The sequence below is a fragment of the Coffea arabica genome, chromosome 5c (assembly GCF_036785885.1).
Source record: "Coffea arabica cultivar ET-39 chromosome 5c, Coffea Arabica ET-39 HiFi, whole genome shotgun sequence".
In the NCBI taxonomy this organism is placed as follows: Eukaryota; Viridiplantae; Streptophyta; class Magnoliopsida; order Gentianales; family Rubiaceae; genus Coffea; species Coffea arabica.
The window spans coordinates 42,296,446-42,432,356 of NC_092319.1; the positions used below are offsets into that span (position 1 = coordinate 42,296,446).

Sequence of the window (135,911 nt, forward strand, 5' to 3'; positions counted from 1 at the left end):
AGGCTTATTTTCAATGCCCATTGCGAACACAAATCCGCTCAGTTTATAAGAACATGTTACTTCCTTACAAAAGGTCATGTGTTCGAATCTCACTGTCGATGTGAGAACTATATCAGTAAACTATCTATAAAAATCCTTATAAGCGACTTATGGTCTCGAGAACATGCTCTGACCCGTAGTGGTGGCCAGACCTGAACCTACCTAAACTTTTTCTGACCCAAAAAAAAAAAAGAAATCTTGAATGCTCATTGATACAATTGAAAGACAATTGTTGTAAACTACATTATTTATTTATTTATTGTTGAGTTATGGCTGAATGTTTTCATGAGCAATTGTGTTTGTGGCTTTAGACTTGTTGGACTTTTATTTTAGGGAAGGGCTTGGAAGAATATTAATTCATCGCTTTGACGCATATATCAGGGCCCAATGTCTGTTCTTTATTGACATCAAGTTTATAAGATATGGGCTTTTGAGTTTTGCCTTCTGGACAAGAAACAGGCCCTAGTTGTTAACAAAAAGAATCCAATGGGCGTTAGTTTAAACTGAAGCCCTCCAGGCTGACTTCGGTGGGCCTATTGTGGTTAGTCCAGATTAATTTTTTTTTTTGAGGGTAGTCTAGATTAACTTAATTTCGATAACATCTTTTATTTGTTTTAATCTTCTTTTCTAATCGCTTTAATTTGTTTTTCATGTTTGATGTTCTTTTAGATTATTATAACTGGAAGGGATTATTGAAGACAAGAAAATCTGTTTGATGATATTAAGTGTTAATTTTTTTTAAAAAAAAAATTAGATGTCTTAACGAGTGATATGGAGAACTCTGTCAAAAGCGTGTGAGCAATATTAGATGAAGAATTCCATCGACATTGATTTATACTCATTTTGATACAACATGAGTAATTTTTTTTTTAACAAATTCAATGAAATAAAAATCCTACGTATCCTCCTTTTTGGTAACTTACTAAAAGGATGTTCTGTCTTAAGTCTAGGAAGCAGCATCACATCACATGGAGATAACTTAATGCCTATTTGGAACTTGATATTCAGTGATAAAAAAAAATAAAGGAAATTTCAAATATGATTCCATTTTGTTCTTTTAAATAAAACAAGAACCAAAAAAGGATCATAGAAAAATGAAAATAGATAACAACAATCTTTTGCACTAATTAAGCTTCAATGCTCCTGAGTTTCAACCACAATTAAAGTATCATTCTTAGGCTGTGTAAATATAACAATCGGTTTGGCTAGCGGATGCCTAAATGGAGGGCGCTCGTTTTGAGGGTTTCAAGTGTTTTGAAAAAGTAATGCTAGTTTGGAAAGAGCTTATTTAAATACATTAAGTACAACAATTATGATTGGACAAGATAGAAAAATCTTATAACTATCATAGGAAACCTAGTGGTCTAAATCCTTTGTCTCCACAAAATTCAGATCCACACATCAAGACCTTATCTAAGCAAAGAGGATAAGCATTTCCAGGAAATTGTTCCTTCCAAGGAAATGAATCTGCCAAACATCACATATGTCAAGAGATTGCTTCAATTGACATTGACTACAGCTTCTAGACAAAAGAAACAGGTTTAATATTAATGCTAGTCAAAGGTCAAATTTTGGCCATCTTTGAATATCTTCGTATTCATTTAGTCACGTTTGCCTCTTATGCTGGCACTTACGTATTTGTCCATTTCTTAGCGAGGTTGGTATATTATACATGATTAACTTACCAAAAACTGCCTTCCCATTATGCAAACCGCATATGGTTGAATAATTGACCTTCCTATTCACACATTCTCACATAATTCCATGGCTAAAATTTAATTTGGCCGCCATGAATGGAAACAAATACTACCATGGTCAAAATTTTGCATTTTATACACATTTAAGTTTTAGCCTGATTTCATTGATTAATACGCAAAGCTGCATGTCTATTCTTCATATGTAAGCTAGTAGAGTTTCATTTGTACATGACTAGATGTTATAATTCTGTACATAGCTAGCAAGCCAAGCCAAGCCAAGCAAGGCCAGCCTGCCATGGATACAGCACTGGTGAGGAGCACCACTTTGCGGTTGAGCCACCGTCGCCGCGCCCACGGCTACGAGCCCTTGAATCAAGCTAGTGATCATGCTTGGAGAAGAAAGGATGGTGATCATGGTAGCCAGAGAACATTTTCTAGGCCAAGGAGGAGTGACAAGGAGCAGTATAGCCCTTATAGCATGGCGGATTCTTTTGGCCAGAGAGCATTTCCTATGCCAAGGAGTCAAAAGCAGCAGCACAGGCAGAGTCCTGTGATGATGAACTATTCTTTTAGTTATAGACGTAAAAGGGCTAGGCAAAGGCAGATTTTTCTCCGAACATACAAGTTGGGATCCATGGATTCTTCACGCGAATCTGGGGTGCGGAAGCTGAAGAAGTTTGTAGTCAAGGTGAAAACGGTTGTAGTTTCGGTATTGTCGTTCATGCGAGCTGATACTCTGAAATCTTGCAATTCTGGATCGGCCATTTGTGCATCCTCTCCTTCAAGAATTGCAAGGTTATGTTGAAGTTTCATTAATCAACTATTTATTTGGGTGAAAAGACAGAGATGTCCAATTCTCTTTTCCTGTTCATTTTCAAAATTTGCAAGTCAGTTTAGAAGTCCTTTTCCTTTTTTTTTTTGGTTGCTTTTCTTTGTATTTTTAAGGTTTTTAGGACATAAGGCCTCAATATGCTTTGGTCTAGTAATGTAGTTCTATTTCCTGTTGGATGGCATGTTGAATCATATTTGGGAAATTGCTTTTGAATCTCCAATTTGGTAGGTTAAGATAAGGAGTAGTAGTCAGAAGAAAAGGTTTAAAAAAAAAATGTTATGGGCTGTAGACCGAATGTTTGTCTTTGACAAGAATATATATCAGGAAGAATAAATTCAAAAGAAACCCTGTAATTGATCAGTATTCCCATCTCCTGTTGCATGGATTTAGAGAAGACCTTGTGATGAAAATGCTAAAAAAAAAAATAATGGCTGGATAAGCAAAATCATCATTTCTTGCAGATTTGGTCAAGATCATCTGAGGAATTTATGAATGAGTAAAGTTTAACTAATAAGAGGCAGCGCAAGAAATGCCAAATGTTGTTGATCAATCTCTCTAAAAATAGCCAAACTAATGTAACATAGTGCATTGATCTCGGGTTATCCGTCTTCATGTCTTCTTTTGGACATTAAGGGGTCTAGACAAAAGCATGAGAGGAAAAACAAGAGCCTTTCTTTCTCTCAGTGCTTTTGGTGGTTCTCCGAATTTGATGGATTTGGCTCCAAGAAGTCTACACTCTGCCTGGTTGATGCCATATCATCCTCCACAATGAATGCACCTCCACCACCGCCTGCCTATGTCATGTTGGACGGTCAGGGGATGAAAAAAGGCAACTACGGCCCGCCTCCTTCTGGTCGCCGAAATGTACCCCGGTATAACTCCGACTACTACCCAAAAAAATCAGGTGGAAGTAGTTGCCTGAGGTGCATTTGCTGTTGCTATTGCATTCTCTTCCTCCTGATCTTCGTCGTCTCCGTCCTGGCTTTCTATTTCTACACTGTTTACGAACCTAAGGTGCCTTCCTACAAAGTTCAAAGCCTGGATGTCAAATCCTTTGATCTCCTGCCTGATTTCAGCCTCAACACTGTGTTTTTGGTAACTGTGGAAGCCGACAACATGAACAAAGCCATTGGTTTCACATATGGTCAGGGAAGCTCAGTCCTTGTGGAATACACAGATTCTAGACTTTGCTCGGGATCACTGCCAAATTTTCATCAGGGCCCTCATAATACAACTTTGATCCAAATTGAGTTGAAAGGAAGGAGTGAATTTGGAACAGGTCTTCAACAGGCTCTTCAAGATAGCAAAGAAAAAGGAAGGATTCCATTGCTGGTGCGGATTCAAGTTCCTGTGAGTGTTGTTGTGGGGGAAATTTCCTCCAGGCAATTTCACGTTTTCGTTAATTGTACTTTGGTGGTGGATAATCTAGCTCCGGGCAAGAAAATTGCGATCTTATCAAGCAAATACAATTTTGACCTCACATTATGAGATCTAAGTAAAATGCTTGGTATCATATGGATGATCCTATGTAGTTCTAGAGGTCAAGCACCTTGTTTTCTTGTTTTAGGAAGAGGTTTCAATTCTAACTGCTCCACCCTTTTCTTGTTTCCTGTAACCCTTACCTTCTTAGAAATTCATGAAAACAAATATGTATGTATACATCTATGCTGGGGCAGCTAATCTTTCTTCTCAAGGAATGTTGGTGGTTGATTAAGAGTTAGTGATTCTTCTCAACAAGAATGTTGGTGGTTGATTAAGAGTTAGTGATTAAGGATCCTCCAGGGCCACTATTCTTGATTTTGTAAATTAAGTATTTACACGAGAGAACAAAAACAACTTCTTTGATTGCTACTTGTAACATGTCATCTCTCAAGAGTGTTATATATAAATATATATATATATATATATATATTTATTTATTTATTTATAGAGAAAAAGTATGCTTTGATCTCCGTCAAAACTGTAGTTCATTTTTGACTTCCAGCTCAGGTTAATAACAGAAAAAAAATTGTTTGATATTCTTCTTTGTAATTTATGCATGATAAAATAAAGAAATGTTATTGATACTCGTTCATCAAATGGCAAAATTAACCAAATTTTTAAAAGAAGTCCAGTGGTGATTTTCATGAACAAATGCGGGTTTAATTTCTTCAAAAACACAATAATGATATGATGCTGATTATATAATGCATTGTGTTATCTTATCTATCTTGCAATTCAAAAGCGACCAATAGGGAACTTGACTTGAGCCAGTGTATTTGTTCTCATTTGCTTTGGATTTTACAAAAGCTGATTATTCAAAGCGTCTATAGGGTATAATTAAGAGAAGCAAAAGCTACTCTTTGATGGATTTTAAATTTTAAATTTTTTTTTACCTATTACAGAATCTATATTCTAAAGACAAAAGCAAACCAAAGGGTCCGAGAGAAATGAGATCCTGATTGAAACCCTTTATGAATTGCTCATTAACTCCCCCAACCACCCCAAGAAATGGCAGCTTTGTCTGAGAGAAATGGCAGATTAGAGGCGTGATAATCTATTTTGTTTTACAGGAAATCCACGTGAATTAAAACATGAAAATTTCAAAGAGTGTCACAATTTTCCTCAGTGAGATGAAACTCTACATACATCGAAACAAGAATTACTGACGTAGAATTGAACATACAAGGGAGAGATTTTATCAGGGAAGTTTTTTTTTTTTTTTTTCCCTCCTCAAAAGCCTCTTTTCTAGTAGTACTTTTGTCACGTCCAAGGGCTTATAGACTAGAAGATTGTAGTATGGAGCCAATCACGTAGGTGTAGACAATTGTTAGACTAATGAATGCTGCCTTGATTTCTCTCTTGACGGCTGATCACAGAATTTTATGCGTTGAAAACAAGTGGCATAGCTTTTTACCCTTCAACTCCTGAATCGAAGGACGATGGAGTTAGCAGTTATAAATCTTGCAAGAAGCTGCAAAACATTCCATCTTTTTGCCTTCGCTGAAGGCCCTCCAATGGAGGGAGAGGGATTTCTGAGTTCTGATGCATCATGAACAAAATTTCTTCAATTTTCTCTTCCCTCCAATCTCCCTTATATATCCATCAGCATTTAACCAATTCAAGACCAAAGCAGGCATTAGTGATATAAGAACGCAATTTTTTTCTACAGGTTAATATTTCAAAAGGAACTGTTGGTGTTTTGTTTAAGGAGATTTACCGTGTTTTCGAGATTTGGAGGTTCTTGAGAATAGCAAGATAATTGCTTAAAGATCACCGCACCATCATTGAATTCAACATCAGGCTGAAATCAATTATCAGCCATGGCTCGTGGATTATATCCTGCCCCTTCTTCTCTTTTGAGACAAAGTTCTTGTAAACGACAGGTAAAGCACAACGATGATCATCTCAGGGTATATTTGCAGGGTAAAGTTTCAATTGACATTGCATCTGTCAAAGAACAAGTTTATGCCTGGTTTTGTGATCTTGTGTCTGCAATTGGCTCGTGTTCGAAACATTCCCGTTTAGCAACTAGTAGCAGAACGGAAAAGAATGTTTTAGTATATTTCACTAAAAGAACTGCCTAAAGAAAAGGATGATACTAGAAGAACAAACACACGGTCGATCTTGTTTATTGGCAAACTTAACAGATAAAATTTCCCTACATCAATTAACCCTGAAGTTGGATGTTTGAGTAACTTGTATGTTGCCATGTTCCTAATAGGCAAAAGTAAGCATGAACATGTCCAAAGTTAACAAGGAAGCAACAGGCCTGGAAGTAGCCAATTCTCGCGGAGGGATAGGAGGCTTGATGTTGATGTTTGAACTCAGGAAGAAGATAATAACCTTTAGAGACATTCTTCACCTCCCACCTTGTGCTAATGCTACTGCAATTGCTGAGGTACTATGTCTAAATGCAGCTAAATCAGTGAGGTTTACAATTTGGACTTTGACATAAATTTCTCACTTTTACTTCCCTTTCAGTTGGTCGTGCGAACTTTGGAGGATCTTAAGAAGTTGTATCCCAGTATCCTGCCGAATATCGAAGAAAGCAAAGAAGTTTCATTACAGCAGGTTTATTCAATATTAAGTACCTCAGTATAGATATAATACTTCTTGAAAATACATGAATTCACACGATGAAGGATGTTTGTCCAGGAGATGTCCAATCTTTACGAGGCTCTAAAATCAATAGGAGACGTCTGGGACAACAATCGTATGTTAGTTGCAGACTCTGTGCACAGTGCAGATGTTAGCTCAAATGCTACAAACTCGAAGCAACTTGGTAAGTTCTTTTTCTTTATTATTGAACTGTTTCCATGTTTCAGAGTTGATAAATGACTTTTTTAAAGGAAATTTACAGTTTCTGTGCATGCAAGGTGGACGAGTGATTGAAGAGCTTGACAATATGATTAAAACTGCAAGGCAGAATTTTGATGTCAAGCATGAAGATGAGAAAAGCAATAAAGACGTTTTAAGAGAAATGGCTGCAGATATCAAAAACACCTGTTCTTCTCCAGCATCACCCAATTCAGTCCCTCCTGGTCTGAAGAAACCCAGTGCAGTTGCTGATGCTTCTAACCCTCTCCCCACTTTACTTCAGACAGTGGAAAAATGCATCTCCACGGACATATGTCCTGTGGTGTCATTACAAGGCACTGTCCCTGTTAAAGAGGGGAGGAAGAAGGCGGATGAACAAACAGAGAACTTTAGCAAAGCGAAAAGCACCACTGAAGGATCACCAAGAATAGCAACGAATGAAGTCACAAGCAGTCCCAAGTCTGGAATCAATCCTAAGAGCAATTTGAGTGACATGCTTAACGCAAGAAGGCCAAAAGAAGCAAGCCGGTCTTTATCACTCCCATCCATTCCCACATCTCCAGTACCCCTTGCGGCTCCACGTCCACCTCCTCCTCCAACAGTTGGGGTTTCACGGCTAAATGGTACTGCTCCACCTCCACCTCCTCCTCCAGGATTGGGGGTTCGAAAATTCCCAAGCCTGAAGAGATCAAATTCAAAACTGAGGAGATCAAATCATATGGGAAACTTGTATCGAAATCTCAAAAGAAAACTGGAAGGATCAAATGTTACTGATGCAATATCCAATAAGATAAATCGTCGGGTTGGTGGTCTTACCAGCATAAAACAAGGAATGGCTGCAGCCCTTGCTGAAATGACAAAAAGGTACTTTACGGTGGAAATAACTATTCACCATGGACTGTGTTGCAATAGACAAGTAGATATGGCAAATGATGATGCTTCATGGTGCATGATCTCTTTGTTTGGATTTCAGATCAGCATATTTTCATCAGATTGAAGAAGATGTTCACAAGCACTCTGAAATGATCATGAAGCTGGGAGATGACATATGTTCCTTTAAGACAAAAGACATGGCTGAGCTTCAAAAGTTCCGTAGAGATGTAGAGAAACATCTAGAGGAATTGAGTGATGAGACTCAGGTGAGTTATCTCAGATTTTGAGCAGGTTCAGCAAATTCAAAGTTTAGAAGGACATAAAACATGCTTTTGCTTTCACAGGTTTTGGCAAGGTTTGAAGATTTTCCTACAAAGAAGCTGGAATCATTGCGGATAGCCGCTGCATTGCACTCAAAATTGGAAGGAATAGCTTTTACCCTGGAGCATTGGAAAACTGGGCCTCCAGTTGAGATGATGCTCGACAAGGTGGAACGCTATTTCAACAAGGTAAATCTCATGATCTTACGCCTAAATTAACCAATATCAAAGAATGAGATACTGAGAATTATGAACTCTTCAACCAGATTAAAGTAGATATAGAATTATTGGACCGGAGCAAAGATGAAGATTCTAAGCATCTTCGAAGTCATGATATTGATTTTGACTTCAACATATTGATAAGAATCAAGGAACTTATGGTGGATGTTTCCTCAGCCTGCATGGAGTTGGCACTCAAGGTAACTATTCAAGTATTTGCTACCTACCTCTTTTGCATTTTCTTCACCCTTTCTAGCACCCTACAATTACCATGAACTTCTCACCAGGAACGAAGAGAAGCAACTGAAGGAAAACGAAAAGCACTCACGAAACTGCTATGGAGGGCTTTTCAGCTAGCGTTTCGAGTCTATACCTTCGCTGGGGGACAAGATGAGCGAGCTGACAGTTTGACCAAGGAACTAGGTCGAGTACTACATAGTGATGCGTGATAGTAGTGAAGTCATAGAATCCTAAAACAAGTGCAGTAATCTCTGCATATCTCCTATAGGCAAACGACAGCCTAGAACCATTGTTGTAACATCTCCTGTAGTTTTTGAACTGAAGCGCTGGATTCAGGTGCAATGACATGATGTATCTGGAATCCAAAAAAATTGTACTAACTCATTGAGAATTAGTGTGCATACAAGAAAGTTTTGGTTACTAGCAAAAGCAAGCAAAGAGTATAAAGCGTTTTACTAGTGAGCAGTTATCATCTGCTTCTTTCCAACGTCTTAGTTAGTGCTTATCTATCAAACGTAGAAAATATTGTCTACACTTTTGGCTCTAAATATCCTCCTCAATGTTGGCATTCAAGAAATATAGCTCGGCATCATCACCAATGTCCCTCCTCCCTTGTTGTCAATGCAACATTTCAAGAAGATTCTTGTAGATACAAATTGATTAAGGTCTAACAAAGGTTAATGAGATTCAGGGCTCTGAAACAAAACTTCAAATGCCATCCAATTACTAATATACTAGAAATAGACCAGGTTCCAATTTCACGCTGAAGCAATTGAAAGTGAAAGTCCAGAACTTCCAATGGAGAATAGGACGTCCCTCAGGGATATAGTGCATGACAAAACCATGACAAGCAAATTAAGAAACAGATTGAGTATATTTATTCTTCTCTATAAGAGGTAAATCATTGCAAGTGCACAATTCAGACTTGCTAATTACACATCCTTATGATTTTACCAAAGAAGCCCAACTGGGGAGAAAAAAAAAAGATTCGATTTTTCTTTTCCCAACAAATCTCTGCTGCTTTTGACCTTTTCTTCTTTTCCTTCCTTATTGGGTTTGACCTAGAAAGGTAAGTAATGTATAAACTAGCTACTACTTGCACAATACATGAAACAAGTGACATATAGGTATATAAATTATCTAGAATTGATTATTATAGTTATCCTTTTTTATAGGTAAATAAAAAAGGCTATCTGTCACAATATAGAAAAAGTAATCGGTCGAATGTAACACTTGATACTAATAAATAAATACATGATAATGCATAAGTAAATTATAAGGCAAATTCTCAAGTGTCGATGAGAGCAGCACTCAGCATATTCCAACTAGTACTAAAAGCCAAGACATGAACATTAGAAGTGTAAAATTGGTGCCCATCTCTAATAATATTAGTTTCCTTATGTAATTACTTGCATAGTGAGTGATGATTGTTGTTGTTGTTGGTGGTGTGTGTGTGTGTATATATACATTTGGTATTAATATAGGGATGTAATTGAGTTGAGTTAAGCTCGAATATCGTCATACTTGATCTCGACTCAACCATCAAAAAGGATACTCTAACTCGAACAAGTGGCATTACTTACAGAACTCGAGTTCGATTCACGTGGGGGTTGAGTCAATGTGAGTCTTATCGAATTCGAGTTATGAAGATTTGGGAATTTCATTTTTTTTTGGACAATTTTTGAGCGAAAAGACATTATCGTCCTTCAAAAAATTTCACATGACCTGAAATATTTTGTAAATTCAACCACTCTTATGGGCACAAGAGTAATTTCATAATAATAATAATATATTAAAGAATTAAAATTAAAAAACTCGATCAGGCTTGAAACCTTGGAGTCTTGCTACTAAGTACTCGATCTCGACTTTCTAGGCCTATCGAGCTATTCAAACTCGAATCCGAATCGAGTTTTTGACCAATCTACTCGTGACTAGTTGGGTTCGATTACAGCCCTACATTAATAGAGCTATTTATGCAATGTTTTGCCTGGTATACAGATTATATTCTCCCATACTTATGTGCCAGTAGTAAAGTTCCCTGACATTCAGTACATGGGGCACAATTATGAAGAGTAGTTTGTGGTGCCTAGCTTTCAGCATCATGCGCTGCCAAGAAACCCCAATCCCCAGTACTGCACGTTTCCACGTTTCCAAGCCATGGAATCAGTTGGCCACCAACCCCCCCTCTACTGCCCATTAGTGATTCCGGCTAAGTGAATTTGATAACCTGTTTCATTGACTCTCTGTTCTCTAACAATCCAATTTGCAGCTACAACTTCAACATGTTGTTTGACTCAAAAAAAAAAAAAAAGAAAGAGGTACAACATATTTCGGACGAGAAATATGAAGAGGAATTGTCAGTGCGTGCATTTTAAGGTTGCTGCGCAAAAATGGTCTGCACAGAGGAACCCATGATAGCCTGATTATCATGCGGCCACAAGTTCTGACTAATTTTTCTTCTGATTTCATTTGGTAGTTTAGCTAATTATAACCTCCTTTAGATGTCTAATTGCTATAATCACACCCTTCTTCTTCTTTTTTTTTTTTCCTGATTTATGAAGTATGATCCATTTTTCTCGAATTAATCTTACCACAAATTTTTATTTTCAATGAGGGATGACTTTATGGAGTCAAATTTAGCGAGGGTAATTACTAATTATTGAAAGGGGATAGGAGACAACTAATTAACTATAACTCGACAAACCTCAAGACAAGTTCCAGAAATGCTTTGTCGCAGTTTATGTTCTTTGTTGCTTAAATAGGGTGGGTAAGAATATACAAGTTCTAGAATGGCGCGGCTAGTGTTGACGCTCCGGAACGTAGAGGTTCTGCGTTCTAATCTGTCCTCTCTCCACTTCTTAAATTCCACCCCTCTTTTGTTTAAAAAAAAAAAAAAGAAAGAAAAAATTTCTTGCAACTCCATGATTCTAATTTAGAAAACTACCAGAATCTAATTCCTTTGAGAGAAATATTTGTGGATGGACATATGTGAAAAAGAAAGTAAGATGTTGAAGTTAAGAGGCATGACTGATACTTAATGGTGATTGACAGGGATGGGCTTGCTCAAATTGTTAATTTGAAAGCAGCCTCAATTATATTGCTCCAGTGGGATAGGGCAAAGGGTACTTTTCCCTTTGCTTCAACAAATAATACTTGTTATTATTGGTCGGAATAAAGTTGTCGAGAAAAGTTGAACTATGTATATGACTTCCTTGAAGAGTAAGATATTCCACAAAACTAATTGAAACACTAGAGGTGAGAAATTCTGCAGCATTTATTCTCACAAAAGTAATTAGCACTACTCAACTTTTAAAGAAAAACAAAAAAAGTATACATTGTGGGCCTGTCTTCGCATTCAAGGGCTCAAAAAGCATAGAATTATCAACTGAAAAGTAGTACAATCATACTCAAAATCAAGTTTATAAGTTCATGAATTGCCCCCTTTCTTCTCAAGGGAAAAAACGAATTCAACAATAATATGGTAACATAAAACAAAAAGAAAAACAGAACAAGGAAAGTCCTAGCGTATCTCAAATTCTGATCACTGTTCCAAACACTTACACTGTAGTGGAGCAGTTTCCAAGGAGGAGTTGAGACGACTATCCTACCACCTTGAGTCTCAAAAGTCCTAGCTTATATCGAGTTTCAACCCCACTACTTCTTCTTTTCCACTTCCGAAATAACTGCCTCATGAAGATCGAATTCAACTGTCTTAAGGAGTAGCAGTAGTTCAGTTCATCCTAATCATGATCATATATTAGCTCCTGTCTAAACTCTTGTCCGTTCTTTATTCGGCTTTAGGCAGCTGGCAGATTAATAAGCCATCTTCTTCGTATCTTCCCTCAGCCCTTTTGTGCTTCAAATTCACCAACTGTGAATTAGTTGTAATCGGTCTCAGCTGCTGCTTCATCTTTTCTAACCGGCATCAACCAAAACAGGCTTATTTGGACGTCTAATCAAACATGTTTGATATTCTTTTCGGATGGAGAAAAGCCTCTAAGTGGTACTACTACACTAGTATTAATCAATAGTTTTTGCTAATTCAGGATGAGTTTCTTTTTTTTAGTGTAGTATTCGTTACTGGTGTTTGTTATGTATGATCATGACTAAGACGGAGTTCTTGATGGTTCTTTTGCAGCAAGAAATTGATCAGAAGGGTTCAGTGCCGTCTCAAAATTCTCAAGAACAAGCGATGTACTAGTGTGAGGCAGTCGAGGGAGGATTTGGCTAAGCTTCTCAAACCTGACCGTGCCCAAACTGCCTTTGATAATTATAGGGTATGATCACCCTTGCCTATCCACCAAAATCAATCTCTGAAAAAAAAATCATCGTTATGGCTTGTTGATCTTGATTTCTCTGCCTTATGTGATCGCCCCTGTTCTAGTGATCATGGTATGATTAATTATGTGAAGAGTTAATCTGATTGAGTTAAAACAGATGAACAATATTTTCCCTCCACGGTTAGCCTGCTCGGCTCTGTTGGGAGAGATTTATTGAACTTACTTGGTGGTCATAATGCTGTTATAGTTGCAAGCAAGGATCTTTTCTGCAGGATACATAAAGCAAATTAGTTCAGTTTTTGTTTCACCACATAATTATGAAGTCAAATTTGAACAAAATTTATATCAAGTAATAGAGAAAAGCATTGTATTCAACAGTTCAAGCCTAGGCTTCAACCTTGTGTCTCTGTTCGCTGAGTTTAAGGATCAGCTTCATGAGTTATTAGGTGCTTTTTCATTAAATTCCAGGCAAAGATGCATGAATAAACCTAAGAACGGATCTTCCCATTTTCATTTTCTTTATTAACAAATTTTCAGGTAGAGCAGCTGTTCAAAGATGAATGTTGGGTGGCAGTGTATGATCTGCTGGACCAATTCTGTGAATTTATTATCCTTAACTTATCTTACATCCGGAGAAACAGGTATGTTCATAAGCAATTACAAGATTTGTTCTGTAAATTCATGTCTTCTTGTATATTTTGGACCTGGCATTCAAGCTGAAGTAGGAGACAGCAAATGCGTGATGCTTACTTTCCATGGGTTCAGGGACTGTCCTAATGATATCAATGAAGCAGTGTCAAGTCTTATATTTGTATCAGCAAGATCTGGCGATCTACCAGAGCTTCTATCGATCAGGAAGCTTTTTGGAGAATGGTATGGTCAGAGATTGGCAACTTCTGCCCTTGAATTACTTCCTGGAAATCTTGTGAATCGTCAGGTTTGCCCTTGAATTACTTCAGATATAAATCCGTATGGTTCATTTATTTCTGCTACCATGTTGTTTATGGATTTAATGTGCGGGACATAACATTCATGTCTCTGAATGCAGATCGCAGAGAAATTAAGCATAAAATCAGTACCAGATGATGTGAAGATCAGCCTGGTGAAAGACATATTAGGAAGTTCCCTTCAGTCAGGTCCTTTGTTGCTCGAGTACAGTTCTGAAAAGCAACAGAAATTGGTATGTTGTTTTCACAGTGCTATAGCACTGATGTTCTCTTGGGTGTATTACCAATTTTCAGTATGTAACTTGTGTTATCTCATTAATTGAAGGCGAATGAAAGCAGTGGTGATCCATTTCCCAGTGCTGAAACCATCCGTGAGCAAAATGAAGGACACAATTTACAGATGTCTAATGCAACAGAGGAAGGGAAGATTGTATATGTCGATTTCTCATCAGTAAAAAAATCTATAAAAGACCTATCTCCCTCTTTGGTGAGCTCTATGACTACGTTCCCTTCCACCTATTCTGTAGTATTGCAGCAGACTCTGCTAAAAACAGTGGATTCCACTGTCCATAAGAAAGACCTGAGACTAGTCAGTTCAGCAAGGAAAATTAGCCCGTGTGCATTTGAAATGTCTAGTTTTCAACAGTTGGAAGGGGCAATAGTGGTCCATGATTCTGCTGTGGGACAAGAGGAGCGGAGTGCAGTAGTAGAATCTTCTTCTGTAGGACAATTGCCCAAGGAGATGATATATCTTGATGACATTCAGGAAATCCAGTCACCTTTGAGCAAAGAGGGCAACTTACAGGATCAAAGACTGTTCAAGTTCAAACAATCTGCTCTCCCCGTTACAGGAATAACACAGAATCCAGATGATGAAGCTCCGGATCAAGAGCAATATGATTCTGACAATGAGAGAGCAGCATCAAGAAGCTTCAGACAGAGCAGGAACATTGGTTCTGGTAAAAGACAGAGGTGGAGGTCAGTTTCAGGAGATGCTACCAGCATGAATGACATTGAATGTGCAATCTACTACGGTGAATCATACGGCCGTTCGCCAAATTATTACCAGAAATCCCGTGATAAGAAAAAGGATCAGAAGAAGGTTCCAATCAAGCGGCAGCAAAAAGTATACCATGCACAAGAAATCCCAATGCATTCTCCCTTCATCAAAGTCAAAAGTGGCTTCAATTTCATAGAGTCCACCGATGATCATACCGAATCAGACAGCAGATGCAGCTCCAACAACAAAATGCTCAACAACTGCAGCTTGCAACATCCATGTTATTTCCGCACATGTGACGAGGAAGATGACTGGAATTGTTCACCACAGAAGCCAAAGATTCAGTACGTGCTCTGCCATTGTCACTGCTCTTGCAGTAACAATCCGAAAATCAAAGAGGCCGAAAAAGGGATGCTTCTAAATCAGCCAACAATCAAATCTGAAGATGCAACAAGTCCTCCTTTTGTCATTTCCACCAGCTCAGGAGCAAATAGTCCTTTTACAAGCAAAGAAGGGAAGCCCTCTTACTCGAGAGCAATGACTATGCCCCCTGAAAGGCCTAAAGATGCAGGCATTGACAGCATGCTCCGATCAAATTCATTCCCATTTGAACACCCTGAGTCCTCTTCAAACCGGCATGTTCATCCAAAGCTTCCGGATTATGACGAATTAGCAGCTAAATTTATGGCACTCAAGAAAGCCTATTTGCAGAAGTGAGAAGTACGGTACATATTGATATTGGAGAGAGCCATAATAACAGATGTATATAGTATGTCAAGATTGGACAAGATTTTGCATTCAAATTTCATCAATTCTTTACGTTTGTTGATGTTAAATGTTCTATTAGAGCAAGCCATTGAGACATGTTTCTCGAACGGATTGTAAAAAAGAGCTGTCTGTGCAAAATTTTGTCTTTTCATTTTGTCTTGTTTTTTTAGACTGTAAGCTGCTTCATGCATTGATGGGCCATCGAAAGCCCACTTAAAGCTGTCAATTTGAACCGCTCTCTCTTGGCCCAAATTTATTAGGCTCAAGAAGCGGAGTATTGATGTTGAGGTCCATCTTCAAAGACGGGATCATAAAAATATGGGAACAAGTCCAGTTGAGGTTTGGTACAATCTGTACGATTATTGTTCTTCTTTCAGAATTTGGTGTACATTCACATAATTGTATTCATCTGTCAAGTTGAACAAGAATAAAAATATACAGCAACCGGACAACCATATGAAAACCTCAACTATACTTGAACCAAACCCATGAAAAAGTGTGTGAAAACTATTGGGGCAATTTTTGGCTGTGCAAAACTTGAAGGTACAAAGTTCAAATTCGTCTACCCCATCGGCACCAACCTCTTCCCCTCTCCTGTTCTCCGGTCAAACCCTTGCCCCAAAAAATAATGGCTGAAAGGATCCGATGTTACCAATCTAAACTTCAGTTTTCTTTAAAAAAAATTGAAGGAAAATAGTTCAAAACGTCCCTCACATTTTATTAAATGAATTTTTTTTATTCTTCACTTTTAAAAAAGTAAATTTACGTCTCTTAAAAAATAAGTCGGTAAAATTTGGTTCGAATTTAGATTTTCAACTACTTTTTATTTTGGATCTATCACACGAACTACATATGGTCATTTTTTAGGGGCAAAAAAGTTAGGTCTCATTTATAGTTGAATAAATTACTTGATTCATATTCATTTTTGCTCGTAAAAAAGTAGAATTTAATCTTAACTATATGTTTTATCCCTAAAAAGGAGCAATTTGACCTAATTCATATTTATTTTTGACACTACAAAAATGAAATCTAACCTTTTTGTACATAAAAAAATGACTACATATAGATCACGTAGTTATTTCAGGCCAAAAAGTGGCTGGAGACTCAAGATAGGATCAAATTTTGCTAACTTGGATTTGTTAGAAAGTAAAGTTAACATTTTAAAAGTGAAAAACAAAAAAAAAAATCATTTGACAAAATGTAAGGAACGTTTTGAATTATTTTCCCAAAAATTAAAGGCATAATTTGTTTTTTCACTCCCTGCCAAAATGTTCAAGGCTCCATCCCAAATGAGTTGCACATTTTCGCGTGTGGAGTTTAAGTAAGATTAGCTAACCCTAAAATGTTTGGAATTGTAAGGTTTAAAGTGTGAGGCGAAGGGTCAAACTATCAAAAACAAGCCAGGGTTGCCTTTGTTTGATTGGATTTACAAAACAGACCTAATTTGGAAATTGAAACTTATTAAGAACATCAATTTGTTTATTACTTGATTGGCCTTGTTCCAATGGAAGATGTGGTACTTTTCATATGTCTAATGATTATCAACAATACAATTCCATCCAATCTAATATTATGAAAAGGGAATAAATTTAACTTTTGGGCTTTTAAAAAATTCAGATCTAATCCAAGAATATGAGTGATATATTTGGTCTATTCTCAACACATCTATGCGTGTTCTAGCGTCGATGGGGTCTTTAATGATTTGTGGCACAAAAAGAGCTGATAAATGGGTATACTTTTTGGTTCTATTTTCTCTATTACCGCTATCAATGTTTGTCCTCTCAAGCCCGTTTAAGAAAGTTGTCGCATAATTGATAGAGCATTATTTGCCAAAAGCACAAGAAAAGAAAAAAAAAAAAAAAAAACCCCCATTGGATCACTTGTCAAAGAAACATAAGAATTTTCTATATACTTATGAATGCCAAGCAAGTGACACATTAAATTACTAGGAAAAAGAGAAATGTTTCAAGGTAATTTAAATCTTACCCTTGTTGTTGTAGTAGTAAACTTTTGAGGCCATGCAAATTAGACAAATCTTTAGAAAGGTACTCATTGGTTATTTATTCATTTATTTATTGAATTAATCTTTTCTACACTGACTGTGTATACACTATCAACGTTGGATGAACGATAACTATGCAAAATTTGAATTTGAAATTTAACTTTTTCACACATGTCATGAATCTAACGATGATAGTATATACACTGTCAGGGGAAAAATTTACTCTTATTTATTTCTAGATTTTTTTGGAAAGAGTAGTCATTGGATAAACTAGCAATAGCTTAACTTTTAAGTTTCCATAATTGATTGTATGATGGATAGGCATGAATAAAGATTAGGAATCTAAGATCAACTATCTGGATTCCAATCGATATTAATTTGCCGGTTAATGAGTCATTACTTTTTTTTTCTTATCCAAAATTAATAGTGCATATGATGCTATCTGCTAAGATAAGAATAAATGTAGTGACATAAATTTGACAAAGATTTCCACAATCTCTATCTACGAGCCTTCTTATTAATTACCAATGCATGTACAAGTCATAATTAGTTCCATCTGTCGTACCTGTGTCATCCTTGATGTGCCATCCAAGCAATGTAAAACTTTTTTAAAAAAAAATCTAGAAAACATATCAAATGAAAAAAATAAAGACAAAAAAGTTTAAACTAAGGATTAATCTTTTCTACATTGATAATATATATACTATCAGTGATGGATGGATGAACGATAACTATACAAAATTTAAATATAAAACTCAATTTTTACACATATGTCATGAATTCCACTGTGATAATGTATACGCTGTTAGTGTATATTTACTCTTAAATTAATACGAACAAAGTTTTCCTCCGGAGACTTCTATGACAAAATCCCACATATAAAGACAAATTATAATATGTAATTGAAATTAATTTTTTACTTCCTTTTCTTTTGGTAAGATAAATTATAATACGTAATCGAAATTAATTTTTTATTTCCTTTTTCTTGCTTGATGGTTACTATGTCGTTTGCACATTCGCAAAAGTTAAAAAAAATTTTCGAATTGTCTGCGCTTGTAAAACTCGATAAGAAGATGTTCTACTCGAAAATGACTTGAAAATTTTTTAAGGGCTTTTATAACCTAGGAAAAGTCCATCCATTAATGTTGCGGCAAGCCGTCCAAAAACGAATTATTGTGTTGTGGGCTTCAGATCATACTACTAGAAAGATATTAAGAGGCTGCTTATCTGCGGGATTTTTTCATTGCATGCTTGGAATAATGATTATGTAGGACAAAGTAGATTTTTGTTGCTGAATATTTTAAAGGGTCAAAAGCAAAGATGTTTTCTTACTTTTTCTCAACAAGGAAATTGATTGGTTGGAAATCAATTTCTTCATCCCAATGTTGACAGACATTCTTCAGAGCTACCGCAGCAATATGGGAATGGCAAAAACTTGTCCTTCCCTCAAGTCACCAACCAAAAGGGAAACTCTATAATTTGCTCCACTAGGAAAAACTTTCATGTTTATATGTTTATTGGGATTGAGGGATTCTATTTTTCATGATTTTTTATGAAAAAATTATTGTAACGATTTGATGTATGTGAGAAAAAAAGATAATAAAGAAATGTGATCACGAAAAACGTTAAACATATTAATTCTATGCCCAAATGCAAATATAATCGTCTGATAATGTAAGGAAAAAACCAACGTATAAATTTGATATGTAGTTTAATAAGTATTTTAGATTCTATGAGAGAATTCAATATTTAGAAATTCAAATACAATCTGTTTGACGTTTATGACGAGAACGGGTTTATTTTTAATTTTTTGTCAAACATGATGCTTTAATAATTAATTTGTATAAAAATGTTTAAGCATTGACAAATCTCACGCAAAATCTGGCCCCAACATATACATATAGTACTAGAATTAGGTACAGATCAAAATTTTTGTGCACGAGTTTGGTGTTGATATTTTGTAAAGAGGAGCAAGGCAGAATGGCTTTTTGTACGTGTGTGGGAATGCATTTGAATAAGTGTATCGTGGGGTCTCGAATTCTTGATAGAACCGAAGAATAAACAAGTGAAAAATGATGAGTTGAATGACCGGTGGACCCCGGAAATGTGCCGATTCCCACCGACCCCCACAGACACCGTTATGGTGGTTGACTTTGTAGGTACGTATTTAAAAGGACAACAGAACTGACCATTTTGATTTTGCCACCGAAAGTTGAACCCTAACGTGTATAACCTCTATGATTATTGTTGCTACTGTATACATATTGAAGCCTCTATACTGTTTACCAAAAGAACAAAAAGGAAAAACAAAAGAAGGCCTCTAGATGATTTCACTGTTTGTTTTTTTGGTAGAAAAAGAATTGAATGGGTTCGATTTCAGTGGCTATCACAAGTCAGAATATATCATAAGTCAGGATATGTCCTTGAAACTATAGATCGCTTATAAGAGTTCTTACAAATGGCCTTTTTGAATTATAGGTAGCTTATAAAATTTTTTATAAATTATCTATCAATACAAGTCCCATATTAAGAGAATGACTCGAACACAGGATTTTTTTCATGAGAAAGTGGTTCGTCCTTAGTAATTGAGTCAATTTGTGAAATTGGCTTACTGTTGCTCAATTACTTGACGGCATTTATATGCAGAGAAAAATGATCAAGATGTTGAGTTAAAATTTTTTAACTTGCAATTTTTCGGGCAACAAAAAATGCATTTTTCGGGTTCGAATTAAGATTTTATTGTAAGAGCTCCTTTTTGTGTGTGTGTGTGTTTTTTTTTTAATATATACATTTAAAGAGGTATTGTGAAGCGTAACATGTTTCTAAGTAGTTCAATCATTAATTCTTCTTTAAAATCTTTTAAAAAGAAGTAAAAGAAGCGATAAGGAAGAAGAAAAAAGAAGAATACCGTGTCAGATTAATTGGTTCAAGTCCGAAATTGTTCATACAGTCATCCACTTTAGAAGCAGAATATTGGACCTATGATTCAGGGAATGTATTACATTGCCATTTGCTACTGGATGTGCTTTCAACACATGGAGCAAACAATTATGCACTGTGTAAGATATTTCCTCAAAATGCATTAGAAAAGTTTGGAGTTTAGATCATTATGGAAAGGTACCAATCACAATGAGCTTCACGAACCAAAGAAGAAAATCAGTCTCATAGAAAATCATTGACATTAAAAAGAACTAAGGAGTCGACTTATCAAATAAAATGCTTATCTTAGAAGAAAGAAAATCATATAGAAAAATCTGTATGGGCTTATCTTGAATAAAGAAGGGCATTCGATGTAGACACACCTTATACCTTCTCATACATTGATTTTTTTCTTGATATCCCAATTGTTTACACATTAAAGAAATTTGGGACAATGGGATGTCAATACTGCTTTTTAAGCTACTAAACAAATGCATACTTAAAAAGGGTTTTTATCCAAATGGACGACTTCCAAAGCAAGTTCTGCTCTAGTGCTCTTTACACTCCTAAATAAAAATCTTCATAAACAACACTAGAAATCCAACTGCAGTACTATAGACTTTACAAAAGAAAAAAGGAAAAAGAAAACCCAATTGGGGTTCACTCGCTTTGATTGTCTATACTTTTTGTATTGGGGGCTGAGTAGGGAAGAAGGGCAAAGGTAGATTTTAGAAATTAAACTACTCATGAAGTTGATGTCCTAGGTTTCCATGAATCCATTCTTAATTAAGTGGATGACAAATTAAGCATCCATTTTCATAGGGATTAATTGCCAGTTGTAATTGTTTGGCTAGAATGAGTATCAATTAGAAAACTACATTTACCAAAAAAAATGAGAAAAACAGCAAATCCTTGTCCACGTGAATTTGCATTGAAGAAGTCAAAATAATACTACCTTCATACATCTGAGCTATCAAAACGCGGAAAATAAGGTTATGCTACACGACTCTCCTGGTATATATAGTACAGGAACTTGATCATAAAAGTCATCAAACATCCAAATGACTAGAGCCAAAAATATGTGCCCCCTTGACTATAAATAAGCATGTAAAGCTAGAGCCAGTTTCTCCATATTTTTCCTTTTTTTTAAAAAAAAAATTTAGGGTAGAAAGCCATTTACATGTACTAATATCTAAGGTCTCAGACAAATAAAGGTCATTAATCTAATCTTAGAGGTGATGAACCTCGTACTCCATTCTCCAATCCATTATAAAGGAATCTCATCCAGATGGTACATATTTTATTCACACTTAGTCGAGAAAATTCTCAGCTGGTTCTCAAGTGTAGTCTTTTGTATGTCCATTTGCGAAGGCAAATTGATAATTTATTAACACGTGTTCTGCTCTTTTGTACTACGTTTTGTCTAAGTGTAGGAACTATGAACACAAATGGCCTTCACAAAACACTTGGACGAAGGCTGGACAGCGTGACAAGCAAAGAAAATTCACATCGAATTAAAGTAGGAAATCTAAAGCGTCAAAATGACTAAATGAAAATGTTCAGCTGCAGCCTGCAGGTATTCAGCCTGGATCGAAGACAAATGAACAGCTAAAAGCGAAAAGGATGACTGAGGTCGGATGTTATCAACAGGGTTCGAGTACTAATTATATTTTGTTTTCTAGTTGCTCGTGTGATTCTCGGCACTGTTTTTTGAGCCGGATGGTGGGTATACCCTAGCTACTTACATAATGGGATGTTATAGCTTGGAGATGAATCTCTCGTTTAAGAGTTTCGAATGTTTATCCCTTTTTAGGTATTCTTCTTGACCATTTACAAGAAAGAAAGAAGAACCCATGACCAATTTTGATGAATCTGTTGATCAGCTAGTTTTAAAGATGAACTGATATATATGCCATAAACTCTAAGATATTGAAGAATGCACTATGAAAATAGGCACAAAAAAAAAAAAATTGAAAGGAGAGAGAGATGAACCAATATGTTACCACCAACCATGAATTATCATGCACCAAACACGCACTCTTTGGCATGATGGGACGCATTTTCATGGCAATTAGTCTACAAAATGATAAAGAAGAAGACACACTAGATGACTATTTCATGACGTAGGCGATCGTCCATTAATTAGATCTCGGGAGTTCGAATATGAGAAGAACTTATTCTCAAACTGGACTGGACTGGATGGAACTCCAAAACTGGTCAAAAACAGTTGTTAAAATGCAATTGGAGAATTGCATAATTGGGGTGGCGAGGCTGAGTCATAGCGTGAACGAAAACAAATTTGGACCGTCATTGGAATAAGACGGTGTCAATGACAATGAGATAGCATGTGCAGGCTTCTTTAGTTGTGTTTGCGTGCCTGATTTTGACCATTCTCATAGATTTCCTATGGAAACTGGTTAGTCTAAGCCCTAGTATAGAGAAAATAGTCAAAATACAACCCTTATTTTATACAAGACCAATTACAACCTGCCACATGAGTGTACGGACGACCTATACGAAGGTGTGCGGGCAGATTTTGAACATTTTGTAATTCTAAGTGAACTGTTTTGTACATTTTTACAATAAAAGTGTGATATAATGTTATTGTTTATGTAAGTCTTACGCATGATAATTACGTCTTTATTGTAAAATTTTATAAATATTTTATATAGAATAAAATATTACACTGTTCAAGACGGACACGTAGAACTGGATTATTGTTGGCGGCCAATGCTAACCCAAGGGGCTCCTTCTTCGGTAATCCATACCCTCTGGTGATGTTTATTACATAACCTGCGATTAGTGGTGCATATTAGAGCCACTCCATCCTCAAAGTCCTAAAATAATACAAGAAAGATGTAGTCGAGAACAAAAGTATATACTATTTGTCTGGAATATAATAAAATTTGAGTGTGTAACTTTGTTAATCTTATCTAAGGAACAGAAAGGTTAGTCATTCATATGTAGCTTTTCTCATGTAAATAAATTAAGGCCTAGGAGGAAGTTGTCCAGAGTTTTGAACTGACTAGCGTGTCTGATTATATATTCCAGTAGCATTCACATACAAAGAAAGTCAGCAGGAAGATACATATACGTCTCTCAACATTTATTAGCTAAGCTTGATGAAAAGCATTTGTGTTGCAAACCAACCATGTTGCTCTACATTTTGGTTACTTCAAACTAGTCAATTAAATTCTTTAGATGAAAACCTTGTTTGGATTAAAATTTTTACATTTTTTATGAGTGTATTTTTCAATCACCTTTTATCTCATATACATTAAATCGCCACATCACTTTCAAAATTACCCTCCAGAATTACCTTTAGTTCATATACATCAAATCGCTCCAGAAAAATACAAACGAGTGCATTTTTCAACTACTTTTATTTTATATACATCAAATCTCTACGTCACTTCCAAAATTACCCTCCAAAATTATCTTTTACTTCATATACATCAAATCGTTCCAAAAAAAATAATCGGATAGACATGGACTTCATATCTTCTTATTATTTAGTAAGAGAATATATTTTTTTTTGGTCTAGGCTCTCTGTTGATTTCTGTAATGAATCAAAATCTAACGAATTCTATCTTGGACAGAAAGGTAAATATGCTAGAATCTATCAAAATGTAATCCTTTAAATAATTTATTTCACCAAAGACAGACAAGGTTAAGAGTAAAGGCAACGGCAGTAGAAAGAAGAAAGTCCGTGTGGGACCAAAAATTTAGAAGGAAGGGACCAACCAGGATGCTTCTACAGGACCAAATCTTTTTCTGGCCTCTTATAAACCCACCTCCCAAACTCCCTAGCTTTTACCCTGCACACAAGACTCTCAGAAAAAATATCCCCTGCTTTTTCCAGCCACCCTCTGATTCTCTCCTCATATTCAAAATTTTTCCCACTCACAAACCCACAAAAACGCATTTAGATTTTTATTTGGCTCTCCTTGAGGCCGCTCGCTCTCTCAGACAAGGGTGTTCTTTTCTTTCTGTAAGAGATTTGGGATGGATTGCTCAAGAAATGAATTGTTTAGGCCGTTTTCCTCTGGGTTTTCTTGAAATGTGTGGTTCTAGTTTTTCTATATTTTCGATTTTTTTCCCAAAGTTAAAATCTGGGTTTTGAAGATTGATCAGATATATCCCTCGGGTTGCTAACAAAATCCAATCTTTTAGCCTTCCTTTTTTCGTTCTAATTTTGGTTTCTTTGATTGGGTGATCCATCTCAAATACTCTGCTTCCCCTGTTTTTCTTTAATATTAGCAGGGGAATATAGTATACTAAGAGAGCGAGCGGCTGGTTATAATCTGCTTATCCCTTTTTTTTTGGGCCGTTGGATGAACATTTTTGTGTCAATGGCTTCACCTAAAAACAGTGGGAAATCAAAGAAGTATGTGGAAGAATCACAACACTTGGCTGGAATGGAGTGGGATAGAGATAGAAGAGGTCAAGGCATCAGGGAATTTGATTTAAGCTTGGAAAGGCAGCAACAGTGGAGGCCAGTTTTTGATGAAGCTTCCATGGAAAATAGGCCTTTCAAGAAGATCAAAAGTCCTGAACGCCAAGACCCTTTCCATCAATCCTCCTCTTCTTTAGCTCAACAAACTTCGCAACCTTCTCTTTCCCTTACACCTCCTTATGACAGCAGGGGATCAAATCCATTAGCTTTTCCTTCTCCTTCTCCTTCTTCTTCCTCTTCAAGGCATGTTTTTCCATTTGCCTTTGATGGAACTCAACAATCTTTGGAAAGTCTACAGCATTTAAGAGCACATACATTTGATAGAAATCAACAGAATACAGTTCCTCTGTTTCATCCATTGCAGCAAAATGAGCAGCAAATGATCTCTTTTGCTCCTCATTACCACCACCATCAGCAGCAGCAGCAGCAGGGTTTTGCATTCCCACCTTATTTTGCAGGGGATGCGGCAGCAGGTTCACAACATCAGCAGCAGCAGCTTTTGCAGTATTGGAGTGATGCATTAAGTCCTAGAGGAAGGATGATGATGATGAATAGGTTGGGGCAGGGGCAGGACCCCAGGACATTGTTCAGGCCCCCAATCCAGCCAATTAACACCACAAAGCTGTACAGAGGTGTTAGGCAGAGGCATTGGGGCAAATGGGTAGCCGAAATTCGTCTCCCTCGAAACAGGACTCGTCTTTGGCTAGGCACATTTGACACAGCTGAGGATGCAGCCTTGGCCTACGATCGCGAGGCGTTTAAGTTGAGAGGCGAGAATGCTAGGCTCAATTTTCCTGAACTCTTCCTTGGTAAAGAGAAGGCAGAATCATCATCTGTAGCAGGACCGGATTCATCAGCCTCGGACCCTCCAACTCCCCATGACAATTCGGCATCAAGAAGCGGGGATCAGCCACAGCAGCCTGATCAAGCTCCTGAAGGGCTTAATATGGATGTGTACATCCCAGAGCTGCCAGCAGCTGCATTAATGGGAGATAATCCTGATGATGACTCTGGGCTGGGATCGAGCGAAGTTACGGCTAGCGATGAAGTTCCAGCCTTTGCAGAGAGCAGTTCTGCTGCAGCTGAAGGTGCATTACATCCACAGTCATCTGAGTTAGTTTGGGGTGAAATGGCTGACGCTTGGTTCAATTCAATACCGGCAGGTTGGGGTCCAGGTAGTCCAGTTTGGGATGATTTGGATTCGTCCAATAATCTCATGTTACCTCCTGATCTTCCCTTTGTCAACCTTCATCAACAAAGTTCTCATGATTCTGATTCTCAGAGGCAGCTTGATAATGCTGCTTCATCTTCTTCGACTTCATACCCAGTGAGACCCTTCTTTTGGAAGGATCGAGAGTGAAACTTTAACTCAGAATCTGCAGCATTAGGCTCAAACTACTCATCCCACTTGCACTCAGACATGCATAGACACAGGCACAAAATTTGCATTCCTTTCCCTCTTCTCCTCAAAATTCTTTCTAGCAGGAGTGCAGTTTTAGACAATCTCCTCAATTCTTCTTTTCCTTTTTCTGGTCGCACACATGATACGTGCTATGACTTCTTAGATCCTTCACTTTTTTTTCCTTTTTTTTTTTTTTTCTTTTTTCGAATTCCTAATCATGTCCTTTGACCACAAATTCTTCCTCATCTCTTTTGCACCACTCCATCCTCAGGTTGCTGAATTTTTGCAGAACAACCTCTGGAATTCATTCTGCTTGCTTTCTTTCTTTCTTTTTCCATTTTGACCTTTAACCTCTTTTTCACTTTCTCGTACAAACCCAGCCATCCTGTCTCCTCCTCACCAGTCAGCAAAGAAAGGGCTGCATATTATAGGCCCTCCTTCTGCAGTGGCAAATTGATCAGTGCCTTAATTACTTCGTTGTGCAAAGAGTAATGCTGTTTTGTTCATGTCAATGCTATTCCTTAGAACATGTCATGCTACGATTCTATGTAGAACATATTAATGTTCTATCTATTGGTAATTTTCTGGTGATGGATGTTTCATTCAGCAGCCTAGAAACCAGCAAAAGGGGGACAGTTTTTTTTCCCTCCTTACATCCATTCTTCACGAACTTTTGATCTGTGAGGATGGGAAATTAGAGAAGTTAGTGTACATTTTCTCTAGGTGTGTGTTATGATATTATGGTTGTAATTCTGCATTTCCTATTATGCTGACATTGTTAGAGCAGCTTGCAGTTTCTTTCTCATCTCTTGTTTTCCTTGTCATACTTTTGACTACCTGTTTTAGTATTTTATTCCATTGTATGAGCACTAGAGGTTAAGTTTGCCATGGTTTATCATGAATTCTACACTTGCATGTAAATTTTTTTTTAAGAAAAGAAAAACTACTATTCCATGACACAGTTGTCTTTTTAGGGCCTTAAAAAGGCCAAAAACTCTCTCATGGGAGCTTTACAAAAATTAGCAACCTTTGCATTCAACTACGAATAAAACAAGAGTAAATCTTATATACTGTTAGTGTATACACTATCATCGTTTGATCCATGACATGTGTGTAAAAGTTGAATTTCAAATTAAAAATTTACATAGTTATTATTCATCCAACGCTGATAGTGTATATACTGTCCGTGTAGGAAAAGATTAATCCATAAAACAATAAAAATGTAACTTTATCTTGTTATAGTGCAATTTAGCCAATAGCGAGGAAGAAATGTGCATACCAATTTTTACTTTGGCACACATTTCTATTTCTAGTTGTTAGATACAAGATGGCCTTGGCAATACATGACACTTAAATTCAACATTTTGACATTCATCTTCTTTAACCATATTTGACCTTTCAAAATTGGGTATTAGTCTTTATGAAGGTAACAGAAAATTGGTACTTGATTGTCTTGATCCATCAAGGATATGAGACACTAACTATGATTACAGCTTCATTTATTCATACTTTCAAATTATCTAGGTTCAAAATAAATTCTATCTTTGCAAGTTCAAAATTAATATCTGCATATACCATCCAAGAAAATTTACACTTAATACTATCACCTTACATTCCCAAATTAGCCATAAATTTAGAAGTTTGAAATGATATTTTACACACACACACACACTTGACACATCAATGCTGAAAAGCACAAGAATAGAATCTCAAAATGCTCCTTTTATCTCGTTATAAAGATGCTTCTTCTTTGAGGAATCTTCCTATCCCTTGAGCATAACTTTTCGGACCCAAAATTATATTGAGTCTTGGAACAACAATGGGTGGCCATGCACAAACGACATAGTAGTTAATAAGCATGCGTTTATTAATTAAGTATAGCACTTAAACAAATCTCTTAATTAATCCTCTAAGATGGGGTGATTGACAAAATATATAGTTTGAATTTAGTGGGCCCAGTTTGCCGGCCCATGATATCATCTCTGTTCTTTCTTGCTTGTGACGGCAATGCACTAGGTGATGAGAAAATGATATGGTTAATAATTAGTGTAATTAATTAAAAAAGTAAAATATCTAATCTTTGTGCTAAGAGCCTAAGACAGCCATATTCCATCTTCTTAGCTTGGTCCCCCACCATTTACCTAAACCTTAAACCACGCCCAACATTTTGATGTCATGGCAAGGCTGCTGCTAATCCTCTGTCTAGCTAAAAAAATTCATGAATGGCTGGATTGTAGTAAAATACGGTAATCCTTCCATTTCTTTCTTTCTTTTTTTTTATTACATCATTTTTGCAATTCAAAGGAAATGGGAAAATGGTGAGTTGCAATGATAATTATGAGGGTCAAATCTTATCTTATTGCCAAGATTTGTTGGAACTTATCTTTATTTGTGTTGATTTTTTGAATCTGTTGTATCTATTGATTTCACGTCTGTATGTGTCTGTATCATGTTTGATTTGATGTATTTCTGCCATTACTGCGGAATTATTGACCGAAATGATGTTTTCTATTGAAAAAAATAATAATAATCTTGGCTTATTGCCTGAAGGAAATATGGGTTTATCACTTGATGCCTCCCTTCAATTCCACAGCTTGACAAGTAATTTTATTTTTCCTCTGTTGTGGCATAATGTAACTATAAGCATGATCTATTTCCTAATATCATAAGTAATCAGACATACCTTTATTTATCCTCAAAATTAAGAAAAATACCTTGGAAAGGCTTCATGTTTATCAAATTCTTCTAATGCATAATACTCTCTAGATTTTGTACAACAATAATGTTTTCTACCTAAATCAACATCTTAACTAATGACTTTTATGCAAAAAAAAAAAAAAAAAGGTTATGAACTTTCTTTTCCCCTTAAATACGGTGTACGAAAGGTTAATCCATAAACTTACATAAAATTTTCAAACAAATAATGGGTTCAGCACTAAAGCTTCGAAGGGCAAGAACATTACATAGATATCTATTTTACAAACTGCTTTTTAGTCTAAAGTATAAGAGGAGAACAACTATTTTTTGTTTCTTCAAGGAAATATATGATTATGAATGAAATCAGCGAAAGCAACTACTGAGAAGATTTTGTTAAGCTTCACCTGAATAATTCTTTAGATGTACTCATAAAGAATCATCCAGACCGTAGAAAAAGTCGAAATATACATAATCAACATTCAACCTGCTCCAGATGAAGCTCAACCAGTTTATGATTGAGGAAGACTAAAATAGTGCCTTGAGCACAAAAGTTAGTAATTTTTTTTTTTATAGGAAGACTAAGACTTCTGACCAAATCATGAGAATTCTGACCATGAAGGGAATTTGTGGACAGTTTAAAAATCTTATAATGTATGTAGGAAACATAATTTATCAAAATTGGCTTGCAAAGGTTGGCACCAACCTAAATTGCTGATATGAGACTTGATAGCATTCTAGCCACAAACTCTATAGCTCTGTACTGGTTACCGAAATTGTCAAAGGATTTAGGTGACTTGCTGCCTCTGCGGGGAATTCTATTCAACCCCAAATAAATTCCTTCACTAATGTCTCCATCTCCTTAATGGGAATTCTCTCTTTCGTACCTTATGAAAGTCTTTGACCTCACATTTCTACAATCAAAGGTCACAAACAAATAATACAAGTTGACAACTCTTTTCTCATTTATTTTGTTTTGTACTTCATTTATGTTTATATATATATATATATATTTGCATTTTAATATGCTCTAGATCTTTTGTAGTAGTTTAAAGTGACTTGTATTTCTAGCAATCATCTCATGTAAGTTATTCATTTTTTCATCGGATTAGTCAGAGATGATTGAGGGTTAACTTGGCGTGTTGTATCAACTCACTAAAAGAGTTCGTGTAGGATAATAAAGTCATAATTTGCTGAAAATTTATTGTGCAAAAGAGTTGGACCCATGACACACCATAATGGACAAATTAGAAATCAAATTATCACTATTGATTTCTCATTGAATTTACAACTAACCCCCATTGTTTACATGCGTAACATCAAGGACTAATATGGAATTATACAAAAATTCAGGCATGACTACCAAAAATATTTGAGTTGGGCCTAGCTGGGATATATAGTGCAAAGGCCGTGATAACTGCCAAAAATCTTTTCTGAAACAGCGGCCTTTTAAGAGCCTCATTGGGCTCTTATCAAGCCCACTTGGTTTTTTTTTTTTTTTTTGTGTATTTCCAACTAAGTAGGCTTTTATACCCAAATAAATTGAAGTATCTCTAATAAAAAAGTTACTGACAAGACAAGTAGGGCTTGAAACGAGTCAAGTCAAATTAAGTTTTGATTTAATCTATCTGAAGCTCGATTTAATTTTATCAAGGTCAAACTTGAACTCAAACTTGAACTGAGCTCTCAATAAAAAATACAAGATCGAACTCGACCTCAAATTCAAGGCAAATTGAGCTCGAACTCGAGTTTAAAAAAAATAAAAATAATTATTTTATATTTTAAAAAATGAATAAAATAATATTTTTTAAAAAAATAATAAAATATTATGAATATGTAAATTTGAGTTAATTAACGAGTTAATGAGCTGAATATCTTTAAACTTGACTTCGAACTTGAGCTCGATTAATACTGAGTTCGAGTCGAACTTTGATTTGAACTAGTTGCGATCGGCTCGATTGACATGCACCCTACTGACTAGGGATGAGCAAACAGTACAAATTCGATAATTCGGTTAGCTGAATTCGGTGAATTCTGTTATTTGGCTTTTAGAAATCTAAACCGCTTTCAATTTCGAATTGGCTATAACCGAATTCATTTCGTAACCGATTTCGAATTCAGAAATGGTAGTGAATTCGGTTAACCAAATTCATTTATAAAAAAAAAAGCTGATTTTTTAAAAATTATTATTGATTTGATCCCCAAATTTATTCATAATTTAACACATTACTTATGTTCTAATCATTTTGTGGTTTTATTTAATTGGCATTTATTTGATCACTTATACCTAGAATCCTTAGTCTATGATTTAAGGAACACATAAAAAGTGATTAATTTAAACTAGAATAAACCTTAGACTATACAATGATTAGTGATAATTTATGAATTTATAATTTACAATGATTAATAATAAGTAATATTAGTTACAAACTTACAAATTACAATGATTAGTAACAAGTTATATTAGTTACAAACTTATAATTTATTTCAAATCAAAATAAAACTTATTTACTTACATATGTTATTGTGAAAGTCAATACACTAATACATTGATTTGCAGTTCATATGCATTCACTCACACTGCTTAGTTGTCTTGTCTATATTTAAAGCCCTAAGATTAGTGAATAGAGAATATGAATTTTTATGTTAAATATGTAATGTAAATTTAGAGCACATTAATACTTGCAATTTACAGCTTACGCGTTCAAATATTTAATAATTCAAACATGAATGATGTATCAAATTACCAATATCTAAATTCTAATTACTAATTATGTTTATTGTTTAATATTTAGTATTATACATATATGTATTAATTATTATCTAATTCTAGTCATGTTACTCATGTATAAAATAATAAGTATTATAGTTATGTTATATTGTTATGTATTACTATATATTTGTATTATTGTAGTCATATAACAATTAACAAATAGTAAAATAATATATTGTACATTATTAGATATTATTATTATTATAAGTACATGATAATACCATATACTAACTATTATTAATAGCATTTACCTATATAATATAATAACATATTAGTAGTATATACTAATACTAAATAGCATTTATCTATATATTATATAATTTTATAAACTAATTTGGTATTCGAATGCAGTAATGCGGTACCCTATTTCATTTTACCGAATTTGAATGCGAAATTGGTTATTACCAAATTCATAATCTTATTATCTATTTTATACTATATTAGAATTCGGTGAATTTGGTATGTAACGAATTTATACCAAATTACCAAATATCTGATTTTAAATTATCAAATTAAATTTGAATTCGATTATGAATTCGGTATATGACGAATTTGCTCACCCCTGACAATGGCCAGGATAGCACCAAATGCATTCCTACCTATCAAATGGAAATCCAGAGACCAAATTTTGATTGGAGGAATGGAAGCTTAGTTGGCAGTTTTATTATCCGTCTCATTTCCCTCCCCATCATCATCATATCCTACTATGACAATAATGTCTGCTTTGTTATAGACAGACGATTTCATATCTGTAGACCTGTTTTAGAGACTTGTTTTTAAGTACACTGAACTTGATCACACATAAGATTCTGGTTCTTGGGAAACATAGCTCAATTTCCTTGTCATCTGCTACAACTTGATTGCATGGCTTTGCAAGCGGCTGCTTTACTTCCATCTGCTCTATCCCTCCACAAGGAGGTATGTCCATGTCACAAGTGTCTGTACCAGTAATTTTCTGATTTCTTGATGCTACTGTTTGAGTTAATGAAGAAATTACTGTTACTTCTGTTAACAGGGCAAGTCGAATGCAGCTCTGAAGGAGACAACGCTATTTGGCGTTTCAGTGTCAAATCATCTTAAAGCTGATTTTATTTCTTCTTCCAAATTGAGCAAGGTAATGTGTACTCGGGTTCTCTCAGTTTTGGCATGTTTTGGATTGTACTTGAGAAAATGGTTTGTGAGATGGAGCAAGATTAAATAGGGGTGCTAATTGATATTCTGTGGGTGGATGAAGATGTGCTCATTTTCTTGAATTCAGGGATTAAGCCTGTTAATTAAGTATTCTTTTGAGTGCGAATGATCAATAATCCTTAACTACCAATTGAATGTTCTGATATCCTATTTAATTGATTTTTGATAGCCTATGATACGAGTACTGCAGAATCTTGTTGGTGCAGAGGAGGCCAAGATCCCTAGTTTCCTTTTTTTTTTTTGTTGGGGGGGGGGGGGGTTGTTTTAATCACAAAACACAAAACCTTGCAGCTTATGTCCTTTATCTACCAAAGTTGTCGGCTTATCTGTTTTCTTCTTTAATCATGCATTGAACATATAATAATCCAGTCAGTCAGAAGAGCTTGTTAATCTTGGATGAAGGTGCTAAATAGAATTCATTGTTGCATTCCTAAAACCTCTTTGTTCAATAGAGTGCATAATGTATGTGTTTATCACCAAACAGATTCTCAAGTCAATTTACGCTCGTATACCATAGCTGCTAGTCCAATTAAAAAGAGAAGAACAGCGATAAACATCCCTCTTTCTTCCTTCCCAGATAGAAATTACACAAGATGGGCAGTGAACCTCAAATGTGTCAAATTCATCAAAGTTCAACATGAAACGTATGCTAAAAGTTCATAAAACTGCAACTTGGAGCCTTGGATTAGTACTGTTTCACAAACTTATGCGTGCTTGGACCAAAACTACTGGCTAAAGCATTTGGTTCCATGTTTGTAGGATTTTAGGAGGAGATCGTCACTTGGAACTATTAGAGCACAAACAGTATCAGCTCCAGAAATCAGCCAGGCTGCATCAGAAGAGAAGAAGACTTTGAGAAAAGGTAATGTCATAATTACAGGAGCCTCCTCAGGATTAGGTCTGGCTGCAGCAAAGGCAATCAGTGAAACGGGAAAATGGCATGTCATCATGGCTTGCAGGAATTTCCTCAAGGCTGAGAAAGCTGCTAAATCAGCTGGCATTTCAAAGGAAAACTATACGGTCATGCATCTTGACCTTGCTTCACTTGAAAGTGTACGTCAATTTGCAGACGCATTTCGACAATCTGGGAGGCCACTTGATGTGCTAGTTTGCAATGCTGCAGTATACTTCCCCACTGCAAAAGAGCCAACATATACAGCTGAAGGTTTTGAGTTAAGTGTTGGCACGAACCATCTTGGTCATTTCCTCCTTTCAAGGTTGCTGCTAGATGACCTGAAGCAGTCAGACTACCCCCAGAAACGCCTTATAATTGTTGGGTCCATAACTGGTAATCTCTACTCACCACATGTGCAGACTGCACCAAGTGATCTTTGAAAACTCTAGTCAATTTCTGAATCTAATATAGGAGCAACTCAATGAAGCTGGCAAAAAGAAGAAATCCCTGGTACATTTAGCGAAAATGAGTCATTATCTTGCTAGGATTCAAATCATAGGATCAGATGATGAGGGAGTCAGCTACTAAACTAGGCGTTTATTCCTGAGAAGAACTTTGTTCTGATAATGCAATTAGGTCCTTAAGGACAGTGTCTTTGTTTCAGTTCAGTTTCATAGAGAGTATATTTCTGTTCTTAACAGGCCTAAAGAAATTGAGCTGCTGTATTTATAGACCTTTTGTGCTTTTGTCCCATCAGGAAACACGAATACCTTGGCAGGCAATGTGCCACCAAAGGCTAACCTTGGGGATCTAAGGGGACTGTCAAGTGGCTTGACTGGACGGGATTCCTCACCAATGATAGATGGTGGACAGTTTGATGGAGCAAAAGCCTACAAAGACAGCAAAGTTTGCAACATGCTCACTATGCAAGAATTCCATAGAAGGTTTCATGAGGAGACAGGCATCAGCTTCGCCTCTCTCTACCCAGGATGCATTGCTGAAACTGGTCTTTTCAGGGAACACATCCCACTGTTCAGGCTTCTCTTCCCCCCATTCCAGAAGTACATTACAAAAGGCTATGTGTCTGAAGAAGAAGCTGGAAAAAGACTTGCACAGGTCAGTGAAAATCACACAGCAAGATAGATATGCATCCAGTTTTGCAAACAGACTTACAGTTTCTTTCTGAACCACAGGTAATAAGTGATCCAAGCCTATCAAAATCAGGTGTTTATTGGAGCTGGAACAAGAACTCATCTTCATTTGAAAACCGGCTATCAAAAGAAGCCAGTGATTCAGAAAAGGCACGTAAACTGTGGGAGATCAGTGAAAAGCTTGTTGGATTAGCTTAAAGAAAACTTGGAGGGCACAACTCAAGTCTCTGTCATCATAAGCAAGGTTTGTGTAGTTAAGATTGACCTGGAAAGAAAATTACAATGAGCGATTCCTAAAACAAAATAACTTGCGCCTAGAAAGATTAGAAAGGTGAGCCATCCTTTGTACAGATGAGGCCTTTGTAAAAATAGCTTTGTCATTTTGCTCATGTGACATTTCAATTATAGTGTCTCTTTCATATGCTCTGAAAATTTTCGTTTTCCCCTTGACAGAGAATGTTGTCAATTGTTTTATTGATATGTTTTTGGTTAATGCGATTTATACAAGAATACTTTCTTTGAGAACTATATTCATTCCTAGAGCAAGAAACTCAAAGTTGTGGAGATTTTCAACTGCGAGCTTACCTTCTCCCAACAGAGTTTCTTCGGAGTTCCAGACTAACCTCACCATAGGCTTGATGCTTCGGCACTGATCAGCACGCATTCCATGACCAAGATAGAGGTTTGCTTAAGGGTTTTGTACACTGCCGCCTGATCTTGTGCTTCAATTGCCTGGGCGCAAATTACAGACAACTGAAAACTACACTTCCTTTGGCATCACCTTGAAGGTGTAGACTGTGTTCAATGGCAAAAGTCACGCATTCTTTCTCATTTTGCCTTCCACTAGAAACGGTGCAAGTAAACACAAGGCAACTGAATTTGAGCACCATTACAATTTTGCCTTCACACATGCACAGGCGTTAACTTCTTTCCTGTATCGAGTCAGGCCTCTAGACTCATATTAAAGGCGTGAAGCTACAACTGCAACTGAATCACGCCTTCAAGTGCCAGTGCCGTCTGTTCCATTTTTGTCCCCATCTCCAAAAGTGCATTTCCAATTTTTCCGCTACAGAAAAAATTCCCAGGATGCATCATCAGAAAATCATTTAGTATGGTTCCAGGCAACAACTGAAAGTCAAACTCAAAGCCCTCTGATCATTTCACAGAGGTTTTAGCCCAGAAGACCCAATAAACAAATGTTAAAAAAAAAGAAGGTAAAAACTTTGCCCAATCTTCTCTGCATTTTGACAGATGATTCATGGGTTTTACTCTGACAGTTTTGGCTAACTTAAAGAGGCCAAGAAACCCATAAAAGATTTTGGTTAAATCGCAGACTTTTGCTGATATTATTGCCTCCATCTCCGTCTTGATTCTTAAATTCCACCCCCTTCCTCACTTAAAAAAAAAAAAAAAAAAAAAGAGTATCCAATAATATTGTCTGTTGCTATTTTTGCAATTTGCAGCCAGTATTTACTACCTCTAAATAAGGAAGAAACTCATAAACAGTCTTGGCTCTTGAGTCAATCCCAGTTTTTCCTCTACTCTTCTTGGAGCTTAGGAATGGGTATTCCACAGCGTTGTCTTCTTTTGCTTTGAAGAACTAAGAGCAAGTACAAAAAAATGGATCTTGAGCTAACTGATAATGCTGGTGATGCCTCAGATCATCATGAGCTGGTGGAAAAGAGAAGGAAGAGTACAAGGAAATTCGTTCTTGCTTGTGCTGCTTTTGCATCTATTAACAATGTCCTTATCGGCTATGGTATGTTATTTGACTTTGATTTTCATGTCCACTTCGATTGGTAAATGATTAGCCCTTTTCTTATATGTCAGATTTTGCACTTTTAGCTGATAAACTTTGCTCTGTTCAATGTTTAGAGTGTTTGTTCTTCTTTGACCACAAAAAAAAAAAAAATAAATAAATAAATAATTTGAGATTAGACGAAGATCAAACACTGATAAATCCTGGTTTTTCGATATCATGGTGATACTTTTAGCCGCTTTGGAGAGAAAATATGGAAAAAGAGTGTTTTTTTTTTTTTTTTAGATTTAGTAGTGTTCTTCACATATTGAGCTCTTTGATCTACTAGACTTGTACAGGTTCTCCGGTCTCTGTTTTCACTTTTTGATGTTTGTTAAGCTATTGTTAACAAATAAAGAATCACTCTGATAGTAGCGTAACCTCAGTTGTGTCATTCCTTAGCTCTGTAATCCTTAATGTGCCTTTAATGGGCCATCAAGGACAGTGAGTACATTGGGTCGATAGATAAAAGAGGGGTATGATTATATGGCAAGAATATCAGGCTTTCATGCATGTATCATGATTGCAATGAAGCAGCAGGCAAGCATCGTGCAAGTATAAACTGTCAAGTGCCGTGAATTCATTTTACTGGCATATCTGCTGTCAAATGGTATGCAGTAGTGTCTCTCGAAATCTACATATTAATGTGTTGTTTGGGCAATTAAACTTTTTAAGATGAGCTAGTTAGGCCAATCAGATATTCTTTAGTGGTTCCTCCTGAGGTTACATGATGTTCTTTTATATTTCTTGCTGTGACTTTTGTTAGTTGACGCTGATAATAAGGGTAAAGAGAAATTTCAGCTCTAGCATGTGCATATGGCACCATGTGACTTGAGGTCAGTTTTTTCGGTACACAGATGTAGGTGTCATGACTCATGAGTGGGGCAATACTATTTATTAAAGAAGATTTGAAGACAACAGAGGTGCAAGAAGAAATTTTTCTTGGTATCTTGAGCATAATATCAATTTTGGGTATTTTAGCTGGTGGAAGAATATCTGATGCCATTGGGAGAAAACCAGCAATGGGTTTAGCTGCTTTTGTCTTCCAAGCAGGAGCAGTCATAATGACTGTATCCCCCACATTTGAGGTACTAATGATAGGAAGAATCTTGGCTGGAATTGGAATTGGTTTTGGAGTCATGATTGCACCTGTTTACATTGCAGAGATATCACCTGCATTTGCTAGAGGTTCCCTCTCCTCCTTTCCTGAGATTTTCATAAATCTGGGAATCCTTTTAGGTTTTGTCTCCAACTATGCATTTTCTGGTCTTCCAGCACACCTAAACTGGAGGATAATGCTTGCAGTGGGAATTCTGCCTGCAGTCTTCATTGCATTTGCACTATGCATAATTCCTGAGTCACCACGGTGGTTAGTTATGCAGAACCGAATTCAAGAGGCAAGGGCTATTCTGTTGAAAACAAATGATAATGACACAGAGGTAGATGAGAGGCTATCAGAAATTCAATTAGCTGCTGGAATTACTGATGCCGAGAAGCATCAAAGCAAGGCTGTGTGGCGTGAATTGCTAAGTCCTACTCCAGCACTTCGCAGGATGATGATCACTGGTTTCGGAATCCAGTGTTTCCAACAGATTACTGGCATTGATGCAACTATTTATTATAGTCCCAAGATCTTTAAAGCTGCTGGTATTGATGGTAACTCAAACCTTCTTGCAGCAACAGTGGCTGTGGGGGTTACAAAGACGGCATTTATACTTGTAGCTATTGTTCTTATCGACAAAGTTGGGAGAAAGCCACTGCTCTATGTGAGCACAATTGGTATGACTTTATGTCTGTTTACATTGGGAACCAGCCTTTCCATTCCGGGAGAGGGATCTGTCGGAATAGCATTGGCAATACTATCAGTCTGTGCAAATGTAGCTTTCTTTTCCGTGGGTATTGGTCCCGTTTGTTGGGTTTTGACTTCTGAAATCTTTCCTTTGAGGCTAAGAGCTCAAGCATCAGCACTTGGAGGAGTTTGCAGCAGAGTATGCAGTGGCCTGATTGCTATGTCCTTCCTCTCTGTTTCGCATGCAATTACTACGGCTGGGATCTTTCTTGTGTTTAGTTTACTTTCAGCAATTTCTGTTGCCTTTGTCTATACAATGGTTCCAGAAACTAAAGGTAAATCTCTGGAGCAGATTGAGCTGCTGTTCCAAAATAATATCTGCGGAGGTTTTGGTATCAAAAATTTCATCTCCTCAAAGTTTCTTGGCGACAAACATAAAGTGTCAGCACGCACAGCTTGAGATGATACAAGTAGGACAGTTTGGGCAGGAATTTGTAGCCTCAACTTTTGGTTAGTCCTACGTATAGAGCCACATGTATCTCTTTCCTTTTTTTTTTTTCTTTTTTTTGTACATAATGGTCTTGCTTCTGACTGCTTACTCTTCAATATCAAAAGCCTCCTTTTAATTTCATTAAAAATGTTTTATACCACAGCAAGATCTGTATTCTGAACGGTAAAAGGACCAGCTCTTGTATTTTTTTTTTTTTCCTTTTTTTGGGTTGGATATAACTTGTCAGACAATGGTTTATAGCTGTCAAGGCTAATTTCACTTTTCACTCTTCAACTATATCTAGATTTCAACTTTGGTCTTTGAACTTTAAAATGGAATACTTTAGTCCCTAAAATATAAAAATTTCTTCCACTTAAATAAAATCATTGATGAGAGCGGGATCAAGTTTATACTTAAGTGTGATAAATTTTATATTTTATGGATTAAAGTAGAATAATTTTTATACTTTAGGAACTAAAGTGTTCTATTTTAAAATTTAAGAATTTAACACTTTTTGACAGTAAGAAGAACTTTAAGAATCATATTTTGACCACCAAACAAACATAGTGGTTAATTTTTTAACATATATGGTCATATTTATAAGGCCTAAATCTTTAAGCCCAATAAATTTTGATTTAAACTTTTTTTTTTCAATTGAGATTATTTTTTCGTTGAACTGATTTTTATGAGTAGCATTCAATACTAATAATGATTTTAAGAAAACACATTATTAATATCCATAGATTAGTAATTAGGAAGATCATTGAACTTGATCTAGTGATGTTGGTTTGTTTGGATTGTGTTTTATTTGGAATATTTTTACTGTAGCACTTTTTGTGATGTGATGTGATGTGTGTGAAATAAAAAGGTAATTGAAAAGATAAAAAGATGTATTGAAAATTATAATAATGATGTAAGCAAATAAAATTGAAAAAATAAAACACAATCCAAACAAACCTAGTTGCAGTCTCCAAAACTGATTCACCGGATTGGATCGTATGTGATTAGGAAGTTATGCGGATCAGATTCGTGTTTCATATTCGGCTATTGGTCTTTTTATTTTTTATTTTTCTACTTGGGCAAAAGTTCGAGGTCCTTCACTGCAATTAACCTTTGTTGAAAATCAGCATTGGAAGAAAAATATAAAAAGGTTGAAAATTTAAGGCGAATACGCAAACAGTAACTGTAGAGGATCAAGAAATGGTGAACTGGGGAATTGCAGAACTCCACAGAAACTCGGGCAACTGGGACAACCTAGTTAAGGATATAGTGAAGATGGAGAAAAAGATTTTCCCAAAACACGAATCACTTGCTCGATCGTTTGATGAAGAACTCAAGAAAAGGAACAGTGGGCTGCTTTACTCCCAGGTTGAAGATGGAGATGTTGCTGGCTATGTCATGTACTCTTGGCCTTCTTCGATTTCTGCTTCCATTACAAAACTTGCAGGTTCTATTTCTATACTCATCATCTTGCAGCCATTATTAATACTGGTTCGGTTTTCTTGTTGAAATTTATTTGTTGCGCTAATCCCTTTCGTGGGATTCGTCATGTTCGAATTTGAGAATTCAGGAGCTTAATTGCTCTTATTTGTTCAATAATACGGATTATAGGGAGCTATTAAAAAGAGCCCAGTTGTAAAATTACTGGGTAGCCGGAACAAGTCTGTCATCTTCAATTCTGTTCTCAGTTTTCAGCGCAAGTCTTTTTTCTTTTTCTTTTTTTTTTCATTTTTTCTTAAGAGCTACTGTTTTAGTAGGCACAGTTATAATTTATCAAAAATGAAAAGAAGCGTAAATGGTTAGGTAGCATGGAATTTGAACTGATTATTCAGAGTTTGAGTTCTTCTATTAGCAAATGCAGGTTGGTTGATAGAAAATTGACTCAGCATTGAGAATCGTTATAGGTTTTTTTTGCACAGACTACAGATTAAATTAGACTTCTATCATAATTGTGCTGATTTGTCCACAGATCGAAGTTAGGCTTGGTACAACTAGTGTACCAACTTAGCAACATAAAGGCGAAAAATGCAGATTGCTAGTTGTGCATCTTATAAATGGTGGGTCTGTGTAACAGAATGTTTCTTTGTTGAATTTCTGCTTGGTTTTGTCTTTTGCACTGATTGATCTTATTCCTTTTGTTTTGCAACACTACAATTCATCTTCCTTTTCTACCTCCCCAAATTTCTTAATTCATGTCATTTTCCAGCAAAATTGGCATGTGTTAAGGGCTTAAGGCCCCTAGCCCTTAACACGAAATTAGACGTGGGGTAGTCACCCCAATCACATCTGCTGCTACGAGGTCCCTGAGGCCTGTTGGTGGTGTATCCATTGAACTCTGTGATAGCTGGTGCTGGACTGCTTCTTTGGATAGCCTTGCAAGAGATTAGATTTCCTTTTGTTAGCAGATTACAAGAAAAATTAAACAAAAATCCTCATAAAGTCAAGAAGTAGAATATGAAATCATGAATTGTTCCACAAACATGTGGAAACTCTTCTATTGAGCAATTCTTGTTGTGCAAGGGTAATGTCCTGTCTCTCTGCTTTCTGAAGTTACTTTGTCTACTTTTTAGTCTTATACCTTCGACATCAATGACTTAACCTCCTAAAGCGGTCCTCAGGGTAGAAAATCATGAATATATGTGCCTTTTGACATGAAACTCTGGAACAACTCAACTTGATGTGGTAGTTAGGTCTTTGACCTATATAAGTCATAATTTAGTGTAGAAAGGACACAGAGTAAAATTGCAGTGTTTCATTATCTCATGCAAGACCACAAAATGTACAAAATAGCATATCCATCCTCCTAAGTCATACCAGCCTCCCTTTTATGCTGTTCTAGGTTATGTATATTTGCAAAATGTGATCCCATGGAGAATATAGCTTCTTAAAACAATGACAAAAAATTTATAACGAAACCCCTTCTGTGGATTTGAGATCTTCCTTTTCTTTATAACCTCCTCATCTTATAAAAGGGTGTGTTTAAACAAGAATTACATGATTCAGGCTGGTTTGCACTACACATTCTTCAGAGCAATATAATCCTGAAATTTTTCACCAGGTTGAGCAATGATTGCCCCTCCTTGGACTGCTCTGACTTATACCTCAGTTCAATTCTTGGTGCTCTTTCAGTTATGGTTTTCCAGACACATTGAGACATAAAGTTGATGAATTTAGCCTCAAGCTTGGGGTCTCCCACCAAAATGGTGGTATTGCACATATCATTCGTTGACTTGGAGATATCAATTCTTTCTTTCATCTTTCTTTTTTGGTTTTTATTTTGAAAGGAAAGGGGAGAGAGGGAAAATTTTTCCTCCTGAGGACCATGACTAGTAAATGAAAAAAATGATCAAGATGCACTTTTGAGAAACCTTACTATCGGCTTCTTTTGAAAGAGAAATACAGGACAACAACAACGCTCATCTTTCTCCTATGATGCCTTCTGAAATCCTGCTTGACTCTAACCAAAATCAACTGTATGCGATTGATTTGGAGAGACTGAAGCCTCTTGATAAGCTGATTACAGTTTCCTCATTAGCATGTTCCTATCTTGTATAGGAGTGTTTGGTCCTTGCATGAAGTGTCCGTGATTTCATCCATTATTAACTTTTGTGCTACTAAAAGAAGCAAGGATTTAACTTTTATTTCACTATATATTGAATTTTTTTCAGGGTTTACTTTTGATTGATTGTTGTGATTTTTCTGGCTGGAAAAAAAATAGTGAAGGAAAATCATCGAGGACGAGGTCTTGGAGAAGCATTGCTGAAGGAAGCGATCCACAAATGCAGAACAAGAAAGATCCAAAGGGTATCCCTTCATGTTGATCCTGAAAGAACTGCAGCTGTGAACCTCTACAAGAAACTGGGATTCAAAGTGGATACTCTTGTTGAGGGTTATTATTCCCCAGATCGAAATGCTTACAGAATGTACCTTGATTTTCAAACAGATTAACTTAATCAAGTGTTCATGAAATTCATATATCACCGTTTGTTTTTTAATTTTATTTTATAGTGAAATTCCACATTATTTGATCGTTTTTAACTTTTTATAGAATTTGTGGCAATCTTACCCTATAATTGCACCCCTAAAACTTTTTTTATTTATTTTTTATTTTTAAGTTTCCTGCATTTCTTTAAACATGTTCAAAACGAACCAAGTACTAGTTAAAAGTATAAAACAAGAATGAATTTAAAAACTTTTGGTACATAAAAAATGAACATAAAAATTTGTTATCTATTGCATAAAAAGTAATTATTATCCGATAATTTCAATGTTGTTATCTGTTTTAATACTCTATATATTTTTTAACAAAATTCACAAAACTCCAAGTCAGTTAGCTGTCCCTCCAAAGTTCTAACCTTGGTCATACCTTCAATAGTGATTCACAAATATGTATGAAAAGTATTAGCATGATCCCAAGGGCTCCATTCTGGAAGAGGAAAAACAAGCATAATAGAAAAAGAAATTCTGTCCAAACTAAGCAAAAAAAAAAAAAAAAAAAAGGGAAAATTAATAAGACACCAAACCCAGAGAATTTCGAAAAATGTTTGAGAAATTATATGTAAAAAAAATGTTGCTGCCCAGGATCGAACTGGGGACCTTCAGTGTGTAAGACTGACGTGATAACCACTACACCACAGCAACATTCGACATCTTAGTAATTTTTATTTACTAAAAATACATGGGGAAATTTAGCCGCCGGGTTTGTTTTGGTTTCCTCCCATTTTGGCTTGGATTTCGGACTTCGGAAGTTCGGAGCAAAATTCTTTCTTGTCTGATCAGCCCTGGTTTAAATTTATTCTTCCAATTAAAGCAAAAGAAAAAAAGAAAAGGGGATACTGAGCTTAACCCTGACATCTCTGATATTGATCTGTGGTCAGGGTTTTGCAAATTTGGTTGAGAAAATGTCGAGAATGGCGCGGAGTTGCCTGCAATCCGTCCTGAAAATAGTGAATTCGGGAATTGGAATGGTGGGGATAGCTACGATTTTGTATTCCCTTTGGATGTTTATGACTTGGCGAAGGCACTTGGGTCCTAGTCCTCCTGATGTACCTGCCCCTTGGTATTTTTTTCTATTGAATTTTCTGCTTTTCTCTGCTTATATATGCCTGAAAAATGATGGGCTTTCCTTTTTATTTATTGATTAACAAGAAAGGTGATTGCTTTATTGATTTATTGGTTGGTTGGTTGGTTTGGTGGACCGGAGGTTATCTTTCGTTTTCATGACTGGCCGGTTTGTGAACTCTTTAAACTTTTTTTTAAAAAAAACGAAAGTTTTTTTGTTTTTTGTGTTATTCTAATTGGGTTTTTTTTTGGGGGAAAAATATTTTACTTCTTTTTTTTTTGGGCTGGTGTTTGTTATGGATTGGCAGTTGAGAGCGAAATGAGAAAATCAAGGGAGAAAATTGATATGGTTTGGATTAGATATATCTCGGTAATGAGGGTTGAATAAATACGATTTGCAAATGCACCTCTATAGTGATGGCTTGGATTTTTGTGGTGAATGAGCTCACACATAATCATTAATTGGAATCTGAGAAATGTTCAGATGATACTGATGAAAATTTTTGAGAACCTATATATTCTGATGAAAAAGTTTAGAACCTATGTGAGTGCATGTTTTTTACTCAAAGCCGATGCTTTTTTATCTGATTTAGGCAATTTGGCTTTGTTTGTGAGAGAACGTTGGAAAACTAAGTTCTTTCCATGTTTGGCTGCTGTTTCTTGGGTACATTTTTTAGCAACCATCTGTTTAGACAATGAGAATTGTAATGCTCTGTTGTGCTGCAGGTTCATCTACTCCTTTCTTCTCATTGGGGTGACTTTGTGTGTTGTGACATGCTCAGGGCACATTGCTGCTGAGACTGCTAATGGTTGCTGTCTTTGTTTTGTATCCTTTAAGTGAATGGATTTTCGTGAATAGAGTAATCGTATTACTGAAGAAATTATGCAGGGATTTTCTGTGGCTGGTGTTTGATTTTATCAGTAGCCTTGTTGCAAAAACATATAGATTGCTTTGCCATGTAGGAGACATAAAGTTATCGCCTTTGTATGGTATTCTGTGTCTTCTGCTTATGGACCTCTGGTTTGTGGTTAGGCCTTGGAGGCCTTAGGAACGAGCCTTTAGAGTGCATTAGGAGTCTTGAGCTTGTCTTATTGCCTTACTAGAGTGGAAGTGTGTTGAATGAAGAGCAGACAGTAAACGTCTTTATTATGGGTGTTTTATTCTGTCTCCACTGATGAAAGCAATCGTGTAATCATTCTCGCCTCTTATTGTTGGATTTGGCTAGCCCATTTCTTTCAGTATAAACTAGAGTTGTTGTTTTGGCTATGTGTTATGCTTTCATTGCTTTTCTGGTGCATGTTTGCAACATGGTCTCCTATCCTTCAACATGGCAAGGACAGTCTTGTTTTCCTTTAATCATAATTCTTGGTGAACTCATTGAACCTGTGGTTGGTTGTAAACTTGTTCTTTTCAAAACCTATTGAACCATTTATTTAAGTTGGCTGGGCTTTCTGTTTGTAATGCTCTTTCCTGAATAAGAAGATTAGCAGGCAATGAGTAATGTTAGGGCAAGAAAAAGCAGAAATTTTAACCACGCAGACATTAGCTGAGCTTAACGAGTAGCAAGGTTCACCTTTAATGCTTTTCAATTTCTTTCTTTTCCAGTCTTGCAAGAAATTCTGGTTTATAAGTTGATGCAAGGCCTTTTTCTTTTTCTTTTTTTTTTTTTTTGGCTGTTATGATTGTAATGGATCAGGCTAGACTGAAGCACAACTCAGTAATAGGAGTTGTCTAGCTCATTTTGGACTCTACTTCATAAAGCTCATCTTCGATTTAGTAAACCTATGAGGACTTTGAAATGTTTGTCCTGTCATACTTATTTTTGCGACTTTTTTTTAATTCTTATTCATTTATTTGTTTATTTTTAAATGCAGTTAACCTCAGTGGAGCTGTAATTTTTACTGCAACTGTTTTGTTATTAAGTGTTTGGCTAACCTTAACTCTATGAAGTACATGATATTTGTCTTTCTGCTTATCATGGTTGAAGCTGCAGTAGCTGTGGATGTGATTCTAAATCGCAACTGGGAGGAGGTAAAACTACCCTGTTCAGCATTTTACGCTTAATTATATGGGAAAAAATTCACTTTCCTGAAAAAGAAAAAAAAACACTGATAGTTGAATTGGAACAGGGCTAAGTCATATTCATTTGCACTGACTGCATGCCAGGACTTTCCAGATGACCCAACAGGGAATTTTAACGAGTTCAAAGATTTTGTGAGAGAAAATTTTGAAACGTGCAAATGGGTTGGCGTGGTTGTAGTTGCTGTGCAGGTTCTTCTCTCTCTCTCTCTCTCTCTCTCTCTCTCATACACACACAAAAGCAGGCACATTCTCCCATCCCCCAACTCACATTCTTACACAAAAGAGGCATGCATTTAGAAGCATTCATTTTATGTTTTTTTTTTAAAATTTAGTCAATTTTTTACAATCACTGATGGAATAATGCATCACTTCTTAAGCAACACACATATCCTCATTAATTAGTTCGAGCATTTACATTTTTCATATGCTGATTTTTTTTTATTTCCTATTTCCTGTGTGTGCTTGTTTACTACTTACCAAAAGGAATGAGTTTGTGCTTCTTAATTTTTTAAACCACCGTCTTTGTGGTATGTATTGAATGGTGTTCATTTTTTACATTTGCCCATTATATGTTTGCATTTCTATCTGACTGCCGAGGTGAATAAAATACTTTGCAATTTGAATATTTGTTAGTTGGCATTAGCATTTCAAATGTGAGTTGGATGTTGAAGCTTGTTTGCAAGATAAAGAAAGAAATGGAAAGAACTACCACATGGTTGTTCAGTTGGCCTATTGGTCATGTTTTATGTGCAGGGTGTAAGTATGCTACTGGCAATGATTCTAAAAGCCTTAGGACCATATCCTGAGAGATACTATGAGAGTGATGATGATTATAGTCCAGATAGAGTCCCTCTCTTGAAGCATTATGCCCCTCCGCCTTCATACGTTGTTGCTGACACACTTCATCCATCAAGGAATGATTCTTGGAATGTCAGGATCAACAGTAAGGTGGGTTTGCAATACTTTCTTGATTATTTTTGAAGAAGTGTCAATTTTTATTGGCATGATGGCATTTTGATGTACCCATCTGGCAAGCATGTTTCATCATGGTTTGTCTGTCTTTTGGTGTTCTGTCTGGTTTGATATCTCAATTGTTTGCAACATATTACTGTGAGATTTGACATTTGACTGTGTTTTCACATTTTGTTTCTCGCATTTCTTTGAGTCTGCATGAGTATAATTTTAGCCAATGTGTTTGCTTTATGAGAAAATTGCTTAAGCATGTTTTTTCTATTGCTAGTTGTCTCTTTTTTCCTTTCTTCCACTCTGCCTCCCTTTCCCTCTTTTGAATCCATACAGCTTCTGGGAAGAACTTGATACTCAGAGTCAAAGTGCACCTGCAGCTTATCTGCCTGCTTCTCCTTCTATCCTTTTTGTTTTCTCTTTCATTCTTTCATGTCCTGGTTTAGTTCCTTTAGAAGTTTCAGGAAGTTTTTCAATTTAATAAGATTGGCCAAGGAGGCCCCTTGGCCTAGAGGCTAAGGTTGAGGCCCTGGAATTAGAGGTCTTGGGTTCAAATCCCCCCCCTGCTCCATCCCTGCGTCTTAAGTCCCATCCCTCCTTGCTGGAAAAAAAATTTTAAAAAAACTTAATAACATTGATAAATTTGTATTCCAGAAATTTTTAGGGTGACTATGCTGTCTCATGGTTGCACTTCTGTACTGAGTGTTCTTCTGTGATTTTGTACTGTCCTTGCAAATTACTTGCACATATTGCTCCCTCCCTCCCTCCTCCTCCTCCCCCCCCCCTCTAATTTCTTGTGTTTGCTCCTGGTTTTCGAGAAAAGTGTTTGTCATCATGTAATTTTTCATTATTCATCATTTATGCATGTGCTCAGAAAGAAAATGATGAATAGATTCTGGTGAAGGACAAATAATTTAGTTGACATAAATGGCATGACAGTTCTGTACAAGTGATGATTTCTTCTCTTGCTTTGATAATTTCAGGGAAACAGATAAATTCTCTTTTGAATGAAGAGATACAACAATGTGATGAAGAGGATTAGGATCTGTACAATTGTCCTGATACTGTACATAAACCTGTTGAACTCATTCATAGGAAATACAAACCCTTATTTATGGTTTTCAACCTGTAAGCCACTTCTGCAAAAGTTCGTGAACTAAAAAGTAGAGATCACTGTAACTTTTTCATTGAAGATACATTATTGCATTTTTGAGTAGTTGCGGAGTATTATACAGACGTTTCTTGATAAGTAACTCTTTTTGAATTTGATGCTGTCCATTCTCTTTGTTTCTGGGGTTGGTATGTAGTTCGGGAAATGATCCAGCAATTATTGGTTTTATTAGCATGTAAAAGTGAGACCGAACCTATGATTACTACTCATCTCACAGAACCCTGTTTAGATCATCTCAATGTTCCGGTAAATATTGGTTAATATTTGCTCATTTGCAGACACATTTTACTCAAAAAAAAAAAAAAAAGTGTAGTAGTTGAACTAAATTGACATGCCTTTTGCTTAGTGGTTTTTTTTTTTTTTTTTTTTTGGTTTAAAATGCAGGTGGGAGGGCTAAACTTAATAAATTAGGCGATTATGAGTTAAACAAAATTACTGATCAAATAAAAAGTGTTTTCTTCTTCTCCATGTACTAAAATAAGATTCTAATTTCTAACCCGGATTTGTAAAACTAACACAGTTGAGTTAATTAGGATTAAATTAAAGAGCAAAAGTTCGTGTCATGCGACAAAAGACCAGACAATTGTCTTCTTCAACGGCAACAGGACAACTTTAACTACCACATAGTAATAACTAATTAAACATGATATCATTAGAAAATCTTTAGGCCATATTGGTAGTTAGTGGTGTTCCATTTGACCAGACAATCTCGAGTGTGCTTCTTCCATGGGATCTTCTTTTGTACTTTTTTTTTTTTTTAACTGTACAGATTGTGAAGAAAAGCGCTATCAAACAATTAAATTGAATGGTTCATGTGGCGATCCTTCATTGGTAGGAAAAGAATGGGTGAATTCTTCATAATTTAGATTGCAATTATTTTAGTGTTCGTGGTTGATGTAGCTTCACATGAAGATCTCTTTCAAATATTAAGGCCTGATTAGTTGCTTAGTAAAGTTCCATTAGGCTTATTTTATGGGATGTTTTGCTTACTTTATCAACCACTTTAAGCTTAAAGCAAGTAGTTTAAATTGCATCGCTACAGCAGAAACTTCAAATTGAAAAAAAAAAAAAAAAAAAAAAAAAAAAGGGAAGGGTTAAATCCACACTTCTATCGCCTAAATCGACACCCCTAATGCATTAACGATTTGTGTCACGGGCATTGATAACTTGTACTATTAGCATCAAAAGTTATATTAGGTGTGGATTTAGACGGTAGAAACATGGATTATTTAGTAATAGTCGGCTCGTGCTGCTTATTTAGAATTTTCTGCGCTGGACCTATTCGGTCAAAATAAGCCTGTTCTAGGATTATATTTTGAGCAATCAAGTTGGCGAAAATTGCTTGAAATTTCGTGAACAAACATGCCACGTAGTGACCAATTAAACTAGCTATTAGCTAATGCATTTTTCTCTCCTGCATTTGCATATTTCTTAATGCATTTATTGCCATAGCAGCTGATATGCACCTTTAGTTTTGGTTGCAACTCATCAACGCAGTTGCAACAAATACCTAGGAATTCAAGCAAGTCATCATGAAGTGGTAGATCAAAAACTTGGTAGTTCTTCATATGCGAATTATTAGATCTTAATTTGGAGACGAGTTAATTAGCTCAAACCCTTTGAGCTTCTGGTGATCAAACTGTCTAAAGTCAAAAAATCCTTGCATCATAGAATCATGCATCACTGATCACGAACAGAATACAGAAGAACATATAGTTGGTCAACAGAGAGCTGAGGTTCCTTTCCTATGTGGGCTGAGGCTGCTGATCATTTGGCCTTGACGCATTTGCTGAAGAACAGCAAAATTATTCGTCCAGAATGATGGTTGAATAGTTACGATTTTCATGTGGGATTTTGTTGTTTGCCAATGGTACCTTCCAAAGTTCTTGGCCGACGGATATTCACAGGGTCTTGGGCATGTATGGATGTTAACTGTGTGAACAATGAAAAAACATCTAGTGCAGTGGGGAACTCTTACAACGGAATGATAAAAACATAGTTTGATTTGCCACTTTTTAAAATAAAAAATTTTGATTGCATTGCAAATACATTTTTTAATACATTTTTTAATATTTTTAATAATCTTTTTATCTGACATATATCGCATCGTAAAAAAGTATTATATTGAAATTCCAAAAACTATCTTTTATTCAGACGCAATATTTTTAAAATGTATGTATAAATGCACGCACTCATAAAAACACACATATATTTTTGTATGTATCTTTGTTTCCACGATTTTAGGAGAGATATTCGCTTCATCCAAACTTATTAGCTTGTTTGATGTGGAAACAAGTAGTGATGGTGTGTTTAATTGATCGCGATAGCTTGGTAAATTATGCCTTCTTGTCTTGGTTGAGAAGATCTATTTAAGTACTAATTTGCAATTATGGAGTATCCAAACAAATATTTTCATTGCAATTAGTTTCTTCCAAAGGTAAAAAATGTATAATCCCAAAAAGCATATGAATGCTTGGAGCACTCAAAAGTGAAAATACGGTGCTTTAAGGCAGCTGATTACCTTTCCCATTAACATAAGACAAGTTCACCACTCCAATTCCACTCAAATAATTGCTGGTGATTATACTAAAAAATTCTCATTACTTGAAGATCTGTATAGTGCGATTTTATGGAGTTTAGCTTACGTTCCAATCAATAATGCTTCACGCTTTGATCTATCTATTGAATGGTCCACTTTTCGACAATTAAGGGCACAAAAATAGACATGTCTTGCCCAACTGGACCACGAATACTCAAAATCATTCAAGACTTTATATATATATATAAATATATACAGCACCACCATTATTCGACAATACATCATGGTTCTTGGTTGCTTGATTTCTCTTTATACTTTCTAACATCAGATTGACATTGCATATGAGCTGCACTGATTTAGCATAATTGATGAGATATATTTCCAAGTCTTTGAGAAAAAGTGAAGATATTGACTTCATGACGTAACAATTGCATATTCAATATTCTCTTTCTTGAATATTAATAGGAATTTATTAGACTTGTGTATGAGATGATGCACATACTTTAAATTTAAATTAGTAAGTAGTATATTTTTGTAATATGGTCTAATGAAGCTAATTACACATTTTGTAATTTGCTAGCATAACGTGCACATGGAAGGAGGGTTAGGTTGGGGGTAAGGTAGACGAAATTGTAAATAACAGGTTTTGAGTTCAAAACCTCTCATTTAAAAAAAAAAAAAGGAAGAAGAAGAAAGAAAACGTGTATATTTTCTATCTTTTTCACCATTTTTCTACGCATTTAAGAGATCCAAAATACTTCAAGATCACCCTTAAGAAACGAATAATGGATGACCTTGGTGGATCAAGTTTTTTGAGAAGATATGGTATTTGTTCCAACCTTTTTGGTTGGCCAAAAACGTGATTTCTTCCCAAAATGGAAACTGATGTAGGGCATGAGATAAGGCTTTCGGAATATTTTCATAAAGCATTGCAATCATTTTGATCATTAAGCACCAACAACAGATCAGAAATCCTCTTCTTTGCCTTTACATCTTTGTAGCAGTCAACTTATAAACATTAGTGTGTTCAAATTAAAGAAGCCACCAAGCCATGTGTTAAAGATTGGCATCCAAATTAATTATGAGCTCGTCATAACATGCACAGCTTTTCTTTTCTTTTCTTTTCTATTTTTTGGTTATACGAAATTTTGGAGATTTTTGTGCAATTAATGCAACAAGAATTCTTCTTTTTTTTTTTTCGAAAACGATATTGTATAACTTATCTATCCTAAACTACAGACCAGGAAGAATCTAAATAAACTTTGTGTTAGAGGCTAGCAGGTACATAGAACTACTAGCATTCAAGTGTGAAACGAATTCAAGGCTTTGTGCAACAAGAATTCAAGGTGTGAAACTCTTCAGTCTTACTATCAACTCACACTTGCCCGAGGCACCCTTCGTACTGCCAATTTCAATGCGATTGCTACCTTTCACATCTGCAATGCATTAATTTACAGTGCACGGTGGATTGAATGACAATTTATTACTTGTATCCAACACACAAAGAATCTGTAGACCTAAAACAGATGGTAGTAATAAACACCAAAAAGAACAAACAATAAACCTAGTCAACAAAAACGTCCAAACCCTTCACATTGTGATTGTATACCTAATGAGTAAAACAGTAATGGGTTTTGGTGCATAAACTCTAGAGTAGACCAACAAAATCCGATGTATCAGCAAAACTTGTACTTTTGTCGTAAGTCCGTGTAATTTCCATCATGACCAAGTGTGCCTTGGGCCCTTGGTCATTCATGTGACATAAACTAGACTAATATAATTATGTATGATTCTTGTAAGGTGATTCGCGTACAAAAGTTAAGTAGTGAATAATAGTTGCATCTCTTTGATTTATAAATATACTACTTCCTCCGTTTCAATTTGATAGTTCTGGTTCTTTTTTCACACAGTTTAATAAAAAGTAGTTCAGTTTGTTGGAACAATCAATTTAGGTAGCTATTTTTCTAAAATACCCTCACATTAATTAGAGTACAACTTTATGGAAACTTGAATTGATGGTAAAAAAAGAATCAACTCTCATTAGATGGGGTAGGTTTATAGTAACAACAACTTATATTGAATAAGGGTATTTTAGAAAAATTAAAATATAACTAAATTTTTTAATTAGAAAGTGGACTACAATTTGGGACAGACGAAAAAAGGAAACATGATTATCAAAATGGGACGGAGAGAGTATACATGTAGTCCTCCTTGACCACTCAGTTAAAGCCACATTGGTTTTTTCGAAAGTATACGTGATAATATAATTAAGTGCTTTATATACAAGAGAATACTAATTAGCTATATACTCCATATATCCCATTTTGATAATTTTATTTTTTTCATTCATTCTAATTTATAGTTCACCTTCCAATTCAAGAATATAGTTAATTTTTAACCTCTTTAAAAGACTCTTACTTAATATAAGTCATTATTAGTAAATATAACATATCTTATGAATGGTGTAATATTATTGCTGTGTAAAAATATAGTGATTAGTGATAATTCTACTATTGACGTAGGGATATTTTAGAAAAATAATAAACTAAATTTACTTTTTCAACAAAGCGATCAAATCAATGGCTATTCAATTTCACAAATTCTCTCTCTCTCTCTTCCTCTTTGACCAACTCTATATATAGTAAAGAATTTCATTTTGCAGTTATAAAAAATCAAGAATTTGTCAAGCCAGCTCTATAAACAGTAAAGGCTTTTGTTTTGTCAATAATTAATTATGGATCTTAAACGGATTTAGATCTAGGAGTATATCTTTTATAAACGTTAAATAGGGCATTATTGCATAAGTCCAAGAACGAAATCCAATAAACAAACAAGATTAACGGTTAGAATGATCTCTTTCTCCGGTTCCAAAATTTAATGACCAGAATGCCCTTGGGCATTGACAACGAACTGACACGTACGGTCTGGCGGATTTAACGCCTTAACGGTCGATGGGCCCACTACGGAAGTAGTGGCATCACCGTGAATTAGAGAAATTCCAATGGGTCCCATGCCTAAAAGTCGTTTGTCAAAAAAAGACATGCCTGTAAAGATCATAAAGTTTTTTGTTTATTATATGATTAATTATTTTGGGATGAATTAAAATATTGTCCCATCTCTTTCCTTAAATAATTATACGTGATGTGTACCTTTTGTTTCTTTGAAAGTAATATGCACCTTTTTGAAGGACAAGAATGAAACCATTTGGTGCAATATTTGGATTTCGAACTTAGGGTGCGTGTAATAAAATTGAATTTTGAATATATTAAATTATTAAATTGTCAAGTATTAAATTTAATATATTAAATGAATAACCTAATAAAACCGAGTTCTAAACTCTCACAAGTCACCAATTCAATTATCAAACTTAAGATATTTTTCATGCAGGCAAAATTTGGTTTTGAATCCTCTATATTATTATTAATTTCTGCTCTACTCTTTATTTTTTCATTCTGAAAAACTTTGGATAGGAGATTGTTTGGGATATTTTTTTAAAAAACATAATATAGCACTTTTTTGATGTGATATATATAAAATAAAAAAATAATTGAAATTTGTGTTGACGATACAAGCAAGTTAGCACGTGTAAGTAAGGTGTAAACCAAACACACTTATCCCACTCCAAGGCCATGGTATGGATTCATACATTTTTTTAACAACTTGCAGTAGTTCTCCTACATCAGTTATACCATTTACAGTCGAAAACAAGCTAAACCAGCCTCCTTAGAGCATCCACAATGCTATTATACTTTGCGGAGTGTAATCCACATGCCACGTCAGCATTCCACTTTCTCCTCTTTTATTACACTTTCACTCACAATGGATTACACTCCACAAGGTGTAATAGCATGGGTCCACAATTAATCAAATATTTATTTTAATAATGCATAACTCATATCCCATAAATAAATAAAGTAATTTTTAAAACTAATTTTGTTATTTTTAAAAAATAAAGTACTAACTTTCGTTAAATTTTGTACATTTTGAATTTTTTTATTTTCTAAAAATGATATTATTAATTTTTAAGTTTGAATAATATATCTTTTTCTATGTTTCAAAAACAATATATTATTATTTTTTTAAAAATAATTATGTAGGAAATTAAACAAATATTTGATACTTCAAATGCGAAGATATCATAATAATCCATACTTAATTAATAATTCGGAATGTAATTAGTTGAACTCCATGACATAATATTACATAAGTTAAATCAAATAAAATACAAATAGGGCCCACATTCAATGGATTACACGCATCATACATGTGATGCGTGTAATCTCCATGACACGGCTCCAACGGGGAGCCGTGTCATGGAGCGGTGTAATGGCTCCCTATTACAACCCCATTGGATCTGCCCTTAGTTGAGCCAACTCTAATTGGCACGTGAATACACTATATGATATATCCATTGTATACGAAAATACGAGTATGATTTTAAAAACAATTACATCATAAATATAAATTTTAATTATTTTTTTATTTCATATATATTATATTACAAAAAGTGTTATAGCATTATTTCAAATAGTCCATATCCAAACACACGTCTAAGAAAATAAAATGAGATAGAGAATCTACGGTAAAATATCTACGGTAAAATATCTACTGTATGCACTATATACGCGGTATCATATCCACTTTACATGTACTACTACTGAGAAAGTCAGACAGAAGACTTGTAAAATAGAGCCAAATGCAAAATTTGATAGAACATTAAACCAAAATAGGGCCAAAAGCAAAGCTTTTAGTGCAACATAAACCTTTTTTGCTGCTTATATATTAGCACTAGTCCAAGGCCAGAAAAGCACCAAAAGCGAAAGGCGCCAGGAAAAGGCCGGAGTACAGTGCCTGCCCAGCAGCTGCTAAGAACACTGTGCACAGCCTAAGAAATTCTGTCGGCAGAGAGCAGCACCCTTTCTCTTCCGGCCCTGCCCTGCCCTGCCCTGCTGCCTCGCTCGCCCCTTCCTTCCCTCTCTCCTCGGACCAAAACCTCGTTTTCTCAGCCGCCCGCCGGGAATATTAGGACAAACAAGAACACCTACATTAAACCCCTGATCCCACATTCTGCTTGCAACCTTCATTAACAAACACCATGACCACCACCACCACCACAAACTTCTTGCTGGCCATTCTAGTCGCCATTTCCGCAATGCTGGCCACTGCAGCTCCCCTCCACCTCAATTTCGACCCACATTGGTACCCCGCCACCGCTACTTGGTACGGCAGCCCCGACGGCGACGGCAGCGACGGTAATCATAATAATAATTCTAGTACAATCCCATATCAGCAAAAAATATATATATAAATGTAATTTATGTACGGCCCATATATAATTTTGCTCAACATAATAATTCACTGGTACTATAATTTTGTACTAGGTGGGGCATGTGGGTATGGTTCACTAGTGGATGTGAAGCCATTCAGGGCAAGAGTGGGAGCGGTGAGTCCGGTGCTGTTCAAGGGCGGAGAAGGCTGCGGTGCATGCTACAAAGTCAAGTGTTTAGACAGCTCTATATGTTCAAGAAGGGCTGTTACGGTTATCATAACGGACGAGTGCCCCGGTGGATATTGTTCCAATGGTCGCACTCACTTCGACCTTAGCGGTGCTGCCTTCAGCCGCATGGCCGTCGCCGGTGACGGCGGCCAGCTCCGTAATCGCGGCGAAATCTCGGTCATTTACCGGAGGTAGTACTTACATGCCTTGACTGAAATTAAACTTCTTTTACCACCATATAATTTAATTTTTTAGACTTCAATTGGTGACATTTTACAAAGCAAAACGGAATTTTTTTTTTTCCGAGGATGTGGTCTAACTGCCACATACAGCTTGAGAATGACAGTGACAGACAACGAGTTCAGTTGCAGTGCTATTATTTTGTTGGCGACATTCTTTCCTATTTCTTTTGTTTTCTTGGTCGATTTTTAGTATAGTTGTATTTACTAACATTGGAGTTTCAGCTCGGCAACTTATCAAGCACTTTGTCTCTAATCTTTGTGTTCAACAGAAGATTAATTAGTATGCCTTGGTTTGCATGCAGTACTGTCGTCCCACTGATATGTAGTATTAAATGTTACTAGTGGTGACTAATTTTTCTTGGACTAATTTAGTTAATCACCTACTGTTTTCTTAATCTTTGTGATTATGAGCATAAATTACAAAGATTTTGAGTAATTTATGCTTAGCCCACCAAAAATTTCTTCTTGTTACAATGAGTCTGGACAATTTTTTTTTCTTTCTGTTTGTAGGACTCCGTGCAAGTATCCGGGTAAAAATATTGCCTTCCATGTAAATGAAGGGTCAACCGATTATTGGCTTTCTCTCTTGGTGGAATTTGAAGATGGAGATGGTGATATTGGTTCGATGCATATAAGAGAGGTAATTTTTACCTTTTTTTTTCCCCTCTAATTACGTATTTAGAGGGGTGTTATTTTGATTTTGTATTTTTAGTAGTCAATTTTTCTTTTTGCTTTTGTTTCTTTTGAAGAATTTATTTGGGTAGTCAATTCTAGTTAAGGAGTGGGGGCATATGGTAGAAAAATGGAGGGCCTACACTTTCACAATTATCCAAAAGGAGCCTTAGTGCTTTGGAAGACTTTTGGGGGGAAATCAAGGTGGGAAGAAGAATGGAGAATAGGAAATAGGAATAGACAAATCCGAACATTACGGAGAACAATAGGGTGTGAATTTACGGCTTTAGAATCACGTGCCCAGACAGTTGAGAGCTTTTCCACTTGAAAAGACTCATTTGGCTTACTTTTGATGCTGAAAAGCTCCACCAAAATTCTTGTTCTTCTGTTTCTTGTTTTTTTCTAATCACTAAAAAAACTTCATGAAATCCGCAGAAAAATTTTATCCTTTTCTTTTAATTCAACTACTCTTCGACACAAAAAGAAAAGGCACTCAATCTCGGTATGGGCAATAATTAATAAAGTTATTTGTCACACTTAGTAAGAAAAAAAATGACTAAACTAAATACAACTTCAAATAGAAATTCTTAGTGCATTATTTATATAGATTAGATTTATGTGACTATGGATTTTCTGTTTCACAATAACGTGTAACATCCATATTACACACTCTCGTCCATGCATTTACATGTGTCCATCTCAAGAGTTCAATTTAATTAGGGTATAATTACAATAATTTAAAGTGGACGGGTGTCAACATATTAAAGCGTGTAATATGGATTTTAGAATTCAATGTGTTTTTTTTTTTTTTTTTTTACTTTTTGAGGGATGTAACAGAAGACCTATACCCATATATGTGTAAAGATTATACTAACATTGTGCTTTTGTCTTCACGCGTGAATAACTGCATTTAATTGGACCCAAAGTTTAGGTATGAGCACTTGTTAGACAAAAGGCATGATTTCAAGTATTAAATCATTTCTTGTTGAATCTCTTGCAGGCAAATTCAAATCAGTGGCTACAGATGACTCATATCTGGGGCGCAAATTGGTGCATTATTGCAGGCCCTTTACAAGGTCCATTCTCAGTAAAGTTAACCACGCTATCGACCGCAAGAGCCCTCTCAGCAAGAGATGTGATTCCAAGAAATTGGACTCCCAAGGCCACTTATCCTTCTCGTCTCAACTTCTTTTAGCCGAAATCACATTTTTAGCTGCCCATTTATTAGTCAGCCAAATGACTGAATGTTTGGATACCTCTTCTCCTATAGTATAACCCCTATAGCTTTTTCTAGTAGTAGCTCCCAAGCTGGTTTTTTTTTAAAAAAGAAGAAAAGTAGCCGTTGGAGCTTAAGATAAAAGCATCCAAGGCACTTTCTTTCTTTTTCCCACTTTTTGCCTCATCTCTGTCTGTTGATTGGCTGTGATAGTTCTTGAAGGAGTGGTTGGTTAAGTGAGCGTTTGAGCCCCCCCTCCAAAATGAAAGGAGAGAGAGCGGTCTCTAGTTTTTATGTAATTTGTGATTTTCAATGTGTAAGTTCCAAGAATGTGGGTGAAATGAAATCTTTGTTCAGTGAGTTACTTTGTGTCATTGTTGCTATGTTGCCAGCTGCTTCACTACCATTCGCATCTTTGGATAACGTGGGACCTCCTTAAGTAGTTGTAACTCTGTTGCCTATATGTGTAGTTTGGATTGATTAGCAAATCACCCTTCCTGCAACAAAAGGCCTTGTTGGATTCATTCATCTCATTTGGAGTTCCCATTTGATCAGAAAATGTGTTTGTTTTTGCTTTATTCTCAAGTTTATTCCTGATGATGGCACCAAAAAACTATTAAAATAGTGAGGAATGATTGTCCAAAAGAACAGAACCAGTGAGCTAAGCTCAGTGATCACCGCCAAAGCTAATGGGATAGGAGGTTAAGGGATTAAATCCTGCCTCCCATCATTGGCCACAAAATGTGGCAAGTCACTTTAAGTGGGGATTAAAATCCAGACTCAATAAAATAACGGTTGGTGGGATAAAACTCGAACCCAATGAAACAACAGTTGATGGGATAAAATCCAAATCTAGCAACCAGTGATTTTTTATTTTTGTCTATTAAATTGAAAGGAAAAAGAATATGTTTCCCTTAACCCTAAAGACTAATTATTAAATACCAGATCCACTCATTTTCTTCTCATTTTTTGCGTCTTATCAAGTTTGTGTCTCTATTTTCCTTACTTTCTCCAAATTCCGAACTTCTTTTTTATTTTTAAGTTGCAATCTCTAAATCTAAAAAACATGAATTAAAATTTAAACTCATAGTGTTTAATTTTCATGGACGCGAATTTTGTATGATTTCAAAATATTGTGATATTTTTAGGTTGGATTTCAAATTATTTTTTTGATAGATACAATTGAAATTAAGATGAAATTTATTTGTTTTAACTTATAATTTAAAAAATTTATTTGTGAAAACCCAAGTTTTTTTTTGAAAATATTAAACTTTTCATCATATAAAGTCCTAAATTAGTCCAATGCATGTCCTATTTTGTGCGTATATATTTATGTAAGTTTTTTTTAAAAAAATTCATTGACCAGAGTTAAATTAATCCGACCGATTGAACTTGAATCCGAACATTTCACTGATTCAATTAATGATTCGAGTTTCAAAACATTAATGAGTGTATTTGGATTGTAAATTATTTGAGATATTTTTAAACAAATAATCTCCTGTCCAAACACACACATATAATTGCTTACGTTACGAGTTCTGATTAGCTTTCAACAATGTCAAATTTTACAATAATATAGTATGACATGTTTTGAGGTGGGCCAAACTCCATAGAAAATTGTTTAAAGAGTTCTATCTTGAATGCGTAGTCCATAAAGCTGCAAATGAGTTCGAGAATCACATGCAACTTGAGGGAAGTGATCAATAAGAATATTAATTGTTGAGAGGTGTCAAAAAACTGAATTGACAAACAGATATTGTGATGATGGACACACGTGGTAACGGTCCCATTGAATCTTTGGATAAAAAAGGACCTCTCAATTATCCCAATCTCCCCACCATGTGTGCAAATCTTCCCCGAGACAAAGGCCCGAGAATTTCCGCTCGTGAATCTCCCACTTGAAAGGTCCATCTGTTTTTTTTAGCTGTCTTTCTTCTTTTTGATAAGTAGATTTTTTTTTTTTTAAAAAACTTTTACTTTACTATTATGATTATTTGGACTTGTGGTAGAAACCCAAAGCAATTCCAGGAAATCTTAATGGACAGGGCAAAGCATATGCAGCTAATGGTTTGCAAACAAGTGGCTTAGGAACCAACCAACATCGTACCGAAGTCCTCAAATTTTCATAAAATCCTTTATTATTATCTTCAATCAGCAGGAGCTTGATACAATGGAGGGAAGACTAGTTGGAGAATATTGAGATGAATCTGAAATGTGCACTAGTGTTACAATGACCTAACATGGCACAAGATTTTTTGGTTAATTTTCAAAGGTATGTAGCGGTCGGTGTAAATGAATCCAATCAAGTCGAACAGTCTGGTGTTCAAATTTATTTGATTATTTCAACGAGTATAAAGTTTTATTCAAATTTAATTTGTTTACTTAACGAACATATTTTGTTTATCAAATTTGAAAGTTATCAAATATAAAATATTGTTCAAATTTGACTTGATTTGATGGCGAGTCAAGTTCGAACAAACTCTTACCAAACCGTATTCGAATCAAGTATCAAATAGCTTAGTTCATCTTTCAACCTTACTAACATACATGACATTAGGAACCAAATTGTACATGACTCTTGATTTTTGTAGTTAAAATTTGAAATATCACAGGTACCTAGTCTAATTAAGTAGAACCAATCCCCACTTCTTCCAAATTCTAGGGGTCTTCCAGCCTAAATTTTGAGCCTAAAAGATCAATTTTACAAATGTCAAAACAAAGATCCATAGTTTCCAACTGGTATAAACCTGTCGAAGCCTGCCACTTGATGCTTTCAAGGAAAGTACATTCCTGTTTTTCTAGTCAAGGCGTTGGTCCTCCTAACTTTTCAAGAAAGTAAATAGTGGAAACGAAATACAAGCCAGTAAATCATAAGAAACGAAAAAGGAAAAAAGGAGAAACAAAATATATCTTACAAAAAGAAAGTGAAGAAAAAAAAGAAAAAGTGAAAGAATAGGTCAAAAAGTTTTATAAGTGGGTCGAAAAGCAAAAAGGAGCAAAGGCTGTAACTATTTTGTCAGGCCCGAATTATGTGGATACAAACTTTCATGGATACCCCAAACTGCAATTAAACAATATGCCCAGGCTCAAAACATGCCCATTTCTATTTGGGCCAGTTGTAGTCCAGCAGGCGTGTTAAAAATCCATAATGTTCCAACTCTCAAGCACACCACCTCAATAAAAGCCTCTTCTTGAATCTTGATCCAAAACGCTATATATAAAGAATTGAATTTTGAAATTATGTGAACAAGTTCATGTCCATCAAGACATGAAAACTCTTCCATTCAGAATCTCAGATACCCCTACCCCAAGTTTCATGACTCTCATTTGTTTTTTTTGGAGCAACTACAATGAGAAAACACTTGATGTGCAAAACTAATCAGTCTTCCAACTAAATATCGAGATAGGGCAAAGTGCAAGGAAATTATTGTGTTAATATTCAAATAAGCAGACTAAGCCAATAATCATCAAAAAGAACTCAGAGCAGCCCCCTACTGAAAGTCCTAATGTCAAAAACAAGAACTGCTATTATTCCTATTACTGGTAGTAAATTGATAAAACAATGTGAACTAAGTTGATCATTTTAGATAAAATTAGATGTGAAAAACAGAAAGGGAGATGGGGAGCTTATCATGCACTGGTAGGCTGATTTTCTACTGTTTGTTCACCTTCAGCTATGGAAGCAGCATCTGGTGTTGTTGCTTTAGGAGTGCCATCATTAGCAGCATCTTTGGCTGGTGAAACAGCATTCGTTCCAGCAGCAGCAGAAGGCGAAGCACTTGCCGATTTCGGAGTGCCAACTTTTGCAGCCTTGTCATCTTTCACTGCCTTGGCTGATTTTGGAGTGGCATTCATCTCGTCCTTGGTATCCTTCCCTTCCTTTGCATCCTTGGTATCCTTTCCTTCCTTTGCATCCTTAGCGTCTTTGCTGTCCTTTGCATCCTTCCCTTCTTTAGTATCCTTCTCTTCTTTTGCATCCTTGGCATCTTTGGACGGCGGAGGAGGAATCATATGAGGCGGAGGATTCTGCTTCAATTTCTGAAGCATTTGACGCATCCTTGACATATCTGTTGGTTTACCAGGTTTGGGGCCCTGAATGACCACAACTGAAGGCTTCTTCTCTTCCTCCCTTTTCCCTCTTCTCTTCTCAATATTAGGTACCTCACGTGGAATAATCTCCGCTATGGCTTTCCAATACTGTTTATCGGCTTCTTTGTGGAATTTTTCTTGGTTAGCCAGGTACAGCTATTCCGAAAACAAAAAAATGAGGCGTTATAATACAAATCAATGGGGATAAAGATATTGTGGAACAGGAATGTGTGTTCTGGAAATTACTTTCTCTCTTTCTCTGTTTTGAGCCTTTGTAGTCTCTTTGTTTTGCCTTGTTTTCTCATGAAAAGCTCGCTTGTACTCTTCTGCTTCTTCAATGAGCTGATTTCTCAGTTCTTTCTCTCTTTTCTCCTTCTCCTCAAGATAAATTGCATTTTGGCTACAACAGAGTAAGCAAATTTACATGAATGACAACCCTGATTGGGAGTTCCTAATTATTACCAAATACTTGTTATAACATCGTCGGCCAAGCACCTTAGCAACCAAAGGATAAAAGCAAAAGAGGAAAAGGGGAAAAAAAAAAGAACAAAAAAAAAAGGAGAGCAGGATGAAAGAAAGACCAAAATGAAGTGAAGACAGAGCAAGAAATGATGTGACAAAATTTTGGACCCTAAGCTAACCAACTTTCACAATACTATTAGGCGATTAGTGATCTTAAAAATTCAGAAAAAGCATTAATATCAGCAACAGACTGAGAAACTATATAACTAGTGTAACAGAAGGAGAATGCTTATGGAGCAACTAATGAGCACAATGGAGAACACCAAAACAGTCAACAGACATATCATATTTCTGGAGGAATTAGGTTATTTAATAATCTCATATTGGTCGTCATGCTAGCCAAATCCTCCTTTTCAGAGGCTAATAGAAGCAGGATAGAGGATACCATTTTTGTTACAAGATTCTTGATTTCTTTTGGTATCTCTGAATTCAACTCTGGATTGTATTCCCTTGCTTGCCATACTAAATAAATTCTACACTGAGAAGAAGACGCAAAATAATCGCTTCCATTTAAATATTTCCAACTCAACTCACACTCCAAATTAGTAATTACAACCCAAGATAGAAAAGCCTATTCATCATGTAGCTTAATTTTGATTATAGCATTTGTGCCATACAAATCCCCTGTTTGGTCAGAAATCCAACAAAATATCCTTTAACCTATTTACAAAAAAAAAAGAAGTAATCTTGAGCAAACATCATTTGCATGAAACTATAGGAGACCAATTATCATATATGATCACCAATAGACTAGATTAAAGACTTCCCTAAGAATAGCAAAGAAATTATCAGAGACAGAGACTTTGAAGATTGAAATATCAGTCGCTCTCCGAGTGGAATGCACAATGACACGCACATTAACCAATCTATTCGAGAAATGTAAGAAATAACTCTGAGGATGAGAACAGGAAACCGAATTCGATCAACATTCTCAATCCACATATTAAACTGTAAAGCTCTGCAATCTATATATGTTTGTTTCCCAAATAGCCATATAAATCCAGCATTCAGTATCAGAACTGTAAGCATGTCTATCATAAATCAATTTACCAAGCACATGCACCAATAAATCTATTACTATTGATGATGGTTTACATCAGTACTAATTGAATCAACACAATAAACAAAAAAACTACATTGAAATCGGCATATCTAGTTAAGATCCAAGAAGACATGTAACTCTTCAGAAACTAAACATGTATGTGTGGACAACTACATAAAAGTAAAGGTAGGTAAAAGCAATAAAGGACTAACAATCTCGATCTCCAAGTTGATATTAACATAAATTAACTGAATCTCTGATGAATATCTAATCATGGCATACAGATTGCCTGTTCAATATCTCCATTATCGCATGCGATGATATGAATATAAATAAATCATAAACGAACATTATTCACCAAAGAAAGATCCTAGTAAACAAATTTTCAATATGTAATTCAGAAAGAAAAAAGGGCAAAAGAAGAGTAATAAACTTCCAAATGTACCCATCATGGTCCATGCTATCCCAGAGATCCATCACAGAAATCAACCAAAGCATGATTCAAATCTCACGCAAATACAAATGTATTGCTATGCATAGCAGCATATATACATGGAAAAACTCCAAATTGTATAGACATAAATACCCACCGGCGCCATTCGCGAAATGCGGCACCTTCCTCCCTCATCTCAGTTGGATCAGGGAGCAAAGGTCCATCAGAAGGAGCCGAGCTGAAAATCCCATCTGTATCAGCTGCCATATCATACCCTTTTCCGTCACCACCGCCACCATTCTCCTGAAAAGGCGAAGCAGAGTAATCGTCACGCTTTGGTGAATGGCTAAACCCGAAATTCCCAGCATGCATGTTATAATCCATAGCCACAGGTGGAGGTGATGGTGGCCGTGCAGCACCACCGTCGTAGTCATAGTTTTCCGGGGTGGTAGGAGGTGGTGCATCAAAATCATAGCCACCGTAGCCACCTTCATCAAAGAGGTGAGACGGTGGTTGACTGATTTCATCAGCTCCGCCATCCGTGGCCATGTACCCCTGATCAAACGCCATTGTCGTGGCTATATTTTGGTGTATGTTTTCTTTATGATTTTTTCTTTGTCGGAGTATGTATAACTGTGTGTGTTTCTTTGCGTGTTTTTGTGTGTGTGATCGGAAAATTATCAATGGAAGAAGAAGAAAGAGGTGGATTGAAAAAATGGAAAAGTCAGAGAGTTTCGGTTTGTCTCGAAGATCTCTCTCGTAAAAATGGAAGGTAAATGTCCACTGCATTCGATTTACACGTGTTGAATGAGTTGGTCTTTTTTTTTTTTTTTTCTTCCCCTTGGCCTTGCGTTTTACAAATAAGTAATAGTGGTAGAAAAGTAGTATAAATAATTACCAAGTATACTACTTTTTTGGAATTCTTTCCTTGAGTTTAATTGGAATTGCACCCTAGTATGAAAGTAATATTCGAGGTTTTCAAAAGTTTTAAAGCAAAATCTTCAAAGGAAGAAGATTTTAATTTTTATCCGATTTCTTTTTTTTTTTTTTGAAGATTAGGACAACTTTCAAGTCTTAAAAAGAAGAGAGAAAAAGAGAGACAGAAGTTGAATTTCACGATTGCATGACTAATGTCATTAATACTTTAAACTAGGTCTTAAGAACAAATATTCTATTAATTTAATTCATGTTTAAATTGGATCATACAAGGGTGTTACGATATATATATATATACACACACACTAGAGTTTATACATTCTACAACTTATATAACATTTCAAAGCAAAATCTTCACAAAATGAATGTTTTCTTTATATATATATATATATATATATATAGCCAATGATATTGTTGAATTCTCATTAGACAATATCATATACATAATGATAACTGATAAAGAAACTTAAATCTAAGAGAATAGCACAATGTAATAGATAATAACAAATAGCGTAAAGCTTACAAAATATGCAGATCAAATCCAAATTTTCAAACAAATAGAAAAATTATACCATATCTAGTCTCTTTTATTTGGTTCAAAAGATTCCAATTATTTGCCATACCAACACAAAACATTTATGGTACTCCACTTTGCCTATTTTTGCCACCCCTATTGTTTGTTACCTCCTCCTTGGTTGTTATCTTTTATTTTTCAAATTGTTTAAAGAACATAATCACATACTTATTACATAATCAAGAACACTTAAAACATCAACAGGTATCTTTCAATATTGACCAAATATTAGTCTGATTGCTTAGCATGATTTGAAAATAAAAATTTTTAAATATTATTCAACTTATATCATAAACACAATTTTTAACTATGTTCTTATTTTATATACATCATATTATAAAAAATATTACAGTATTATTTTAAATATATTTTTTCAAATAATCTCCTATCTAAACATGCTAATTATTTTCAATCCTTAAGATTGTGATCTGATGAAACAGAATCAAAAAAGTATCTTTAACCTCCGATAGAGACGGGCACCTTGTTGGCATCTTTCTACTTAGTTCTTCGGCTTCACCTCTACGTGGCAGGCCCACAAAACTTTCAAAAAGTTACCCCAAAAATTTGTACTGGAATGCCAAAAGTGGAGCTAAAACACAGGTCGTATTGACTATTGAAGAAGAAAAATGGCGGACAGGTATTTCCCTAATCTGATGCCGGATTTTGTTCAGGAAGATCCCACTTTGGAACAAGAAATTCAACAATCAGGACACAGAATCCCAGAACAAGGCACAGAAGAATCACTTTTTAGGCTTCTTGCAACACCTTATACTACACTTTCTGAGAAGCTCAAGAGAGCTGCTTTGGACCTCAAGGAAACAATAGTTGCGGTTGTGGATACATGGGGACTTACTGGCCAAAAAGTTGATGACTTTACCCTCTATTCGGGCGCTCTTGGGACTGCCCTTTTGCTCTTTAAGTCATTTCTGGTTACCAGGAATGGAAATGACCTTATTCTTTGTTCTCAGATTGTCAATGCCTGCGACTCTGCTTCTCTTCATTCGAGGTAATTGGGATTATTTTTTATTTGTTTTTTTTTCTTTTGTGAATTTGTTTTGTCCAGTGGTTGTGGTATGATTTGTGGGGTCCGTTTGGATTTGGGGAGTTTTACTAGCAAAATGCGAAGGAAAATGGATTTTGTTGTGGCTTTCTGTCGCTCTAAAAATGGAAAATTAGAACTTTGATTGTGTTTCATGTTGTTCTTGAGTTGTTTTCAACAAAATCCCAAACCCAGAAAGAGTGAATGCAACATATGGCAGGTACATAGCACTTGTCAAGTGCTTCTTCTATGGTGACACATGCCTGCTTGAAATTGTTGATGGAGGATAAGGACTTGAATTGACTTAAGAATAGGAAATTGTTATAACTTCAGTTAGATTTAGTGCATATATCCATTTACTGATTGTAGGGATGTGACGTTTATATGTGGGAGAGCTGGTGTTTGTGCTCTAGGTGCAGTGGTAGCAAAATACTTGGGATATGATCAGCTACTACATTACTATTTGAACCACTTCAAAGAGGTAAACTGCTAAATTCTAGAGTGTCAATTTTGACTGTTACTTTAGCTGCTAATTCCGATTTTTCAATATAATTCATTTCATTTTCATAACAGATTAGGCTGACAAGAGATCTGCCTGATGAATTGTTGTATGGTAGAGCTGGTTATTTATGGGCATGTCTGTTCATAAATGAACATATAGGCAGAGGAACGATTTTGCCCACTGAGATGGTAAGATCAATCTTTGCCTTTGCATGTGTGCTTACTTTCCTCCTTAATGCATTTGTTACTTTGATGTTATGTCAGGGTGCTGCTGTCAAAGAAATCTTTAGGAGTGGGAGAAAATTGGGTGGAAGAGGCAGGAGTCCATTGATGTTTGAGTGGTACGGTGAAAAGTACTGGGGTGCTGCCCATGGTTTGGCTGGAATCATGCATATTTTATTGCACTTTGAACTGAAGGCAGATGAGCGTGAAGAGGTCAAGGAAACTCTTAATTACATGATAAAGAACCGGTTCCCTAGTGGGAACTATCCTGCAAGTGAAGAAGATAAAAGGAGGGATGTTCTGGTGCACTGGTGTCATGGGGCTCCTGGAATTGCACTAACACTTGTAAAGGCTGCTGAGGTATCAAGCTAACCTGCGAATAGTAAATGCAGATTCAATGAGAATGAGACTCTTGATATTATGTCCATCAAAAATGTATATGTCCAGTTTACTGATATTGGTCCTTCAGTTTCTTTGTTGTATTTGATCATCTGCTTTTTGTGAATATAGAAAACTAAGTTCTATTTCTGTTAATCAAATATCCAGCCTTAGTAATGAGGATTATCTAACCTTGCCAACAAATATTGCCAATGTAGTCACTCTAAATTTGATGAGGAGCTCTATTTTCTGGTTTCTTTCTTTTCGTGGAAGCGTACTTCTTCTGTTAATACTAGACAATGGAAGCACTTTTCCTCTTATTGCATATAGCCGGATTGCTCCTATCATCCACAGTCCTGTACCAAGGGATAGATCTGGAATCTTGTCTTTCATGATCTTTGTCTGCTAGTTTAAAAATGTTCTTCTTCATCAGTTGATGGAACTTTAATTGCTTAGGTTTTTGGAGATAAAAGATTTCTCCAAGCAGCTATAGATGCAGCAGAGGTTGTTTGGAATCGTGGACTTCTAAAGCGAGTCGGAATATGTCATGGGGTCAGTGGCAATACTTATGTCTTCCTCGCTCTTTATCGACTGACTGGAAATGTGGAGTTTCTATATCGAGCAAAGGCCTTCAGTTGCTTTTTGCTCGATAGAGCCTACAAACTTATATCCAAAGGAGAGATGCATGGAGGGGATAGCCCATACTCACTCTTTGAAGGAATTGGGGGTATGGCTTATCTTTTTCTGGACATGGTTGAACCTACTAATGCTAGATTCCCTGCTTATGAACTTTAAGCATTTGCATCGCGGGCCGAAAAGATAGATCTATGGAAAATGATGGTTGTCGTGTATAAAAAAACTAGTTTCTCCCTGTATTACATTTCTGCATCTGCCACTGTACTTCAATATTCTCAATAATGCACCGCATGTTTTATTCTAGCGGCAGCAGCACGTGTTCTATAACAAATTAAAAAGAATAAAACAATTTTTAAGTTTGTCTACAGATGCAGTGGCTGTTTCACTAAATATCTGGCTAAAAAGTGTAAATGGCAAGAACATACAGAAAGTTGCAGCAATGTAAGGTTATTGACATGTAAATGGATGCATTTGTTTGCTACCATGTCTTTTGTTTTTCCAGAACTTAGGGAAGCCATGTTTTTCTGAAGATTTGAGTTTTGTATGACCTCTGGAACCGTAGTCTAGAAGTATCCTATGTTAACAAATTAACATTGGATTATGGACTATAAGAATTTTGCAACATGATACTGAGTCTTGCATACTCAGGTGATTCAGGATGACCCTGGAATAATTAACAACTTTTCAGTCAGTGGTGCAAATAAACCTGAAGTTTAACAATTTTTGCACAAACAAGAAGACTAATAACCCTGTTCAGTAAGAATTCAGTTTGGCCATGGTCAGTTGAAGGGGATATATAATAGCTTTGGGCAGTATCATAAACTGCTTTTACGAAATAAGTCCCCTCTGCAGAATGCAAAATGAAAACTACAGATTGTTCCGAGATGTACATCAGCACAACAACGTATGTATTGGGTTTATCTAATTTGGTGTGGCAAGTGGTCTTTTATGCTTGTTCAGGAAGGTGACCAGAAGCTGGTTCACCTTCTCAGGAAATTGCTCCTGAACAAAGTGGTTTCCTTCTGGCAAGAATATTATTTCCAGATCAGGAACATACTGTTTGACAGCCCCACTTGTGAGGTATTCTCCTTGGTGCACAAAGACGTAATCTTTTTCTCCCATTACCAGCATGGAAGGAACATCTATGCTAGGATTATCAACTCCATCGTCTTCCAACCAAGCCCTGGAGAAGTTCTCCAAGTAAAAAGGCATGAAATTCAAAACTATTTCTCAGCACTGATGGAATGGACCTTACCTGTATGGGACCTGCAATGCAGTATGAAAACCAGATCTCTCATATAGGTTCGTATAGTTTGTAAGATCTTCTTCAGTAAACCAAGAAGGTAGTGGTGTAGAAGGATCAACCAAGTCCATTATTTCCTGGTCTTCTCTAGCTATTGGCATCTCATTATTTGTGAAGAGAATGTATATGTTCTTTACCACTGTCTTAATATCAAAGCGGCCAAAGTCTTTTTCAGCCCTTCCCGGTTCCTGAATGGATTATAGACAAAGATTTTTTGGTGTAAAATTGATTTTAAAAAAAATAAGAAACACCATATTCGAACCATAAATTGCCTGAAAATAAAAAGAAATCAACTTGCCCGCCATCTCATCACATAGAAGCCCTTGGGGAGGGAGTCTACAGAAACTCCTAGACCGGTAGGCGTGAACGCCAGACCCAGTGTCACAAGTGCTGAAACCCTGTCTTGGTGAAGGAGTGCAAAATGACAAACCACTCGAGCACCAAAATCCTTTCCCACAAGAAAAACCTGCATATTTGTGAACCAGATGAAGTTCCATTGTACAATATAGCATATAGTTGTCAACCATGAAATTTAGCCCAGCTTTCTAGTCGACAATAGGAATCAAGAAACTTCATACCTTCTGGACCCCAAAAGAATCAAGAATTCAGAGAATGTCGTCCACAGGGTCCTTGAAAGTTGTCTTTTCTGGTTCTGCAGGCACTTGAGAAAGGCCATAGCCTCTAAAATCAGGTGCTATGGCTCGAAATCCAGCATTGGCAACTGCGAGCATCTGATGCCGCCATGAGTACCATATTTCAGGAAACCCATGTAGGAAAACCACAGCAGGGCCTATTTCGTATCAAAAGAAGACATCAGAAAGTTTTCATCTTGATCACTTAAATCTATGGTAAATCAAATATAACTTAGAGCTTACCTGATCCAATCTCTGCAACATGCAGCTTCAGTCCTCTAACTTCCACATAGTTATGCTGGATGTTTTCCATCTTGATTTGACCCGTGAAAGTCGAAGAACTTACCCTCTTAATTTGATGAGTTTAGAATGAAAAAAGAAAAAAAAAATTCCGTCCTGCCTAATTCAGTCAATGAAGATGCGCTCTTTTGTTTCTATTCTAGTACTTGCTTAGAGCAACGGGTGCAGGTGCACGTTTGGAGGGCGGGAGCAGGGGATTTTTCGTTTAGCCAACATCATCACTCGTGAAGCTACTTCTTTACAAAGTTCAATGCTTTGTATTGTGAGAAATTCTCTAGAGTGAAAAGGAAAAGAATCATTAATCTTCTAAAACTAAAGAATAGCCTGAATCACCAATTGAAGTTACTAGGTACGAACAGAAATATTCTTGTGATGTTACAAATCAATCTAACAAAAACATGCGATTGCATTCATGTGAAGCATAAATTCATGGAAGTACCAAATAATAGATGATCTCTCTGAGTAATCTGCTATCACTGTGCACAACCTACAGCTGCTACAACAACAGTGTATTCCTGTGACTATGGTTTCACATCGATTACTAAATAGGAGGGACCAATGCTGTGGAACAGATACTTTGATGCCCAAAAGGGATTGTTCTCCATCAATCCTCTTTGCAAGGAACTGATGACAAATCCCAGGTTGTAGTTTGACAGGCTTGCAGCTTACAAATTATCCACAACAGTCATTCTGGTCTGGCTCAAGCAAAGAATGCATCCAATGTTATTGTTTCTGCATTAAACGTTCAGCATCTCCAAGCTGCACTTCACCTCCTTGCGACTCGTATCCTTTCTCAAACATCTTCTCGATCTGCTCGAGAGATTTGCCTTTCGTTTCTGGAACAATCATGTAAACAAAGGCAACAGAGGTAGCTGAAATTGCACTAAAGAGAAAAAAGGTTCCAGCCACGGTAATTGCACGAGAAACAGAGAGGAAAGACATGGCAACCAGACCACTGCACACCCTATTACCCACAGCTCCAAGCGCTGATGCTTGAGCACGAAACCTTATAGGAAATATTTCAGATGTCAACACCCAGCAAACTGGACCCATCCCCACAGAAAAGAATGCTACATTTCCACAAATTGACAGTATTGCCAAAGCAATCCCCAGAGATCCATGTCCTAGTAAAGAGAGGCTGATTGCCACTGTGAACAAACATGCAGTCATCCCAATTGTGCTTGCATACAGCAGAGGCTTCCTTCCAACTTTGTCAATTAAAAAAGTCGCTACAAGTATAAATACCGTCTTTGTAACACCCACAGCTACCGTAGCAGCAAGAAGCTTTGATTCGCCCTGCATACCAGCAGCTTTAAAGATCTCGGGACTATAATAAACAGTTGCATCAATACCAGTAACCTGTTGGTAACACTGGATTCCAAACCCAGTGAGTAACATCCTGCGCAGTGCAGGAGAAGGGCTTAAAAGTTCACGCCAGACAGGCTTGTCTTCATGGTTTTGTGCATCAGTAGTATTTCCAGCAGCCAATTGAATTTCTGCTAACCTCTCCTCCACCTCTGCATCATTTTCATTTGTTTTTAACAGAACAGACCTAGCTTCTTCAACGCGGTTCTGCACAACCAACCACCTTGGTGACTCAGGGATTACAAATAAAGCAAATGCTATCAAAACGGAGGGCACAATTCCCACAACCAGCATTATCCTCCAATTTATGTGTGCTGGAAGCCCGGAAAATGCATAATTAGAGACATAACCAAGAAGAATTCCGATATTAATGAAAATTTCTGGAAAGGAGGTGAGTGAGCCTCTAGCAACAGTAGGTGATATCTCCGCAATATAAACAGGTGCAATCATGACTCCAAATCCAATTCCAATTCCGGCCAATATTCTTCCTATCATTAGTATCTCAAATGAAGGGGCTGCAGCCATTACTGCTGCTCCTGCTTGGAAGATGACAGCAGCTAAGCCCATGGCCCATTTTCTGCCAATGGCATCTGATACTCTTCCACCAGCTAAACTACCAAAAATTGAAACAATGCTCAAGATACCAACCAGAATTTCTTCCTGCACCTCTGTTATATTCAAGTCCTGATGAATGAATAGGATTGCACCACTCATGACACCTACATCTGCATAATCGAAAGGCCACTTCAATTCACTCCACCAACTAATCCATAACAATATTAAGACTAAATAGTTATGCCAATTAACATGCCTGAAATATATCTTGAAGAGGGGCGGGACCAATTTGAGACGTTTTCCTTTCTTAATTTTTTTGACTATCGAATTTTTTTTCCCTTTCATTTCCCCACTCAATATGCCAATGTCACCTAATCATTACCATTCATAACTAAGCTACTCACCCTTCTCAAAATGTGTTGGTAATGTGACCGAAATATATGGAGTAGCAAAGTAAAAGAAAAATAGAACTTTTAACTTCCCCCAAGTTTCTTTCCAGAAGCACCATACTTCTAAATTGAATCAGGACAAAGAGATACGAGCAGCTTTACAGCAAGAGTACCAGCTGCCAACTAAAATTATACCCAGCAAGCCATCATCTAAGAGCATTTTCATAAATTCCATGTGCTATTGTTCACATTCTGCAGTAAAAGGACATAAGCCCAACCTCGGTAGAGAATTGCATGGAGGGGGCATCAAATCAATCTCTCTTAAACAAGTAAAATTTAAGCTTCCTAAATTTTGGAGTAGACATTTCACATATAAGAACATAACAGGTAAAAATCGAACTATGCCACATAAAATTTTTGACTCGATGCCAGAGTTCATCAATATTGAGATCACCTACGATTTCCAGTTAGGTTTAGTTATCAACTGCCTCAAATGCAGAGCTCTATTTTCCAGTATCATCTCCAAAGGGTCCCAAAAACTATGTTCAGAATGCACAGAACAGATTCGATAGTCTAATGATAACAAATAAGATATTGAACAAACCACCAAGGCATACCGTTGAGCAAAGTAAATGTATCAAAGGGAGAAACAGAAAACTTGCCATATCCAAGGAGGACATTGTTGAGAGATGCAAAAATAGCACAAGCCAAAACAAACTTCCTTGTAGTCTTCCTCCTATCTTCCAATTGATGATGATGATGTGAATCATCATCACCATCGGTCAATTCAGAATCCATTCTTTTGTACTTATTTTTAGATCCCAAAGGCAGAGCAGACATGTCCATATCTCCTCCAAAAACTCCGTTCACAGTAATATGGTTATTATCATGGATTCCCATGTTAGAGTTCCAATGAAAACCAAACAACACTAGAAGATCTAAAACCAGTCCAATATTCTTTATGGGGTGAGTTTCTTGCTCCTATAAAAGAATATACACAACTCCTCAGTGCAAAAGAAACAAAACCCGCATGAGGAATGATATGAGGAATGATAAAGTGACGGATCATCTGGGCGAATTGAAATTCAGATCTGAAAGAGTTCTTATTAAAAAAGACAAGACTTTGGCAAGTGGACATTTTTTTTTCTTCTTTTTGTCCTGTAAGCGAGGAAGAAGGAATTAAATATAAGAAAGGTTTTGTACAATTGAAATGGTATAAAAAATTACAAGTACTCCATCGCATGATCTTGACCTTTCAGTCGGCTTTGTTTAAGAATGGAACCTTGCAACCTCTGAGCTATTGACGTTCGAACAATTGGGCCAATGTTAGTAAAAACTCGAACCTGTCGTAGCCTCTGCCATCCCACAAGTCCTTCACAGAGATCAACCAAAACATGATTCAAATCTCACTCAAATGCGCATGATTGAAAGCTGACCAACACTTACCTATGCATTCATTTTAATCTTTAATGTGATTTTTACTTGCTTCTCACTTTCGTTTCCTTCTGATAATACTTCACAATACTATAACATGGAAGCACTTTTCGTCCTATTACACGTTGCTGAGCAATCCAGCTGGATTCCTCCTATCATCCACAGTACTCTCCTAAGCGAGGGACGTTTGAGTCTTTTTCCGACTTGTTTAGAAATGTTGGCCTTGATCAATCAATTTTACTTTAATTGGTAAGATTTTTGAGGATGAAGGATTTCTACAAGCAGCTATCGATGCAGCAGAGGTCGTGTGGAATCGTGGCCTCCTCAAGCGAGTTGGAATTTGTTATGGCTTCCTTGCTCTTATTGACTAAAAAAGGGACTGTGGAGTTTCCCCAACAAGGCAAAGGCCTTCAGCTCCTTCTTCCTGGATAGAACCCACAAGGTTTATATCAAAAGGAGAAATGCACGGGCGGATGAGATTGCCCCTATTCACTCTTTGAAGGAATTGGGGGTTGGCTTATCTTTCTCTGGACGTGTCGAACCTACAATTGCTACATTCTCTGCTAAATTCTGGAGCATGATACTAAGTCCTGCAGACTCAGGTGATTCAACTCTGGGATGATTAACAACTTGTCAGTCCGCAGTGCAGATAAAGCTGGAACTTAATAGACTCTGCATCACATCCTTTTGCAGGCTGCACGCGTATCCAAAATAGTCTGGGTATGTGGGAGGGTTCAAGTGCTTTTTTAGTCGTAATACCAAGTCTGCCAAGTCAATAATACGCAAAGGGAGCAACATTCCTGAAAGCTCGGTGATGGGGAAATTTATCAGCTTCTTTTACTGAAGAAATTACTGAAACTCAGTTCGCAAACTGCACCATACAAAATAATTACCCACTGCACAATGCAATTCAGTTCACAAACTGTACATCAGCACAACAATGTTTAAATTTTCAATATTTATCTTGGTGTGGCAGCACTGGCATGTGGTCATTCATGCTTATTCAGGAAGGTGACCAGAAGCTTGTTCGCCTTCTCAGAAAACTGCTCCTGAACAAAGTGGTTCCCTTCTGGCAAGAAAATTATTTCCAGATCAGGAACAGAGTCTTTCACCTTTCCACATGTGATGCAGTCTTCTATCTTTGCAAGCTTTAAGGCATAATCCTTTCTCCCATTACCAGCAGGGAAGGAACATTTATTCTATGATTATCAACACCATCATCTCCCAACCAGGACCCTGCACAAATCCTATCACTTAAAGGCATGAAATCAAAACTATTCTTCAGCAGTAGAGAAACTTTACCTGTATGGGACCTGCAATGCAGTATGAAAACCAAATCTCTCATATAGGTTTGCATAGTTCATAAGATCTTCTTCAGCAAGCCAAGAGGGTAGTGGTGTAGAAGGATCAACCAAGTCCGTTATCTCCTGCTCTTCCTTAGCTACTTGCAACTCACTACCAGTGAAGAGAATGTATATGTTCTTAACCACTGTCTTAGTATCAAACCGACAGTCTTTTCTGCCCTTCTGGTTCCTGAGTGGATCATAGACAAAAAGTTAGGTAAAAAGAAATCGACTTACCCACCATCTCATCACATAGAAGCCCTAGGGGAGGTAGTCTAGATAAACATCAGGACCCATAGGCAGGAATGGCAGGCCCAGTGTTACAAGTGCTGATACCGTCTTGGTGAAGGAGTGCAAAATGATAAACTACTACAGCAACGAAATCCTTTCCCACAAGAAAAACCTGCATATTTTTGAACCAAAGAAAGTTCCATTGTGCAAGAAAGCATAGAGTGGTCAAACATAAAAGCTAGCTCAGCCTTTTAGTATGGTTACTGCTATGACAATTGGCATTAAGCACTTCTTACCTTCTGAAGCTCAAAAGAATCAAGAATTTCCAGAAGATCATCCACAAGGTCCTTGAAAGTTTTCTCTTCTGGTTCTGCAGGCACTTGAGAAAGTCCATAGCCTCTGAAATCTAGTGCTACTGTCTGAAATCCACCGTTGGCTACTGCAAGCATCTGATGCCACTATGAATGCCATATTTCCAGAAACCTGTGTAGGAAAACCACTGCAGGACCTATTTGGTATGACAAAGAAGATATTAGAAAGTTTTCTTCTTCAGTGCTTCAATGTATGGTAAATCAAACAAAACTCGTAGTTGGACCTGATCCAATCTCTGCAACATCATCTTTAGTCCTCTAACTTCCACGTAGCCATGCTGGATTTTTTGCAGATTCTGAAATTAACTCAAATTGATCCGCTTCCACAACACTCGATTTTATCCATGCATGTACACGCAAAATACGTACCGCCACGAGTGGACAATTTTAAGACATTATTAGCCACCTTCATTTTACCTTCTTCTGGCTTTCGAACTGCTTGGCAATGCAAAGTTGCAAACAACTTCTAAACTACGTAAAGAACTGATCATGTTAATGAACACAAGTACACAATGGAACGTAACAACGCTGTTAAAACCACAAAGCAGTTAGCTTCTTGTTAATTAGCTGCTATAATGGCAAATCATTATATAACCATAAAGCAGTTATAAACTTCTTGTTAAGTAGAGAAGGTTAACTGGTGATGTAACCCCCTTTTTTTTTTGGTGGAAACTGAAGAAGAAAAGGACAAAATATACTTTATCTCATTCTTTAGGTTTTGCGCTTATTCATATAACACTCGTATAATTTTAAAAGATATATATAATTTTCTCATGATTTGAATTAAAGTGTCAAGATGCTAATGCTAATTGTAATACTTTTCAGGCCAAATTAACTGTGGCAGCATGCCATGTCCTGGCATAATTCGTTGATATCTTCTAGTGCGAAATTCGGTGATATCTTCTTCCATACAAATTAACTGAAGTTTCTGGTTTGCAATTTATTTAGCACTGTGAGTGTTAAATTTTCAATCGTATCATTGCAATTCTATGATTTTACGGCACGAAATTGCAAACTCCGGTCTCAATGCTGGTAGGATTGCTAATGTAGAATGTTATTTGGAGCATTAGACCTAATTCTATATATTTGTGGAGCTCCTCCAGTTGTGTTGTGGATGGACGTTATAGAACCAAATGCTTTTGTGATGCATCCATGGGAATTGATTTATTTCCATCAATTCAGTAGATGGGAATAATTTGATTCCCAGGCCCTCCACGTTCATGGGTGGTGCCGTGAGTCAGTACTTTCTCTATGAACATGTGCTGGTGGAGACCACGATTTGGATGTATGGTTAGGCATTTGAAGATATTGCATTATCTTGTCTGATACTTTTGTACCCAAATACATGAATGTTACCACGAAAACAAAATAATGGTTTGGTCCTACCTCAATCAACTAGTACAATTTTTTTTTCTTTTTTTTTTTTGGGTAAACCAACTTGTACTGTTTCAACTTTCAATTAACATCCATAGATTCAATTATTTCAATGGTACCCACAAGCCGTGTGGCCCTGAATTGGTCGTTGGATATCATCATTAGTCTTGCTTGGAGCAGTCCTTTTCCAACTTGGTAGGAAATTTCGTCTTGGAAAAAAAATGAATGATAAATAAGTAATGGACTTCAGTAGCTGCAAAAAGTAGTCCAACCATCCGACCAAAGCATTTTACCTTCATCTGCTAAAGAGTTTCACAGAAGATGGCTGAAGCTGTACTCGGTTTTGTTAGTGAAATCGTGAACAATAAGATACTTCCATTTGCTGCCGACGAGATCAGCCGGAGATGGCGTGTAAAGAAAGACCTTCAGAAGCTTGCCGACAAACTAAAGACAATGCAAGTTTTGATTTCTTCTGCTAAATGCAAGCAATCAACAAGCAAAGCCATGCAGCAGCTATGGCTCAAAAAGCTCCAGTCCATAGCACGTGATGCTGAGATCGTGTTGGATGACTTCGGTTATGAAGTTCTGCGGCGACAGGTTGAGAATCGGAAGCGCGACAAGGTACGCATCCTCTTTTCTTCCTCAAATCCTATTTCCTTTCGTGGAAAGATGGCTAAGAAGATCAAGAAAGTTATGGCATCTCTAGAGGAAACTTACACAGAAGCAAATCAGATGCTTGGTCCGGTTCAGCTAACCATGACATCTGCTGATCACAAAGGCGATCGGTCGACTGTTCCTCTTGTGGATCGGTCGACTGTTCCTTTTGTGCAGGAGTCAGAAACGGTGGGAAGGGAGGCTGAGGTATCTCAAGTCGTGAGCATGTTAATTAGCTCAGACTATAAGAAGGATTTACCTGTCATCTCAATAGTTGGGATGGGCGGCCAGGGTAAAACAACCCTTGTACAGATGGTGCTAAAAAATGAGAGTGTAATGAAGCATTTTGATAAAACAATATGGGTGTGTGTATCTGATGATTTCAAAGTGGAGAAGCTGTTGAACAAGATGCTTCAATTTCTCGGGGATAAGAATGCTGAGACGACAAACAGTGTAGAATTGGTAAGGAGGCTTCAAGAAAATTTGAAAGGAAAAAGTTACTTGCTTGTGCTTGATGATATTTGGAATGACGATCCACTGAAATGGGATGGCATGAGGAGCTGTTTGCTCGAAATAGGAGGTGCTCCAGGAAGCAAAATATTGGCTACCACACGTAGCGATGATGTAGCCTCAGCAATGCAAACATCTGGTTTGCATCATCTAGACATCCTCTCAGATGATCATAGCTGGATGTTGTTTGAAAAACTAGCATTTGCAGACGGTGGTGCAACAAAGACTCAACATCTGGTGGACATTGGTGAAAGGATACTGAAAAAGTGCGGCGGCGTGCCATTAGCGATCAAAGTGATCGGGGGTTTGTTGTATTCCAAAAATGATGCCTCGGAATGGTTGACGATCGAGAAGAGTGATATATGGAACGAGTCGACCGATATTGCAGAACGAGTCATGTCTGTCCTGAAGCTGAGTTACGAGAACTTACCTTCATGGTCAGTGAAACAATGCTTTGCAAGTTGTTCTATTTTTCCGAAGGACGCTTTCTTGGAAAAACAAAGCTTGATTCAGATTTGGATGGCCCAGGGATTGATTAATGATGCCAAGGGAGGAGGAGGTTATTTGCAAATGGAGGATATAGGCAGTGATTACTTCAACGTATTGCTTCGGAGTTCTTTGTTGCAAGCTTGTTATAAGAATTCCTTTAATGAAATCGAGGACTGCCGGATGCACGACCTTGTGCATGATCTTTCACTGCAAGTGTCAAATAATCGTTTCTTCAATACAGAGGATGGCATGGAAGTCAGTCATGATGATGAAGTTATGCATTTGACCATCATTGGGAGTCAACGGAAGGTGTTAAAGAATATCGAAGGGATTTCTCCAAATTTGCAAACGCTTTATTATCGTGGGGGTGATGGTATTATGCTCGAAGACATCTTGGAAAGGTCTAGATACCTTTGTGTGTTAATAGTAGACTGCTGGCATATGACTCATCTCCCGAATGCAGTGGGTGATATGAAACATTTGAGACATCTTGATATCCGTGAAACTCGTATCACCGCTCTGCCAGATTCGATCACAAAGCTCTACAATTTGATGACCTTGAAAGTGTATTGCTTGGAAGAGATACCTAAGAAGTTTGGCAATTTAGTTAACTTGAGACATCTCGAGTTTTCTAAAGGGGAGGACGGATGTTTGTTCCCTGGAATCGGGCAGCTGGCTAATCTTCGGACGTTGCCGCACTTCAGGGTAAACCAAGACAAGGGATGTCAACTTGAGGAGTTGGAACACTTGCGTAACCTCCGAGGCGAGCTAAAAATTTCTGGACTTGAAAATGTGAGCAGCTTTGAATCCGCAGCAAAAGCAAAGTTGTCTGGAAAATCAAGCATTCAAGGTTTAAGACTTTCATGGGGCGATACAAATGAAGATTGCGACGACAACAATATCAACAGTGTCATGGAAAGTCTCCAACCTCACCCAGACTTGAAAAGTTTAGCCATTAATGGTTTCGAAGGTTCAAGGTATCCGTCGTGGATGGTGGCAAAGGATCACTTGATGGTACTCCTGAGGAATCTGGTACACATCGAGTTGAGCGGATTGGGTAAGTGTGAACAAGTACCACCACTAGGGGACTTGCCTTGTCTCGAGTCCTTAGTGATGGAGTCCTTGCACAATGTGAAGCGCATTGGGGCTGAATTCTATGGTCTCGAGGATATTAATACAAGGAGCAGCGCTTGTAGTAGTAGCAGCAGTAGCAGAGAGGCGAAACCAATCACTCTGTTTCCTAAACTGTCGCGTTTTGTTTTGGAGGACATGGGAAGTCTGGAGGAGTGGTCAGATGCAATGGTTCCCTCGGATTCTTCTTCATCAATTAAGGTATTCCCTAGTCTCCGGGAATTGAGAATCGAAGGGCTCCCCAAGTTGGCTGTTTTACCGGATATGGAGAACCTGACATCTCTTAAGGTGTTAGATATAACGGAATGCGGAAGCTTGGCCTGTATAAGGAATTTGAATAGCCTCACATCTCTGGAATGCTTATATTTATATGACTGCTCTGCTTTATTAGATGCTTCTCTGGATATGAAAAACCCCCAATCCCTACGTACTCTACGCATCTCAGGATGTGATAAGTTGAATCCTTCATTGAGTAATGATCTTGAGAAGTTGACGTCGCTCGAGAAGTTGGCGATCCGCTCTCATGACCCTAGTTGTTGGCCAAGTATGGTTCTCCACCATCTGGCCAACCTCCGCGAGTTGGAACTCGGTGGCTTCTCTGACATCCTTGACCTTGATCATTTCCCGTGGCCACACTCCATCACCAATCTCGTCTCTCTGGAGCGTCTTGAATTGCGTGGATGGCCAAAAATCACGTCTCTCCCAGACCAAATTCAGCATCTCTCTACCTTGACGTCTCTAGAGATAGAGGAGTTTGAGGGGTTGGAAGTACTTCCAGAGTGGATGGGTAGCCTTCGGAATCTTCGATACTTGTGGATCACTGAATGCTCTAACCTCAGACAATTGCCCTCTGCAGAAGCAGTACGACACCTCACCAATTTAAATCAACTGAGTATCGCCAGCTGTCCTCTTTTAGCAGAGAGATGCACCAAAGGAAGTGGCGCAGAGTGGCCCAAGATTGCACGCATTCCCGGTGTTTTAAGTAGTTAATATTTCCAAGGTTCTGTTTTAATCTCTACTTATTCGGTTTGTTTAGAATTCTATTAGTAGTACTTTTTTTTTTTTTTGCTTATATATAATCCCCGGAAGGAAAAAGGAAATAAAAAAACGCTACTGCTTCCTTTTAAATGGCCATATCCTTCTTTACATTTTCTTTTCCGTAGATTCTTTCGTCCTCGTCCTCCTTATCATTCATTCTTTTTGTTTTTTAAAGGGTCAGAATCAAGGCAACTCATCCAGCGTCACAAAAGAAGAAGAGCAGTTTTCCTACTCTGAAAATTTACATCTTTTTTTTTTGTTGGGGATGAATACTACAATCGAATTGCTAGAACAGAGATGCGCATGTATTTTAAAAGAAAAATTACAAATTGACTAGGAACTGAATAAATACTTTTGTTCTCTGTTGTTATGTAATCAAACTTCGGGCCAATAAAATCTAACAGCTCTGAGCTGCAGAATTTCTGGACAGACTCTGTCCTAATAGCAATCCAATAGCCTTCACTACTTGTATATATATAAATATTTCCAAAGTTGGATTTAATGAACTTAGATTGAACAATTACTATAGCAGACTGGACATGGCTTTACCCAAACAAATTTCATTCATGGAATATAGCTACTCCTGTATTCTATCTAAAGTTCCTGTAGCAGCAGTGTGATGATGTTTGGTCAAAACGTTATTCTTTAGCATCCATAATATTTAGTCTTTAAATTTCCAATTTTTTAACCTCTCAAAAGCATACACAGTCAGGTGATCACCTTGCCACACTACTGTCTCTTAGCCCAACTTATTAGGTGCTGTGGTTAAGGTGATGTGGGCATATTGTACTTTATGATCAACCAAAAAATATTCGTATATATTTTTCTTTCATACAAATTAGCCCATATCTTTCCAACAAAAAAAAAAAAAAAACTAGCCGATGGAGGCAAATAAAGTTGGTTGAGCCCGTAGGGAAGAAAAGTAGGAAAGCGGTCCGACATATTTCTTGAAAGAAATTAGCTTATCAAATAAATATGAATGCCAGCCAAACTAGATGACTCTTGGCAAGGACCCGTCCAACATCAAAAGAAGGGAAAGGATTGGACTGATACATGACTCTAGACCCATTGGTTATTTAGCAATTTGGTTTAATTGTTTTGACCCGTGATTTCAGTTTAAAAGCTCGGATCTAATACAAATGGCATCAAAACAAATTTTGCATAGTTTGTACGTGGGTTGAGTCTGGATCAATATGTTATTTCTAGGTCCATAGTTTTAATCATTTTGAGTTAATCATTTTGAATCCATAGTTTTAACTCAAAAGTTTTTTGGGCCAGAATTTAAATTAATCATTTTGAATTTGTGATTTCAACTCAAAAGTTTCTTGGATTAGCTCTTGAGGTTAGGGCGTTACAGTACCTAAAGCTTACTATTTTTTAGGCCTAGCATGATTTTTCTCACTAAATTCCTGATACTTAGTGTTGAATTTAGATATGCCTAACTTTTGTCTATTGACAGTTAAGTTTTCATTGGGAAACACCATTAAAAAAAAAAAATCACTTCCAAACGTTTCTAAGGAAACGGAAGAGGGTGAAACGTTTCTTTCTTTTTTTCCCCCCTAAGGAAGTTAGGAGTCTGTACATTTTAATTCAAATCGATTCTTTTAATTTTTGTAACTTTTGTTGTAAATTCATACAATTACAGTTTGAATGTAAATCCGAATTTGACAATTCATACAAAAGTTGATGATTACATCAAACTATACAAACTACGCCAAATAGAATAAGAATTACACGAACCAGTTTGAATCGGACAAAACTTAATTTATCAGGTCTCTGATCATCCCATTTTTTATACAACTATGAATTAAGTAGTTGAAACGGTGTTTTGGATACCCAACCTGGGGTGAGCTCTGCATAGCTCAAGGGGAATTAATCTGGGTGATTTCAAGATACCCTGTGGATGAAAAAAAAAAAAAAAAAAGAGGAAACGGTCGTTTTGGACATTGCTGCAATTGTTGTGTTATAGTACCAAGAATTACTTAAAAGGTGCAAAATTGGTACGGCAAAAATCTATGGGTCATAATAATGAATTGCAAATGTGGCTAATGCAAAACACTAGTAAAAGACCAATATGCAAAAGGCAACTGACTTACCGAGTCAGTCCACCAATTGGCGGGTCCAAGACACCAAAGTTTCCCCAACCTATATAAACCCCAGCCCCCGCCTATTTTCAGCTCCAAAGCCACCGGCGCCAACTTTGGTTGTTTCCCTGATTTTGCCCCTCAATTTTCCCGGGAACCCCAAACGATGTATAAGTACAACCCCATATCGAAAAACATATTAAAACTAAGTCATTTAAAAAAATATTAACAAAAGAAAAACCACGTCCAATTCTTGATTCCATACGTTCTCATTAACGTAACATTCCCATTTTGGCAACAATAATATACAAAACCTTCAAACCCGTTTTATATTCTCCCCAGATCCGAATTTTTGTGTAATTTTCTTGAACATTTTTAAAGGATAATATCATACTTTCTTTTTTTGCATTGTGCATTTTCATTAAAGGGTTCTTCTGATAATGGCTGGCCGTTACGATTCCAATCCGTTTGCTGAAGAAGAAGTGAACCCGTTTGCGGTAAATTCCCATTCTTCTTCTTCTTCGTCTTTTAACAATTTTAGAGTAGTATTTGTTAAATGTCTCAAATGTTCGAAAGTGTATGTGTGTGCATTCAGTGTTTTTTTTCTTTTGTAATGCATGCTCTTGTTGTCTTGTCAAAACTTGTTATATGCCTTGATGAAGAATCGAAAAGTTTGATGGTTTTCTGATAATAAGATTGAAAGCTTTTCTTGTTTTGTCTGCTAGAATTATTCAATTGTAGGATTTTGGATATGGTTCTGATTTCTGAATCATTTGATTGTAATGGCATTCTTAAAAGCATCTTGTAGGTGGGTTTTTCTTCTTGTTTCTTTTTCCGTTGTTGGTGGGATTGTTCAGATCTATTCCTCTTTTATTGATTTCTTGCATTTCTTTATATGTTTACTCTTGTGTTTTTTTCTTTTTACTGGGGTAGAAGGTTAACATCCGGAGAAGTTAGTTATAATGTTATCTATGGGAAATTGGAAACTAAAGATGATCGCAGTTCCATGAAAATGCGGTTTACCATTCTTACATTTGTAGGATTGAGCAACATAAGTGCATTCCAATATTCCATACCTTGAGGTTTAACAGAAAAGTGATTAGTGATGCTGTATTCAAGAAGCGTGTTGAGGGCTTTTTTGAGGGCATAGTTTATTAGCCAAAATCAAAGGGAAAATTCCAGTGTGAAATAGAAGACACATGACGGTAAAGTATGAGTACGAGTTAAAGTGTTCAATGAAGTAGAGTTAAATTCAACAGGGAGGATATGTAAGCAGGGTCTTGAGAATGAAAGATGAACTGTTACTTGCTTTTTCTGCTCTTTCTGTTATTTGCTTGGAATTCAGATGTGTTACATTTTCTGTTTGAAGAGTTGCTAGACTTTAACAGAAGCAATTCAAGTTGAATCTGTTTAGCACATACACTAGAAAATCAGGTGTCACATTCAAAGTGCATATGTTCTGTGTGTAACATTCAGTGCTCCTTTACTCTTTTTTTCCTCCCTAATATGTTGGGAAGAAAGCTGAAATGACAATCTTTGTGGACCATTTTGATATTGGGACTGGAACGCAGAATGGTTTTTTGGCAACTATGTGGATGATGTAACCTGAACGTATATGTATATTTGCATGTTCCTGTCTGTAGATATCATGCTCTGTTCTCATTTTGGCTTGTCGAGATGCACATATGACTATATAATTTTCTTCTCTTGTACAACCAATTTGCTTCTGTTTATACATATTCCTAGCTTTCAAATTTTAGGACAATGGAGCTCGAGGACAGGGTCAATCAAACTATGGTGGTGGTGCATTTTACATGACAGTAAATTCATTCTTTCCTTGAACTCCCTATGCATTACTTTCTGGTCCAGTAATAAGTTAATAGAAGACTCCTGTGGTTTGAGGCTCAAATTAATATGTTTCTTAGGTGTCTGGCAAATATTTCATTTGCTATTCGTTTCCTTTCTTTTACTGCCTGATCAATGTGCTGAAATTATACCATGCATAGTTCAGAAAGGAGACCATTTTGTCCATGTCCTCTACAGTCCATTGTGTTATAACATACATGGACGTCTTTATGCAATTTGGTTTCTTGTTTCATTACATATTGGCTGGTTTGTGCTTCTTTTTTGCATCAAGGACTTGAGTTTAGGTGAAGTCTAAACAGAGCAGAGCAGGTTGCAGACTTAATTTGTTTTGATGGGAAAGAATAACATCTTATTTTATCTACCAGCTGGTTGTGTTAACATATGCTTCTAACTCCTTATTCATTTTTATTAATGAAATCCTATCTTATAAGCATCTTGTGATTGCCACACCTAGATGAGTTCTTATATGGGTGTGCATGCATGCGTCTGGCTATCTCTTTTTCTTTTGGTTTTCATTGCATACTCAGGAGAAAATGCTTGTACACTTATTCCAAAACAGACAATTATGAGATAGTGTTCAAGAGTCGATACAATCTGTACTTCGTAATTCTAAAGTTTCATGAATTCAGTAAATTCCTCTTAGAATGTTGATTGGGCACCTTGTAGGCATGTTATTGAGGGGAATATACAGAGTAATTAAGCTAGTCCATATAATATTAAAGAATTATTTATTAGAGTTTGATGAGTCATGTCTTATGTTCTTTATTCATTTGTGACACTATTCTATCTTGGACAAAGGTGAGTTGTTTATGACTATATTTAAAGTAGATGGATTAGTTCAAGGCATCATTAAGAAAAGATATGTCAACCTGAATGAAATGCCAAATAATGATCAAACACAACAATATTATTATATACTGCTATAAACTGTACTACCTCATACCTGTGTGATTCCACATGACTACGTTCTAGCAGTTAATTATTAGGGAACTTATATGTTTTCACATGAGTTACCATCGCAACTTTTAATCCTCTTAATGGCATTTTTCCTTTTTATTTTGTTTCTTCTTAGTTTCTGGCATGTGTTTTAGCTTGTGTTCAGTATTGACTATTTATGCAATATATATGTACATCCTTTTGGTGTTTTACATAGTTTATGCAAATTGACAACTTGCTTATGCATCTGTGATTTTTTTTTTTCGTGTGCTGATGTCTCCAGAATCCTGGAAGTGTTGCTCCAGCAAACTCAAAGTTGTCTCCTCTTCCTCATGAACCTGCTGCAACTGTTGATATTCCACTTGATAGTTCTAAGGTGCACGGTCATGAAATGTTGCATCGTGTCTAATTCAGTTATGAATCTGTTATTTTGTTTATTTCTTTTGATGTATTTGTTCTCTTCAAATTTAGGATCTGAAAAAGTTGGAAAAGGAACTTCAAGCTAAAGAAGCTGAACTGAAGAAAAGGGAACAGGTACACTCAATTAAATTCATGCAGCAGCTGCCAATCATTTTGATTCAAAATGTAAATAAACGAGAAATCTATAATATGCTTCAGCCAAAAATCCTTCCAAAATTCCAATTAAGTTGGTACCTTCTACTAATAAAAGACAGCTTAATTGATTCATGGCGCTAGTGCTTGTGCAACATAAGTCTCTAACTCAAAAAAGATACAGATCGCTGTCACATGTATATTGAAGAAATATAACCATGGAGACAGAGCAAATGGACATGAGAACAAGTCTTTTTATGCTATTTTGTAGTGCAAGTCTTGGTACAGTATGACGGTCACTGCATTTCGGTGACTTAAGATTCTAAGGTTCAGATACGGAAATAGTTCCTTTGCCTGCAAGATTGATAATATATCCACCAAACTTTGTCATTCCCCAGTAAAGGAGTCTCATGGAATGATGTGGTCCTTTTATCTTTTCTATCACTTATCTGTATTCACCATATGCAAGAAGGTACTAGGAAAATTTCTACAGGATTTACTGCATGTATGCCAAGATGAAATTGTAAAGAAATTTATAGCATTGCAGCGCCTACTTGTAACTTATGTGGAAGATCTAAACATTCCCCAACTCTATTTGGTGCATTTTAGACATTATTAGTAGCATTGATTAATTCCATATTCCCGTCCAACTCTGTTTCGGAAATGTGGTTAACTCTGCATGCTTTCTGGCATTTCATCATTTTAATACATTAAAATTTAGTATTTTTTTTTATCATTTGTAGGAATTGAAAAGGAGGGAAGATGCTGTAGCTCGAGGTACTTCTCATCATTCATATTTTTCTTCTTTAGCAGCAGAATGATTGATTTATTCTGTACCAGACAGCGAGCATTTGACAATGTCTAAATTTGCTTTTGGCAGCCGGAGTGGTTATAGAAGAAAAGAACTGGCCACCATTTTTTCCTATTATTCATCATGACATTGCAAATGAAATTCCTATCCATCTTCAGAAATTGCAATATGTTGCATTTACGACATTCCTGGGTATGTCCACAGGGTCCAATCATTTTTCAACAAAGGAACAAAGATAGTCGCTTGAAACATCATCTTATGTTGCATTACAATTAGAAATTCTGCAGAGAAGAATGCAAGATGTACTCCAAAGATTGTTCAAGCGCTACATCAGTACAACAGTGTTATCCTTGTTCATTTATGCTTATTCAGGAAGGTCAGCAGAAGCTGGTTCACCTTGTCAGGAAATTGCTCTTGAACAAAGTGGGTTCCCTCTGGCAAGAAAGTTATCTCCAGCTCAGGAACATATTCTTTGACCTTTCCACTACTTATGTATTCTCCTAGACTTGCAAACTTCAAGGCATAGTCCTTTTCTCCCATTATCAGCAGGGCGGGGACACTGATCCTGGGATTTTCAACTCCATCCCCTTCTAACCAGGTTCTGCACAAATCGTCAATAAAGTCATCAAAATTTGAATATATCTCAGCAGTTTAGGAATTTCCTTTTACCTGTATGGGACCTGCAATGCAGTTTGGAAACCAGATTTCTCGTATAGGTTTGCATAGTTAGTAAGATCTTCTTCACTAAACCAAGGGGGTAGTGGTGTAGAAGGATCAACCAAGTCCATTATCTCCTGGTCTTCTCTAGCTACTTGTAAGTCACTTCCTGAGAAGAGAATATATATGTTCTTCACCACTGTCTTGATATCAAACCTGCCAAAATCTTGTTCAGCCCTCCCTGGTTCCTGAGAAGGGACTGTAGCCATAAGAACAGAGTGCAGCAATGATGGTGAACAAAAAAAAGAAAAGGCTCTATTAAAAAAATCATAAATTAATCGACAGATGAACAGGAATGAACGTGCCCTCCATCTCAACATATAGAATCCCTTGGGCAGGAAATCCAGAGAAGATTCTGGACCGGTAGTCATGAATGGCACACCCACTGTCACAAGTGCTGCAACCCTGTCTTGGTGAAGGAGTGCAAAATGGTGAACTACTCGAGCTCCAAAATCCTTTCCCACAAGAAAAACCTTTTAAAACAGAAAATTTTTTAGTTCACGGCATTATTTGAGCTGACAAATGATAGATCAGGTAGCATTGATCTTTATTATTGCCAAATTAGAGTTGAATTTTAATACTTTGTACCTTCTGGAGCTCAAAAGAATCAAGATTGCTGTCGTCCACAAGGTCCCTGAATGTTGCCTTTTCTGGCTCTGCAGGCACTTCAGAAAGTCCATAACCTCTGAAATCAGGTGCTATTGCTCGAAATCCAGCGTTAGCCACTGCTATCATCTGATGCCTCCATGAATACCAAATTTCTGGAAACCCATGTAAGAAAACCACAGCAGGACCTGTTTGAGAACACAAAATATTAGGGAAAAAGAAAAATTCTTGATGATCAGAACATAGAGTTGAAATAAATGAAGCTTCGAGTTAGACCTGTTCCAGTCTCTGCAACATGAAGTTTCAGACCCCTAACATTCACATAGTTATGCCGGATCATTTCCATTTTGGTTTGAGGTTGAAAGTTTACTCGCGTCTTGAGCGTTAATATCAAATCTGTCAATAATTTATTGGCTCGTGTTTCATGGCTATTTGACCAGATTGTATTTACCCCTTTCTGTTTTCTTTTGCTCGTAGCTTGGCGGGGGCGAGGGGAGAGATCATGTTATCCTCGGGAAAGACTAGAAATTCTTTTTATTGTCACAAATTGACTGGAGTTAAATAATGCACGATTTCTATTTAAATAAGCTCACAAAGGAAGCCAGACATCACTTGATTCTAGACATAACTGAGGTTTCAAGATATCCCTCTCAAGCTCTGCCCTTCAAGGTGTTAATTGACATCTTGAGACGAATATCCCAAGTCACCAATTGCCGTTATTGGATATGACCAGAAAATGGTCTATTTATCTTGTGATGTTACAAATCAGAACATCAGTAACATGTACAAGTGATAGCATTCATGTGAAGCATAAATTGGTGGAAGCACCAAAGAATAGTAGATTTTCCATCCTGTTTGTACCTACTCTCATCGTGTACAAGCCTATAGCTACAACAACATAGTATAATCTCGTGTGACTAAACTTTATCTATTACTACTCAAGAGGGACCTCGCAGCGGACTGCAGAAGCGTTGATGCCCCCAGAAAGACTTTTCTCCATGAATCCTGATTGCAAGGAACAAATGACAAATCCCAAGATTCACAGACTTGGAGCTATAAATTAGCCATACAATCTTTCTGGACAGGCTCAAGCAAGAATGCATCCAAAGTCACTGTTTCTGCACTAGACGTTCAACATCTCCAAGTTGCACTTCACTGTCTTGAGACTGACATCCATTCTCAAACATTTGCTCGATTTCCTCAAGAGATTTGCCTTTCGTTTCTGGAACAATCATGTAAACAAAGACAATAGCAGTTGCTGAAATTGCACCAAAGAGAAAAAAGGTGCCAGCAACGGTAATTGCACGAGAAACAGAGAGGAAGGACATGGCTACCAGACCACTGCACACCCTATTACCCACTGATCCAAGGGCCGATGCTTGAGCACGAAACCTTAAAGGGAATATTTCAGATGTCAACACCCAGCAAATTGGACCCATCCCCACAGAAAAGAACGCTACATTTCCACAAACTGACAGTACTGCCAAAGCAATCCCCACAGATCCATGTCCTAGTAAAGAAAGGCTGAATGCCACTGTGAATAAACATGTAGTCATCCCCACTGTGCTCGCCAACAAGAGCGGCCTCCTTCCGGCTTTGTCAATTAAAAAAATCGCTACAAGTATAAATACCGTCTTTGTAACACCCACAGCTACAGTAGCAGCAAGAAGCTTCGACTCACCCTCAATACCAGCAGCTTTAAAGATCTCAGGACTATAATAAACAGTTGCATCAATACCAGTAATCTGTTGGTAACACTGGATTCCAAATGCAGTGATCAACATCTTGCGCAGTGCAGGAGAAGGACTTAAAAATTCACGCCAGACAGGCTTGTCTTTGTACTTTTGTGCATCATTTCCAGCAGCTAATTGAATTTCTGCTAGCCTCTGCTCCACCTCTGCATCATTATCATTTGTTTTGGCCAGAACCGACTTAGCTTCTTCGACTCGGTTTTGCACAACTAACCACCTTGGCGACTCGGGGATTACGAAAAGAGCAAATGCTATCAAAACTGAGGGAAAAATTCCCACAGCCAGCATTATCCTCCAATTTATGTGTGCTGAAAGCCCGGAAAATGCATAATTAGAGACATAACCAAAAAGGATTCCGATATTAATGAAAATTTCTGGAAAGGAGGTGAGTGAGCCTCTAGCAACAGTAGGTGATATCTCTGCAATATAGACAGGTGCAATCATGACTCCAAAGCCAATTCCAATTCCAGCCAATATTCTTCCTATCATTAGTATCTCAAATGAAGGGGCTACAGCCATTATTCCTGCTCCTGCTTGGAAGATGAAAGCAGCCAAACCCATAGACCACTTTCTGCCAACGGCATCTGATATTCTTCCACCAGCTAAACTACCAAAGATTGAAATAATGCTCAGAATACCAACCAGAATTTCTTCCTGGATCTCTGATATATTCAAATCTTGGTGAATGAACAAGATTGCCCCACTCATTACACCTACATCTGTATAACGGAAAAGCAAATTTCAATTCACTGCACCAACCAATTTCATAGAATTTTTTTTTTTCCTGGGGAGGGGGTGTATTAACCAACACCTGAGGCACATGTTCAATAGGACTAAAGAGCTACGCCCATTAACATCACATGAAACATATGTTGAACAAAGGATGAACCAGTTTCAGAAGTTCATGCTTTTCTTTTCCTGTTTCCGTTTTACTCGTCTAATTTTCCTTTTCCTTTCTTTTCTCTACTCAGTATGTCAATGTCAACTAATCATTACAAGGGAGACCTAAGCTACTCACTCTTTTCAATTTGTTGGTAACGTGACCCCAAAATATGGAAAACTTCCCCCAAGTTTTCTTTCCAAAAGCAAATAACAAGTGGAAAACTACCCCACGTTTTCTTTCGAAAAGCAATATGCTTTTTTACTGAATTAGGAAAAAGAGACATTTAGCAGCTTTACGGAACGAGTTCCAGCTCCAACTTAAATGATACTCAGCAAGCCATCATCTAAGAGCATTGCTATAAATTCCAGGAGCTAATGTTCAGGTTACATGTATTAACATTATCCAGCTTAAATATAATCATATATGCAGGGAAAAGGGACATAAGTCCAAACTCACTAGAGAACTGCATTCCGGGGGGCATCATATCCATCTGTCTACGTACAAGCCAAAACTCAAGCCTATGAAAGAGTGGTGCAGTGCATTCCATCTATAAGAACATCACATGTAAAAGTCTAACTTTGCCACATAAAATTTTTGAATTGACGGAAGACTACATCAATATGAGATTACCATGCACGTGAATTTAGTGTTCATAAAACTATGAGACAACAAGAGGAGTGAAAGGCTTTACTTTATACTTTACACAGAAAAAGGAGTACACGATCCACAGGATTTGACAATTTAAAGAAATTTCCTCTAATTTTTCTTCAATGCCTTTGGTAACAGCATTTTTTTATTGTAATACTTGCTCAAAACTACGTCTTAAACTAGCAAGTTACTTTTGCTGCTTCAGAGCTTCAGTGTATATATAAATTTCAACTTGATGTAGGTTCATCTGGTATATTAAACTCTTCTATGTATCATATACTTAGATTAGCTCATCTTTTAAACGTAGAAATCACCTCAAGCTAACAATTGGCGTTTCTTTTATGCGTTCTGCTCAGTCCGCGTATACATTTTTAATAATTCAAGTTGTCATTCTAGTTCTGTGATTTCTTTAACTAAACAATAATTTTATTAACAGCAAACAGCAGATACCTCGACAAGTCCACCAGACCAAGAAGTTCAAATTCCTAATGACATCAATAAACTATCTACATTTCCCAGTTTAGATTCAGTTATCCGCCACTGCCTCCAAGGTAGCCATCTGTTTTCCGATATCATCTCAAAAGGGCCCACAAAACAGTGTTCAGAATGCAAAGTACAGATTCAATGGTTATCAATCAAAAAATGATAAACAAACAAGATTGACAAACCACTAAGGCATATCATTGAACAAAGTAAACACATGAACGGGAAAAAACAGAAATCTTGCCATATCCAAGGAGGACATTGTTGAGAGATGCAAAAACGGCACAAGCAAAAACAAACTTCCTTGTAGTCTTTCTCCTATTCTCCAATTCCGCCTGATGATGTGAATCATCATCACCACCATCAGTCAATTGAGAATCCATTCTTTTGTACTTATTCTTAGTGCCCAAAGGCAGCACCGATATTTCCATATCCCTTCCAAAAACTCCATTCCCATTGATAATGTTACCTTCATGGGATCCCATTTTTGAGATCCAATGGAAACCAAACAACACGAGAAAATCTAATACCAATCCAAGATTTTTACAGGGGCGGGTTTCGTGCTCCTTGTAGGAATTGTACACAACTCCTCAGTGCAAAAGGAGCAAAACCCACATGAGCAAGGGTGCAAGGACAGATGATCTCGGTAAAATTGGATCCAGATCTGAATCTAGTGCTTGTTAGAAAAGAGATGACTCGGGCCAGTGGACCATTCTCTGTCTCCTTTCTGTCATATAGCTAAGGAGGAGGGAAGGAAAAATAGAAGACACGTCTAGTTTAGTACCGTTGAAATGGTAAAATTTACTCCATCTTATGACCTTTCTCAGTCATCAATTTTCAAGAATGGAATCTCGGAAGCTTGGAGGCTGGAGCGATTGACGTTAGAACAATTGGGCCAGTGTTAGAATTTGGAAATTAAAAAAAACACTCAAACCTGACGCAGAATTTGCCGGGACGAATGAGGAAAAAAATAGGAGAAAATACGGAAAAGGGGAATTAATTGTTATTTGCTAATAATTACTTGTTCTTTTTTGTAAAAAAAATATTATTTTTACTAATTTTTATTTGTCCACATTTAAATAATTTAATTAATAAGTATGCATAAGTGAAGCATTGGCCAATCTATTTTAGCCAAGTTGCCGGTTCATGGAATTGACCAAAGCCAATCCACCAAAAAATCTGGACCAGCTGGCAACCATGGGTTCAATTTTCAGCTATATATTAATATAACACAGTTGAATTTTGGGAGATTCAAAATTCAATTAATTACACATGACATCAAATATGGGAAAATTAGTTATTTTGCTTCTTTGTATATGTGGCTTCTTGAATATTATTAGTTATTTTTAAGAGTAAATCTTATATACACTGACAGTGTATATACTATCACGGTTGGATGCACGATATATATGCAAAATTTTGGTTTCAAATTCAAAATTGAATTACGTGTCATGCATTCAATGGTGAAAGTGTATACACTGTCAGGTATAAAATCTATATCTATATAAATTTGAGAAGGGATTCTTAGCAACAAACCTCCACACATCTTCCCACTACCGATTCTATTTTTCTAGCATTTCACATTAAATTTAATTTATAAAATATATTTCTCTTAACTTCCACATCTACTATTCACATTTGAAATTGTTAGTTACTTTTTAAAATCATTTCATTTCAAATTGTTGGTTAATGTGCATGTTATCCTATTTGAACTTCAACCTATCAAGTTTCCAATTGCCTTGCATTATCTATGATTCTACTCCAATCAAAACTTCTATAAGACCATGACAAGAGATGACAAATATAATATCCTTTCATGCTTTCTTATTAATTTAAATAAGTAAGATTATTTACACTCCATTTTTGTTATTCACACTTCAATAATCATTTTGATCATATAGTTTTCATTAATTAGACTATATGATAAAACAAATGGTGGAATTGCAGATAATAAAAAATGGAGTGTAAATAACATTTTCCTAAGTAAGAAGTGGCTTCCATGCCTTGCTAATTTAAATAAGTAAGAAGTGGCTCCACTTATATAGGAATTTAGTTTGAAATTTATTAGTGGGAGGGTAAATAAAGAGAAAACATTCCCAAACTTAGTAAAAGTAAAAAAGTAAATGATAATATTTTATCTTTTAACTTAGTAATCCTTAAATAAAAGAGCAAAATTAAATAGAAAACAAAAAAGAAATAATGTCGTGGATTTAAAAAATCAAAAATGGTACCATTCATTAAATTTAAATTATGAAATCACTAAATAAAAAACAAAGTACTACTGGCCTTTCAACGTGGAATTTTTTTTTTGAAATATTAATTTTTGATCAAAAATAATGATAATAACAACACCAATTCTACCAAAATTTTTTTAAAAAGTAACATTATTGTTTAAGAGAAAAATGTAGAACATTCGACCCTAAAATACTACTTAATTTGTATATATCTGGACCAAATTTGACCCTCATTAGATTTAAATAAGAGTGCAAAACCCAAATACTAAGGATAACTTTTGGTATCATTAATTATTTTATGTATTCTTATTGCTGTCTTCATATGTAAATATGTATTTGCTATGTTAAATATATATATATATATTGATTGTAGTACTTGAGAATATTATAGATATTATCAGTTTTTCATTTCCATTTTTAGATACTAATAATTGCAACCATTGTAATCAATTTTTCATTATATATTTTCATAATGATAAATAAAGTTAAATCTATTGCGTCACAGAAATATGAATTTAGAGGTTGGATGTGGGAAGAGGAGGGAGGGAAGAAAATGACGAGGAATTGAAAAGTGGCGAGAAATGTTGAAGAAGAAATGTGGGTTATAAGAATGGGCGGAGAAGAGGGAGAGAAGAAAGGAGATTAGATGAATATGACAGAGATGACAAAAAAAAAAAATAATAGAGAGAGTAGTACCATGATAGAAGATACGAAAGTCGTAGGAGGCATCTCATGACTAACTGGCGAATAAGAGAAAAGGGAAATGATGGTGATTTTTAATAATTTTGAGATTTTTAAAAACATATATTACATAGATTTTTTTTAAATATACGTTAAAGTTTATGAAAAATGCTAATCTAAATGCAGTCAACAATTTTAGCGGTACATGATAGGAGAAAGATTTTTTTTCTAAAATGGAAGAAAATAAATTGGTTATAATTTTTTTTATATTATAAGTTTTGATATATGAGTATAACATATATGTTTTGTCGAGTACTGATAAATTGATTTTTTTTTAGAAAAATATTCTCACCTTACCATCCAACCTAACCCTCTCCTTAAATACGTTGACAATTCATCTATCATGTAAATCATTATAAATTAAAAATTTTTCCACGTATTAAGCATACACTTCTTTAAAATTTTTAGTTTATATATATTATTCTGTACCACAATATATAAATATATACAATATTATTTTGATTTGAAATATAATCCCGTGCATAGCACGGGTCAAAATACTAGTATTAATTATATTTGAGTAAATCTTATATACACTGACAGTGTATACACTATCACGGTTGGATACACAATATATACGCAAATAACTGAATAGATAACTATCTTTTTGATTCAAATAATTATCTACTCATTGGAATTTTATAAAGTGATACTGTGTGTTTATATCATTGGAATTTTATAAAGTAAAAATGTGTTTTGATATCATATTGTGAAATTTCCCTTTATATATTGTATAGATGTCAATAATATTTCCTTGAAGAAGTGATTTCTTATTGCTGTAACAAGAAACCAGTGTGGGCCTATGGAGATTTTATATACATGTATATATGTCAATTCATTAGTTAAGAAGGAACAATCCTTCTAGGTAGTAACTTTTAAGGGGATAGATATGTTTCTGCAAAAAAAAAAAGTTACCTACCTTTCAAAAATGACGAACATTCTTATTTAGCCAAAAAGCAAACGGAAATGCCTTAAATACTTCATCTTTGTTTTAATTAAGTTCACGGGCCTCCCCTCGTTTATTGGTCATTTTTACTTTGCCCCCCTTAAGATTTTGTTTCATGCCAAGTTGCCCCCTCAGGTTTTTTTAATTACTAAGTAGATTCACCTCCACTGATGATATCCTTTATCTAAGTGTTCGGTCTTGTATGTGTGCTAAAGTGTTTTAATACCTTTTAATCCTTGTTACTATATCGGTTAATCAAATTAGTACAAAATAACAAAAGGGTTAATTTCATAATTTAGAATATGATGAAGAACACGAGTGAAAAGTGAAGCAAGAAAATAGGATGTTTCAATATCGAATTTGGAAAATTAGTGAATAATAAGAGGTTAAGAGGGATCAATAGTTCTACTCTAGTGTATTCTTTTAAAAATCTTTCCTAATTTGCTTTGGCTTACTCTCTTGATCAAGAATTCTTCTTTTTAGTATTGCATTAACTATTAATGGGAACGACAAGAATAATATGATTAGACATCACTAAAGTTTTGCAACTCTACATGTAACTAAGATTGGCATTTTATGTTGTTAGAGGGCATCTTTTCCTTTTTTTTTTTTTTCAAAGATATATTCAAACAATTCAACAACTAATTATTTTTGCACTATTATCTTTCTTTGGGAAGGAAATCCACGTGGCATATAAACTTGAAGGTCAAGTTAAAATAAATAACTCGGGAAATTTCAAGGTTGTGATGCATTAAATTAACATGTGCTGCATCATAGTCATCATGAAATATCTCCGGTTACATTCAACCCAAATTCATCAAGAAGTCCCTGGTAGCTACTACACCCTCAACTCTATTTGGAGTATTCTTTATTTAAAGGTTTTTGTAACGAGTGTCTAACAACTACTCGTTGACATGTCTAAATTCTATCTTAGTTTCTTATTTTTGCAAAAATTTAATACTTGAACTACATCTTAACGAGTGTCTAATGGACACTTATTTGACAGACGCTTTGTTTAATTAGTTCAATTTCAATAATAATATCATGATATTTTTTGTTATAACTTAGAGACATGTGTACAAGTTTCAATTATCAATTATTGTACCACACTTTTTTTGTTCTTCCTTTCACAGTCTTCTTGTTCTTCCTTTTCAGAGATTATAATCAGACATAATAATGATTAACTAAGTGGGTATCAGTCAAATATGACGCGTTCAGCATTAAGCGTAAATAATGGAGCGTTTTTCACAAAGTCCCAATTGCATGAGAGGTGTATGGGCATACTTTACGTACTCCTTTACCACATTGAGATGGATACAAACCCTGGATTGATTACATTAAATCTAAATGTCTAATCCTAATCAACTAATGAAACAAATCTAATCAACCTGTCATAAACTAGTATGAAATACCATTTCATTATAATTTATAACAGATGAAGATAGAAATTTTCAATGAATAATTTCTCTACTACTACATGCGTATAAGTTGAGATCAAAATATGTGACAAGTCAATCATTTTTTTTTTCAAGTAAAAATAGCGAAATGCGACTTATTTGTTAAAGCGTTTGATCTGTGACTCACTGATTGTAGATAAGAGTCATCAAGGGGGTAAACGAAATCTTACTGTTAATCTATCTCTTTTTTTTTTTTTTTCTTTTTTTTGGTGTTGAGTCAATGTGGATGAGATTCATCCATGACCACAACCTAATACTTGAGCTTTCAGCAGACGACTATTTGTGCAAATACTTTTCAACAGCCTTGGCCCGGACATGATCTGGCAGAAAATTTGTCCTTGGAAATTATTGAGCACACCATAGAAAGCCAGCCACCATTTGCGAACATATGTTTTCGGTCAATTCCGATTGGTTGTTAACGTCATCAAATTTTCCATGGGTTAATAACTTTAAACTTCATTAACGTTTGGAGTGATTTGGACTTTGCCCCTAAAATTTTAGGCACTTGTTCACATTATCAATTTGTCCATGTTTAATAGCTAAATATCACCTAAGTTTCAGTTATTGTCCTTATTCTTAACCACAAAAAGAGAAGGGTGATTTGAAGTTTACTGCCATAACAACGACTCTAGTAGCACTTAGGGTGCGTTTGATAAAATTGAAATTTGAAAACTGAAATCTGAAATTTAGATCTATTAAGTTATTGAATTGTTAAGTATTAAATTTAATATATTTGAGTGTATATCACATTCAGTGATAAATGAATAGGTTATTGCTTAATTTTGGGAGCAAGTTTTGCTTAGGAAATTTAGCGCTACTTAATTAATTCAAATGTTCAATTTTTGGTTATCAAACGGTCTGAATTTGTTAAGATCTAAATCCATTAAATTTAAGTGCTAAATTGGGTTATCAAACAGGGCTAGATTGCTAAAGAGTTCATATGCAATTCACAACTGCTATTTTTATTATTTTTGTTTGTGTTTTTTTTTCTCTCTCTTATTTTTCCTTATGTATTGTCATGTCCTCGTGTCATTTCTGAGCTATTATATCGCTATTCATAATTAATTAACTAAAAGCCCTAAGTTTTCGATCTACATCTAAGTATTTTGAATTGATACCAAAGTTAGTCATATTAATAATGGTGAAATTAACAAAAATAACTAAATATTATTTAATCAAATATACATTGCCAAGCAAATTCAATTTAGAAATTAATTATTTTAGACACACGTATAAAAAGTAAAGGACGTGATTCATTGATTATTTTATTAATAATAATATATTGCTAAGTAGTAGCTAGAGAAAATAGGGGAAATAAGGGAAAACACTTAAAAAAAGAATAGAGAGAAAAGAAATAAAAGGAAAAAAGAAAAATGAGAATAGTAAAATATCGAGGGTAATAATATTAGGTGGTAAAATAAGTAAAAAAAAAAATTCAAGGGGCAAAGAGCAACTAAAATCATGTTTGATAGGATAGACTATAATTGCTAGTTTAAGGATGCTTATATTTTTTCACTGAATCGTTACCTTTAACTATTAATTTAGGGGGCAATTTTAGGGGACCAAGTACAAATTGCTTTTTTTTTTTTTTCCCCTGACGGAGTGGGTTTTCGGGTCAATCCTTGCGGGGTTCGACTAATCCCACTCCGGCCTGAGAGGAGAGGCCCCATCCTCCCGAAAACGTTAATCACGGAACTCGAATCCTTGCGGGAGGCTGGACAACTGCCTTAAGGAAGAAACCGTAACCAAACGAGCTGACCCGTGAGGGGCAAGTACTAATTGCTTACTGCAATTGAATATTGAAAGTTCATAGTAATTCGGTGTAAAACTATAAATTCGACATAGTTTGGTAACATAGTTGTTGAGATCTGGATTACACTCTTATGGTTTTCGGATAAAGCTTGGTTCCTAGAGTGCTAGTTTCGTATTTAATTTATTTCCCTATATAGCTAATTGAATATTGAAAGTTCATAGGAATTCCGTGAGCCAATATTTCTTTCCATCTAAAGAAATGGAAAAATCATAAATTTCTCCTCAATTTAAAAATATTTTGACTAAGTTTTACTGACGGGATTGAGTAAGTACTCGTTCCTCAAAATATATCAACTTGAACAAAATTTTACAAGAGAAATAACCAAATCTTTTTTCGTTTTAATTGGTGGAGTATAAGCTTGGGATTTAAAAATACGTTTTGTTGCCCCATTTGCCAATTATAGCAATAAAGAGAAAGTTCCATGGTCAGTTATTAGCCATTTGGCCAATTCAACGTTTCGGATGAACTGTGTTAAATTGCCAAGTGAGTTTGGATGGGAGGAAAGTGGGAGAAAAGAAGAGAAAATGATGGGAATTTGCTTACTTTTCTTTTTTGGTAATCTAAAGTGGAGAATCAAGAAAAGAAATGGTGAGAAATGGAAGGATAAATTACTTCATAAATCTCTCTCTCTCTCTCCAGAAGTAGTGAAAAAATAGAAGGGAAGTGAGATGGAGTTATTTAGACTAGAGTGCAAGGCACGCACTAATACGTGTGCAATTAATAAGAAAAATATTTGTCAAATTTTTTTATTATATTTATTGAAATCATTTTGAGTTCATTAGAGGGTAGCTTTGATGAGTAGTTTATTCTGAGTGTTATGATGAGTAGAAAATGGTTTAAGCAATTGTTAGCAGTTATCATCAAAATTAACTGTGGATTTACAAAAGGTGTAGCGGTTATTATCATCTTAGTGGTGATTGTGAAAAATTATTTGATCACATCATAAACAAAATATAACAGCAAAAGTTTATACCAAACCAAAACCCTACTCGTGCTTTATTATAGTAGAGATATTATGAATTATCATATTTGCCCATCAAAACAAACATAAACAATTTAAGTCTAAAGGTAAATCTGTAACTAAGACTTTGTTTGATAACCCAAAATTAGCACTTAAACTTAATAAATTCAGATCTTAATATGTTCAGACGCATTTGATAATAAAAATTGAACATTTGAATTAATTAAGCGGCACTAAATTTTCTAGGTAGAACTTGCTCCAAAAAATAAATGATAAACTATTCACTTATTATTGAATGTGATATATACTCAAATATATTAAATTTCATATCGAACAATTCAATAACTTAATGGATTCAGATTTTAGATTTTAGATTTCAATTTTATCAAACGCACTCTAAAATATACATTACTAATCTTTTTTTGAGTAAATCTTGCATACACATACACTAATAGTGTATACACTATCACGTTGGATGCACGATAATTCGAATTATATGTCATGCATCTAATGGTGAAAGTGTATACACTGATAGTTTACACGAGATTAATTCATCATTTTTTCACCCTTTCTTTTCCGCTGCTCACTACTCCCAAGCAAGGCAATTAGAAGAGTGTTCCCATCCTTTCTCTTCCCTTGAACTTTTTCTTCTTTTCTTCTGTATCCTGCACTGAGAACTCCCAAACTAGCCATAAGCGAGGAGCAATCACCAGGTCCCATAAACAAGTCCAATTTAGCGCAGAAGCGACGCCTTGTATGGTACCAGGGTTAAACTTGCTGTCGGTAGCATCCTGTTTAAGGAATTAGTATAGTGATATAATGATCAAGATTGACTGTTTGAACCTTTGGGAAGTTTTAATATAGTCTAAGGTATCCAAATAGCTAAAGCAAAATGCATATAGAAGTCAAAACTACCACAATTATACACTTCTTACAGAATGACAGATAATTGATGTTCTGCTTGTAACTATTTCTTGTAACCAATACATGGCAGACATCCCATTATTTATCTTACAGATTTGGCGACTTTTCTCAGTGGAATCCTCTTAGAGCCAAACCACTGAACCAAATACACTAGTCGACCAACACATAATTGGCCTCAACACCTGTCCACTAACTGAGAATTCACAGTACCTCAACGGAGGCTGTGAACAGATTACAGAACCACAAGAACTGCATCTATTCTGCAGCTTCATTCTCTGCATAGCTTCCCAGTGCGTACAGCATCAAGCAGAATGGACAATAGGAGAGGAATCGAAACCTATGATAGTTCGAAGAACCTAAAAAGCAGAGTGGAAGGAAGAGGAGTACGAGGACTATGACAAAGTTCGAGCCCATGAACAACACAAAATGGGCAAGCCAATTGAGTTTGCTGACCACCAGGTAAACTCCTGCCATGAATGCTATTGACATCATAGCAAGTGCTATCCCCAGCAGTGGCAATGCTAACTTTAAGGCCACGTGCATGGACTTCTGATCTCCCAACTGTGCCCAGAGGAGCGTAACAGCCACAGCAATGGAGCTGTACATTGCTAAAGAATCACATATAACAAACTCCTGAAACTTGACTTTTTCTAGCATGTTGGCAATGCCTTGGTTTGGATCAGAATTTTTGTAACCGCCTGGCATTGCAAAACCGGCAGAGAAGGTCACAGTTGCCACAAGTGTAGCTACCAACAGAATCACATTAACCTTATCTCTGTAATTCTCTGTTGTTGGCTGTTCGTCGAGCATAAGATTGACATCTGTTACAGACTTAGAATGGGGAGCTTTTGGAGCGCCCACAACTCTCAAGGCCATCCATGTCAAACGCTGCATCACAATCAGTAATTGAAATTTGATATGCGTAGTCAGATTCAAGATCATATTCAAGTTGAGCAATTGGTTGACTCTTTTTAGTTTGGCTAGTGATGCACATACCTTCTGAAATGAGGCCATGTATGGTTTCATTTGTTCCTCAGCAATGTCAAGTGCAGTTAGGCCATCTTTGTTTTCCAGCTGAAGGATAACACGCTCGTCCCATGTCAGACTGCTCACTACCTTGGGATGACCATATATTGTAGCCACATGTAAAGGGGTGTTTCCATCTGCATCTTTTTCATTTATAAGTTTCTCTAGTTCTGGCATTTTGAGCATACGCTCAAGTGCTCTGCATTTTCCACTTTTTGCAGCAATGTGGAGGATATTTTGGCCCTGTAAAGTGAGCTGTTCCCTTGAATCTGGCCGGTCTTGGACCATTAATTGAATAATATCAACATGACCTTGACTCGCTGCCATATGAATGGGGAGAAGACCTTGTCTATCCCTCAAATAAGCAAGAATATATGATTTTTTCAGTAAGAAGCTGATCCCATCAGTAAAACCAATGTATGCAGCACAGTGAAGAGGATTTCCTCCCTTTTCACACCTTTTGTAAAAGGATGACCGATCTTTTCTCCAGAACAGTTTCAGGACATCTAAGAAGTCAAAAAAAGTGTCAATGTTATAAGGATCACATTCAAGTGAACCGAAAGCTCATCTTTAAAATTTCCTTTTTAAGCAGTTATGATGCTTGAAGATCATAAAACACGCCCTGCTTTCAAAACCACTACTCATTTGAAAAATAAAGGTTGTCCCTGTGGAATTTTGGCAAGACAAAAATTAAATGCATCAGGATGCTATCTTTGGTTGAACCGCAAGAACATGTACTGAAAACAAACGATTTTAGTGTATAAAAATCACTTAACTGCTTACTTAAGACTAAATCAAATAGATATCATTCATGAACCATCAACATCCAAGCTTTCCTTCATCTTGCATGACAGAGCTCCTAATTTGGCAAAATTTAAGAAATGAAGCCATATATACAGAGACTAAGTACAAAGAAGGATTGACGAACTCAGATTTGTTGTATATATTGGCTGCAACTGGTCTATGCTGTTTTGCGCTTCATCAGTGTCATCATTCTCAATTCTGCCGAACTACTTTCTTTGGCTACAGATATCTTCTAATATACATTCACTGTGCACAAACAAGTCCCTCTTAATGTGTTTTATCATCAGAGAATTGCTGGTATGATTGAAGAGCATAACATATATAGCAACTCAATAATATTATGACGGAGATATATCATCAAAAGAACACGACAGAGCAAACATACAGCAAAGATGTAGACAGTTAATACTGGGAAGGATAAACTATGAATTACCAATGTTCCTTCCAAGAATTGCAGCATGAACAGGTGATTTGATTTTATGCTTTCCATCAAGTGCGTAATTTCCAACAGGGTTATCCATTAGGAGACTAATGATGGCAACATATCCTGCTTCTGCGGCCAGATACGTTAAAGATTTCCCTTCATGGTTGACAGAATAATTCATATTTCGATTTTTATCAATCAAAGTTCTGGCTACATTTTCATGACGATGAATCAATGCCTCATGCAGGGGAGTGTTGTCTTCCTCATTCGTTGCACCCAAAAGGGCCAAAACGGCATAATCTGAATCCGTCAACAACAGGATCAGATTTGTATCACCAGCTCTGGCAGCAAGATGAAGGGCAGTATCACCTCTTGCATCTTTTTCTGCCAGCAAGTGAGGTAAGTCCTTGCAGACAAGTTTGACAATCTCATGATGTCCATAGCTTGTCGCTAGGTGAAGAATCGTGTTCTTCTGAGGGCCTAGTTGGACACAAGAAGCTGGAAGATAGTACGGATGCCTATCATTAGCCAACCTTTCCATTTCTCTTACAAATTCAAGAAGATCCCCTCCTATAGTAGCTTTGTAAAGCTCAGGATCCATTGTCTCTACAGCTCCATACTCCTCTTGATCATCCTCCAACAAATTTGAAAACATTAGATCAGACATGTGAAAATGATTTTTTTGGAAATTTTCCACTTGTAGCTAGTGCCAAAACAGTCCTTGGTCGTTAATTTATAATCCAGAGGATATGAATACGCCATTACAGGAATTCTTCCACACAATTGGGGAGTAGTTTCCAGGTTACGTGCCAGTTCACAAATTCTCACTTCACAATACTCTATTCACTCTCATGCAGCATCTAACTCGGCAAAAATAGACCGTTTGGTCAATTCATAACAGCTGACACATATTTCTGTCTCTTTCCTCTTACTTTGCGGGTGGGTTGTGGGGGGGGGGGGGGGGGAATTATTAATGTAAGAATCTCGTGGTTCTTTGAATCCTTTCCAATGGACAATCATCTGGAAGCAAAAAAAAGCTCTGAAATCTTATTTTAACCATAATCATTTCTTTAAGCACCAATATGCAGACGAAATTGACGATTAACCACAAGACAATAAGCCCATTTGAATATATACAAAGTGTTATAAATGTTGGCAACATTCTTAGCATTTTAACTTAGCATGCCAGGGTCAGGATACGCGAAACTCCCTGAGTTGAAGTGTACTACTATTCACCTAAATCACTTTAGAAAATCAAATTCCTTTTAATTGTACTTTTGTTTGGATATCATCTTATTTGCAAAAAAATTCTCTCTTGCATTATAAATACGTTTTTCAAACGCTTTTTTTTAATAATATTTCCAACTATCTTTTTATTTTACATATATCACGTCACAAAAAGTGGTACAATGTTACCGTTTCCCGGTAGGAGAATTGAACCCTTTAATTAAAACAAAAAAAAAAGGGATTAGGAGTACACTCACCCCTTGACAACATGACTAACATGTCTTAATTTTGTTTTTTCCTTCTATATTTGTGTGGTTGATCAAGGGACTATCAATAGGGCCGGGCTAACTTGAACTCGACCTGTTCAATCTGAAAAAAATTCGTTGAACCTAAATTTTAATTGGATTAGACAGAGATCGAACTCGTTTTGATCTCGAAATTCATATAATAGCGTGAGTTGAGTTTGAGTTTTTTAATTTGAGCCCGAAACTCAAAAATCCAAAATCCAAAAACCCATATAATTTATGAGTTGAATTGAACTTGCCAAAACTCACCTTAGAAAACCTAATTGACACCCCTAGTTGATCATTCTTTTTAGTCCTTTTTATTTCCAGACTTAATTCTTTAAATAAACCAGTGTTAATTAACGTTCTAAGGACGCTTTCTAGATTACCAATGTCAGTTGAGCTGTTGCTTTCCTATATATTGTCATCTTGTAGCCATTTGTATCATTAAAAAAACCGTGTTGAAGTCTCCTCAATTTCTTAGCAAGTATTAGGCCAAAATTTGGAAGTGGAGGGCTTTGATTCAAACAAATATTTGTCATTTAACTAAGACAAAAAGCACCTACTGATCACTGATAAAATCATGAAGTTATCAAGGAAAGAGACAACCCAAGTAATTGTTCTTGACACGGCTTCTTAAATGTGAATAATAAAGAAAACCATGCAGTCAAACGCCTTGTTGTGGCCGCATCACTCGGAGGCGCTCAAATCAAATTTATATAGACAAGAAAATAGAAGAAGAAAAAAATGAAACTTGTTAAGTAGTTTTTGATCCTCAACCAAGATAGAAAGGTAGCAAAATTTGTTGGTGGCAAGAACAAAAGAAAGAATCAGCCGCCATTCATTTGATTAATCTGATGTCAAGACAGTGTTAGCATGCATTAATCAAGATTTTAGTTAATAATCAATGACTTGACTTCGAAGTGGACAAGAAGTTCGAGTTTTGAACGAGACTAATAGATCCATCAAAGTTATTCTTAAGTCCCAATTTCTTGTCCCTCTTAAAATTTAAATATTTTCCGTATTTGATTTCGATTTATAGAAAAACTAACACCTGCATTAATCTATGTAATCGAGTTCCATAAAAAACTGTTAGACAAACTTTAGTTTTAAAATCCTATTTTTAACCGAACCATTTTGTTTTACTCATCTTTATCTTTTTAAACTCGGACCGCACTGGCCAATTCGACCAGTTGAACTGAGAACAAGACAAGTGTCCGGTTCGAATTGCTATAAAAAATCGAGTTCATTCGGGGTTAAACTGAGAAAATCGGATCTGGAAACCTGAATCTTGACTTCTCAAGCTTCTGCAATTTTTGTCCAAGCCAAAAAAAAAAAAAAGAAATTTTTTTCTTGTAGACAAATCAATGATAGGGAAGTTGCTTCATCTACACCTAAATGAAAACTTGGAGAAGGAAGAAAAATTTGCAGATCTAAAGATCTAGAATATCATCTGAAATAAGGAGACATCAACGAAGCAAAGAAACAAAGGGAAAGCAAAGAATAAGAAATTTCCACGAATTTTGTTTGCTAAGAAAGCAACAATGGACACCTGAATTGGAAGACAATTTCTTTCTTTTCTTTTTGAAAAAAAAGAAAGACCAGAACACAAACAGACGACCAGGAACGTGGAAACTTTGTGACGGAGATACAAGAAACTGGAAAGCGTCACGGCGGAGAAGAAGAATTGATAAGGAATCCCCATTTCTGAATTGGAAGACAATTTCTTTCTTTTCTTTTTGAAAAAAAAAAAAGAAAGACCAGAACACAAACAGACGACCAGGAACGTGGAAACTTTGTGACGGAGATACAAGAAACTGGAAAGCGTCACGGCGGAGAAGAAGAACTGATAAGGGATCCCCTTTTAAGCTTAAAACTTCTCTCATATTGTACTTTGATCCCTTAATGTTTTGGACAATCATAACTAAAGTTCTTTTGTTACTTTCATTTGTAGCCTTAATTTTCGTATGTTTACAATGATCATTAATTTTCATTCTAGATTCAGCATCTTATAGAATTAGAGACTCATTAACATGCATTTTAGATATACAGACGTTAAGTTAGCTGAACATATGAGTTGATTATTACAAATTAGTTACTACAAATTTAACACCTGAGCATATAGGACATATGGAGAAAAATTAAAATAAGTACATGTTTATTCTATTTGTTTTATTTTATGTATAATTAAGATATATTTATATGTTAATTATGACGTCATCCGATTCTATCCCAGACTAATCAATTGGACTCATTGACATCTGACCCTTAACCTCTGCTGAATCGTTATCCGGTTCGAATTTCAAAACATAGCTTATCTTCCAGTGTCCAAACAATTCTCGAGCCCTTCCATTTTTGCTTTCAGTTGACTTTATGTAGAGCAAGTTCCATGAAATGCCAATTATTAGGTAAGAAATTCATTATGGAAGTACCTTTTTTTCTCTTCCAATAAAGAAGAATAATACGCGTAGTTCTGGAATTACTGCAATTCTAGATTTTGGGGAGAAGAAAGATTACCGTTAAAATGGTGAGAGGAAACAACACATCCTTAATTGCATGACTGTACTCAATAAGTTGCACAACATACAGGGTTTGCATTTTAGATCTTTGTTTAATTTTTTTTTTTTTCAAGGCCTAAAGATTTCTGGTACATAATCATAGCTTTTCTGCCTGGTTGGTATGGGTGTCAAACAAATCCATTTAATTAAATTTATCCATACCCGTCTATGAATAGATAGGTATGGGTATCTTAAGTATTTGTATATGGATATAAATGGATTACCCAATAATACCCATTTAATAAATGGATATTGTTGGATAACCCATCAAACCCAATTAACCCATTTAGAATTGTCTTCTTCCAAATCTCATCTCTTCCCCCATCCATTTTCTTTTTCAGATTTTTTATTTTGTTATGATGTTAACTACTTTTGTTTCATTATTAATATTATTATTAATATTATTATTATTTGTTAGTTTTATCTTATTATTTTAACTTCTCTTAGTTTATTAATTTGCTCATTTTCACTATTACCAATTTATGACAAGTTTTAGACTATTTTTCTACATTTTCAAAATGAAATTTTAAATTTACACATGAAAAAATGTTAGAGGTTCAAAATTTTTGAATTAAATTTTCATGTTAACTTTTATAGTACTTAATTCAAATTTTTATATTTTTATTGTTCAATTATTAAATAGTATGTAATTTTGCAACATAGAGTACGGATGAAAAAAAATTGTAATTAGACTCATTGAGTATTACAAATAAATATTTAAAACTAATAATGGGTGCAAAGGGTGGTATAAATTGATAATTTAGTTTGTAAAAATGAATTTAAATGAGTTTACAAGAAGTTAAAATAAATGGGTTATAAATGGGTAATTAGGTTATCCAATTTATTTTTTAACTTACCCATTTATATCCATCTAATTAAATGGATATAAATGGGTTGACTCACTTATACCCATTACCCATTTTACCCAACCCAAATCCGCCCAAGTCATCCATTTTGACACGTCTAGCTACTTGGATCGAATAATATACCTTAACAAGAATTGCTAGATCATTTTATCTTCGTTGCATGGAAAGTGAGAAGAAAGAAATTTGTGTTGCATCAAGTATGACGTTTATTAAGCTCCTCTGTTTGCTTCGTTAAGTTAAAGAGAAAACATTCTGATTTTCTTGTTTTTACACTTTTTAACTACTGCTTCATTCTACTAGAAGTGAAATAAAAGCAAATTCAAAAAAAAAATTGATTAATGAAGGTTTAATTTCGCTTTGTACCCTTCAACTAATATCAAATTGTCACTTGAATGTCTAAATTTTTAAAATGAGACACTTTAACTCTTAAAATATAAAATTTGTATCACTCAAATAAAATCTATCCAACTTTACTCAATTTAAGGACTAAAGTATAAAAGATTTATACTTTAAAGATTAAACTGGAATAGATTTTACTTGAGTAGGAGAAAATTTATACGTAAGAAACTGCAGTGTTTCATTTTAAAGTTTAGAGACCAAAATAAAAATTTAGATATAGTTACAGGGTGCAAAGTAAAATCAACCCCTTAATAAACTACACAGACCTTCCCAAAAAATAAGAAGAGCATTTAAAGTACAAGTACCAAAAAATTTTCTACTATTTATTTCTCTCCTACCAACTTCTATCAATTGTAAGGAGAGTGACACTTTCTACTCCCCTAAACGTCTCGCATCCTCTATTCGCTTCTATTACAGAGTGCTGAAATATTGGAAAAAGACATTTTTCTTTGTCTGAATAGTTCATTATTGTAAAAAGACATTTTCCTTTACCAATCACCTATTTATTTTTTTAACCACTCCTTTATCTCATATACATCACATCTTAAAAAGTGCTAGAAATTGTTTTGAAATAATCTTCTATATAAACACAGTAATTATTTTCCTCCGTTTCTCAATCTTCAAATTCGCAATTTATCTTTTGTTTGACCATTTTCGGACCAAATAAACATGGCTTTGCGCTTCTAATTATCTTTACGGAAAATTAGAAACAGTAGAAAACATGGTACCGCACCAGTCAATCAAATATGTTGTATCACTCAAAAGATCCAACAACAAAAGCGTAATTAATCATCAATGCGAAGACTTGCACGTTCAGATTTCAGACCAATAAGGTATAAGACTGATATGTTATAATAGTGTCTCCAAATCCTAACTCCAGGAGTTAACAAACACTATCAAGAGAAAGAAACAAGTAGCTCATGAATGTCATCATCAGAGGATTCAATTCCTTGCATCTTAGCCTTCCTAAGTTCCAGGATCAGCATTAGTAACCCATATGAGCACGAGGAATGGGTAGTAAAATATTTTGCGTAAAAGGCGGTACTTTGATCCGAGAGAAAAGCAAAGTGGAGAGAAGAGCACTACCAGAATCACAAGAAAAATCGAACCCATGATCAAAATGGCATTGTCAAGCCACCTGAGTTTGCTCACGACAACAGATATTCCGGCCATGAATGCCAAGGACATCATAGCAAGAGCTACGCCTATTAAAGGAAAGGCCAACCTGAGGGCACCAAGCACGAGATTGAGATCACCTAATTGTGCCCAAATGAGGGAAACAGCAACAATGATAGAGGTGAACATGGCTATTGTGTCGCAGAAAATGAACACGTGAAACTTCTTTAATCCTAGCATTGTCGCCATGCCCTGATACGGATCAGAATTGTTATAGCCACCAGGCACGGTGAAACCTGCAGCAAAAGTTACGGTGGCAACAAGGGTCGACACTAGTAATAGGGTGTTAACTCTGTCTTTGTAATTGTGTGGTTTCATTTGCTTCATTGGCACCGCAGTTTGCCCGTCAACGTTTAGGAGCTTCCTAGGCCGAGCTCGGGGTACCCCTCTTAGTGCTGCCCAAGTTAATCGCTGAAAGATGAAAATGAAATATCAGGAAATTTTTGTTTAATAACTACTTGCACAGAAGTGTTCTCAAATTTTCTTTCGCTTTTTTTGTTTCGGGGATGTGGAAACAATCAACCTGACACATTTTGAGATATCTAACTTGGGATAATTCTTGTGGACTGAACGAATATTACTTCAAGTAGAAATTTTTCTGATTGACGAATGGAAAACCTCCAAGTTAATGTTTCCTGGAAGTTTTATTTACATAGGACCAGATTAGCTCCGGTCAATGCAGAAAGGAAAAAAGTCATGTTTTGATAACTAAAAAGACATCAACATCTTTGTATGGTTTAATCTATCAAGTCCATACCTGTTGAAATGAGGATGCACTGTCCATGCGATCCCTAGCAGCGTCAAGAGCTGTCATGCCCCGATTATTCACCACTGTTAGATTCACCCTGGAGTCCCATGTTAGGGCAGTGACTGTCTTGGGGTGCCAATGCATGGCTGCCAAATGCAATGGTGTGTTTCCCTGCTTATCCGTCATATTGATAAGCCCCTCATATGCTGGATGCTTTAGCATGTAGCTAACTACTTTATGTTTTCCTCTCTTGGCTGCAAAATGAAGGATACTATAACCATTTTGATCAAGCAACTCTCCAGGATCGGGGGAATGCAAAAGCATCTCTTTTATGATACTGACATGGCCGTTGATTGATGCCCAGTGGATTGGTAACAAGCCATTTCTATCCCTTCCATTAGCGCTATGAGGAAATTTATCCAGAATGAGTTGAACCTCTTCGAGATAACCCATTGACGCAGCATAGTGGACTGGAGATCTCCCTTCTTCGTCCACGAGATGAATAAATTCTGGTGCTTTTTGTAACATAAGATCCAGAGCATCTGGCATTTTTAACATGGTTAGTACAGAAAATGAAATTATAAAATCATAGCCTAATTCAACATTGTTGTTTTTTCGTTCTTTTTGACAAGCGCAGGCAGATCAAAAGGAGCTGAAGCAGAAAGCAGAAGATAACGAGCAACTAATTAAAAGACTCAACAAGGGGCAGAAGAAAAGAAATATAAGCAAAAGAAAGAAGAAAGAAGATCATTAACTAAGACATTATACTCTAGCAGGATGATTATAGTTCTACCCAAAGAGAAAGAGAAGATGCAGAGTACCCTTATTCCTGCTACTGATTGCTGCATGAACTGGTGATTTGCCCACTTTCACCTGCTCAATCATTTTGCCAAGCGCCTCTGGGAAAGAAAATACGAAGGAGACACATTCCTTAGAACCAGCCTTGGCTGCTAGGTACAGGGGAGACTCCTGATCATTGTTTAGATAAAATGCTACTTCTGGATCTGCTTTAATGAAATTACGAGCAATCTGATCATGAGAATTCAGTAAGGCCTCGTGTAAAGCTGTATTACCCCTCTCATTCCCGAGTCTTAGCAGCAAATTTTCCTGCTCTGTTTGTCGCTCATCCCCTCCTTCAGCAGAGGGTAAATGAATAGCATCTTTCCAAAGATCTAATAGTTCTGCCGATATCGATATATATCCAGCTCTTGCAGTAAGATGCAGTGGAGTGTCACCATTAAAATTCTTTTTGGTGATTAATGGTGGACAGTGATAGGCTATTAACCTTGCTGTTGCCGCGTTGTTAAAGCCGGCAGCAACATGAAGATACGTACTTCCTATGGGGCTTACCTGATCAAAGACAGCAGAGAGCGATAGCCCTTTCTCATTTGCAACTCGTTCAAGGACATCAAGAAAGTGCGGAGCAAGTGGTTGCTTTGCAGCCTTATACAGAGTAAGGTCCATTTGGATATTTGTTTCATGATCTTCAATATCAATTCCAGGATGAATTCTTTGTCCTGAATTTGAAGTTGAAGGACCAGTCTTTAAACCGGAAACAGGCTCAATATCAGAAGTTGATCCTTTTTTCAGTTTTTCTATCCTTCTGTCGCTTTCCTCCTGCCACCGCAGTTCCTCTTGCCTTTTGTTTCTTTCCTCTAGTTCCTCTACGTCTAACTCCACATCACCACAAACCATAGTAGCTCTTTTTCGAAGGACACCCACAGTAGCTCTGAGTTCAATTCCCGCAAGCTACTCAAAATATTAGAGGAAATGCTGTTTGGAAATTGGAAATGAGCTGATGAAGCCGCAGGATATTGACTTGGGGGCAAACAGATAATCAAAAAAAAAAACAAATAAAGCACACTAACTTAAAATGAAATTTCAATAGACGATAGTTAACAAATAAATGTTTTTAATAACAAAAGAAGCATGTCATGTTCTCCACCAGAGGACCATTTTTGTTTGAAAAAAGAATTGTTTTTGGAGGCATTCTTATTTTGTTGTCTTATAACCTAAAATATTTCACAATTTGATTTCATCAGTTTAACATTGGGGCTATGCAAATTAACATTGAAATTCTAAGATACAAATTAGAATGAGAATAATTGACAAATTAGTAATCACCAAAAAATTCTAAATGACAAAACTTAAAATAAGTACAAGTGTCCAAAGAATTAATGATTATGAATTAAAATATAGTCGCAGGAATTGTAAAAGGGAAAAACATTAGACTTGCCTCTAGAAAGAGTAGATGTTTGACATGAGTTGAACAAAATTAGGAAAGATCAAAAAATTCTTTTGCTTTACGAGTTGGCTTCTAACTTAAACATATTGCATCGATTGTTCTCTCTTTCTCCTTCTTTTTTTTAAAAAAATTTCAAATATATGATGTATAAATAGAATTTTAGCCATTGTTGAAACTCCAGGCAAAGGCGTAGCTTGGCAAGTCCACCTAAAGTTTGTGGCCAACCAATTTTCGACTCCCTACTTCATAGTTCATACTATAGTCGATGGGCACTGTCCGGTGACACTTCACACGCAGGGACTTGGAACACCACTAATCTAAATGAATATAAACGAGTCTAATCAAACTGAACACTCTAATATTTAAATTTATTTGATCATTTCAATAAATTTGAAATTTTGTTTAGATTTGACCTGTTTATTTGTCAAATCGAACAGGTACAATTTTTTTTTTATCAAGTTTGAAAGTTATTGAATTTAAAATGCTATTCAAATTTATTTAATAAACCAAGTCTTGCAACAAACTCTTATCAATCCGAGCTCGATTTGAGTATCGAATAGCTCGATTCGTCTTTCAAGCTTACTTTGAAATGTAAGCTGAACCTATTTATAGCAAGCCTACAAAAAATTCAAAAGGAAAAACCCAAAAAAAAAAAGTGAATGAAATCCCAATTTGACCAAAAAATAAAATAAAATCGTAGGTCCTATATGGAACTCGTGATCTATAACAATAATTACCATACCCTACGAGCAAGACTTTTAGCACTCAGTTATTCACTCGTCCCTTCATAAAATTCAAGAATGTAAATAGGCGCCTAAATTATTGGAGCAGTAAATTCTTTGAAGTTCACCATGGAGAAAAACAGGAGTACATGTAATTTCAAAACTAAACTGAAAAAAATAATATGGACAAAATTCGCATATTTCAGCTCAATCATCAAATTTGAATTGAATGTCTTCCCTCACAGATTATTTCTGAAGCCCATTGCAACTCCAGAAATGAGATAACGAAAAGAATGTCTGCTGAAGGGATCTCAAAAAAATATACTGTTAAATCTTTTAAATTTTGTAGGATCACCCCCCCTCTCTAAACAAGTTTTTGCACTTTTCTTTTTTGGTGTATAATATTAGGCATTTTGTAAGGTTTCCGTGCTTAGTTTGTTCCAAGTTAGATACCTTTCTTGATCTTTATGACTAGCAGTATCTGCCTTTCTTGGTCTCGAGGTAAACTGTGGCTCAATCTACTCAAAGTGGTTTTGCTTCAGGTAGTTAGCAAGGGTTGATTCTCCTTCAATGATGAGCAGTCCATTGTTTCAGCTACAAGCTTTCTTGGCGTGTGACGCTTTCTTCAAAGCTTTTTTTTTTAATGTTATTATATCAGATATAGCTTTCTTGTTTTCTCTGCCTTTTGGATTTATTGGATTAACATTGCCTAAGCATTCCTCTGTTCTTTAAGTTGTCCTGCTTTGGCCATGGTAACAAGTTAGATTATTGACGTTGATGCAAGATGGTCTGCATGCCTTTTTATTTTCGCTGATTGATTGCTTTGCTTGTATTACATTGTAGGAAATGTCTGCAGCTGTTGTTGATGGAAACGGTGCAGTCACTGGTCACATTATTTCAACTACAATTGGAGGCAAAATGGGGAGCCAAAAAGGGTGGGTAATTGATTTTCGGGCAAATTATACTTTATCCCTTTATGATTTCAAAAATTATAGGGCAAAAAGTCGTTTTCAAACTTTCAACTTTACGCACTTTTAGTCCTCCAGTTAATAAATACGTAAATGTAGTCCTCCAATTAAAAAAATTGTATATTCCTAGTCCATCCGTCTAATCCGGCTGTTAAGATGGACGAAAAATATATCACGGACTTATCACATAACATTTATTGGGGGCAATCTCGTCAGCACAACAGAGGGACTTACCTTAAATCTCCTTCTTCTCCTTTTTCACTCCAATCGACATCCGAAGCTTGTAGGACTAGTAGCAGTAGATTGAGAGGCTCTCAATTGAGCCGAAAATGAGGAGATTGAACACTCCAACTCTCCCCGTGTGCCGTTGCGGCAAATTAACAAAGATAGTGACTTCGTGGACATCTCGGAATCCTGGCAGGAGGTTTGCAGTATGCGCAGATGGGGGTTGCGAGTTTTGGGATTGGATCGACGAGGAAATGTGTCGTCGGTCAATTGAGGTGATACCTGGTCTTCTAAGAAGGGTGAATAAAACTGAGCAACAAAGGGATGAATTGCACAATTTATTGAGCAAATTGGAGTCAAAAGATGCAAAGTTGAACGTGAAAGTGAAGGACATGGAACACGAATTGGCGAGGCAAAAGTGTATTAGGAAGTGGCTTGTAAGGCTACTGGTACTTTCTTGGGTTTTAATCTTATTAATGGTGGTTTGGCATCGAGATGAAAGATAGACTTCTAGAATGCTGCAAATTGAAGGAGCTCTATGAAAAATGTGTTCATGTGAAAATTGTATCCATCAAGATATTGATGGAGTAATATGATTTATTGTATTCATGTAAAAATTATGTTGTAATCCTGCCATATTGTGTTGGCCTTTTGTAGTGTTAGCTAGGCTAACGAATATAAAGTTGAATTGTACTCTATCCTTTTGGAAGAATGGAAGTAATGGAATGAAGTTTGATATGAACTGATGTAGTTTTGAAATTGTTTTGGCAGGCTGGCAACCACATGAAGACGACAGCAGAATGGAAACAATTTAATGAATGCTAAAAATAACAGAAACATATATAACTAACAAAATGCCCTATTATATTGATTTATTTACAAGTGGATAAAAGTCAACATAGTAGTCAAAAGGAATCCAACAGTCAAGCTTGACCATTTAACATTTAATAGACAAAAAACTAATCCGCTTACACAAAATGCTAAGTAGTTGGACAAAAAAGTAATTATTTGATCAAAAGCTGTCTATTTACAGTTACAAAAGATGTTTCCCCGCCAAAAGAGATCCACCCATCGTTCAATAAAGTGCTGCTGAGTATAACAAAAATAGACTAATTTAGTGGGCATTGTTAGATTTTTAAACTGCATTCTGTCCTCTTCTACCTCCAGTTCTCCTTCCTCTACCAGCTCTTCCTCTGTCTCTGCCACTCTATGTTTCCCATTCAAAAGAGATCCACCCATCGTTCAATAAAGTATTGCTGAGTATAACAAAAATAGACTAATTTAGTGGGCATTGTTGGATTTTTAAACTGCATTCTGTCCTCTTCTACCTCCAGTTCTCCTTCCTCTACCAGCTCTTCCTCTGTCTCTGCCATTCCATTTTTTCCTCCAATTCCCAACAATGAAGGGAGGTTGCTTGCCCAAATATGCATAGTTCAAATTAATAAATCCTTTATCAGTATATCTTAAAAGCTGTTTTGAAGAACTTTTCCGTTTCTATCTCTTAGGAGCTAGTTGTTATGTTGAGAGAGTGCTAGTAAAGGCCTACTGTTCTTGAAGATTAACATGCTGGAATGAAGATTAGTGGTCTTGTTAATCCACTTGCTATTGTTGGTTCTCATTCTAATGCTCATATTGGTGTACGATTCAAATAGAAACTGTTGATGCTCATTGGTCTCGTGGACTTGAGGAGATTGTTGCTGCACAATCCTCCTTTTCTTCCTTTGCTAGTTTTTTTCTAACTTGTCAAAGGCAACAATTTAAAAAAGTAAGATTTTAATCTTCATTTGCATGTGTATCACAATTTCTTGACACTTACAGTCTACCTTTTAGATGGCCTCACGGATGACTTTGGGTTTTTAGGAGGCAATATACCCTGTGGAGTATGTACACCATCATCAGGACCCCGTTCTACTTGATTAGATTGGCTGAACCCTTCTTTGCATGTAGCTACATTGTGACCTACCTTCCCACACTTTCTACAATGTATAACAATTTTTCTTCTCAGTTTTCTGCCATGATTTTTTCCTTCTGTAATGTTTCTTCTTCGAGCCTTTCTTGGCCTTTCAGGTTGAGCACCTGTGAGTGGTGGGTCCAATAGAGGCATGGTGGATGGAAACCATAGAATTTCACCACTAATTGGTTGGAGGATATTATAATAGATCTTTACTATAACAACCTTAAAGTTTGTTATAAGGGTTTTCATTATTCCTATGAATTGCTGCTATTGCATGACAGCAAGGAATTCCACTTACACCCCACAATTTGTATGTGTACTGCCTTTTCTTTAGCTTTAAGCATATTGGTGACCTCTTGGGCTTTTCACTTGATAACCAACAGTAGAATTCCAAATAGGATTCCAGTGGGTTGAATGCTTGACCCTTTCATCAACAATTTCGGTGGGCAGTGGTCCAATAGGACCTTTACATTTCTCCATGGCTGCTTTTCTTTGTTGAATCCTATCCATAATATATCTTTGATAGCCTCCACCAGTGAAATTATAAGCTGATCCCTGGCTTCAAGAATATGAGCATTGAAAAATTCACAAATGTTATTGACCAACATATCACATTTGGTGTGAGTTGGAAAAAATGCATTGCACCAATGCCGAGGATGAGGTGTTTTTTTCACCCAGCTGTATGCTTCCTTGTCATACGTCTCCAGATTTGTCATTGCCTCATTGAAGTATTCAGGTGTAGTACAGCATGCAATATTCCAGAATCTCTCCTTCAACGCCTTTCCTAGATGTTTTTTCTTAAAATTTCTATATAAATACTGTACACAATATCGGTACTCACAGTTTGGGAGCACCTCAGCTAATGCTCTATCCAGTCCCTGTAATACAAAAAGAAAAAATAAATATTTGTCTTGATGACAAAAATCAGATTACAAAGACATCTACAATAATTATAGTGCATAACCTTTTGTTGATCACAGATAAAAGTGTAGTGGTATTGGTTTTCTATTTCCAAATCCTCACTCAACAACTTCAGAAACCATGTCCATTGTTTTGTGGCTTCTTTCTCTACAATTGTCCATGCAATTGGCCAGTAGCCATTGTTAAGGTCCACTCCAAGGGCAATAAGTAATTGTCTTGGATAAGTGCCTTTCAAATGGCAACCATCTAAGCCTATAATAGGCATACAACCATCTTTATAGTCTTGCTTAAGTGGCCCAAGGCAATAGTATAGTCGCATGAATCTTGGATTACCTATAGGCTGTTTGAATGGAGTAAACATAACCTCCATAGTACTTTCCTCATGTGTCTTCTTTATCTCATTGCAGTATTTCCAAATTTTCTTGTATTGTGCCTCTACAGACCCCTTAATGAGCTATATAGTCTTGACTCTTGTTTTTCTAGCCACTCATTTAGAAATCTCAGTCTCATAGTCCTCATGAATAGTTTACCTAAGCTCTCGAACAGGCATCTTTATGTTAACCCTGATTTTCTCCATATACCTAATGGATAGCCACGTGGAAGTAATATTTTTATTCTTCCAAGCATGATTGCAATTCTCATGCACATCATGCATTGTCTTTACCACCAAATCTGATGTACCAAGTGCCTTCTCAATTGATGCAAAGACAAACCAAGGACACGGGTCTCTACAAATAGCACCCTTTTGGTATCATTTTTACATGTCTAGTCTGATTTACCTTTTTTGATATCATATTCAGTCACTGCTGCCTTAAATTGTTGTCTTGACTCAAATTTCATCCCCAATTCAAACCTAGAGTCTATCATGAATTTATCTCATACAAATCTCTTATATCTCCCTTCAAATTGGTTTCCATCTTTATCTGATGATCCATAATCACTGTTTAAGTGATTAGATACATAGTTTTCATCCAATGCATTTGTCTGCCCCTCATGACATGAAACTTCATCTACAGGGTTCTCTCTTCTTCTTTCACTTGTTTCTTCCTTAATTTTGGCTACTGTGGTTGCTGATTGTTGGTTTTCTATTGAATTGAGGGCTGTTATGGTTGTTAGTTGTTGTTTTCATTTTCTACTGAACATTGGTCAGCTCCTAATTGATTTTTAGACTGTTGATTCTTGTTTATAGCCTGTCGAGAGGACTCAGATGTATCATGTTGCTGCTCATCTCTTGTATTCACTTGCTGCTGATCTCCTTCTCTAATGAGGTTATAAAGAAGCTATTCATCTCCACAATAATCAACATCCCAAGGAAACCTCTCTACTTCAGCATGTGATTTAGATGAAACTTCACCATCAATATCTCCCTTTGTCTTTGCAGACCCCTCATGTGTAGTGCCATGTTCATTCCTTGCATTTTCAACTGTTACCTCATTCTCCCTTAATGGTTGTGCTAAAGTACTTGTGCCACTGTCAACAGTTTGCCAAGTTGACTGTAATGACCCTATTCCCCTACATACCACTTCAAGACGAGGTTCCGCAACCACCCTACCTTCATCATCTAGTTCTTCGATTACCACACCATATTTCCTCTGCTCTACTGAATTACCCCTACCAGACTCCATTAAAACTTGATTAATTTCTTCAATTGTTAAATGGTTGCAATAAACCTTCATCACTTTATATTCATAAGTCCATGTACAAAATTTGTTTACATTAGCATCTGTACACAATTTCCTTAATCCACTGTTAAGATCTTTGGTTGGTTCAAGATAATAATACATTATGGTTTCCTCAATATGACCTAGCCCCTCTACCATTTCATTCAGTTCATGAATTGACATCCGTTCACAATCACATAAGTCTACATGGTTCACATTACTACCAACATAACTTATGTAAATTTCCCAACAAATCTTTCCTCATGATGCATTCTTATAGTAAACCATTCAGATCCTGTGTCTACATTAACAATTGCGAGTAATCATTAATTTGGTAACTAATTAATTAACTCATTAATCTCATATAAAAAACCTTAATCCCAAACCTAGGTCAACAAGCATAATTAAAATAAAATATACAAAACTAATCAACAATAGAAATTAAATAATTATGCTAGCTCAACAAGACAAAATAGCCATGGCCCAGTAATATTATTAATATGCTTCAGGACCACTGGTGCTTATTTATAGACAGTGAATGCTATAAAAAAAATCCATATATGGGACCACTTTCCTCTCACATTTTAGACAAAACACCCTCACATTCAACCTCACAACCAAAATAAAACTTCCTATGTCATTAGCAATCACTGTAACACACATATCCATAATTTGTTGAAATTTTTGCAAAACTTTATACGCTTTAAGTGCACATACCGTATACTAATTGAGGGTCGAAGTAGATGTCCCTTCTCCTAATTTTCCATTCATCGTTCATCTGGGCAGACTTCAAACCTGACCGATCTTTTCCCATACTGCAAATCTCGTAACTGCAAGGAGTATTTTAGGATTTTTTTAGAGGCTAGTGAAGAAGAAGTTCAAAGTGCATCCGACATTTGAAGCTTTCAAGGGGCTTTCTTGTTTTTTGTACCATACTGACGAGATTAGCCCCAATAAATGTCATATGAGTAGTCCGTGATATTTTTCTCGTCCATCTTAACAGTCACATTGGACGGATGGATTAGGAATACACAATTTTTTTTAATTGGAGGATTACATTTACACATTTATTAGTTGGAGAACTAAAAGTGTGCAAATTGAAAGTTTGAAGACCACCGTTGTTTTTTACCCAAAACTATATAGAATCCCTTTATGATTTAGATTAAAGTGTCAAAGTGACGAAAATGATCATTCATAATGGAATCTATAAAAATATTGAAATAATCCTTATTTAAAAATTAAAATGGATAAAGTGACCAAAATATATAAATATAATATACATGATGCATTAACCCCATATGATTTTATATTTTACCATATAAGCTCCTTACAATTTAATGCTTTACCATATAACTCCCTTATGATTTCAAAATATATACATAGCACTTGTGGTTAATAAATAGGGATAATTTCAGAAAGCTCCCCTGAGGTTTCTGCCAATTTCACTCACCTCCCTTTAGGTTTGAATAATTATACTAACCTCACTTTATGTAGTAAAATGACTATAATATCTTTCACTTATAAATAATTCCTACAAACAAATATATTCTACAATTATAACCGGTCTTTTATTCTAAAACAATTGCTGCCACACAAATTAAACTCGTGTTCTATTTCTCCAACTCTTTCTCTTAACTTCTTTTTCCTACATCTCTTTTTTGCAAATAGACACACACTCTCTTTTTTGTTTTCTTTGTTTTATAAGTATTATTGAATTGAAATTACAAAATGACAAGTTGTTGGATCATATTTGTTGTCAAACTAAATGAAGGTGAAAAAGATAACGATAATACAGAGTACATACAAGAAAATAAAAATGATAGCTAAAAAGAAAATGTGGATTAAAGAAGGTTACGATATTATACCAATTATGTAAAAAAATTTTTGAGATATAAAAACTATAATTAGATTTGCCTAGAGACATGGAATATGGTCTCTAATGTTGCTTTTGGTTGCTCCGTGTTGGTATTCTTGGTATGTTACATTATTTTAATAACAACAAGGTTGAATAGTGACATTGGTCAATTTAAACATTGAATTTAGGCAAAAAAAAAAAATGAGGCTAAATGTTAGGTTGAATGCAAACTTTAATCGTCACAGTTGATTTGCATGGAAAGTTTTGGGATGGCAATAGTAAGCTGTAAAAATTGTAAGAATATGGAAATTAAGGTGAAATAGTTTATTGAGTTCGTTAAGGAGGTGGTTATGTCGTTTACCATAGTTGCAATGTAAAAGAAATTTATTAGTTTGTTTTTCCCGCTTCTATGTAACAAAGGGGTATTTTAGAATTTTTTAGGAGAAAATTAGCATATTGGGTCTATATTGTTACTGAAATGCTAATCATAGGGGAGTTAGGTGCAATTTTTTAAAATGGAAGAGAGTTTCCTATAATAGTTAGAAATCTTAAAGGAGATTTCTGAAATTATTCCTAATAAATAATTTTCAATTTTACGTAGGGGTGTTTTTGATATTTTAGATGACTCCATCATGAATTGTAAATTTTGTCACTTTGACACTATAATTCAAATTATGAGTAGGTTATGTATAATTTTTGGAATTATAGGAGATTATGTACAAAAATACTAAATCACGGGTAAAATATAATTTGCCCTTGATTTTCAGGTGTTGTTGCACCTTATGCAAATTTAGATTGAAAAAACATATAATAGTTCTCTTAAGAGGTCACTTTCTGTTGAATTTTTTTTCTTGATTTTAGTTCATTGGATACTTTTCTTGGATCATGGTGGATTTTGAATTTTGAAAACCGATACTTTCCGCTATTTGAGAGGAAAGCTTATTAGTTGTTTTCTTTTGATGTTTCTTTGACAGACAATCAGTTACATGGCTGAACGAGTTGTAGGAACCGGATCATTTGGAATAGTTTTCCGCTATTCTTTTCATGTTGTCTAAAGGACCAAAATCACATCAAGGAACTAGATACTTTCAAGAACTTGGGCCATCACAGCGACGATCATCTCTACAATTGGAAAAATTTACTGTACAAGGAAAGGCAATCACACACACACACTCACAGAGAACAAAAAAAAAAAAAAAGAAAAAAAAAGAATCGTAGTGATATGGAGATGAAAAGGGTCGATAAGCAAATGGATTTTGTGCTGTTTAGGCCTACTATGCCAGGTTGAATGGTGGCTTGACTGGCTTCTGTCATGATTGTTAAGAGAAAAAGGTTGAGGTGTAAATAGACAATTAGCAAAATCAGTAAGGTCCCAAAGTAGATATAGCCCACTTTGGGATACTTGATTTACCCAAATTTTTAAAAATTTCAACCGGAAACTCGACTGGGAGAACAGAAATCGTAGAAACCCTCAGGCATCCAGGGAGAGAGATGAGAAGCTGACAGGAAAACAATGAGTACAGTTGTAGCACATGGCCCTCTAATATCTTTCGTGCCCATGAAATCTAGTAAAGGTTTGCGCCAGGAATTTTCCAATTCGAAGTTTTCCTTGAGCAAAAGCAACCCTTTAATTTTCAGGTGCTGCTCCAACAAAGATGAGAAATCCCAGGAATCTCAGATGGTATTTTCACTGTTATGTGCTTTAAAATTATGAAATTGAAAAGGGTTATCAAATTTGCATGTCAAATAATTGTAAAATATAACAGTAATGATTTGCCGTTTCTGGTTCTGTTTTATTTCTTGTTCTTGTCCATGCTTTACTTGAATGAAATAAAATTAGCATTTTGGAGAAGAAAGTTGGGATTTTGGATTACATCACTTGCATATAATATGCTTCTTGTAGTCCTGTTTGTTGTGGAAGAAAGGGTAGATTAGTAATGGATTTTGTGTCCTTTATGGAAAAGAAGAGGAATACTTGCATTTTCCGAGAAAATATTCATTTTGGCAAATAGCTAGTTCAGAACTCTTTCCATCAGTTGTACATCAATTTCGCAGGCTCATTCAAATGATGTGTCTGTTGAATATCTTTTCTGAGAAGTACTGAAACATGAAATTTGTCAAGAAAAATTATGTTGGACTAGAAAAAGTTCTTGCATTTCAGCTTTCTGCTTATGAAATTTGCTGGCTTTACTTGCATTTGGAACATAGTTGTTGAATATCTTTTCTGAGAAGTACTGAAACATGAAATTTGTCAAGAAAAATTATGTTGGACTAGAAAAAGTTCTTGCATTTCAGCTTTCTGCTTATGAAATTTGCTGGCTTTACTTGCATTTGGAACATAGTTGTTGATAAATCTGTACGGCCATCTTGTGAAAATTTGTAGCCGTGATATTTTCCGTAACAATTAAGAGAATAGGGCAGAACATGTACTACATGTTTCTTGATTTAATTTCTGTGAACTATGTGGAAAATGCAGGATTTCTTGACCTTGTGATTCATTAGGTCCCTGGAGTCATATTTTTTCATCTTTTAAATAGACATATCATTAAATTTGTTGAAAGATTGAATCACTTAAATGCATATCTGCAGAATCCTTAAAGATGACTTACTTGGAATTATTCTTTTATGCTGCTTCCCGTCGAATTGATAAAATGTCAACCTTGTGAGTTGTACAAGACCCAAAAGCACTTATCTCATGCAATAAAACAAACATGCTCCAGAGTGTCAAAGGCAAGAGGTCCTGCACATGACTATATACTAGTCTAATTTATTGATTCTCCAAAATGGTGATAGTTCTTAAAGCATGGTTTGTTTCTGCAATGGAATCAAGTGTACATGTAGCTGTATCATCAAGATTCTGTGATGGTTTTGCTTTGATGCCTTATGCTTACTTGGAGGCTTTCAACTTATTCTCCTTCAAGGATGAATAAATTTAGCACATGACGTTTAAAAGAAAAAGGTAAGTGTGCAAAGTGGAGCATATGTCTATGACAATTGCCAGAAAGAATCCATAGAAAGAATGATAGAATGATGAATATGGTGGTAAGGGACTGGATAATTCAAAAGGGAATGCTAAGGGTGTGTTTGATAAATTTGAAATCTGAAATCTAAAATCTGAATCCATTAAGTTATTAAATTGTTAAGTATTAAATCTAATACATTTGAGTGTATATCATATTCAGTGATAAGTGAATAGCTTATCACTGACTTGTGAGAGCAAGTTTTGCCTAGGAAATTCAGTGCCCTTTAATTAATTCAAATGTTTAAATTTTCGTTATCAAACGCATCTGAACATGTTAAGATCTGAATCCATTAAGTTTAAGTGCTGAATTGGATATCAAACAAGGCCTAAGTCTGGAGATTATTGCTGTGATTGCACGTATTTACAAGTTTAAGTTATCCATATGTAAATTTTAAAGTACCGTGATGACTTCATGTTCTCGTGGCATGTAGTATACTTTATTGTAGCTTTCTTTTTCAATACGAGCATGATGATAGAACTATGGATATGTTTTATACTTTTTCCTCATAGTGCAATATAACAGTTGCGGTTAGGCTGATGGGAAATTCTTGTAACAATAGCAAAAGCACAAGTGGTATGTCTTACATTATTAATTATGGATTAGCTTAATCAAAAAGGAAATAGAAAATCTAGATTTAATTTATACCATCTGAAGATGTTTGTGTTGACTGTTATCTTTTTGTCATGACTTAGCCTTTTGAAGGAACCATGTGAGGAATGGATGTCGTTGTAAAGTGAATAAGGCAGTTCTTAATTAAATGAGTTCTCTAGTACAACAAACTAATGGAGATTCTTCCTTACTACAGAATGTTAAGAAGTAATAGGAAAAAAATGAAAGGACAAAATGATTGAGAATTATATTAGTATCATAGATTAAAGAGATTGATCCTTGGATCTAATTAGCTTCGAGTTGATTATTGGATTGCATGTATCTATATCCAAGATGAATGTATAGAAAAGTAGGGACTGAGATAAGAATCATGAGTTTGTTGCCAAGCATGGATGAAAGATGTTGTTAAATTTTCCTTTTGAACTATGAAGTGGTCTCTTCACATTGATCTAAGATTTCTGGTGTAGGGTTTCTCGGTGCTTAAGAAAGACGTTGAATGTGATAGAGGGATAATATATAGCACTATGGCATTCTATGTCTTCAGTTTGCACATTCCATTAAGTTTTGGCGGGCTGGCTATAGGTGCCACCATATTGCATCAACAAGTTATTGAGCCACAGACTGAGGTATGTAATGGTCTACACTTCTCAATCAATGACTGCTGAAATTGGTGATGACAGGAATTATGTTGCATATTCCTAAATGGCATACTACAGTGGCACCAAAATTTTTATCTTTTGGCAGGGAGAGCCGGAGAGGGTTATGGGGAGAAATATCTTTTTCATTTGTCATCTAAATTTCTTCCAAGTGTTCTCAGCACAAAAAATGGCATGGAACAGTAAAAAGAATAAAAATAGAAGTACAATTATTCACCTTAAATTTTATTTCTTGTTACCCTTCATCCCAAATTGATTGACATTGAAAACTCAAGTAGTTTCCAGTGATAATCTTTGCTTGTTGTTCTTTCTTTGTGATTTTTTATTTTATTTTATTTTTACTTCTTATCTATTCCTTTTGTTGTGAAGACTATGTCTGTAGTTCTTCTGTCATACCTGACAGCATTACAGTATCCTGTCTTATCCACGACCTCTCTTGATGGGAATTGGGCCATGGTTTATTTCTCCCGCAAAACATTAATATTCTGTTAAACCTGGAACCCTGGGTCTTGCCACTTAAAAGGAATTATGCATCCTACATGATCCTGCATGTTGTGCACCGTAGTTCAATTTCTCTATGAATTACATGTTTTGATAAATGACATTGCATTTTATATGAATATTTTTTTTTTAATCTAGGACCTTAAATACAGGTCCATCACATTACACTGGTCACTAGCGTAATGTTATAAGAATCATGTATCCTTCAAAAGGTTTTGGTACTTGTTTTCTGTCCAAGTGCCACATTGGTTACAACTGATTTCTGTACTGTTATTGTGGAGTTAAAACTCTTTGGTCATTCCTTTCTATAAATGAACTGCCTAAGGACAAACATTTGGTTCCTTCTCCATTCAAGCATTGAATGGGCTTTCTGTTCCTCTGGATATCATTGCTTCCAATCTGTATAGGCTTCAACTAAATGGGCAAGATAGTATCGATAGTTATTAAAAAATCTTTCAAGTTATCCTTTATGTTACGTGCCATATTTCAGTTAGTTTTTAGTCTTTGTGTTCATGTTGATTATGCTCCAGACTGCATTCTTTATCAGCATTATGGGTTACAAGAATGGCATAAAGATGTAGCCTCTAATCTTATTATGGATCACAAACTGAGAGGTATAAAAATGACTATCGAAGATCTTTCATGTTTATTGTTTTTAACAAAATACACCAAAGGTGGAGGTCATTAGCAACTGATATCTATTATTTATCTGTGAGATCTCTTAGATCATTCTTCTCAATAATTGGAGAGCTCAACCCCCATTAGATATAAGCAATGGGTACTGTTTCAGTGCATTTGGTTTATGTTTATCATTGATATTTACTGACCAGGAAAATCAATTCAGTAATCAAAATGGTTACCAACTTAATTCCCTGTTGCACCTCTTTATTCAAAGTAAAAACCACGCTGAGAAAGCAAAGGATTTCCTTAGTTACTTTATGTAGTTTGGAATGAACGTTAGGAAAGATAAAAGCGCATGCTGACTTGTGTTTATATTTCCTTTATCATCAGTACAGGCGTTGGCATTACTTGGTCTTGAAATTTTAGAGTTCATTGGTTTTGTCTTGCTGCTGAAACGTCCTGGGGAGCCCCAGTACAAGCTTCTTGACTTATTCCAAGTTGACGAGTTAGCAGGAGAAAGAAGCTGGTTGCTGGCATCGCTGATTGGTTTTTTGTTCCTTTTGTTCTTGGTGCTGGTAACATCACTTATTGCTGATCAATTTCTGGAGACTAAGGTCAGCTTTGTTGAATCTGTTATTTTTCTGCTTCCTTTTCCTTATCTTTCTATTTGTTTTGGAGGTTTTCTGTTAGAATTTCATTTCACTTGAAAATAACCATTAGCTTGTATGGCCTTCTGCTTCATAATAGGAGAGAATGAGATTAGTTTACATGACAGAAAGCTACTAGCTAGATCCTCGTACTTGCTCTCATTTGGAAAGTTTGGACTTCACATGGAATGAACTGTATTTTGCTGGGTTCTTTAGCTCTTGATGATTACACTGTCGTTATGCTCAGTTTGTTTCTGTGCACATGCCAAATTTGTTTTCTGGTTAGGATTGCAAACGTTCCATAGCTTTTCTTGACTTACATAAAGAATTTGCAAATGGTGATGAATATCTAGAATAATCAGTGACATTGAAAACACATGGTTCTTTAGGTATGAGGATATGACAAAAGAAGGCAAAAGGAGCAAGGAAGCCAATACAAAATAGCAGATGCATATTTACAGAGTAGAGGATAGGTACATCAGGTTTTGGGTTTTAAGTGCTGGAAGAAGGAAACGCATCAGGAAATTAGAGGGGCTGGTAATGTTGAAGTATTGAATTGTGATTTTCTCCTAATAAATTGAATGCTTTGCAAAAGCACATAGCTGTAATCTAAATTGTAAGCCAACTGAATGGGAGGCTTGTGCTAGGAAATAGAATACCCGTGTGCATTCAGTTACCTGTATAAAGCATAGCGACTTGCTCCCATGTAAAGATTGAAGTATCTCTCTTTTGCCAGCTCTCATGGTGCTTTATTAGGACTATAAGGGATCGCTTATTACAGATCATTATAAGAGGAGATGTTGCATTACCTGTAATTTTTTTTCCCTTTTTCTGGTTTACATTGTGCTACCTTTATGTTAAGGTGCTGCTAGTACTAATAATAACTGTTGTTTAAGCCAAGCTCAACTTCTGTTAGTTATTTCAACTATCTAGGACTGGTGGACAAGTTTAGCATTGGATTAAAAGTTATCATAGTATTTCCTCATGATGCCATGTTCGTAATGGATGATAGTTTCTCTCCATGTGCATAGGAGGTAAACAATCCAACACTGCAAGCACTCCTCTCAAGCGGCTCAATCTCTGTTACAGCTTGCATTCTTGTCTACTGCATTGTCACTCCCTTCCTGGAAGAGATTGTCTACAGAGGGTATTTGCTGACTTCTCTTTCCTGCACTATGAAGTGGCAGCAAGCCGTTCTGCTGAGTTCTTTGCTTTTCAGTGCATCTCACTTCTCTGTTGAGAATTTCCTGCAGTTATTCGTTATTGGCTGTGTCCTTGGATGCTCTTATTGTTGGTCTGGGAACCTCAGTTCATCTATCCTCATACACTCGTTGTACAATGCCTTCATCCTCTACATAACCTTTATTTCTTGAATATTGATGCTGATTCTGCGCGTTCCTTCTACTTATTTGGACAAATTATCTACCTTTATAGATTCCATTTACAATGACAACTAAGTATTGCTTGTCCTCTCAGCTTTACAGAGAAGCCTCGGGCAGCACAATAGACATCTCCTATCCACTATGGATGCTGCTGATTTTTAGTGGGAAAGACATCTCATACTCAATAGGCCCTTTTGCTGGGAAAAAAAAAGGGTTGTCTCAGGAACTCACTTTTTATGGAGCATTGCATAATCAATTAACATACAGTTCTAGGAGGGAAAAGCATATTGAGATTTAAAATATAGTATGAGAAAAGTTAGCAGCTAAGGTGCCTTGGTTAATGGCAAATCAATCGGCTTAAGATGTTTTTTTTATTCGTCCATTGAATAATCTCTAACCCTTCACGTAAAATGTTGCTACATATCATCATAATCCATTTGGAAATTAACAGTGTAATAGAGCACGAGTAAAGAAATTTCTAACTTCAGTAGTGTCTTTGATCTTCTTTTGAGTGTTTTTCAATTTATCCAGTTCTTAAGGGACTCGAACGTCAATCTGCAAAGTTTGCTTGGTAGGTCAATCCATTCATGCCAATAATTTTCAGTGGTTCTGCAATCCATGTTCACATTCTCCAGGACATGTGATACCTGAAAATTACACCTGAAGAGAAAAGGCCCACTTGAGCCAGTACAATTTTGGACCCCTTCCTTCATACAAATTAAAGTCTTTGAAAAACCCTGCAAATTGGATAAGGCAACCATGTTTAGCTGGTCAATAACATTTCAGAACCCTTTACAGCTTCTTGTACATCCCTATATTATATATTTCATCTACTGTACCCATAAATTTTCAAAAAGTGTGCAAGAACAAGAAGTTCAAAAGAAGGTGTGAATGTGATTAGGTTTGAATACTAATGATTTGATAGTGGTTTACAGCAGGTAAATGGTTGGAGGATTGCTGCTTGGCCACCTGGTATGTGCTGTTTTCCTTTTCATTTTGATAGAATCCACATGGATACTCTTGGAGTATAAACTAAGTTTATTGGCTCAAAAACACATGGAAGATGGTGCATGATCAAAGCATAAACAAGCAGGTAGTCGGCTAATTCAAATCATTCAAATGATTTCAAACTGAAAGTAACATGGTGGAGATTTCCTTTTGGTTTCTTAAGGCTATAAAGTTTTTGGCTTTTCTCTGTTTTTGAGTTTCTTTGCTTGAAGAGAGCACTAGCCATTGCTTTACCTTCTGAGTTAGAATACAAAATCTGGAAGACAATAATGGGCTTAGAGGCTTCTATTTTCAGGAGCAAGTCACATTCTTGTTGATGTGATGTGCAAGAAAAATGGAGGAATCATTCAAAACCTTTGGCTAAAAGGTGAAAGCTATATAGAGGGAAACCTACCATCTTGAGCAATGAAAGCAATTAAAGTTGCATTTGCTTGTTTGTGTTACTTCTTTTCTTGACAAATAGTTATACTACTATCAGACATGCTGGTGTTTAAAGACTTGTAGGACATTGAGAAGCTTTCAAGTCCCTAAAACTCATTTAGGAGAATGGTTAACTTAGTGTAGGCAAATCGAGTCATTTTTACTTCACTCATTCACAATTCAAGAAGGAAAATTTCCAAATAAAAGTTTCATAGTTTGAATTGGTCGATGAATTTTAGTGTTATTGTTTATCTAAACATCAAAACAGCATATACCCAATGGATGTTATAAATCCAAATGTAGAAACATAGGTTGTATAAAACAAAGACAACAAGACAAGATGGTTGGATAGAGAGAGGGATTGATTTGAATAGAGGTACCCTAAAATATCACTATTAGTCTAGCATATCACTTGTATATTCTTATCACAATGCCGCCAATCATCAAGCATTTATATGGTGGTAGTAATTTTTTTAAAAATTTTTGGGTATTTATTTCTTAGCTTTCATTCTATTTGGTAGTGTTTTGAAAAAAAAAATAGAATTTTCCATAAATTATTAGTGTCGCAAAAATCAAGTTTTACATTCCCACTGTTCATGAATTTATATTGTGCACTACATTCAAACAATGGTGATGCAAAGATGCTGAAAGATATACCAAATCACTAAATACTCGAATTGAGTTCGATTTGATAAGAAATTTGTACTTGATTCGCTAATTAGTTAAATCAAGTTTGAACAGAATTTTATGTTCGATAACTTTCAAAATCAATAAAAAAAAAAAAAAACTCATTCCAATTTGGTTCATCATATAACCAAGCCAAATTTCTTCGGAATAAAAGGGTCAAATTTGAACAAAATTTCAATTTTACCTAAAATAATCAAACAAATTTGAAAATTATAGTATCGACTTGATTAAATTCGTTTACACCCGTAAATAGAAATAGAAAGAATCAAAAATTGGGAAAAAAAATATACAACGTCTATATATTAGTATGTTACTGTTACATTGCCCTGTCGTGGTCCCAAGAAATCATCAATCTTTGTCCCACTGTCCAAACCAACGGCTACATTCTACCCAACTGGAAATTGCCAGATTTAGTTGACGTCCACAAATTGCTAGCTTGTAAAGGACCATTTGTCCCTACTTAGACACACAACCAATAAAAAATAAAATACCACCATTACACGTCTTACAAAGCCTGCCTTATCCCCGCGATCAATGGTAGCTATCAAAGGAATACAAGACCGGTGAAAGCAGAATTGTTCTTGATCAATGCCACGTCTGGTCTAATGAGTTGGATCCCACGATCCCTCCAATCCTCCTACCTTAAATAACACCTCAGATTAAACCACTCTCCAGCAGCTGTCCACATATTTTTCAGAAGCCCACCTGCTCAATCTAGAAACTCTTTTGCCTGCCTCTGTTTCTCTTCCCTGCTCTTGCTTTTCAAGAAATGGGGAGCTTTGAGCAGAAAGTGAAGGAAAGGGCCAAGGAATTGAAGATCTTTTTCAAGAAAGGGGTGAAGATTGTTGGAGATTCATGCAAGAAGGGATGGTACAAGCTCAAGCACATTAGGAAGAAATGATTTCAGGGATTTTGTTCTGTCTCAGCCAAAAAATTGTTTACGTTTCCTTTTTCTGCTTCTGACAATTTTTTGGGTTAATTTACAAGTTGAGTTTTGTTTAGTTGTGGTAGGTGGTTTTGATACATGTAAAGGGAGTTGGGGTAATTCTTGTGGTTTCTGTTCATCTTTCAATTTGTTACAACTACCCTCAATCCTTGAGCTTGAGTTGCTTTTTACTATGTTACAAGATTGATTGAGATTCATTAACTTTGTTGCTGTGCCCCTTAGGTGATGTGATGATGTATTTTGTGGTTTATCCATATTGCTAGGAAAGACATGGAACAGGAAATCTATTACAATCAAATTCATCAAAGTTGAAAAGCAGAAAGAATGGTTTTGATTTTGAATTGAGATGGCAAAGAAATTTAAATCTTTATCAACTTGGCAAAAAAAAAAAAAAAATCTTAAAATTAAGTTGAATTCTTTGTAGTTAAAATATGATAAAGCCATTGGGAACTCTAAAATAGAGATAAACAACATAAGTAGCATAGCAAATTTACAATTTTCTAGTACTCTTTCTGCTTTTTATTTCTCTGTTTTGATTCATTGCATGGTCCAGACAACTAGACTCTTCTAGCTCAAGCATACCAGTTTAACAACAGAAGCTTGTACCTGGAATTTAATTTGCAGCCAAGATCAAATTTGCAGGAAACCCTGTTCAGTTAGTTCTGCTCTTAACAATTTCTTGTGTTATTCATAAACAAAAATTTCTCTCGGCGCTTGTGTGCTCGGATCCAGGCGCAGTAGAACTCTCATTTGACAGCAGTGAATACTATGTTTAAACATCCCCGGCCTGTTAAAAGTATTCTAGATTGTGAGAAATTAAGTTAAACTTTTAAGTGTGTCTAACAATTGAGCAAAATGGAGTGGTTGTTAAGCTGTTGCAGAAAATGAATTGTTTGTATCTCTGTTTTTTTCTAAGGAATGGTTTGTAACTTTACTTTGTCAGTGTAAAAAATTTCTCTTTTTTGTCATGTTAGCAAGTTTAAATTTGTTTTCTTTTTTGGTCAAGATGTTAGCAAGTGTAAATGCATAGAGTAAAAGTAGAATTTTATCATCTACTCAAGCTAATGAAAAACCCCATTGCTCTTTTTCTCCCTCTTGTTCTCCTCATTGCTTTTCAAATCCCACATTTCCTCTTCTTTGATAAGATTTTTCTTTTAAAGTACTACTATTTTCTAATTGAGATGCATGACATCTTTTGACTTAGTTAAAGCATTGTTTATTTTTTATTTTTTGGTCGGGGGTGACTCCTTATTAAACTAAAGTAAGTAATTAAAGACAAACTTGAAAAATCTCTCCTTACCTGAATTTTAGTTGTGCAGGGTGATTGGACATAATTTACCCCTTATGTACATGTTTATGTGTTTCATCAGAAAGACGAAAAAAACCAAAGAAAAAGAAATTTTTTTTGTCAGCAACGATACATTTATATAACCTACTCTATCCTAATCTAGGGGCAGGGGAGCCTAAGGAGAGACTAATGGATATACAGACCCAAGTACAACATTTCAAGACCAAGAAGTGAAGTATCTTGATTGGATTTTTCCAATTAAGATGCATTAATCAAGTCTCACTATGAGGGGATTTGTCCAAAGTTTGGGAAGTCATTATAAGGGGTTTCATCCAAATTTCGGAAAAAAAAAAAAAGAAATCAATAGGCTGGAAGATCATAGGTTTTTCTAACTTCCATGATTTGCTGCTTGAATTTGTAACAAGGCTATGGTTTATATTTGACATTACCAAACTTGCAAATATAGACATAAATTCACCAAAGTTACAAATAAAAATAATATATTTTTTGAGGAAGAATAACAAAGAACTAAAATCTTGTTTTGCAGTGCTATGTAGTTGTGATGAAGATGCATGGAATATAAATTGTAGGGAAAAATGGTGGACTGGGCAGTATAGCGTACGTAGAATACGAAGGTCAGGTATAGGAAGAAAGTAGGTAACTGGAAGAGCGTCATACATAGGATGGGTATTTGTGATTTGAATGAAGGGTGTTAACCGGTGAACTATGTTCTTTGATGAGGTGTCACAATTTTGTTAACAGTCAATGAACTAAATGTGCAAAAAACAACAGTTTGGCAAAGTGATGCTCCTTGAGTACTCCCTTAAAGGGTCTCAAGTGTTTTTTTTTTTTAAAAAAATATATAGTTCATTCGGAAAAGTATTAAAATTCATGTGTTGCAATAAATTTCAGTATATGTATTTAAATGGTAATTTAGTTATGATTTAAGTGTCTTAAAAAAGTGGGCAGCTATTAGAAAAATCCATAAAACAATCATTCTTAATATTTCTATATTATATATATATATAATAATAAACGTTATTTATAATTATTCGTGTAGGACTTTAATCTGGCCGAGCCTAATAAAATTTATGTGTAGTTTACATTTAATTTGAGCCTTATATTTAGCCCTGCATTCTACATAGCCCAATTAAACATAGAGTGTGATTTGATTGGATAGGAGATTATTGGAGATAATTTTGTGAAAAAAATACTGTAGAACTTCTTTAATGGAGGAAACTTCTCAGACATCCTCTAAATTATCGCATTTGCACGCTTTTGACCCCTCAACTATAAATTGTCACAAATAAGCTCTAAAATTAAAAAAAAATGCTTACTTTAAGGACTTCCGACAATTTTGGTTGTTAGAAGTGACGAAATTAGGGGCAAAACAGATCAAACAAAAAAATCAACCCACAAAAACAGCCTAAAAGGCCTCATTGAATGATCATTTCATCAAATTAGGGCCGGAAAAGATGGAAGATGGAAGAAGATGAAGAAACATTAAACTCTATATTATTAGTTGGCTTAATATACCTATAGTTTTTAATCAAATCATGAGTTGATTTATCTGTTTGGTCGGTTTTGCCCCTAATTCCATTACATTTAATCCCCCAACATTGACGGATTTATAGCTGA

The 135,911-nt window shown here is 35.9% G+C and overlaps 22 protein-coding genes and 1 non-coding gene across 39 annotated transcripts; 13 read left to right on the forward strand and 10 right to left on the reverse strand.

Moving 5' to 3' along the window:
- Positions 1 to 1,696: 1,696 nt before the first annotated feature.
- Positions 1,697 to 4,419, forward strand: LOC113689831 (NDR1/HIN1-like protein 6). Its single transcript, XM_072050981.1, has one exon. The coding sequence runs from the start codon at positions 3,337 to 3,339 to the stop codon at positions 4,054 to 4,056; it is 720 nt and encodes a 239-aa protein (XP_071907082.1). The 5' UTR covers positions 1,697 to 3,336; the 3' UTR covers positions 4,057 to 4,419.
- A 1,073-nt stretch (positions 4,420 to 5,492) lies between these two features.
- LOC113688791 (uncharacterized) lies at positions 5,493 to 8,948 on the forward strand. Its single transcript, XM_027206590.2, has 9 exons — positions 5,493 to 5,933; positions 6,272 to 6,448; positions 6,532 to 6,621; positions 6,706 to 6,832; positions 6,927 to 7,731; positions 7,841 to 8,006; positions 8,085 to 8,249; positions 8,327 to 8,479; positions 8,567 to 8,948. The coding sequence occupies exons 1-9, from the start codon at positions 5,871 to 5,873 to the stop codon at positions 8,726 to 8,728; spliced, it is 1,908 nt and encodes a 635-aa protein (XP_027062391.1). The 5' UTR covers positions 5,493 to 5,870; the 3' UTR covers positions 8,729 to 8,948.
- A 3,032-nt stretch (positions 8,949 to 11,980) lies between these two features.
- LOC113689975 (uncharacterized) lies at positions 11,981 to 15,668 on the forward strand. The gene is made up of 6 exons (XM_027207797.2): positions 11,981 to 12,522; positions 12,658 to 12,796; positions 13,337 to 13,440; positions 13,565 to 13,736; positions 13,848 to 13,979; positions 14,072 to 15,668. The coding sequence occupies exons 1-6, from the start codon at positions 12,482 to 12,484 to the stop codon at positions 15,461 to 15,463; spliced, it is 1,980 nt and encodes a 659-aa protein (XP_027063598.1). The 5' UTR covers positions 11,981 to 12,481; the 3' UTR covers positions 15,464 to 15,668.
- Positions 15,669 to 24,239: 8,571 nt separating this feature from the next.
- Positions 24,240 to 27,195, forward strand: LOC113690293 (uncharacterized). The gene has a single exon (XM_027208131.2). The coding sequence runs from the start codon at positions 24,770 to 24,772 to the stop codon at positions 26,249 to 26,251; it is 1,482 nt and encodes a 493-aa protein (XP_027063932.1). The 5' UTR covers positions 24,240 to 24,769; the 3' UTR covers positions 26,252 to 27,195.
- Positions 27,196 to 32,414: 5,219 nt separating this feature from the next.
- Positions 32,415 to 35,429, forward strand: LOC113688851 (protochlorophyllide reductase-like). Its single transcript, XM_027206661.2, has 5 exons — positions 32,415 to 32,678; positions 32,776 to 32,874; positions 33,711 to 34,239; positions 34,604 to 34,962; positions 35,040 to 35,429. The coding sequence occupies exons 1-5, from the start codon at positions 32,625 to 32,627 to the stop codon at positions 35,193 to 35,195; spliced, it is 1,197 nt and encodes a 398-aa protein (XP_027062462.1). The 5' UTR covers positions 32,415 to 32,624; the 3' UTR covers positions 35,196 to 35,429.
- A 126-nt stretch (positions 35,430 to 35,555) lies between these two features.
- Positions 35,556 to 39,371, forward strand: LOC113688850 (probable polyol transporter 4). Of its 3 annotated transcripts, none has more exons than XM_027206660.2 (3): positions 35,556 to 36,756; positions 37,653 to 37,983; positions 38,071 to 39,371. In XM_027206660.2, exons 2-3 carry the CDS (start codon positions 37,671 to 37,673, stop codon positions 39,042 to 39,044), a joined length of 1,287 nt encoding a protein of 428 aa, XP_027062461.1. In that variant the 5' UTR covers positions 35,556 to 36,756; positions 37,653 to 37,670; the 3' UTR covers positions 39,045 to 39,371. The 3 variants fall into 3 exon arrangements, with proteins under 3 accessions (XP_027062461.1, XP_071907083.1, XP_027062459.1); XM_072050982.1 differs by having other exon boundaries at positions 35,556 to 36,211; positions 36,658 to 36,756; positions 37,637 to 39,371; XM_027206658.2 differs by having other exon boundaries at positions 35,556 to 36,211; positions 36,658 to 36,756; positions 37,653 to 39,371.
- A 748-nt stretch (positions 39,372 to 40,119) lies between these two features.
- On the forward strand, positions 40,120 to 43,051 carry LOC113689936 (uncharacterized). Of its 2 annotated transcripts, none has more exons than XM_027207757.2 (2): positions 40,120 to 40,521; positions 42,793 to 43,051. In XM_027207757.2, the coding sequence occupies exons 1-2, from the start codon at positions 40,275 to 40,277 to the stop codon at positions 43,020 to 43,022; spliced, it is 477 nt and encodes a 158-aa protein (XP_027063558.2). In that variant the 5' UTR covers positions 40,120 to 40,274; the 3' UTR covers positions 43,023 to 43,051. The 2 variants fall into 2 exon arrangements, 1 of the variants encoding a protein (XP_027063558.2); XR_011815158.1 differs by having other exon boundaries at positions 40,383 to 40,521; positions 42,743 to 42,996.
- A 591-nt stretch (positions 43,052 to 43,642) lies between these two features.
- Positions 43,643 to 43,715, reverse strand: TRNAV-UAC (transfer RNA valine (anticodon UAC)). Its single transcript has one exon. It is a non-coding gene; the product is annotated as a tRNA-Val (tRNA).
- Positions 43,716 to 43,778: 63 nt separating this feature from the next.
- Positions 43,779 to 48,434, forward strand: LOC113691113 (tetraspanin-19-like). Of its 2 annotated transcripts, none has more exons than XM_027209317.2 (6): positions 43,779 to 44,133; positions 44,862 to 44,961; positions 46,087 to 46,167; positions 46,303 to 46,407; positions 46,972 to 47,166; positions 48,165 to 48,434. In XM_027209317.2, exons 1-6 carry the CDS (start codon positions 43,976 to 43,978, stop codon positions 48,174 to 48,176), a joined length of 651 nt encoding a protein of 216 aa, XP_027065118.2. In that variant the 5' UTR covers positions 43,779 to 43,975; the 3' UTR covers positions 48,177 to 48,434. The 2 variants fall into 2 exon arrangements, with proteins under 2 accessions (XP_027065118.2, XP_027065119.1); XM_027209318.2 differs by lacking the exon at positions 43,779 to 44,133 and adding an exon at positions 44,229 to 44,679.
- A 7,244-nt stretch (positions 48,435 to 55,678) lies between these two features.
- On the forward strand, positions 55,679 to 58,878 carry LOC113690973 (expansin-B16). The gene is made up of 4 exons (XM_027209136.2): positions 55,679 to 56,143; positions 56,273 to 56,579; positions 57,141 to 57,270; positions 58,303 to 58,878. The coding sequence occupies exons 1-4, from the start codon at positions 55,987 to 55,989 to the stop codon at positions 58,495 to 58,497; spliced, it is 789 nt and encodes a 262-aa protein (XP_027064937.1). The 5' UTR covers positions 55,679 to 55,986; the 3' UTR covers positions 58,498 to 58,878.
- A 3,054-nt stretch (positions 58,879 to 61,932) lies between these two features.
- Positions 61,933 to 65,404, reverse strand: LOC113690948 (clathrin light chain 1). Its single transcript, XM_027209084.2, has 3 exons — positions 64,762 to 65,404; positions 62,854 to 63,007; positions 61,933 to 62,763 (listed from the first exon to the last, which is right to left on the reverse strand). Exons 1-3 carry the CDS (start codon positions 65,391 to 65,393, stop codon positions 62,149 to 62,151), a joined length of 1,401 nt encoding a protein of 466 aa, XP_027064885.2. The 5' UTR covers positions 65,394 to 65,404; the 3' UTR covers positions 61,933 to 62,148.
- Positions 65,405 to 66,556: 1,152 nt separating this feature from the next.
- Positions 66,557 to 69,193, forward strand: LOC140007762 (lanC-like protein GCL2). 2 transcript variants are annotated; one of them, XM_072050990.1, is made up of 5 exons: positions 66,559 to 67,120; positions 67,523 to 67,634; positions 67,727 to 67,843; positions 67,919 to 68,236; positions 68,711 to 69,193. In XM_072050990.1, the coding sequence occupies exons 1-5, from the start codon at positions 66,741 to 66,743 to the stop codon at positions 69,047 to 69,049; spliced, it is 1,266 nt and encodes a 421-aa protein (XP_071907091.1). In that variant the 5' UTR covers positions 66,559 to 66,740; the 3' UTR covers positions 69,050 to 69,193. The 2 variants fall into 2 exon arrangements, with proteins under 2 accessions (XP_071907090.1, XP_071907091.1); XM_072050989.1 differs by having other exon boundaries at positions 66,557 to 67,120; positions 67,727 to 68,236.
- A 295-nt stretch (positions 69,194 to 69,488) lies between these two features.
- On the reverse strand, positions 69,489 to 70,665 carry LOC140007367 (epoxide hydrolase 2-like). The gene is made up of 4 exons (XM_072050111.1): positions 70,492 to 70,665; positions 70,146 to 70,381; positions 69,875 to 70,073; positions 69,489 to 69,554 (listed from the first exon to the last, which is right to left on the reverse strand). Exons 1-4 carry the CDS (start codon positions 70,663 to 70,665, stop codon positions 69,489 to 69,491), a joined length of 675 nt encoding a protein of 224 aa, XP_071906212.1.
- Positions 69,654 to 71,290, reverse strand: LOC140007763 (epoxide hydrolase 2-like). Its single transcript, XM_072050991.1, has 5 exons — positions 71,069 to 71,290; positions 70,772 to 70,983; positions 70,492 to 70,659; positions 70,146 to 70,381; positions 69,654 to 70,073 (listed from the first exon to the last, which is right to left on the reverse strand). Exons 1-2 carry the CDS (start codon positions 71,136 to 71,138, stop codon positions 70,799 to 70,801), a joined length of 255 nt encoding a protein of 84 aa, XP_071907092.1. The 5' UTR covers positions 71,139 to 71,290; the 3' UTR covers positions 69,654 to 70,073; positions 70,146 to 70,381; positions 70,492 to 70,659; positions 70,772 to 70,798.
- Positions 71,291 to 71,423: 133 nt separating this feature from the next.
- On the reverse strand, positions 71,424 to 78,363 carry LOC113688820 (probable polyol transporter 4). Of its 4 annotated transcripts, XM_072050985.1 has the most exons (6): positions 77,038 to 78,363; positions 76,739 to 76,950; positions 76,171 to 76,614; positions 74,687 to 76,104; positions 74,097 to 74,415; positions 71,424 to 73,215 (listed from the first exon to the last, which is right to left on the reverse strand). In XM_072050985.1, exons 5-6 carry the CDS (start codon positions 74,332 to 74,334, stop codon positions 71,849 to 71,851), a joined length of 1,605 nt encoding a protein of 534 aa, XP_071907086.1. In that variant the 5' UTR covers positions 74,335 to 74,415; positions 74,687 to 76,104; positions 76,171 to 76,614; positions 76,739 to 76,950; positions 77,038 to 78,363; the 3' UTR covers positions 71,424 to 71,848. The 4 variants fall into 4 exon arrangements, with proteins under 4 accessions (XP_071907086.1, XP_071907088.1, XP_071907089.1 ...); XM_072050987.1 differs by having other exon boundaries at positions 74,097 to 76,104; positions 76,739 to 76,941; XM_072050988.1 differs by having other exon boundaries at positions 74,097 to 76,104; positions 76,171 to 76,401.
- Positions 75,236 to 77,061, reverse strand: LOC140007368 (epoxide hydrolase 3-like). Its single transcript, XM_072050112.1, has 7 exons — positions 77,038 to 77,061; positions 76,739 to 76,900; positions 76,505 to 76,614; positions 76,182 to 76,401; positions 75,885 to 76,067; positions 75,762 to 75,764; positions 75,236 to 75,292 (listed from the first exon to the last, which is right to left on the reverse strand). Exons 1-7 carry the CDS (start codon positions 77,059 to 77,061, stop codon positions 75,236 to 75,238), a joined length of 759 nt encoding a protein of 252 aa, XP_071906213.1.
- Positions 78,364 to 78,384: 21 nt separating the features above from the next.
- On the forward strand, positions 78,385 to 82,438 carry LOC140007761 (putative disease resistance protein RGA4). The gene is made up of 2 exons (XM_072050983.1): positions 78,385 to 81,971; positions 82,185 to 82,438. Exon 1 carries the CDS (start codon positions 78,509 to 78,511, stop codon positions 81,959 to 81,961), a length of 3,453 nt encoding a protein of 1,150 aa, XP_071907084.1. The 5' UTR covers positions 78,385 to 78,508; the 3' UTR covers positions 81,962 to 81,971; positions 82,185 to 82,438.
- A 1,769-nt stretch (positions 82,439 to 84,207) lies between these two features.
- On the forward strand, positions 84,208 to 88,895 carry LOC140004309 (secretory carrier-associated membrane protein 2-like). Of its 3 annotated transcripts, none has more exons than XM_072050995.1 (6): positions 84,208 to 84,590; positions 85,854 to 85,913; positions 87,179 to 87,271; positions 87,367 to 87,429; positions 88,191 to 88,224; positions 88,328 to 88,895. In XM_072050995.1, exons 1-6 carry the CDS (start codon positions 84,534 to 84,536, stop codon positions 88,495 to 88,497), a joined length of 477 nt encoding a protein of 158 aa, XP_071907096.1. In that variant the 5' UTR covers positions 84,208 to 84,533; the 3' UTR covers positions 88,498 to 88,895. The 3 variants fall into 3 exon arrangements, with proteins under 3 accessions (XP_071907096.1, XP_071907098.1, XP_071907097.1); XM_072050997.1 differs by having other exon boundaries at positions 88,463 to 88,895; XM_072050996.1 differs by lacking the exon at positions 85,854 to 85,913.
- Positions 88,412 to 90,210, reverse strand: LOC140007765 (epoxide hydrolase 3-like). The gene is made up of 5 exons (XM_072050994.1): positions 89,858 to 90,210; positions 89,564 to 89,769; positions 89,281 to 89,448; positions 88,928 to 89,163; positions 88,412 to 88,859 (listed from the first exon to the last, which is right to left on the reverse strand). Exons 1-5 carry the CDS (start codon positions 89,925 to 89,927, stop codon positions 88,613 to 88,615), a joined length of 927 nt encoding a protein of 308 aa, XP_071907095.1. The 5' UTR covers positions 89,928 to 90,210; the 3' UTR covers positions 88,412 to 88,612.
- A 144-nt stretch (positions 90,211 to 90,354) lies between these two features.
- Positions 90,355 to 94,269, reverse strand: LOC140007764 (probable polyol transporter 4). Of its 2 annotated transcripts, XM_072050993.1 has the most exons (3): positions 93,591 to 94,269; positions 92,672 to 92,762; positions 90,355 to 92,051 (listed from the first exon to the last, which is right to left on the reverse strand). In XM_072050993.1, exons 1-3 carry the CDS (start codon positions 93,708 to 93,710, stop codon positions 90,691 to 90,693), a joined length of 1,572 nt encoding a protein of 523 aa, XP_071907094.1. In that variant the 5' UTR covers positions 93,711 to 94,269; the 3' UTR covers positions 90,355 to 90,690. The 2 variants fall into 2 exon arrangements, with proteins under 2 accessions (XP_071907094.1, XP_071907093.1); XM_072050992.1 differs by lacking the exon at positions 92,672 to 92,762 and having other exon boundaries at positions 93,591 to 94,267.
- Positions 94,270 to 102,395: 8,126 nt separating this feature from the next.
- On the reverse strand, positions 102,396 to 105,355 carry LOC113689504 (protein ACCELERATED CELL DEATH 6). The gene is made up of 3 exons (XM_027207275.2): positions 104,686 to 105,355; positions 103,419 to 103,954; positions 102,396 to 103,310 (listed from the first exon to the last, which is right to left on the reverse strand). The coding sequence occupies exons 1-3, from the start codon at positions 105,341 to 105,343 to the stop codon at positions 102,678 to 102,680; spliced, it is 1,827 nt and encodes a 608-aa protein (XP_027063076.1). The 5' UTR covers positions 105,344 to 105,355; the 3' UTR covers positions 102,396 to 102,677.
- A 5,391-nt stretch (positions 105,356 to 110,746) lies between these two features.
- On the reverse strand, positions 110,747 to 113,697 carry LOC113690207 (protein ACCELERATED CELL DEATH 6-like). Its single transcript, XM_027208032.2, has 3 exons — positions 112,756 to 113,697; positions 111,944 to 112,476; positions 110,747 to 111,597 (listed from the first exon to the last, which is right to left on the reverse strand). The coding sequence occupies exons 1-3, from the start codon at positions 113,627 to 113,629 to the stop codon at positions 110,977 to 110,979; spliced, it is 2,028 nt and encodes a 675-aa protein (XP_027063833.1). The 5' UTR covers positions 113,630 to 113,697; the 3' UTR covers positions 110,747 to 110,976.
- A 9,646-nt stretch (positions 113,698 to 123,343) lies between these two features.
- LOC113690952 (uncharacterized) lies at positions 123,344 to 133,186 on the forward strand. 6 transcript variants are annotated; one of them, XR_011815161.1, is made up of 6 exons: positions 123,344 to 124,166; positions 126,585 to 126,743; positions 128,291 to 128,509; positions 129,574 to 130,137; positions 130,860 to 130,896; positions 131,228 to 133,186. XR_011815161.1 is itself a non-coding variant. In XM_072051000.1 (5 exons), the coding sequence occupies exons 1-5, from the start codon at positions 123,999 to 124,001 to the stop codon at positions 130,047 to 130,049; spliced, it is 879 nt and encodes a 292-aa protein (XP_071907101.1). In that variant the 5' UTR covers positions 123,344 to 123,998; the 3' UTR covers positions 130,050 to 133,186. The 6 variants fall into 6 exon arrangements, 2 of the variants coding, with proteins under 2 accessions (XP_071907101.1, XP_071907099.1); XR_011815162.1 differs by having other exon boundaries at positions 129,574 to 129,875; positions 130,019 to 130,137; positions 130,860 to 133,186; XR_011815159.1 differs by having other exon boundaries at positions 129,574 to 131,017.
- The last annotated feature ends 2,725 nt before the right edge of the window (positions 133,187 to 135,911 follow it).

Bases quoted from the DNA above. Each gene is read 5' to 3' on its own strand.
- LOC140007367 (XM_072050111.1), bottom strand. From the start codon at position 70,665: ATGCAGGTTTTTCTTGTGGGAAAGGATTTTGGTGCTCGAGTGGTTTGT. The intron at 70,382-70,491 runs GCAAGTTGATTT...TAATCCATTCAG, and splicing joins TCTATGTGATGAGATGGCGG to GAACCGGGAAGGGCTGAAAA. The intron at 70,074-70,145 runs GTAAGGTCCATT...GAACTTCTCCAG, and splicing joins GCATTGCAGGTCCCATACAG to GGCTTGGTTGGAAGACGATG.
- LOC113689504 (XM_027207275.2), bottom strand. From the start codon at position 105,343: ATGTCTGATCTAATGTTTTCAAATTTGTTGGAGGATGATCAAGAGGAG. The intron at 103,955-104,685 runs GTAATTCATAGT...TTGACTTCTTAG, and splicing joins AATTCTTGGAAGGAACATTG to ATGTCCTGAAACTGTTCTGG. The intron at 103,311-103,418 runs GTATGTGCATCA...ATTGTGATGCAG, and splicing joins ACATGGCCTCATTTCAGAAG to CGTTTGACATGGATGGCCTT.
- LOC113690207 (XM_027208032.2), bottom strand. From the start codon at position 113,629: ATGGTTTGTGGTGATGTGGAGTTAGACGTAGAGGAACTAGAGGAAAGA. The intron at 112,477-112,755 runs GTACTCTGCATC...TAAAAATGCCAG, and splicing joins AATCAGTAGCAGGAATAAGG to ATGCTCTGGATCTTATGTTA. The intron at 111,598-111,943 runs GTATGGACTTGA...TTCATCTTTCAG, and splicing joins GTGCATCCTCATTTCAACAG to CGATTAACTTGGGCAGCACT.
- LOC113690952 (XM_072050998.1), top strand. From the start codon at position 123,999: ATGAGTACAGTTGTAGCACATGGCCCTCTAATATCTTTCGTGCCCATG. The intron at 126,744-128,290 runs GTATGTAATGGT...TCATCAGTACAG, and splicing joins TTATTGAGCCACAGACTGAG to GCGTTGGCATTACTTGGTCT. The intron at 128,510-129,573 runs GTCAGCTTTGTT...CCATGTGCATAG, and splicing joins ATCAATTTCTGGAGACTAAG to GAGGTAAACAATCCAACACT.
- LOC140007764 (XM_072050992.1), bottom strand. From the start codon at position 93,831: ATGGGATCCCATGAAGGTAACATTATCAATGGGAATGGAGTTTTTGGA. The intron at 92,052-93,590 runs GCAAGATTTCTG...TCCGTTATACAG, and splicing joins CAATGTCCTCCTTGGATATG to ATGTAGGTGTAATGAGTGGG.
- LOC140007368 (XM_072050112.1), bottom strand. From the start codon at position 77,061: ATGATGTTGCAGAGATTGGATCAG. The intron at 76,901-77,037 runs GTCCAACTACGA...TGGCATTCATAG, and splicing joins TGTTGCAGAGATTGGATCAG to TGGCATCAGATGCTTGCAGT. The intron at 76,068-76,181 runs GTCCCATACAGG...TGATAATCATAG, and splicing joins GTTTTCATACTGCATTGCAG to AATAAATGTTCCTTCCCTGC.
- LOC140007761 (XM_072050983.1), top strand. From the start codon at position 78,509: ATGGCTGAAGCTGTACTCGGTTTTGTTAGTGAAATCGTGAACAATAAG.
- LOC113690973 (XM_027209136.2), top strand. From the start codon at position 55,987: ATGACCACCACCACCACCACAAACTTCTTGCTGGCCATTCTAGTCGCC. The intron at 56,580-57,140 runs GTAGTACTTACA...TTCTGTTTGTAG, and splicing joins ATCTCGGTCATTTACCGGAG to GACTCCGTGCAAGTATCCGG. The intron at 57,271-58,302 runs GTAATTTTTACC...AATCTCTTGCAG, and splicing joins GTTCGATGCATATAAGAGAG to GCAAATTCAAATCAGTGGCT.
- LOC113689831 (XM_072050981.1), top strand. From the start codon at position 3,337: ATGAATGCACCTCCACCACCGCCTGCCTATGTCATGTTGGACGGTCAG.
- LOC113688820 (XM_072050987.1), bottom strand. From the start codon at position 74,334: ATGGGAATCCATGATAATAACCATATTACTGTGAACGGAGTTTTTGGA. The intron at 73,216-74,096 runs GCAAGTTTTCTG...TCGATTATGCAG, and splicing joins CAATGTCCTCCTTGGATATG to ATGTAGGTGTCATGAGTGGT.
- LOC113688850 (XM_072050982.1), top strand. From the start codon at position 37,671: ATGAGTGGGGCAATACTATTTATTAAAGAAGATTTGAAGACAACAGAG.
- LOC113688851 (XM_027206661.2), top strand. From the start codon at position 32,625: ATGGCTTTGCAAGCGGCTGCTTTACTTCCATCTGCTCTATCCCTCCAC. The intron at 32,679-32,775 runs GTATGTCCATGT...TTCTGTTAACAG, and splicing joins CTCTATCCCTCCACAAGGAG to GGCAAGTCGAATGCAGCTCT. The intron at 34,240-34,603 runs GTAATCTCTACT...TTGTCCCATCAG, and splicing joins AATTGTTGGGTCCATAACTG to GAAACACGAATACCTTGGCA.
- LOC113688791 (XM_027206590.2), top strand. From the start codon at position 5,871: ATGGCTCGTGGATTATATCCTGCCCCTTCTTCTCTTTTGAGACAAAGT. The intron at 5,934-6,271 runs GTAAAGCACAAC...TGTTCCTAATAG, and splicing joins AAAGTTCTTGTAAACGACAG to GCAAAAGTAAGCATGAACAT. The intron at 6,622-6,705 runs GTTTATTCAATA...ATGTTTGTCCAG, and splicing joins AAGAAGTTTCATTACAGCAG to GAGATGTCCAATCTTTACGA.
- LOC113691113 (XM_027209317.2), top strand. From the start codon at position 43,976: ATGTCGAGAATGGCGCGGAGTTGCCTGCAATCCGTCCTGAAAATAGTG. The intron at 44,134-44,861 runs GTATTTTTTTCT...GTTGTGCTGCAG, and splicing joins CCTGATGTACCTGCCCCTTG to GTTCATCTACTCCTTTCTTC. The intron at 46,408-46,971 runs GTTCTTCTCTCT...TTTTATGTGCAG, and splicing joins TGGTTGTAGTTGCTGTGCAG to GGTGTAAGTATGCTACTGGC.
- LOC113690948 (XM_027209084.2), bottom strand. From the start codon at position 65,393: ATGCAGTGGACATTTACCTTCCATTTTTACGAGAGAGATCTTCGAGAC. The intron at 63,008-64,761 runs GTGGGTATTTAT...ACTCTGTTGTAG, and splicing joins GCATTTCGCGAATGGCGCCG to CCAAAATGCAATTTATCTTG. The intron at 62,764-62,853 runs GTAATTTCCAGA...TTTTCGGAATAG, and splicing joins AAAACAGAGAAAGAGAGAAA to CTGTACCTGGCTAACCAAGA.
- LOC113689936 (XM_027207757.2), top strand. From the start codon at position 40,275: ATGGTGAACTGGGGAATTGCAGAACTCCACAGAAACTCGGGCAACTGG. The intron at 40,522-42,792 runs GTTCTATTTCTA...GAAAAAAAATAG, and splicing joins TTCCATTACAAAACTTGCAG to TGAAGGAAAATCATCGAGGA.
- LOC140007763 (XM_072050991.1), bottom strand. From the start codon at position 71,138: ATGGAAAACATCCAGCATAACTATGTGGAAGTTAGAGGACTGAAGCTG. The intron at 70,984-71,068 runs GTAAGCTCTAAG...GATACGAAATAG, and splicing joins TGTTGCAGAGATTGGATCAG to GCCCTGCTGTGGTTTTCCTA.
- LOC140007765 (XM_072050994.1), bottom strand. From the start codon at position 89,927: ATGGAAATGATCCGGCATAACTATGTGAATGTTAGGGGTCTGAAACTT. The intron at 89,449-89,563 runs GTACAAAGTATT...CTGTTTTAAAAG, and splicing joins ATTCTTTTGAGCTCCAGAAG to GTTTTTCTTGTGGGAAAGGA. The intron at 89,164-89,280 runs GCACGTTCATTC...GTCCCTTCTCAG, and splicing joins TCTATATGTTGAGATGGAGG to GAACCAGGGAGGGCTGAACA.
- LOC140004309 (XM_072050995.1), top strand. From the start codon at position 84,534: ATGGCTGGCCGTTACGATTCCAATCCGTTTGCTGAAGAAGAAGTGAAC. The intron at 85,914-87,178 runs GTAAATTCATTC...TGATGTCTCCAG, and splicing joins GTGGTGCATTTTACATGACA to AATCCTGGAAGTGTTGCTCC. The intron at 87,430-88,190 runs GTACACTCAATT...TATCATTTGTAG, and splicing joins AACTGAAGAAAAGGGAACAG to GAATTGAAAAGGAGGGAAGA.
- LOC113689975 (XM_027207797.2), top strand. From the start codon at position 12,482: ATGTTTGATATTCTTTTCGGATGGAGAAAAGCCTCTAAGTG. The intron at 13,737-13,847 runs GTTTGCCCTTGA...CTCTGAATGCAG, and splicing joins GAAATCTTGTGAATCGTCAG to ATCGCAGAGAAATTAAGCAT. The intron at 13,980-14,071 runs GTATGTTGTTTT...CATTAATTGAAG, and splicing joins CTGAAAAGCAACAGAAATTG to GCGAATGAAAGCAGTGGTGA.
- LOC113690293 (XM_027208131.2), top strand. From the start codon at position 24,770: ATGAACATTTTTGTGTCAATGGCTTCACCTAAAAACAGTGGGAAATCA.
- LOC140007762 (XM_072050989.1), top strand. From the start codon at position 66,741: ATGGCGGACAGGTATTTCCCTAATCTGATGCCGGATTTTGTTCAGGAA. The intron at 67,635-67,726 runs GTAAACTGCTAA...TTTTCATAACAG, and splicing joins ATTTGAACCACTTCAAAGAG to ATTAGGCTGACAAGAGATCT. The intron at 68,237-68,710 runs GTATCAAGCTAA...TTAATTGCTTAG, and splicing joins CACTTGTAAAGGCTGCTGAG to GTTTTTGGAGATAAAAGATT.